The 144,179-nt window shown below is 40.2% G+C and overlaps 1 protein-coding gene across 1 annotated transcript; it reads right to left on the bottom strand.

Moving 5' to 3' along the window:
* Positions 1–37,442: 37,442 nt before the first annotated feature.
* On the bottom strand, positions 37,443–138,279 carry LOC136876647 (protein sister of odd and bowel). Its single transcript, XM_067150591.2, has 2 exons — positions 137,011–138,279; positions 37,443–38,003 (listed from the first exon to the last, which is right to left on the bottom strand). The coding sequence occupies exons 1-2, from the start codon at positions 137,895–137,897 to the stop codon at positions 37,631–37,633; spliced, it is 1,260 nt and encodes a 419-aa protein (XP_067006692.2). The 5' UTR covers positions 137,898–138,279; the 3' UTR covers positions 37,443–37,630.
* Between the last annotated feature and the right edge of the window lie 5,900 nt (positions 138,280–144,179).

Genomic DNA, 144,179 nt, shown 5'->3' with positions numbered 1-144,179 from the left:
ATCCAATTCTAATTTCTTTTTCTCGTGTGCATTTTTCAACAGGAGGATTAATAAGGGAGATAACATGAAATGTCGGTTTCTCAGGCTAAGTTTAGCAAACATAGCCTAAAAGGTGTTACACGTGGAGCAGATTCCTTATCTATCTACATAAATCATATCGTAACGACCGTGTGTCTGTGCATTGACCATTTTGACGAAATTTTTGGTACAGCTTTCCGTTTAAGGGGTAATAATGACCATCTGCATATTTTTAGCTATAGTTTCCTGGAAGTCCTAAATTTTACCCACCTCGCCCAAAATCAAGATTGCCTCACAATCTGCCACACGAGCTGAAAAATTGAAATTATGCAAAAATTATACGTTTTAGCCAGTAAACTACGGGAAACGTCCAAGATTTTTAAATATTTCACTTTTTATGCCGATGAATATCGAAATATAGGCAGTTTAATGACGGTGCAGACCTTCGTTTCGAGGTATTTCGCGGCTAAACGGTAAGTCCTATCACAAAACGGATGGTACAATCTCCGTTCAATTTAGAGTGATCTACAACTTTGGTCATGTGCTATTTTGTCATCTCTCTCTCTCCCTTATAGGGTAGATTTGGCCGTATATTTCGATTGTTCGTAAATATTGTGATTTTTACACGCGTGTTACTTAGTTTGACACACTTATAGGAAAGGTAGAGTCATCGAATTGGGCACACGCATTGACATGACCAATGTCTATATGCGAACCAAATTTCATGTTTCTAGCTTCCACATAAGTATGTGAAAAATAATGTAAAAGGATAAAAATGTACCCAAATTTCACCCCATTCAAGTATCGTAACTCAATCGAACACACAAATAAGTGAGATACGAGAAAATGTTTTAACACCAAACATGTAGAGCGATAAAAGGGATGTCTGAGGGTACAAACCGTTTGTTGGTACGATGTACCGTTTAGGAGCAGTAAATCTCGAAATGAAGGTTTGTACTTACAAACGTGCCCATCCTTATCTATAATCTATATAAATATAATCGTAACTACTGTCTGCCTATACATTGACTATTTTGGCGGAATTTCTGTACAGCTATTCGTTTCAGTTGTAATAATGAAGTCAAAGTCAAAGTCATCGCCCTACAGGCCATGAAGGCCCTTGGAGGGGTGGAAGGTAAAGGCTTCCACTATCCGTAACCTCGGCACTTGATGGGGTAGAGTGGTTAGCTCTACGCCCGGCCGCCTTTGCCCCCAGGAATTACCCTGGTACTCATTTTTGGTGTAGGCTGAGTGAACCTCAGGGCCATATGCACCTCCGGAAGTGGAAATCTCATTTCTTAAATTTTACGACTTCCTGACGGGGATTCGAACCCACGTCCTTCCGGGCGAGCCGAGCACGCCTTTACCGCCTCGGCCAGGCAGCCCCTAGTTGTAATAATGACCATCTGCATATTTCTTAGCTTTGGTGTCTGTTTGTCGGTTTGATTGTATAAGTTTTTATAACTTGATAACTACTGAATACATTTCTACCAAACTTGATATTTAGAATCCACCTGTCCTTGTGTAGGTTTACAGGACCAATATTATTTCTGAATACCTAAATCTGCTGGGGGTTTATCCGAAACCGGAACCATGATTTTGCACTTCCTCAAAATATGCACATCCAAAATTAATCGAAATCTATAATCCTTAATGGAAATCCACTTCTAAAACTTTTTCCTCATGTGAATTTTTCGGCAGGAGGATTAATAAGTGAGATATCATGAACGGTTGGTTTTTCAGGTTAAGTCCAGTGGACGTAACAGAAAGGTGTACGTGGAGCAGATTCCTTATCTATCTATATAAATAAAATCGCAAAGACTGTGTGTCCCTGTACATTGACTATTTTGGTGAAATTTTCGTACAGCTACCGTTTGTGGGGTAATAACGATCATCTGCATATTTTTTGGTTCAATTTCCTGAAAGTCCTCATTTTTACCCCCTCACCCAAAATCCAGATTGCAGCATAATATGTCAGACGAGCAAGAAAATTGAAATTTGGCAAAATTATACGTCTCAGCCTGTAACGGACGAAACTTCCAAGATCATTAAGTTTTTCATTTTTCATCCCCGAAGTATATCGAAATATGGAGGTCAATTATAATGATGGTGCAGACCTTCGTTTCGAGGTATTTCGTAGGTACGAGGTCCACTCAGCCCACGTGATTAGAATTGAGGAGCTATCTGACGGTGAGATAGCGGCCCCGGTCTAGAAAGCCAAGAATAACGGCCGAGAGGATTCGTTGTGCTGACCACACGACACCTCGTAATCTGCAGGCCTTCGGGATGAGCAGCGGTCGCTTGGTAGGCCAAGGTCCTCCAAGGGCTGTAGTGCCATGGGGTTTAGTTGGTTTGGTTTATATAGACCTAAATGTTCATGAAACATGTAAATTTAAAAGGTGACGCATGTATATGTTAATTTGATAGTCTGTGATATTATTATTATTATTATTATTATTATTATTATTATTATGTCCGTATTATTATTTTATCTGTGAGATTACTTTTATAGTATTATTATTGTTCAATAAATTCAATTCTGCAATTTTTGTCGCTTGCGTGATTGTAGTTAAATTATGTATATTTTGTGTCAACTAATGTCTATATAAGCTGGCTGTATATTGTATAGTCAGTCAGTCGAAAGGATGGAGAGGCCTCAGTCAGTCATTAGTCATTGGTCATTGAGAGAGTGAGGCCACAGTTGGTCGGTCAGTTAGTTGAAGATACGGAAGGAAAGGCTTGCCATAAAGTCATAGAAGGATAGCCTTACCAGGAAGTAATATGAACGGAGACACTTACCAAGAAGTGTTGTACCGAGATGACAGTAGTCAGTCATCTGGATGGAGAAGAAGCAGTCACATGGATACTTAGTCGTCAGTGAAACAAAACGGATAGATCATCAAATTAGGCTTGATACATCTACAGCAAACACCAACTCAAAGGAATACGTAGCAATTATACTGAAAGTGTTGAAGGTACAGTCAAGTGAACCAGTGAGGGATAAATTTCGTGTGTCATTATTAAATATCCGGTCAAGAAGAATTCAAATTTAATGCCGAGTTTCTTTCTGTTGCAATGTCATAATTTTATGTTTTCATCTGTTTTATCGCAGCAGTTCTTACTATTTTTATTGAAATCATTTCGAGAATATATTTTGTTCTACCAAATTAATTTATCGTTTTATTTCAAGGGTAGAATTATATAACCTCAAATTGAATGGGGAAACCAAACGCCAATCTCCTTTTCCCAGAATCTGTATGGTATGTCGTCAAAAGTAAGATTGTTATCCCACACCCTAGAGATATTCAAGAATCTCATTCTCTTATTGCTGCAGTGAGTTGTAGCTGGCGCCCATCAAATAACGTATGTCTAAGTAAGCAGGTAAGAACTAAGTGTGAGTACTAGGTCCGATGATAGTGTATTTTATTTAATGGATATCAATTTTCATATTTTTCATTTTAATTCAGATTAATATGTTTAAATTTAGTAGAGGAGTAAGGAACAATTACAGCATTCATTGTAGACTCTTATGCCTTTCAGCATTCAGTCTGCAAGCCTCCGTCAGTTAATTAAGCGTCTCCATAATCCTCTATACGCAATTAACTCTGTAGTCTAGTTTATATCCACACTCGTTATCTTCAAATCATTAAGAACTGAGTCTAATCAAGGTCGAGATGGTTTCCTTTTGTTTCTTTTACCCTTTATGGCAGAATTCATTCTCTCAGATAGCCTACCCTCCTCTCTCCGCCCTGCATGGCTCCACCACCGAAGCCTGTTTATACACACAAATTCAAACATCGAGTTCATTGTTAACCTTTATCTCCTCTTCCCGGGTACCATCCTGCCATTATTCGGAGCTATTTGTGCCTGCAATTATTTTTCCTAACGTCATGTATATTATTTCCAAAATATGAATAAGATACCCTGATTCCACCTAAATTTCATTCTCGTACAGTTCAGTATCCTCGGTTAGTTCCACATTTCTTATCTTTATATTGCGTATTGTTCAATCAATGGGATAAATCAGTCCTACCTTACAGTAATGATATTAATTTCAGTCACTCAGAAATTATCGTGCATGAACCACACTGTTTACTGAGAACTGAATGGGAAGCGCTTTGAAGTACAGCAGTAATAGGAAGGATGACATAATGAATGAGAAGGTTTAAATCTTACCATAGCTTGGTCACATCTGCTCACTTTCTGCTCTGTAATTTAATCCACAGTAAAAAAAAAAAAAAAAAAAAAAGAGATGCTACTCTCCATCTTCCATTAACTAATAGTCCTTATTAATTTTTAGCTACATTATAACTAGACAGCGGATTTTAGGCAAATGCCTATTTTTTGTGAAGGGCACAATATACATGCGTCACCTTTTAAATTTACATGTTTCATGAACATTTAGGTCTATATAAACCAAACCAACCAAACCCCATGGCACTACAGCCTTTGAAGGGCCTTGGCCTACCAAGCGACCGCTGCTCAGCCCGAAGGCCTGCAGATTACGAGGTGTTGTGTGGTCAGCACAACGAATCCTCTCGGCTGTTATTCTTGACTTTCTAGACCGGGACCGCTATCTCACCGTCAGATAGCTCCTCAATTCTAATCACGCGGGCTGAGTGGACCTCGTACTAGCCGTCAGGTCCAGGTAAAAATCCCTGACCTGGCCGGGAATCGAACCCGAAACATTACCTTTAAGAGCCTATACTTCCGCTGTCTAATTATTACGCATGGCCTTCGTGGCTCTCCGCTCTTCATTAATTCCTCCACGGCCTCTCACCGCTGTGTTCCGTGGTTCAAATACCAGTCACTTCATGTGATATTTGCACTGGACAAAGTGGAGGCGTGATAGGTTTTTCTCCAGGTGCTCCGGTTTTCCCTGTCATCTTTCATATACAGTCTCGAATATCATTTCATTTCATCCGTCAGTCATTAATCATTGCCCCAGAGGAGTGCGACAGGCTTCGGCAGCCGGCACAGTGCCTATCCTCGCGGCTGTATAGGGTCTTCATTCATGCTATTCTTGAGCCGGTCGAATGACTGGTAACAGGCTGTGGATTTTCATTATAACACATGATGAAGCACACTGTTCACTCAAAAGTTAACAATATTGTGCACTGGACTTATTTAAATTCATCTCAGGCCTACAGAAGTCTGCAGCGGGGGCTGAAATAGTAAACAACACACACAGCTGAACAAACTAAGTACAAGTTCCGTGATATATCTGCGGACTGAAGAAGGCATAATGTACAGGCTAAGTTTTCATAAGTAAGCAAACAACTTGAGAAGATATCTCGGTTATTGAATTGCTCCAAAATCAGAGATAATGATATTAATATAAAATAATTATCACTAACCGAGTTGTGTGTCCGCCTCCGTAGCGTAACGGTGAGTGTTATTAGCTTCCGTCCTCGGGGGCCCGGGTTCGATTCCCGGTACTGCCTGAAATTTAAGTATGGCAGGAGGGCTGGTAAGTGGTTGAAATGGTACATGCAGCTCACCTCCAATGGGGTGTGCCTTAAAAAAGCTGCACCACCTCGGGATGAGGACACGAGTTTACTTTTACCGAGTTGTGTGGCTGTGCGTGTTGACGCACTACGGCTATGGAGCCAAGCTGTACATTTGGGACGCGAGTGGGTGCGAACCCCACCGTCGGCTGTTCTATGATTTACCATTTTATCTTCCAGACAAATGACGGGACAGCTCCTATTTATAGGTCAAAGCTGATTCCTTCCACCTCCTTATCCAGTTTCATTCACCATCATTCTTCTTCACTAACTCCTCAGCTCAGGTGAGCTTCAGGAATGGCATCAAACCGTAAAAACATGCCGTATAATTTAATCTCACCTCATCCTCGATCTTGTATGATAAACGGGACAAAGGGGTAGACGTACACTTACACACATTTTATCACTAATTTTATAGGTTGGTATATTTGTGTGTGGGGTGGGGGGTGAATGGTGGTCCTGACATTGCTTCCGCTTACTTGTGCCAGGTTCCTCACTATCATCTATCCTACCCAACCTCCCTTGGCCAACTCTTGTTGTTTTCCGACCCCGACGATATTAGCTTTGCGAATCCTAGGGAGTCTTTTATTTTCACGCCCTTCGTGGCCCTTATTTTACTTTGGCCGATATCCTCATTTTTTAAAGTGTCGGACCCCTTCAACTGTTTCTCACTGATTATTTTTGTACTGTACAGAGGATGAGTACCTAGATGTACTTCCTCTTAAAACAATAATCACCACCACCACCACCTGATATATTTATCCCGAGCTCGATAGCTGCAGTCGCTTAAGTGCAGCCAGTATCCAGTATTCGGGAGGTAGTGGGTTCGAACCCCACTATAGGCAGCCCTGAAGATGGTTTTCCGTGGTTTCTCACTTTCACACCAAGCAAATGCTGGGGCTGTACCTTAATTAAAGCCACGGACGCTTCCTTCCCACTCCTAGGCCTTTCCTGTCCCATCGTCGCCATAAGACCTATCTGTGTCGGTGCAACGTAAAGCAACTTGAAAAAAATACATATTTTAGGTCGACAGCTTAACAATGACCAGACATCGTTTTCATATCAAGATATATAGCAAGTTTGCAATGAGCACCAACATTCCCAGGCCTAAAGACTAGATGACTCAACACGTTTGTTGCGTACAGGTCCCCCTAGTTTCTTCTCAGCCAGAAAGGACAATTTCCAAAATAAAACGAGTGGGAAAAATAGAGTGAGGCCATGTCGTAACGTAGGTTTTTAGACGCTTGTCTCGGTTGTGTGATCGAATTCCGGACCACGAGAATGACATTTCTGAGGGAGAATGTAGAATATCGTAGCAACATCGAAGCATCTCTGAAATATATTATTATTATTATTATTATTATTATTATTATTATTATTATTATTATTTCCGGCTTCATGGCTAAATGGTTTGCGTACTGGCCTTTGGGCACAGGAGTTGCAGGTTCGATTCCCGGCGGGGTCGGGAATTTTAACCATTACTGGTTGATTTCGCTGGCACGGGTGTTGGGTGTATGTGTCGTCTTCATCATCATTTCATCCTCATCATGACGCGCAAATCGCTTACCGGAGTCAAATCAAAAGACCTGCTTCTGGCGAGTTGAACTTGTCTTCGGACACTCCCGGCACTAAAAGCCATACGCCATTTAATTTTATTATTATTATTATTATTATTATTATTATTATTATTATTATTATTTAAATAGCCACTGGCGAGTGTCCCGTTCTTTCTTTAATCAGTCTTATTCTTACTTCTTCTAGTGCCTTATGCGTTCTGAATGTTAGCTAAAAACATCACAGCGATGTTTCTCATGGTATGTTCCGGAACAGTCTATTGAAAACATTTAGTACCAGTCTTTCAGATTCCTTTACCAGCGTCCTTGACTTCTCTTCTCTTGTTCATTCCTCATGATATGCACGAAGTATTCCAGCTTTATTTGCTTAACAGTGCGTAGTAGCTCTTTTCTTTATTCATTGGGCTCAACATTTTTTGGTCACTTGGTCGACCCATGATATTCTAAGCAAACGTCCACTAATCCACATTTCAAAAGCTTCCATATTCATTTCAGATGTTTTGATCTTCTACTCAATTTCATAAAATAACAGGTAGAACTACTGTTCATGTTTTTTACGTATGACTTGGCTAATGAGACCAGACGTTCTATACATCTCACAGGGCTTATCAGTTAACTTTTTCAGCAACAAAGATTTACAATAAACTTAATAATTTCTTTGACACTCATTTCGGGGAGTGATTTCAATTTATCCATTAGGATGTCATCTGGCCCACCTATTTTTCATTTCCAGACACCTCTAGAGCTTTTATAAGCTCACTTTTCGTAATTGGTGGTCCTATAATGACTTTTAAAATATGGCAGTTTCCCTCTGTTCTCAATGCGTATTCCTTCCATACACGAAGCTCGTCATTGAAGTCTAGATTCTCATTCTTGTCCTCGAGTATTGTGGACATACTTTATTATACTACTGCTAGAACTTCTCTAATGTTATTTTGTACGAGTTCATCGGTTTTTGCTATTTAGGATGACGTTCTTCTGATCAAAACTACCACAAAAGGCAGTCTTCTCCTATGAAAGAAATGCATGTGACATCATGCGGCTTCCTATTATTAATTCTTCACTTCAGAGGTACGTAAAATTATGCAGTAGATGTCTAATATGATTATTACTATAATGGTGCAGCACTCCGTTTGTATTGAAGAAAAGAGAAGACTTTTCTCGGCCATGACAATGTCATAGAAGATAAATTATAAATCAATAAGAAACAATGGAGTCGTGTGTCGTGTTATTGAACACATTTAAAATTATAATCAAAGATGTTAAAGGTCGCATCGAGTCTCCATTTGAATGTGTCCAAGTCACTTTATAGCGTAACACCATGGCCTCTAAAAGAACATGGTATATGCCTCTCCTGAGCATTAAGTATGCTAACGTATTCCATTGCATTTGTTTTCAATGTATTACTATTCTTAACCATTGTCAATTAAATTAGCTTTTGATGACATTCGAGTGTTAGTTCGTTTTATTATTCTGTGATTGTTGCTAAGTTTCATTGTCAATATGAAGAAGTGCCAAGTTGACATCGGGAACTGAGAGGAGAGGAGAGGATGTAACCACTGGCCTGCCGATGTGGCGACGTATTGGCCAGATAGGCCCACAACATTTTGAGCAACTGCCACGAAAGCACGAGTACGAGGAAAATGTCACGTAGGCTGCGTATACGACACTGCCCCAAATTTTAGGCGTGACAACGTCTGTGTTGAGTCTAGTGAAATGAAGCGCATATGCCGATTTTTTTGTTTGCTAGTTGCTTAACGTCGCACCGACACAGATAGGTCTTATGGAGACGATGAGATAGGAAAGGCCTAGGATTGGGAAGGAAGCGGCTCCAGCATTTGCCTGGTGTGAAAATTGGAAACCACGGAAAACCATCTTCAGGGCTGCCGATAGTGGGGTTCGAACCTACTATCTCCCGGATGCGTATGCCGAATCTAACAAGTGTATTCGTAAGTCATGGAATCGATTGAATGAAACATAATGTTCGCTCTGTATCGCTAAGTCGCCACGGCCACAGTGAAAAAGCTAGGCGTGTCACAAGTTGGTGGCGCGGGTGGCGTCAATTCAGCGCCGGACGTACTATGACCATCCTACTGGGTGAATCTCTCATAAACGAACGTAAATATCTCGATGGTTCTTTCACCATCTTGTTTGTCTTTATGAGATCCATATTCGACATTTCAGTGATATGTATACAATAGGAACGGAGACACAAGCTTCAACGGACACTTTTAGCCTAAAGAATCAAGTTTCACGGGAATTAGTAACACAGTATAATCACAAGTAATATGTTAGCACCACTTGTAGAGTCCATGTCTATTCATGTATAAAATGAACCGAAACAAATCAAGCAAACGAGAAGTCGGCTAACAACAGCGAGTCAAACTGTACTGAGCACGCACTCGGACGCGCATCGCAAGCACTGTGCCCCGCGCCTCTTGGGAGAGACGAAAGAATATGCATGCTTTTCAAACGAGTGAGACATCGAACTAAGGACAACTATTACTTGTGAACAATTGATTTAGGGTTTATAGTCATAAAGCAGTAGGTTGTTATAATGAGGTCTGTTTTGGCTGTACAGTGTTTCAGTACATAAGCCTACATCCCTTCCTGCGAAGAGGTTGTCACGCCAAACCAACGAGAAAATTATAAAAGAAATGATAATCAGGATCTAAAATAACAAGGAGTTTCAGTGGACTTGATGTGCTCGCATTGAGGCAGAGTTTGAGGTCTACAATATCGGTTTTCCCAGCAAATAACCATTATCGGCAACATTGAAGCATTCGAAGGGCAATCGTTACCAGTGATTGACTGCCTATAGTGATGATTAGAGAAATTCCAAGCACCCGCAATCTGACGGTAATGGGGCATACTAAGATGAGGAGTGAGATAACCATAGATCCCCACCTCCCCCGAATCAGAAAGTGTTATTGCTGCACTACAACAACATCCACAGACACTCGCTGTTCCTTGGATGACCTTATTTAGCACTAGTCATAAGTCAGCTGATTCCATACTACCCTATCTAGCGTACCCTTTAGGATATAGATGCAATAGATGGCGTGTGGCCTCCGGACAGCCCCAGGTGCAGGTCTTTCGGATTGACACCCATAGACGATCTGCCCGGCTATGAGGATGGGGCCCTGCCATTATGAAATCCAATGTTGAAGACAATACAAAGTCCAAGTCCCTGAACCAGAGGAATAAACTAATGAAAATTCCCGATACGGTCACGAATCGAACTCCAGACCTCTGAGACTGAATGCCAACATGCTAGCCAGTTAGCCATGGAGCCGGGCACATTATTCAGATGTTCCGAAGCTGATAGGATGGGGAAAATAATAGTCATGTATGTAATTATTTTACAGCCACGTTTTTCTTGGTGTAGAATTCGGAAAACACAGAAAAAACGTCTTCAGGGTTTGTGATGGTGTGATTTGAACTCACCGTCTCCAAGAGGTAAGCTTACGGCCAAGTGATCGTACTCTTTCAGCGCAACTGGTCAAGACTTACAGAATGTGCCAAGGCTGTCAAGAAAATAAAAAAATACTGTATTTGTATAGGATTGCCATACGTCCGGAGCCTTCCAGAGATGACCTGGCTTTTAAGACGTTCGGGAAAGTCCGGAGTGATTCCATTTTTATCTTAATTACCTTGTTTGTCAGTATGTCTTGTACACATTTATTTCTGGGAAGGGGGCTATTGGTTTTCATTACCTGAAGATGTAATGAAAGTTGGTTGGCAACAACGAGTGAGGTCGGTGGATGCAGAGTAAGTTTCGGCCTCCAAGTGGGCATGGCTGGTTCATGGTCCGACAGCTCTGCTTTCCAACCATCCAAACGAGCAGAGGAGCGGTGGGCACGGCTCTAACATGGCTGTACGCCGCTATATTCGGGTGACGGGGAGGGGACGGTTCCTATCGTCGGCTGTCCTGAGAACGGTTTTCCGTGGTTTTCCATTCTCCTGTTCTACGGTGAATGCCGGGACAGCTTCTAGTATATGCCAGGACCACCAACCCCGTCACCTTCTCTATACATTTCCGAGGCCTAAGAGTAGGCGTTACCCTCAAAGAGGCCCCCCGTACCCCTTCTACCCCTTCTGGGTACGGAATGACACCTCTTGTACTTAGCAATAAGTGATTGCAAAGTATCGAAAATGTTCTCTCTGGTCGATGTATCGAAAATAGAACGGAAACTAAAGAGGCCGAATACTGAAGTACGAGCTCTGGTCAGATTTTTTTCTTGAAATAATCAGCTGGAGGTTTATATTCAGAATTGCAGAAAATTGGACTATTCTTTCTTTTCAATTCCAGGGCATAACACAAAAACTGAAAATATATATTCATGAATTAGGTGTCAGTGAACGAAAGAGAGAAATCTTCTCTCTGTGGAAACAATACGAGCAATAATATTATTCAGGAGATTAGTTTTTTCCTATTTGCTTTACGTCGCACCGACATGGCGACGATGGGATAGGAAAGGCCTAGGAAGTGGTAGCGGTCGTGGCCTTAATTAAGGTACAGCCCCAGCATTTGCCTGGTGTGAAAATGGGAAACCACGGAAAACCATCTTCAGGGCTGCCGACAGTGGGGCTCGCACCCACTATCTCCCGATTACTGGATACTGGCCGCACTTAAGCGACTGCAGCTATCAAGCTCGGCGAGATTAGCTGTAGTGACTTCACCACATATATTCTGACGAACAGCAAGCTTCTGGCAATGAATGATAGATCAGAAAGGTACAAAGCCTCATCATTGTAAGCAACCTGTAGTGTATAATAAAGATGTGTATTGTGTCCAGCTCCATGGCTAAATGGTTAGCGTGCTGGCCTTTGGTCATAGGTGACCCGGGTTCGATTCCAGGCAGGATCGGGAATTTTAACCATTATTGGTTAATTTCCCTGGCACCGGGGCGGGGTGTATGTGTCGTCTTCATCATTATTTCATCATCATCATCATCATGACGCGCAAGTCGCCTACGGGAGTCATGGCATTAAAAGCCATACGCCATTTAATTTCATATGTATCATGTCCCAGGTTCGATTTTCATTTTAGTACGTAGTATTTTGGTTTCTTATTTTTGATGCCCTGGTTTGTCCTGGGTTTCTTTTTTAAATCTTCGATGTCCTAGGTTTCTGATTGTTCACACGGTAACCCTTACTTTTCACTGGGGAACTCTCGAAGCACACATATTTTATCATGAATCGAGAAAGAAGGCAATTCCAGCATTCCTTCTTTTGGGATGATCGGTAGATCAGTGGTCAGTGTTCGATTCATAATACCGAGTTCTGGAGTAGTTAATATTTTAATGGCGATCAAACACCATGGCGTTATGTGTCATTGTTGGTATGTTAGATATCTCTGGTGGCAGTGTCACCTGACAAAATTAAATGAACCCAGTACAGTATTATGAATTGCACAGTAGAATTCTGTTTTAGAAGCAAGATAGAAGTACAATCTTTATGTAAAAATTGTTAGGCAGGCCGCCAATATGGCACCACTTTAAAAAGCCTGCTGCCCAGTTACTGAGGATAAACAAGTATTATTATTATTATTATTATTATTATTATTATTATTATTATTATTATTATTATTATTATTATTATTATTGCGATAAAGCTAATCAACATCAACACTTTTTTCTTTTATTTAATCCGATTACCCTTCAGGGTTGATTTCTTGCCCCGGGCACAGTGAGGGATCCCACATCTACCGTCTCAAGAGCAGTGTCCTGGGGAGTGAGACATTTGGTTGGGGATACAACTATGAGGGAGGGCCAGTACCACGCCCAGGCGTCCTCATCTACTATGTTGAACAGGAGCCTTGTAGGGAGATTGGAAGGGACAGACCAGGAAGAGCGAAGGAAGTTGCCGCGGCTTTAAGTTATGTATCATTCCGGCATTTGTCTGGAGAAGAAGTGAGAAACCACGCAAAGCCACTTCGAGGGTGGCTGAGGTGGAATCGACCCCCCTCTACTCAGAGGCTGAGTGGACCCCTTTCCTGTTCTCAAATTTCGTGGCAGAGCCGGGAATCGAACCTGAGTCTCCGGGGGTGGCAGCTAATCGCACTAATCACCACATCACAGAATGACAAGGCTGTGAAGGACTGGCCGTTTATATCGTTCTGGGCAATTCGCTGCGAAATGTCTGCCTCCGTAGGGCAACGGTTAGCAGTATTAGCTGCCATCCTCGGTAGCCTGGGTTCGATTTCCGGTACCAGAGATTTAAGAATTACAGGAGGCCTGGTATGGGGTTAAAATGGTGCATGTAGCTCACCTAAATTAGGGGTGTACCTGGAAAGAGCTACATCACCTCAGGACGAGGACAGGACTTTACTGCGTAGTATAAGAACGTTTGTGGGAAAACAGGAAATTTGTATTCTCTTCTAATTGACTTCTCTTTGTAGGGTGGTAGTGGGGGTGCGGGAAGAACGATTGAGATGTTGACATTTAATTATAATGAATGAAAGACAGGTTACTCGAACGAGCTTTCAGACAGGTGTGCATTGATGGTTGACAAAAGATTTAAAAAAGAAGTGACAGTACCTAGGTGACAACCCAAGCTCTCGCAAAGGAGCAGGATACGAGTCGGTACGGGTGAGGGTTTTACGAGCTCTTTGCTGATATTACATTTACGACTGGCAGTATTTCACAACCATTGACCTCACATGTAGGATGTTCCTATTGACATCTCTCAATTCAGTCTTCGTTTAATGGCTCAGGAATTGTATAAAGTGCCTTGTGACCTTTAACCCCGAGTCAGCCACAGGATAAACTAGGGAAACGTTATCTTAACAAATTCTCCCTTCCATACCGTAAAATTAGCATAGACTGATTTACATTTCCTGTTCGTTCAAGACCCAGGTACTTTACACGGAATGATTTCTTAATATCCCCATTCACCTCCCAAGAGCAAGCGCATAGTGTACCTGTCTAATGAATCGTATGGGAGATTTAAAATCTAATGCAGACGTGTCAAACTCAGGATCATTCTTAATATCCCCATTCACCTCCCAAGAGCAAGCGCATAGTGTACCTGTCTAATGAATCGTATGGGAGATTTAAACTCTAATGCAGACGTGTCAAACTCAGGATGGTTTTATTCGTTTTCTGATTGTGATCACGCAAATAGCCCTTCAAGTTTGCTACTCTCTGAAATGTAGAAACGGGTGGAGCAAGAAGGCACGGTGCATACACCGAACAGTTCGTTAAAAATGAAATGAAATGGCGTATGACTTTTAGTGCCGGGAGTGTCCGAGGACATGTTCGGCTCGCCAGGTGCAGGTCTTTTGATCTGACTCCCGTAGGCAACCTGCGCGTCATGATAAGGATGAAATGATGAAGACGACACATAAACCCAGCCCCCGTGCCAGCGAAATTAACCAATTGTGGTTAAAATTCCCGACCCTGCCGGGAATCGAACCCGGGACCCCTCTGACCAAAGACCAACACGCTAACCATTTAGCTATGGGGAAACAGTCAAATCAAAAATTGTGGGCTGACCGGTCAACAATATATCATTTTAATGCTTAATCCAAAGGCGAAATATCAGCAATTCATGTGTCTATTAACCCCGGGCTTATTTTTCTATCGTATGGATGTTTAAAATTACGTCCTTTGCTTTTAAGGCGGATTATTTGAACCTTGAAATGTTTTTGTTAAAATCTGCTTTACGTCGCACCGACATAGTTAGGTCGTATGCCGACGATGGGACAGGAAAAGGCTAGGAATGGAAAGGAAGATGCCGTCGCCTTAATTAAGATACAGCCTTAGCATTTGCCTGGTGTGAAAATGGGAAATCACGGAAAACCATCTTCAGGCCTGCCGACAGTGGGGTTCGAACCCACTACCTCCTTGAAGTTGTCAAAAAGAACAAAAAAAGCAAATGACTGGACGAAAGATGGGATCATCAACAAAGAAGAAAGTATGATAAAATGACGATGTCAATACATTTTGAAAATCACGACCTTCCGTTGTTTTTAAGATGAGTTTGGTCTCATATAACAAATCTGCTAGGATTAAAAATACTGTTAGGCCCTACTCTTATGTTATGTGAAGAATTAAAAAGGCAAAGGAAAAGTATGACAACGCATACTGAAACTGCCGATAGAAATAGGGCAGAAGTTAAGGCCAAGTACAGTTATCCGTACGGGTCCATGTGTCCCTGGGTTTTAAACCCCTATCCTGGTTTGTAGCTCTGCGATGGGCCTACCTGACAGGTAATGGAGGTGAGTGGCTGAATAGTCAGCACACTGCCCTTCGGCTCAGAGGTTTCCGGATTCGATTCCTGGTCGAACCATAGATTTTAACCATGTTTGGATAATTCCTCCAGCTCGGAGGCTGGGTATTCGCATTCGTCCACCAAGATGATCGATTCTCAGTCAGATGACTTGCAATATTGAAATATCATGTGCTCAGCAAGCTTGATTTTCTTAATTGAGTCTGCTGCTTCTCCGTTCAGACAGCTCCTTTTGGAACTCACGAGAGACAGTGAATCTCTCTCCAGCCGTCAGTACAGGATTAAGATCCTTGAATAAGTCAGGAATCAAGCGCGGGGCCTCCAGTTATGAGTCAGACACACTACGCTACACCAAAGAATTAACCTTCAAATAGCCTCCACCATCGCTGTATTATATTTTTTGTTGTGTCAAACTGATTTGCTTAAGTTTCCATGTTCACTTCAAAGAACAAGGAGGTTTGTAATCGAGAGATTCGCCTGACTGTACATAATTTGTGTCGTATGTGTCAGTGTGTGTGAAATATGTTTTCACTATCTTTGAGGGGCCCATGTTGTATTACAAGTTCTTGTACATTCCATCACACGTCCATAAAAGGTTCCTGTGTGACAGTCTTGGGCATTCATCAGTGTCCATCTTCTGTCCTCTAAGTTATACAGTGCCCACTTACTGAAGTGGAGGAGAAAGGTAAATGATGAAGAATATTGATAATTTATTGTTGATACTCCCACATGGTACTTTTTTCTAAGTCCCCTGACGCAAAGACTTAGGTGCATGGATGTCCTGATGGAGTCCTTATCTAAGATAAGAATTCGTCCTCCACTGTACTCACCTTATAGACTCGTACTTCAGGAATAGAATTTCTCAGCCGAGCCATCAACAGTACAATGTGATGTCCACGCACTCTATGCCCTGACTTATACATATACCTATAAGTAGTAATAATAATTAAAAGTACTATTTGATAGCCGGGATGAGTGGCTCAGGCGTTGAGGCGCTGGCCTTCTGACCCCAACTTGGCAGGTTCGATCCTGGCTCTGTCCGGTGGTATTTGAAGGTGCTCAAATACGTCAGCCTCGTGTCGGTAGATGAACTTGAACGTGAAAGAACTTCTGCGGGACTAAATTTGCTCACCTAGGAGACCCCGAAAACCGTAAAAGTAGTTAGTGGGGTGTAAAGCCAATAACATTATTATTATTTATGTGATCTGATATTAATCCGATGAGATTTTTCAGGAACGAAACAGTCTTTAAATAATTATATCTTTTTTTAAGGTTTAACCTGTTGTTTAATGGTTTCTTTTTTCGGGCAGTTTCTACATGTGTTTATACTCCTTTAGTATTCGACGACAGACGAATATAATAGTTACAGATTAGCTAAGTCGAAACTTTAGAGAAATGGCTTCCACCATAACAAAATATCTGTTGCTGGATACATTTGTACAAACAAGTAGGATTTTTATTTTCAAGATATGTCTCCTTATTCTCATCTGACATAACTGTGTGAAAGTGGTTATTCATCAATATGATAAGTATAGAGTTTCGTGTGGTCCATCTGTATAACCTGGCCTATCCTCTGGTTGAAATGCTACAATAGAGCCAAGGAGGTCTATCGGGTGAGCGAGCAAGATCTGATCGAACTGCTAATCAACAGCTGAGAAATTTCATTTTGAAGACACCAGCTTGCTAGATTAGAAAGACTGTGCAGTATTAATATTATTATTACTATTATTATTATTATTATTAGTAGTAGTAGTAGTAGTAGTAGTAGTAGTAGTAGTAGTAGTAGTATTGCATGCTTTGTAACTATATAATACTGTGTAATGAATATCGGGAGATAACATTCGACACTAGGCCACTGCCCAACCGATGCCGTGAAGGCGGCCGTAGTTCACTCGAAAGTCTACATTGAGAAAATTTCGGAGAGGCTCATGGTCCTGGCGTTTTCTAGATCTCCAACAAAAATGGGAGAAAATACAAACTTTTGTGACGGACTTTCCATAGCCGTCAATTGTACGAGGTCCACCTCCGTAGCGTTAGTGTTATCAGCTGCCGTCTTCGGGGGCCCGGATTCGATTCCCGGTATTACCAGAAATTTAGGAATGGCAGGAGGGCTGGTATGTGGTTGAAATGGTACATGCAGCTCACCTCCAATGGGGGTGTGCCTGAAAAAAGCTGCACTACCTCGGGATGAGAACACGAGTTTACAATTGTACGAGATTTCCTCGTGCCTTCATGGATTCTTGAGACGCCAAATGCGCAAACAGCGTTTGGTATCTCTCTGCAATATGATTTCATGAAATAGCTTCGATTACCATTACCTAATAATTATCTGTCCTTCAGAAAATGGGTAGTTCATGCAGGATAAAGATGTTAGATGGTATTTTCTGTTTTAAGGAAACTAACAATAACATTATTAGCCCCAAGAGAGATTGAACGTCATGCCTTGTTTCTCTTCTGTGTACTGTGGTAGTGTATATTCTAATTCACTGAATTAGTGCCAGAATATTTCTCTGCTTAGGTCCAATTGTCATTTATAATTCTCGCTCTTTTACGAAGTATTTACTTACCAACACTGATACTTCTTGAAATGTTTTTTATATCCGTTAGTCAAAGTGTCTCTAGATTCTAACTTGTTAAGAAAGAAGCCATATTTTCCAATGTCGACTTAGGTCATGAAGGTAATGGATGGCCTCCACTATCCATACCCTACAGTAGCTCTAAGGAAGATAGAGTAGTTATCCCTTTGCCCGGCACCATTGACACCAGGAATTGTCCTAGAACTCCTTTTTTGTGTAAGCTGAGTGAAACTCAGGGCCATGTGTCTCTCCGGAAGTGTCAAAATATTGCGACTTCCTGACGGGGAATCGAACCCATGTCCTTCTGGGTGTACAGAGCACGATTTTACAGCCTCAGCTAGGCCGCCCCTAATCGTTCTTTTAGGTGGTGGTAAATCTGCAGACACGAAAGTGTCATCGGACTCGCCTACTTGGGTACAGAAAGCCAGCGCTCTACCGTATGAGCCACTCAGCCCGGTAAGGTTTTAAATTAACATGAAGTAAATTTTCAGTTGTAGCTTCTGCCTAAGTCCCAGCCTCATCTATGGCTGTGAGCTCATTAAGCTGCCGAGGTATGGGTGGTGTGGAGTAATGACATTCGGAATGCGACAAATGGATCTAAGTTATGAAAAGTGTTAAACGAAGGGTCAGTCGTGCTGCATTAATACTGTCTGGCCCAGTGAGGAAAGCAATGGCAAACTACCTCACGCCTCTTCTTTTTTCTTGCCATTTGCTTCACGTCGCACTAACACATCGGTTTTCGGCGACGGAAGGGTGAGAGATTGGGAAGGTAGCAGCCTTGGACTTCATTAAGGTACAGCCCCAGCATTTGTCTAGTGTGAAAATGGAAAACCACGGAGAAACAGCTTCAGGGTTGCCGACAGTGGGGTTCGAACCCACTATCTCCCGAATGCGACCCTAACCGCACGACGCCTCTTCTTGCCTAGTATGTCTCATTTTAGTATCGTTATCGGTTTTTGCGGTTTCCGCATAGCCTCTGGTGGTGCTATTTGCGGATCCGACCAGCCTTTGGGCTGATGACTTAACAGACAGACGTAAATATTCAGTATTTAATAGATCGAGCTCGATAGCTGCAGTCGCTTAAGTGCGGCCAGTATCCAGTATTCGGGAGATAGTGGGTTTGAATCCCACTGTCGGCAGCCCTGAAGATGGTTTTCCGTGGTTTCCCATTTTCACACCAGGCAAATGCTGGGGCTGAACCTTAATTAAGGCTACGGCCGCTTCCTTCCCACTCCTAGTCCTTTCCTGTCCCCTCGTCGCCATAAGACCTACTGTGTCGGTGCGACGTAAAGCCAATAGCAAAAAAAAAAAGTATTTTGTAGTATCACTGCCTTTGCTTGTGAGACCTAGTGTTTACAGTGCGCTGTATCTTCCGATATGGGCTAGAACAAATTTGTTATTGGCACTGATCTGAATCAGCTTCATCCTTGGCTTTGACAACAAGGTGACTGAGGTATGGTTGATGCTAATAATGGCATTCCTTATGCAGTCAGTTGCTGCTATGAATGGTGCGAAAATGTCGCTCTCGGTTGGAGTATGTCTGTGAACTTGTCGGACTGATGTGGGCTCGGTGAGGAAAGCAACACCTCCTTCATGAAAAAGTTGTCCGGAAGGACGAAGTATACCAATACAATTGTACTTTATACAAATGGTATCTTAGTATTGAAAGAGAAATTTTTAAGGCTGACAAAACCACTCTTCGTTAGTGATGCAGCAAGACAGTATCTTGCACAGGATTTCTTAAATGTCTCAGGAACTGTTCCCCTTGCTTCTATGTTCCAAAGTCCGTAATCTCGGAGGTAGAATGTGTTGGTCGGATCGTATATTCTATTATTATTATTATTTATTATTATTATTATTATTATTATTATTATTATTATTATTATTATTATTATTAGCTGTTTTTTACAGGTTCGGCAGCTGCCGCCTCCACAGGCCCTCGGGAGACGCCTCCGCCACACTGAGCTCTGACAAGGTCATTGCTATGCTGGCTAAGAGTGCATGCTTAACCTAACAGACGCCATCTTGGAGGGGCTTAACCTTACTTTTTACGCTCAAGAGAGCAAGCCTAACCTCAGAGCTGCCATCTTTGAAGAGCTTAGCCTCACTTTTACGGCGAGATGCCCTTCCCGATCTCATCATGTCAGATGCCCTTCCCGAAGCGGATTTTGCATAAGAGAGCATGTCTAACATCAGTCGCCATCTTGGAGGGGCGTAACCTCAGTTTTACGGGCAGGCTTCCCTTCCCGACCCTCAATTGCACAAGATGGCGTCAATATACGGGCTGTTATGGAGAAAGCTAGCCCAGGGGCTACTGCGCAAGACGGCAGCTACACATAGGCTCTTATGGAGGAACCTGGCCTAGGGGAGACATAGAATTTTGTTATAACCTAACTTTGTAATCCTGTTAGAAGCGATAAAGTTCATCAGTGTTGGATTGCAAAATGCTGAACCGAAAAAAAACACGTGCTACACACATGACAGGGAATGGAACCCAAGGGTCACGTCTTATCAGAAGGGCAAAAGGACGAAAGGACTCTCCTCCTCCTCCTCCTCCTCCTCATCCTCCTTATCGCACCCTCCTTCTCCTAGGGATAAAGGGCTAATGGGCTAATGGGCTAATGGGGCAAAGTGCTAATGGTCTGAAGGGCTAAAGGTCTAACGGCCTAAAGGGCTTACATTTTTGTAGTATTTAGGGTGCCTCTCCTCTCTTTATCCGGGTCTTGAGACCGGTTCTACAGCTAGAGGCGGAGTTAACACCCTAAGGAAGGGAGGATGTTGGAAAATAGTCTATACGAATACAGATACTCGATCCAATATATGCCACAGAATGATGACTTAGGTGAGGGTGAGGGTGAGATCTGGGAAGGTAGGAAGGTGTTTAGGCTGTTGTACTGTCGAGAGGGAGAGAGAGCTTGCAGGTAAGGTCTTCTTCACTATGAGAAGCTATTACTCAATTAATACCCGCAAGACGTAATTCTTGCTCTATTTCACAAATATCTGCTTTATACGCTGTGTAACCAGCATCTTGATAGGCTCTTAGCAGTTGCAATCGTTTTACGATTGGGTTGGGGTCTTTACAGTATCACGTCTACATGGGCTAACAGAGGATTTTTGTGAACTTTGAGCCTGCATGCAGACAGTTGATGTGTAGGGACTTGTTTTGATGTAATACGTGCTTCTGCACTAGCGTTTCAAGGTACAAACTTGTTTTGATAGCAAATAAGACCGGGCGAGTTGGCCGTGCGGTCAAGGGCATGCGGCTGTGAGCTTGCATCCGGAGATGGTGGGCTCGACTCCCACTGTCGGCAGCCCTGAAGATGGTTTCCCGTGTTTTCCCATTTTCACACCAGGAAAATGCTAGGGCTGTACCTTAATTAAGGCTACGGCCGCTTCCTTCCTATTCCTAGGTCTTTCCTATACCATCGTCGCCATAAGACCTATCTGTGTCGGTGCGACGTAAAGCAACTAGCAATTATTTAATTAAATAAAAAAGAAGCGTTGAAATCTTCTTCAACTTCATCTTGCATCTCTTCTTGAGATGTTTGCACGGTGACAGAACGTGTAGTAGGTTTAGAAAATGAAGTAAAATCATAATGTTCTAATGGTAAAGAAACATTGAGATCTTTTCCTTCTTCTTCTCCTTTTCCTTTATTATCACTGTTATTATCAGCATCCTCATCATCCTCATCATCATATTCCTGCTTCCCTTCACCTCGAAATGTGTGCTTAGTAACAGAAATTGTAGCGGGTTTAGACAACAAGGGAGAATTAAAACTCTCTCGCAGAGGTGTACTTTTTAAAAATAAATCAGTATTTCCTAGAGTACTGTTGAGCTCTTTGTATTTTCTTCTCGATGAAGCTACCTTACACTCGGTTTCGTGACGTTAAGCGTTGTAAGTGTTCTTGAACTCTCTTCTACAATGTTCGCATTGAAAAATTGTCCTACAAGATATCTCATGACGTCTCATGACGTGAAATGTTTTTTCACACTCTATAGCTAGAAATGGGCTGTTCCATGACGGACTTTATCTTCAGCTAACAGATTCTTCTCTAAAAGATACATTTAAATCTATTAGACACAGGCTACTCTCTACTTCATCGATGTGAACAGCTTAACGATTAAAAATGTCACATTTTTGTACAAGAGAACGTCGCTAACCTCACTGTGGCATCTTGACAGGGTCTAACCTCACTACTTCCCTCTTCCTTGACTATCTCTTCTAATCTCCACACCTACCCTGTACAATTTGTATAAGATAGGTTTTACACTTTTGTGTTGTTTAATAAGTTCGCATTAGTTGCGATTAATAACATGGTGATGCTTATTATGACACCGTCCATTGATGTGCCTCTTTTGAGCTCAGTTTTTGTTGGTACCGTTCATAAACGGTCGGATCAAATTAAATTATGATTCAGTGAAGTGAAAAGATTAATTTTCAGAAATCCGTGCGTTTTGGTTTATTCAATTTAAATCGGTCCATTATAAACTAACATAACCTGAGAGTTATTTGTGTGTTAACTTAAATGTAAACGCTAGTTTTTAATTACATTTTATAAATATTGCAGTTCAGTGGAACAATATTCTATATAATTTCAAATAATTAATTAGTAAAGTATTATCTGGTTGAGACACAATGTGGTGCGATCATGTATTTTACAGAGATATTAGGGATTATTAACATTGCATTTTGGAGCATCATGCCTTTCCAAGGAGCAAGTTAACTTCTGAAGCAAATGCTTTACTTTTGTGTACAATTAATCGGTTCAAATATGACCGGAGGTTGTTTAGGTTCGATTAAGGGTCCATTCGGTGGCTGGTGACATCCTAAGTGGTATTTTGTGATCTGTGGATAACCTTAGTTAAAGAAAAAATTCGGAGTCCCATTACGAAAACTGAATCTTCATCGACCAAGTGAATCGACCGGCGGTGTTACTTGAAATCCGATACCGTAGTAATTTTCAAGTTTTTATCTTTTCATTTTTTGTTATTGAATTCTTTTCTGGAATGGCAATTAACGTTTGACTTAACTAAATAGCAATAAAACTAATTTTTCTGAGGTTTTGATTTTTATCCACATTTATGCAAAATTTCTGTCACCTGTTTCGTTAATTCAAAAAAATGTATTCGATGCTTCACATCTATTGGACGCAGTATTAATTATTTTTATGATAAACCCATTTTAGTCCACTTCTTGAATTTTATTTTAAGTAATAATTAGATTTTCTTATGCTACCCACCAATTCATGTCAACAAGTGACTGAAGAACCCGGAACCCCCTCAGAATCGAAGAATCTACATTTGCAAGAGCCAGAGGCAGATGTTGACAGTCGGTAAGCAAGGGGGCATTATGGTCTCATTAATTTTTGGAACTCTTTGTCTGTGTCAACTTACAGTTGCGTGGTGACTAAAATATATAAATATAATTAATTGATTCGTAATATTATGAAGTACTGTATACTTTAACCTAATAAATAAGAATTGTTGTGTTTGGAACTACGTTGAGATTGCCCCCTCCACCGAAATAAAATTCCTGGCGACGTCCGTGGTCACAACCAGTGCATAACATCTACTTGAGTTGGAATGACCTTAAGAATTTGAATGGAAGTCAATTAAACGGCACGACGTAACACATTCTGAGGCATCATTAACAAGATATTTGCGGCCTGAACTGTGTGGGTAATGTGCAACCAAGTACTAAGGGTGAAACTAAAGCAGTAAGCTCGAAGTAGACAATGACGCTCTCAGACGACATTGGAAGCAGTGTGCCCAGGTGTACCGGAATTCCGCTACGAGTACCGGGAATGTACTCCTTGTGCGGTGTAGTGGTGGAATAAGTAAAATGAATTAAATGCAGCAGGTACCAGCAAAATATTCTTTAAATTTGGAGAAATTTCAGTTGTACACTTTATCAATCCCTTTTTTCCTTTTTGTAGTGGTTTAACGTCAAATTAACAGATTGAAGGATTTTCGCTACGCAAGGATGTGAAAGACTACTATTCAGAAAGTAGCGGCCATGGCCTTAGTTAAAGTACAACATTTACCTGGTGTGAAAATGGGAAACTACGGGAAAACAATTTTCAGGGCTGCCGATTTTGGGATTCGAAGCCAAGAAAAAAGTAATTTTCCTCATCAATCAGAAATGGACTTTGAATACTTGAGGATTGTAACAAGTATTATTATTATTATGTGAAAATTGTCTGTCGTGAATTTCTTTACAATGATCCTTATACAAATATTGTCATTGTTTTTCTCCAATTTTTACAATCAATAATAAATGAATTCCTATGTAGTGAACTACTCAAAATTTTAAGTTCGTTGTAGTGGTCACTGTTAACAGTGTAAAGTCTCCATGATTAAAAATATAAAACATCATTTGAGCAATATCGAAAAGATCATTTTAGTATACTAATCTGCTTACCTTCCAGGGTTGGTTTTTTCCTCGGAATCAGCGAGGTATCCCACCTCTTCAGCCTCAAGGGCAGTGTCCTGGAGCGTGAGACATTGGGTCGGAGGACACAACTGGGGAGGATGACCAGTGCCTCGCCCAGGCGGCCTCACCTGCTATACTGTACAAGGGCCTTGGTGAGGGATGGGAAGATTCGAAGGGATAGACAAGGAAGAGGGAAGGAAGCGACCATAGCCTTAAGTTAGGTACCATCCCGGCATTTGCCTGGAGGAGAAGTGGAAAACCATGGAAAACCACTTCCAGGATGGGTGAGGTGGGAATCGAACCCACCTCTACTCATTTGATCTCCCGAGGCTGAGTGGTCCCCATTCCATCCCTCGTACCACTTTTCAAATTTCGTGGCAGAGCCGGGAATTGAACCCGGTCCTCCGGGGGGTGGCAGCTAATCACACTAACCACTACACCACATAGGCGGACTACCAGTAAATATTAAGTAGTATTTTTTGAAGAATTTTAAACTTCCTAAAAACACACTTTACGTTGCTGTTGAAATCTTCCAAATGGAAGCTGTTCTACACCGAAAAAGAAATCGCAGTGTAGACATGAGTGAGAAAAGAATGAAAATACCAGAAGAACGCGGTTTTGTTCTTTTTGGATAAAAGAAATCATTTCCAATGAATCTGATTAAATTTACATTGTTGATTAAAATAAATGCTAAAACAAATAATGTTTTAAAAATTACTATCAGACTAGTGTTTTCAAACTTAAAGAGTCTTTCACTGTAGTGAATTGTTAACGGAATTGCAGTGACTCCGTAGCGCCTTTTCGACATGTAGAGTTGGGCACGCTGCTTGGAAGTGAGGCAATCCCAGAGCAATCTAATTCGAATATACAAGGCTTGTTCTTGAAGTCATCTCCGAAATACTATTAAATTTAGGTTTCACCAGGGTTTCAGTTGGTACGTATTCGAATATCGTCTATTGCATACTTCGAGAAACAAGTTAGTTCCCAAACTGAACTGTTTCTAGTAATTTAGGATGAGACGCGTTAATGTTATATGATAGTAAAACACTACAGCTGATGCATGCAAGATATCTTACGCTATCTACAATACTATCAGGAACGGTTTCGTACGGAAAGAATGAGGCTCATCATATTGGATGAAGACATGCCAGGTCGATTTTGTGCCGTATATAATATCTTTACAAAGAGAGAGAATTTAACAGATACTGTAGGAAGACCGTTTCTTAAGTGGAACAGGTTGTTGTTGAAAAGGAACGGCAAATATTTGTCTGTAAATAGGATAACTCAACATTGCTGTACATTACATGAACGTGGGCTAAAAACAATAAAATTGAACGAACTTTATGTTATTTTCTTTTTAACTACATTATATAATTACAAATATTTTAATGCTAATTGTTATTAACTACTGATTTTATCTATCATTCTAAATTATAATTGTGTTATGGGTTAAGCGGAATTAACTATAATCTCTCAAAAGTATTATTTTATCCCACAGTAATTCTCTGCGATTAGTTGTACTTGGTATTTAAATGAAGGTTTTTTTTTTTTTTTTTACAATTTGCTTTACGTCGCAGTGACACAAATAGATCTTATGGCTATGACAGGGTAGAAAGACCTAGGAGTGGGAAAGAAGCGGCCGTGGCCTTAATTAAGATACAGCTCCAGCATTTGCCTGGAGTAAAACTGGGAAACCACCTAGAACCATCTTCAGGGCTGGCGATAATGTGGCCAGAACCCACGACCTCCCGAATGCAAGCTCACAGCTGTGCGGTCCTATCCTAATTCAAGGCCACGGCCCCTTCCTTCCCTCTTCCTTGTCTATCCCTTCCAATCTTGCCATCCCCCTACGAAGGCCCCTGTTCAGTACAGCAGGTGAGGCCGCCTGGTCGAGGTACTGGTCATCCTCCGCAATTGTATTCCCCGAACCAATGTCTCACGTTCTAGGACACTGCCCTTGTGGCGGTAGACGCGGGATCCCTCGCTGAGTCCGAGGGAAAAACCAACCCTGGAGGGTAAACAGATTAAGACAAAGAAGGAAAGTGAAAAAGCCTTTGCATTTAATAAAAACCGTTTAGATTTGACCATCGTTACTAAAATACGTCCCCTTAAAAACAAAACCGATGACATTGACCGATAAAATCTGAACATCTCAATCACAACATTTATGGATAGAGAACGAAATAAGATTCGCATTATCTGTTACATGTCCGCCTCTGTGGTGTAGTGGTTAGTGTGATTAGTTGCCACCCCCCCCCCCGGAGGCCCGGGTTCGATTCCCGGAACTGCCATGAAATTTGAAATGTGGTACAAGGGCTGGAACGGGGTCCACTCAGCCTCGGGAGTTCAACTGAATATAGGTGGGTTCGATTCCCACCTCAGCTATCCTGGAAGTGGTTTCCCGTGGTTTCCCACTTCTCCTTCCCTCTTCCTTATCTATCCCTACCAATCTTCCCATCCCCCCGCAAGGCCTCTGTTCAGCATAGCAGGTGAGGCCGCCTGGTTGAGGTACTAGTCCTTCTCTCCAGTTGTATCCCTCAACCCAATCCCCCACGCTCCAGGGTACTGCCCTTGAGGCGGTAGAGGTGGGATCCCTCGCTGAGTCCTAGGGAAAAAACAAGCCTGAAGGGTAAGCAGATTAAGAAAGAAAGAATATATATTACATAAAAACATAAACAATCAACAAAGAAATTTTAAGCCTTCATTTAAACTTAAGTAATTTCTTGCACACTGTGCAATGGGCTTCGTACACTCATCATTTGCATGACTATGTTAAAAAAAATTCGTTTCGACGGACTGTAGAGGCTAACAGTTATAATTTTATAAATGAACTGAGTCAAAACTGATATCACAAAAGTAACCCGTAAGTTTTTCAGCCAGTAGAGCACAAAATATTTTAGAAACACTATAACATACTTGAAAAGAAAACCTTTTATTAATAACAGATCCGAATGAAAACCTTAAAACAGGGCGAGTTGGCCGTGCGGTTAGGATCGCGCAGCTGTGAGCTTGCATCCGGGAGGTAGTGGGTTCGAACCCCACTGTCGGCAGCCCTGAAGACGGTTTTCCGTGGTTTCCCATTTTCACATGAGCAAAATGCTGGGGCTTTACCTTAATGAAGGCTAAGGCCGGTACCTTCCCAATCTCTCACCCTTCCGTCGCCGAAAACCTTCGATGTGTTAGTGCGACGTTCAGCAAATAGCAAAAAGACGAAGAGTACCTGATCCAGTCTGTTTTCTATGTTACCGCCTGTAATCACCCAGAATTAATGACTACCTTCAAACTATGCCAAGCCAGTAATCGGGAGATAGTTGGTTCGGGCCCTACTGTCGGCAGCCCTGAAGATGATTTTCCGTGGTTTCCCATTTTCACAAGAGGCAAATGCTGGGGCTTTACCTTAATTAAGGCCACGGCCGCTTCCTTCCCACTCCTAGGCCTTTCCTATCCCATCTTCGCCATAAGACGAATCTGTGTCGGTGCGACGTAAAGCAAATAGAAAAATAAAAATCTTAAAAGATTAAACTAAGTTAGCCGATACTGAAAATAATGACTTCCATCTTAACAAGATACCTTTATAGGCAGGACTTTTTGAAGTATGGTGTTATATTGATGAAAAAAGTTATAGTGTTTGTGGCCTGACAGCAGTGTGGTTGCTAGAAGTTTGTTTATAGATATTCATTTGTAGTGATATTGTTGCCAACATATCAGACATTTTGGGCCACAATCCAAGAAAATCGACGAGAAAGAAGACACCAATTGCCCCTGCAACACGATAATGCAACCTCACACTACTTCTTTTTTGACAAAAGCAGTTATCCAGGAGCTTGGTTGGGAGTTTCTTTCACATCCCCCTTATATCCCCGATCTTGTACCGTAAGATTTCCATCTTTTCCATTCTCTACCCAACACTGTCCCAGGAAATTCCCTTGATAATAAAAAGTGCTCTTTGAATTTGGCTATACACCTCCTGAAGTCCCAACCAGTAGATGTCCTCAGGGGTGGAATTGAGAAATTGAGTGTCTGTAGATAATGCAGAGAATACGATACCGATTAGTTTGTATATTCCTTGTAGGCTGAAATGTTTAAAAATATGGAGTTTGCCACACACACACACAAAAGAAAAAGGGAAAAGAGAAAAAATATCCTTACGATCAACCATATAATTATATATCCTTCAATGAAGACTTTACATGATAGTCCTTCTCCACACTCTGTGGCCTTGACATCCCAAGGCGACTACTGTTCGGTCATATACCCTGCAGATATTGGAGTGTCACATGTTCAGCGTGACAACTTCCTCAGTTGTATTGCTTGGCTTCCTTGACCGCGGCCGCTGTCTCTCATACCAGACAAGTTCCTCGGTAGAATACACGAGGTTGAGTCAGCATCGTTCCAGCCTTCATGCCAACATAAATATCCTTGTCCGTTGCGCAAAGGAAAAGTAGGCATAATATCCCAATTTCTGTCCATTATTTATCATGTTTCTCATTTGTTATGACAGAAGCAACTTTCAGTGTAAATTGCAGTAGGCATATATGCAGGACATGCTTTGTCAGGAATCCAGCTGAGACCGCCTTCTTTATCCTCCGGTTAGTGTAAAGTGACAATGGTTTCTCAGGTGTATTTCTTCTTGAAAAAATAATCACCACTATCATCCGTAAACTCTGATTAAAGTGGGATATAGTAGATAGCCATGTACCCAGCCACCTTTTCTCCAAAGGAATTAACCTGTCACTCATCTCTGCTGTGGACTTATAGTAGTGAACCCAATGGCCATGGACGCCTTCAAAGTTGAAGTACCTTTTCGAAATTTTCCGACTTCATTTCGGAAATCGAACTCATATCCTTCGAAGTGAACTGTACACCTCCCTACAACTTCGGTTACGCAGCCCTCATAACAGATATGATCTAAGTAAGAAATGCTCTACACTGATATTATCAGGGAAGTTATCCTAATATTAATTTATTGCCGTGGTATTAAAATATTTTAAATATGATAAATCTGGAATATTCAAATTTGAATGGTACCCAGCAGTAGTTCAGGGTGTTTTAACTTCTTCGAGCCAGTTTGCCATTAAACACATTCTAATTTTAAACGAATTTTTAAGTGACAGTCAGAGTAGCAGTTAAGAAAATTAAACATTTCAGACATTTTAATAGTAATTATTACTATGTTGTTTTCTACGTCCCACTAACTACGTTTTCGATTTCCGAAGAAGCCAACTCCGGGATTTTGTCCCGCAGGAGTTCTTTTGCGTCCCAGGAAATCTACCGGCACGCGTTTGAAGTATTTGAACACCGGAGTGGGCCAGGATCGAACCTGAAAAAGTGGGGTCAGAAGGTCAGTGTTCTACCATCTGAGCTACTTTTCTTCACGTTAATTCGAATATAGTTTTGAAAGCCCTTGGAACAACAGCCCATTAGGACCTTGGCCTGATAAGACGATTGCTGTCCGGTGAGATGACCTGAGATACTGGAGTTCCACGTGTTCAGTGTGACAGCAACCTCTTCAGCTGTGTTGCTTGGCCTAGTTTTTTTTAAATTTGCTTTACGTCGCACCGACACAGATAGGTCTTATGGCGACGATGGGATAGGAAAGGCCTAGGAATTGTAAGAAAGTGGCCGTGGCCTTAATTAAGGTACAGCCCCGGTATTTGCCTGGTTTGAAAGTGGGAAACCACGGAAAATCATCTTCAGGACTGCCGACAGTGGGGCTCGAACCCACTATCTCCCGATTACTGGCTTATCATAGTTTGAAGGTGGTCATTAATTCTGGGTGATTACAGGCGGTAACATAGAAAACAGACTGGATCAGAGTACTATCAGCTGCTAGGTTCTGTAGCCTTGGAAGAGAGTTCTTCCCCGGGGAGTAAGGGAGCAGTCTGCCTGTTTGCGTCAGCGTGACTGCCCTCAATTCGAGTTTCAGTGTGGTCAGGCTGTGTTGCTTGTGAATACTCGGGTATGTTTTCTGTTTGGGTAGTACCATGCCATCACCATAGCATGCGGCGTGCTCGTCATCAACTGTTTACCTTTCCGCGCGGCCAACGGTCACAGCAACTAACAGTGTATGTTTAGTCATCAGCCCGAAGGCTGGTTGATCCTCAACAGATCCGCCATCATCTGTCATAGATGGCCTAGGCATCACTGAAGAGGCGTGCTAGGGAAATGAGGAGTGAGGTAGTTTCCCGTTGCTTTCCTTACTGAGCCAGAAGTTGCTATTACACATTAGTCTGCCAAGCCCACTGAATTGCATGCACCATCCGACCCTATGAGCAACATTTTCACACCATTCATAGCAGGGACTGGCTGCAAAAGGAATGCCATTACTAGCATCGCTCATACTTCAACCACTTTCATATTTTCAAAGCCATGTATAAGACAGAGATAGATCAATGAAAGTAACAAAATTGCTCTAGCCTATACCAGAAGACATAGTGCACTGTAAACACTAGGTCCTGCCAGCAAAGGCACTCATTACTCATATAAATAAAACCTCGTTAGTGCGTTCCTCATTAACACGTTTTCCCGCTTAGCACGACGAAAATTCGAAGTCCCGATTCTCATCTTATTAAATTTATATAAGAAAATACCTCACTTGTCGCGTAATGAATTTTCGCTATTGCCGCTTAGTACGACTACATTTTTCCTAGACTTGAAAATATTACTGTACTTGTCATCCCTTCTGAAAGAAAACATGATTTCCAACTCGGAAAAGAGCCATTGCCATAGTTGCTTGATTACGGGAAAAGGCCTCCCTGAACTCCAAAGGATGTTGCACTTTCGGGGAGAAAGCCGTTAGCCTCAGGAATGTTCAGTTTTGCTTGCCGGTTAGTAGCGAGATTGATGAATAGCAGAGTGAGCCTGTTTGTGCTTGTATTTCGCATTCTATTCATAAGGTTGAAATGTATTTTGTGTTGAGTGGTAGCGTACAGTGAAGTGTAGCTAATATTTGTCGCGTGATACGCTAGCCCAAATCTGGATTATGAACATAATCGTGCGAAACTGACTAGCGTGATGCATATTTGTCTTGTGAAAGCCTAGTTATATATACGGAAAATGTTGTAAAATTCCTTAATAAGGAAGACAAAATTAAAATCTGTCAGAAAGTGGACTGGCATAAGTGCGCAAAGGTCGCCAATATTCAAACTCGCACCTTCCAGTTTCGACTCGATCAGTCAAGTTTGTCGAAGTTTGTTCATTTAAAAATGGCAGCCATAGTCATTTATCGCAGTTGCACATGGTCGCATATAACCTCCAATTCATCGTCAAGATTGTGACGAGAAAATAATGTTTAAGAACCGAAATAAAAATATTCTACTACCCTAGTTGTCGATTATTACGTATGGAATATTTGGTATATTCTTGGCGAATAAATGCTCGCTCTCGTGACCTATACATGCGGCAAGACACAGGTTGGCCAACACTTCTGTTACTAGGCTCAGGGTGACAACTTCCTCAGCTGTGTTTCTTGGCATAGTTTGAAGAGGACCATTAATTCTAGGTGATTACATAAGAGAAAACAGAGAGGAAAGACTGGACCACACTACTGTCAGTTGTTAGGTTCTGCAGGTTTGGTAGGGAGTTCTGCGGTTCAGTCTCCCGCACCAAAGAGGAGAACAGTTGCTGCGATTTCCTTTTCCAACAATTTTCACTGTGCATATGCAGCTAAACTTTTTCATGCACGCTTCTGTTATTCATCTAGGTATTCTGGCTTATGGCAGGTCTTGTCATGGGATGAACCTCTTCCACTGTTGCCTGTCCTGCGTCAAGGTTTTCATGTCCGAATATTTATTTCCTTTGATATTATCCAACATTTGATATTTTTTCCTTCCTCTTCCTCCTTTGCCCTTCACTATTCCTTATTTCAGTGAACAGTACCACCTCAAACAATGTCCAATCCAGTTCATTTTTCTCCTTTTATTGATTTTCAATATACTTCGTTCTTCTCCAACTCTTTCATTCCTTACCCGGTCTTCCAATTTAACCTCTTCTATTCTCCTCCATACCCACATCTCTAGGGTCTCCAATCTTCCCTCATCTCCCTTTCGCAATGTCCAAGTCTCTGCGTCATACAGCGCTATACTCCACATATAACTCTTAGCAAGACTTTTCCCCAAATCTTTGTTTAGAGGTCCACAAAGTAATTTTGATTTTTTCTTAAAGCCTTCTTTTGCTATGGCAATTTTCTTAATTTCTGTTGTGCAACACATGTAATCTCTGATCATACTTCCCAAATACTTAAAATTACTGACTTGCTCTATTTCTTCTCCCCTACACTAATACGACAACTTCTACCTTTTCCTCCGTCATCTTTTTATTAATTCTCATTCCATATTCTTCTAGTTTCATGTTGAGTTAATCTACCATTTGTATCATTTCACGTTCACTTTCTCCTATCACAACCATATCATCCGCAAATCTTATGCATTCTACTCTCCTATCTCCAACACAAACTCCACTTTTTCCATTAAAATTATTCACTGATTATTTCTTCGAGATAGATGTTGAAAAGTGCCGGTGATAAGGAGCAGCCCTGTCTTACACCTCTTCCTAATTCAATTTTTTCACTCAACTCAACTCATCTCATATTCTCACTCTCGCTCTCTGGTTTAAATACAAATTCTTTATTAGCCTTCTATCTCTCCAATCATTTCCATGTTTCTTAAGGATTGTCATCAACTTGTCCCATCTGACACAGTCAAAAGCCTTCTCAAGGTCGATAAATACAGCATAAACCTTCCTGTTTTTCTCTATGTACCTCTCTCCTATCACCCTCAGAAGCCCAATGGCATCTCTTGTTCCAACTCTTCTCCCGAAACCAAAAAGTTCCATATATCCTTCTGTTGAGCGTCCGCAGTAAGACTTCGGCTGCGTATGAAATTAGACTCAATGTCCTATATTCTTCACATTCAATACCGTAAATTAAAAGGGCAGAACGACATGTAGACCTATTTATATGAGATGAGACTCACTCAATGTTTCGAAGTCGAAACTCGTTCAAAGCTTCCCGCTCAAGCACTCTCGTTAACGAATTTTTGAAAGGACCAAGATCCAAAAGACGCTCAGCTTCACTGGACATATATTGTAAGTCCATCGAACTGTCCATACTGTATGATCACAATGAGCAGAACGAGTCTGGGCAGAGTTGAACAGCTCCGAATCTCAGAAGTTCAAATTGCCACATGCAATGGTTCTCGACACATATTTATTCTTGTTTATGCCTTCTCTGTGGTGTAGTGGTTAGTGTGATTAGCTGCCATCCCCGGAGGCCCGGGTTCGATTCCCGGCTTTACCACGAAATTTGAAAAGTGGTACAAGGGCTGGAACGGGGTCCACTCAGCCTCTGGAGGTCAACTGAAGAGAGATGGGTTCGATTCCCACCTCAGCCAGGTACTGGTCATCCTCCCCCTTTTATCCCCCCGACCCAGAGTCTGAAGCTCCAGGATACTGCCCTTGAGGCGGTAGAGGTGGGATCCCTCGCTGATTCCGAGGGAAAAACCGACCCTGGAGGGTAAACAGATAAAGAATAAGAATAAGTTTATGCCTTCACTGCATAAAACACTCGTAACGTTCTCAGATGAAGCACAAACAAGGCAATAACACACAGTTTGGTCACCAACTGAGTGACTAAACAACTAAAAGTGCACTCGTGTCCTCATCCCGAGGTGGTGCAGCTCTTTTCAGGCACACCCCCAATGGAGGTGAGGTAATCTTCATGTACTTTTCGAACCATACGTCAGCCCTCCTGCCGTTCTTAAATTTTTGGCAGTACCGGGAATTGAACCCGGGCCTCCGAAGGCGGCAGCTAATAGCGCTAACCGTTACGCTACGGAGGTAGACACTAAACAAGTAAGTGGACTGGTGTGCCGAGTCTGTTATTGAGTTTTGACTTTAGGTTGACACATACACCTCATTGTTCAAATATCGCCCACCTTGACTGAGCAGCAACGAGTTTGGTTCGAGTCTTTCTCTCTGTTTGGTGTACCAGGAGGCTGACAAAAATAGCAGAGCAGCAAGTACAGTCTGAGAAGACTTGCTCTACAAAGCAAGTTAGCTTGTAGATTTACAAGACAGTTGATATTGTGACCTTTTTCTTCTTCTTCTTTATCTGTTTACCCTCCAGGGTCGGTTTTTCCCTCGGACTCAGCGAGGGATCCCACCTCTACCGCCTCAAGAGCAGTGTCCTGGAGCTTCAGACTCTGGGACGGGGGATACGACTGGGGAGGATGACCAGTACTTCGCCCAAGCGGCCTCACCTGCTATGAACACTGACCTGGATGGGGGATGGGAATATTGGAAGGGATAGACAAGGAAGAGGAAAGGAAGCGGTCGTGGCCTTAAGTTAGGTACCATCCCGGCATTTGCCTGGAGAAGTGGGAAACCACGAAAAACCACTTCCAGGATGGCTGAGGTGGGAATTGAACCCACCTCTACTCAGTTGATCTCCCGAGGCTGAGTGGACTCCGTTCCAGCCCGTGTACCATTTTTCAAATTTCGTGGCAGAGTCGGGAATCGAACCCGGGCCTCCGGGGGTGAAAGCTAATTACACTAACCACTACACCACAGAGGCGGACTATTGTGACCATCTATAAACAAATTTGGCAGTTACCTTCCCAAATGTGAGAGCTAGGGAATTAATTATGGAGATTAATGTCACATAATAATATCGTTAGAATGTAAATTAAACTATTTGATTGAAAGACAGCCTGGATAGACATGTGCGTAAATGGATAGATAGATAGATAGATAGATAGATAGATAGATAGATAGATAGATAGATAGATAGATAGATAGATAGATAGATAGATAATCAAGGAGGCTTGTAGTTTTATACGACTGTTGATATAACAATCATTGTTATGGGAGCTCCAGTTTTACTAGAAATCTGAACCACAGACACGTGGTTTTAATTTTAAAAAATCCACATGCATTAGCCGGGTTTCGAACCAACGGTATAACAATGCTCAAACACTAGATCCCGTGAGATCTCTAAGTAATATAATATTAGCCGTTGTACCTGAATGGGTATTAACGTGCTGTTGGTTAGATGAGGAGTAAAAGGAAACTAGCCACCCTACTACAAGTTAACTTTGGGTTAGGTTGCCTGTTCATTGGCTCATAACCTAGCTGAGATATCTACGCCATCAACGTCCTGGTCTCGATAAGCATTGCTTTGTGCACGTATGCATGTTTAAATGTATGTATGTTGTTCACTTACAAGGTGTTTCAAAATCAGCAACATTTCTTATATCCAGGGAAACAAGAAGTTACTATAAACATGGGTCCGGAAATTCGAACTTAGTGAGATGTCAGGCTCCAATGTACTGTAAGTTGTATGTTATTTGCTAGAATTTTTTTTTTACATTTCCCGTATTGATACAGTCTGTTGATAACTTTACCAGAGTTATTCGAAATGGCCCGCCTCATGTCATAGGCTACTGCAGCCATCTCATTGCGAATCGAATGTGTTAAAAATATGTCTGGTATTACGTATCATTTGACCAATCTACTTTCAGGAAGCATTGCTTCATTCTCCAATAACTTTAAGTACTTCTACACAAAAATTCTAAAAGGTTGAGATCAGGTGAGCGTGGAGGCCAAGCAACTCTTCCACCTCTACATAGAGAGTGAACAGAATACCGTGCATTAAGGTGTTCATGGTCACAAACACTAAATTGTGCCAGGACGTCGTCGTGCGTGAAGTTCCTCGCAAACACACGTTTCTCAGGAACAAATGAACATGTAGATTAGATATAATGTTTGTTGTGGGTATCCATGAGATTTATATCTAAATGGAAGATGAATTATGTTGTATGTCCGGCCGTCCCTTCTCGCTCCGCCAGCCAGCTACACGCGCGCCAAGTGTCATTCTTCTAGCCTCGACGCGCAGCCCTCAGTGCGCGTGCCTGAACAGTCGTGTGTGTACTATAAAGAGGAACTCCCAGCCTGTCCTGATGCCCACTTGCCCCGGTGTCCAGCTCCAGAATACACCCTACGTCGAGCACGGAGGCTACTCCTCTTGAAAATGTGCTTCGACCAGGTGGACTGAATTTCTGGCAGTACGAGGTCTCACCTCTGGTCACCGCTCCTCTTCCGCTGCCCATATCCAGTCATACTATTACATACCGTTATATTTCCCTAATTAATGCAAGCTCCCTTGGTTTCGCCAAGTAAGAATTCTTCCAACATTGAACTTGCCTTTATGAACTCAACAAGGAAGGACTTTCCAAAACATTTATGTCAGTACTTCTGATAGTTTTCGACTATCGACTTTTCATATCAAGGACTATCTTTTCGAGATAGAAGTGGATGTAAATACTGTCAACTTGTGTATAGTGTACAAAAGCTAGACTCTTTCTCAAGATTCCTAATTCATTTGCTTCAAGTTAAATTTCATTTTTATTTGTGTAAATAGTGTATTTTGCATTTGAAGCGAATAATAAAGTTGTGTTTTGTAAATCTCAACCTTGGTTACAACAAATTATAATGTGATAATAACTAAAATCAAATCTGAGAAAATATTTATTGTGAGGAACATAGAATACCATGCAATAATTCCTTTTGTGGGGGAGGGGTGGTTTGTGGCATAAATACGTCTTACGGCTGGCGTTCATCTGAAAATTTGCGTTACGGATGTTAGCGTGACGGAAATGTAATCCTAGCAACCATGAAGGTTGTGTTGTAAGGTTTGGATGGATGGCCAGATTATGTTACCTAATAGCCGTGCAGGCTATTTCTTACAGCTGGTGCTCATCTGAAATAGCTGTGTGTGTGTGAGAGAGATATATTTATGATTATTTAATTTTAGCAAAGGAAAAAGTGGTTTCTCTTTTGTGCCTAGACATCCCTTGACGTAGTGTTAGTGGCATCTTTTCCAAAACAGTCTGATATCTCAGAAAATACTAATTTCTGAACTCATGTTTATAAAACCTTTTTGTCAGCACTACACTTAAGGAATAAGACCCTGCATTTTTGTCGTGTAATTTTGAAAACATCCTGCATACTCCAAACAGAGCTTATCATGACAGTGGTGAAAATAAACCGACACATTTAATTTGAAAATATTTTGTAATGACATTACATACAAAAGTGATAAAATATAACTAAGTCAGCAATTCCTTTTTTTAAAAACTAAGCGAAGAATAATATCAGTTTCAACAGTGATAGTCACAGTACACTGCTCGTTGGGATATTTCAGTAGTGAAGCTTACAGCAGTGTCTCTCACTCTCATACACCTTATTGTACTATAATAACCCGCACTGTAGCAAAGGAGGCACAGTAAATCTCACTTGGCACCTCCGGCGCTCATGATGGAGTCTATACTAAAGCTGGGCGATACTAGCGCTAGAGCGGCGGACTGCGGCGCTGACGTGGACGTAGCTGACGCCCCCAGGTTGTGTGTCAGGCTGTGACGGCGGAGATCACAGTTCCGACGGAAGACTTTACCGCACGCTGAGCAGTTGTACGGCTTGATATCCGTGTGCGTTAGGAGATGGGTCTTGAGATTCGATCGCTGGTTGAAGCTGCGAGCACACACGGGACACTTGTGTGGGGACTCCTCCATGTGTAGTATCTTGTGAACAGCCAAGGTTCGAGATTGACAGAACCCCTTGCCGCACTCTCCACACTTGAACGGCTTCTCTTTAGAGTGGATGTACCTGCAACAATAAATAATCTATTAGTTTTATTCAAGTAGCAGAACCATACTCAATATCAGTCAGTTATATTGGAGTAGATCTATAGCCACTTTAAGAAAATTAAAAATTATTATCAAAATATAATTTGCCTCCTACGTAAGTGCAAATCCTGTGGATACCCGCAACAATATTTACAGATCAAATTGTTTCTGAGATAAGTGTGTCCACAAGGAACTTACTGTATGCAATACAATGCGCTCATTCTCTTTTTGCGAGACTGTCCCTGGAAAACTTTTGCGTATCTACAAGAAATGTTTGAATAATGTGCATCAAGCAATAATCAATATCTACTAATTATATTCGAGCGAATGATGTTGAAAAATGAACTATGACTACTGCAGTAATTGCATTCCAGAAAATCTATAGCTATGACAGTGCCCCCATATGAAATGACAGCAACTCTGTTCATAGAATTCGTTATATCAAAAATGCTCAAATATTATCTCAATAAGTAAATTAAGTAATTAATTAAAAATTACCTGCTGAGTTATGATACCAAGACAGGGGTAAGACATGGAGCAGGCCTCTCCCCTCGCCTCTTTAACTGTTAACTGGAAAAGGTAATAAGAGAGTGGCGAAAGGAGTTAGCTAGACTGCGGATTCCATGTGGTACCTCTCAGGGACATAAGCGTAATGGACCGAACGTTGATTGCCTGGCGAAGGTAGGGCTACACATTTCACTTGGGAATATACAATGGCATACATCACGAACATCAGCGAATCTCCTTGTACACTGCATCCGGAGCAAGGAACGATCAAGAAAATCAACAGGTTTAAGTACCTGGGAGAATGGCTGAAACTCAATCTGTTTGAAGGAGTAGCATTACCTACTCGAGTTAATGAGCTAGAACTGGCATACCAACTGACCAAGAATACCTAAAAATAACGAGTGCCCCTCTAGTAACACTAAAATGAACCTCTACCAGACATTCATCCGTCCTTAAATGCTTCACAATGTCTAATATTCAAAAGAGAGGCGCTCACGAAGATGCTCGAAATGCAGGAGAGAAAAATACTGAGTAAGATATTAGGACCAGTCAAGGAAGGGAACGAATACAAAAGGTGACCCAACCAAGAGCTCTACAAATACTGTGAAAAAGTCACGAACGTGGCAGGAAGAGACGCCTAGCATTTTATGGACACGTGTACAGGATGCATCATGTCAGATTGAACAACCAGCTCATTTACTGTCAAAAGAGGAAGACCACGTCACCATGGTTGATAGAAGTAAACAGAGATCTGCAAGAACTGGGAGGAACAGTAACGGACATAAAAGATCGGACATCTCTCAAGAGAATGCTTCAGCAAATGAGGTTCCAGGACTAACCACCAGAATGAAGATAGGTACCCTCTGGACAAAGGAAAGGAAGGAAAAACACAGCCAGAGGATGCGCAATTACTGCGGAAACAACTCAATAGTTGAATATCGTGGTCCTTAGGTGGCTTATACGAAAAAAGGAGAGGGGTGGTGACCTCCAGAAGAAATCGCGACAACGGTTTAATTTTGGTTTAGAGATGTAACTCTCGAAGACCTTCCTTTCTTGTTCGAAGGCTTACTGTGGTGCGACGTGGGCTCTGATTGGGAAGAAAGTGACCGTACACTTTGTCCGAGGAAATCATGGTGCATCATCTTCAGGGCTGTCGCATTTGTTGTCAAACCCACCATCACCCGAATACAAGCTCACAGGTACGTGATCTAAAGTGTATAGCCAACTCATTCGGTTCGGGGGTACTTGTTCGGGCCTTGTTATTGATAGCATTTTACTTTCTTATTGTGTTTTTAACATAATTTATTCACAATCCACTGTTGTGTCATCCGTCTGGAAGACTATTGCAATTCTTGGTCCTGACAATGATTAGACACACTCTTTCGTGCAAATAAACTTATGACGTCCCCCGGCAGAAAAAAATCTTTGTGATTGTACTTGCAACGATTTACTGTACCCAGTAGGCTACATTACTTCTCTCAAAGCATGGTTTTCTATTATTTAAAAATTCATAATTCCTACAATATACAACCTGTGGCAATTAACTTCGGTGAATAGTCCTGTACTATCAACATAAATTAGCAAGGCACGACAGTGACCTTACTGCCCTTCGAAATAGTCCCCTCTCATAACAATGCACTGCTGAGATCGGCGATACATGTCCTGGAAACTTTGCAAGAAGGCTTCCTTTGGGATGGTTTTAACCGCCTCGTCACGTTTCGGTGGATGTCAGGAATATCGTCAAATCTCTTTCCTTTCTAAGCGAGTTTGATGCGTGACTTTTTCGGCTTTGACCTTTTTCCGACGAGGGGATCCCGGAGAACGCCATTCCATACTTTGCCGTATCGCTTCAGGGTCGTACCTGATGCACCAGGTTTCATCCTCAGTGACAATACAGTTCAATAATTTGGTGTCGCATCCACCGTTTCGACAAAATCCTGTGAAGCCTCTAAACGTGTCTGCTTCTGATCGTCAGTCAAATGATGTGGCACAAGACGAGAACACGTTTTCCTCTGCCCGAACTTCTGGGTAACGGTTTGTGGCACTGATTCACGATTAATCTGCAGTTCATCCGCTATCATGCGCACAGTTAATCGCCGATCGTTCGTGATTAATGCCTTGACCTTCTCAATGTTTTCGTCACTGACGGCGGTCACCGGTTTCCGCTACGGGGTTTGTCAGGAACACTTTCCCGGCCTCCTTGAAAACGGGCAAACCACTCGTACACACACTTCAAGGACAGTTCTTGATCTTCTTAACACGTACCAGCATCGCATGCGTTTCTTTCGGTGTCTTGCCAAGCTTTTAACAAAACTGTACATTGATCTTTTGGTCGTTCATGTTCTTGTTCGCAGTTCAGAACCAACGCACTAAACACGCACTATGTCAAACAGGTCTTATATGGCACACACACGATTCTCAACTGAACAACGTTGTAACAGGTGGTCAAAACCTGCTGCTACGCCGGTGCAGCGTTTTGTTTCGCCAGTGTTGCCGTATCGACCGTTCTGACTTCACTCACCGAAATTTATTGTCACAGGTTGTATTACCAAAAATCAATGAAATTCAGTTAAATTCAGAGAAAAATTTAACTGAATTTCTAGGGAGAAAGATTAGGCTCTAGATGATATTTCATGGCATTCGAGTGTGGTTTACAAATTTTAAGTGGTGCTCTAGTTATGATTGAATGGATGTAGTTGGACAACCTGTTGGTTACGTTTGTATCGATCCACGTGGAATAATTCCAAGATATGCTTGAATGAATATAACTGGAATAGTAAACAATGTTTTATAGTTATGTTTTAGTGGTTGTAGTATGAATTACAAACAATATTGAATCCTAATATTAATGGTGGTTTTATTGGCTTTATGGGCACAGACTCGGACAGGTCTTATTACGATGATGGAATAGTACCAGGACTGGGAAGGAACCGACCGTGTCCTTATCCCTACTATTAATATTTGACTTACTTTGGCGAAAAGGTGTGATAACCTTTTGCAGTTTATTTTGGTCAGTCAACGAGTTCAGAAATGGTTAGGTCATATGAAGATCTGTATTTGTGGACGATACTATAATAAGAGGGCCATGAGCCCTAATTTCACCTGTTACAAAGGCATAAATAAATAAATAAATAAATAAATAAATAAATAAATAAATAAATAAATAAATAAATAAATAAATAAATAAATAAATACATTCTTTATATAAATATGTATTTATATAAATAGATAAATAAATAAGTAAATTCTATATACACTATTAACAAACTGAGATATGGTATTCGGGGAGTAATTATTATTTTAAGGCGCAAACCAATATTTTTCAGACCCTGAACCGAAGTAGAGAAATAAAAAGAACTGACATAAAGGAGAGAAGAATTATGGGGTTTAAAAGGGGATTGAATAACTTCATAGCTTTGGCAGACCTAGTGCTAGGTAAGAAATGGTAGTTGACCAACGGAGGTAGGAAATGAAATATTAAAGGGAAGAGTCTGACACAGGTAAGGGGAAATAAGAAATGCTAGACTTAGGTGGGGACCGTGGTTGCTAAATACACGGTACGAGCTCCTAGATAGCTACCAGGAAGCCTGATGCTTCGATGAGAATTTACAAAATCTACTATAGACTGTACAGTACATTCGTCGCAGCTTTGAGTTCCTGGGCGGTAGGCCCCATACACAATGTGATTGTTGATGTCTGTTGCCTAATGATGGCCAATGAGGCACGCACTCTAATGAAGTGTGCCGTGCTAGGACTGTAGGACGCCCTTAAAAGGTCCTCTTGACGGCCACCCACAGAGCCCGGGATGCGTAGGCGTGCGGATCAGGTCTGCTCGTAGATCGTGATTACAGTCGGCGCCAAATTTATCGATGAATACTTAACTTAAATATTAGACTAAATATCCACCAACATTACATAAGTTCAAACAGTACATGACAACAGGAACGAGAACCACCTGTAAGCCGTTTCAAGTGGGAGGTGATAATTTCATTTTTGGCATTTTACTAGGTCCGGTTTGATTTGATCACGGAATATCAGAGATGTTCTTTTGAATGTAAACATGAGGTAATTTAGTTACGTTTGAAGAAAGGATATTTTTAAAATTCTAAATACTTCGACAAGCGAATACCTGGCTGAGGAATAGTATCGCAAGATAGTCCAGAATTTCGTAAGTTATTCGAACAATTAAAAATATTCCTGAAAATATGAAATTAGTTAGAATTTCAATTTATTCCCGTTTTCCGTTCACTGCTACAAGTGACTAGCCAGAAACACCACCCCTGGCTACGATCCAAAGTATAACAAGTGTTTAACTTCCCTTCAACAGCTGTGTGTTTTAAGAGTACCTGACCTGCAGATGTACTGCTTTGAAAAAGGGTTCTTTATCGTTGTCACTGGTACAAATTTCATACATGTAAGGTCAAATGCTAGCAGACTGTGCTGAGGATCAGTGCAACGCCTCATACGTCATTCCCAGAGTGTCAGCAAGAGGAATGTAAAATTTGCATCGTGTTTAGATTACAAATTTAGCGCCAAGTTTCTATGTCCGATGAGGAACGACATCTATAAGAAAGATAGAAAAGAAAAGAAAGGAAAAGAAGAATCATAGATTAACGAGTAAAATTTATGCAAGTCCATCTCTCAATGTTAATTTATTGTTTAATTTTCAGCAACATCAAACTATGACTTATTTTTCGAAATGTTAACTAAGTTTTTACAAATTTTCAAGCCTTAATTTCTGAAAGGCCATTATTGGTTGTAGAAACGGACAATAAGCATATTAATTTTGAAGTGCAAACTCTTTACTGATGAGATTAAAGTGTTTACAGCGTACTATGTCTTCTAATATGAGACGAAACAAGTTTGTTACTTTCATCACTCTGTCTCATTCTCACGATATGATAGTGACTGCGGCGAGAGCAAAGCCTGTGGTCTCTACGACAAGTTCCAGTTGGGGGTCCAGTCAGGCTTCGGACTGTGGACTAATCTGTCGTATAAAGTCCCTGTATCCAGATGGAACAGTAATAATAGGACCACTTCGGCATAGGAAGTTGATAATACATCTATTATAAATGTTTGTTACTTAAAATTTAAAGAATCGTCATTACAGGATAAGCGAATTAATGTATTATCGTAAAATACTAAGAGTGACGTTGTTCTTGTTGTTGTTATTTGACAATATGTCAGAACAAGAGCGATTTCAGCACTGTGCTTTGTAGCAAAGGAAGAATGAGCGTTGTTTCCCAGCTTGGCACGTTGAAGCCCGCGACAGGAGCCTCATTTCTAGTCTGAATTTCTGGACGAGGAGCAAATGTTCTAGTGTAAGTAGTTAGAAAGCCGGGGCACGTTATTTTCCACACCGGAGTGAGTGAGTAGAGAGAACCAGCTGACCAAAACAGCTTCCCTTCTTGAAAATACTGTAGTTCTGGATTTATCTCCAATGTCTTGGTGTAATTTCTCCAGTTTAAACAAATCAAAGTTTCGTCCGAAAAGTTCTTGTTCTATATTTCATAAACAGTTATGCCTCAGTTGTTCCCTTGGAGTATATTCAGTCATGGTCTAGGTATACTGTATAGATACTTTACGTGGTCTTGGGCATGACTGGTACACATTACTCCTGAGCTCTTGGACAAGTATTTCTATTTACGGCAATGCACAACGCATACGTCCCTACCAATCCAAAGAATTCTAGCTGAAAACACAGTGTTAGCTATTCAATATTCTGCACATTCTATTAATGCCACCTAGCGAATTTTTCCAAATTCTTCGTCTGAAAAGAACTCCGAAAGGAAAGGGGCATAAGATTATTCCAGCTACCAGTTATCGGATCATCTGCATTTAGCATTGTCGCCCAGGTAGCAGATTTGCTTCCAATTCTTTACCTAGCCTTTTCTTACGTTTTTCAAAGAACTTGCACATTTATCGAATTGACAAATTATTCCAATCCCTTACTACTTGTCCTATTAATGAAAACTTTCCCAAATTTGTCCTCTTGAATTCCAACTTTAACTTCATATTATGACCTTTCGTACTTTTAAGAGCTCCACTCAAGCTTATTCGTCTACTAATGTCATTCCAGGCCATCTCCCCACTGACAGCTTGGAACATAGGCCTACCGTTTAGTCGAGCAGCTCGTCTTCTTTCTCCCAAGTCTTCCCTCGTGTTTTGCCCGAAATCACCAAGAACAAATCATACTGTTTCCTTAGATTTTTTTCCAGACCTCGTATCAAGTAAACCTGGTGTTGTTCCCATATACATGAACCATGCTCCAATAGGGCTATTACCACAGACTTATTCTCCCTCACCTTTGTATCCTGCTAGATACTAGGAAAGACAGAATCAACCACCTTTCCAACTAGATAGAGCCGAAGGAAAGCCTTCCATGTGGACACCAGGTGAAGTGGACAACCTGAAAAGCCCTTAACAGACTCCGTACTGAAGTTGCCAGAACAAAAGAAAATTTGCGGATGTGGGGTTTCTCAAGCGATTCATCACTTTGTGATTGCGGAGAGCAGCAGACGATCCAACATCTATGTCAGTGTGTTTTATGTCCTTCAATGCGCACTATGAAAGACTTGATAGCAGCCTCCCACAGTGCTATTGACGTCGCCCAATACTGTCCAAGAATCATCTAGCTCTTGAATTGTTGCTTTATCTGTGATTGTTTGTATAACACATCTGTATATTTGTATAGTAGGAATTTAATTATCACGATTTTCAATATCTGCATTTAAAGTTGGTACTTCTGACACGAATAAAGAAAGGCCTTTGCATCCTTATCCAGAAGACTGCAACGGACGAGCTGCAAACTGGACAGAATTCTCAGGCTGCTTCCAAATCCTTACGAAATATTGACAGCAGTCGATTGAGTGATAGGAAACTATTTTGAAGGGATCAAGGGCCGTTAGAAAGTTGCATGTTTTATCTGACAGTGGTAGTCCTGAAACTCTTCATTATTAATGTTACTGGTTTCACTAAATACTCTTATGGTTTTCGGAGACACCGAGGTGCCAATGGATCTACCGACCCGAAGATTTAAGAGCCTTCAAATGCCATCGGACTGAATCAGGGTCGAACCCACCAACTCGGGCCTTTTATGGCCTTTACGTTTGTATATCGAAAATGGTTATCTGATTGTGTGAGAGGAATACATATAGAACTAAAGAATGGCCCTAATTTCACCTGGTACAAAGGTACCTCTTGTATAAAATTACCGAGCGAGTGGCTATATGGTTTAGGTAACGTAGCTGTCAGCTTGCATTAGGGAGAAAAGGGGTAAACATTTACTAGCACATCCTCATGGTTAATAATATTATAGCGTACTGTAATTTTACCTCGGATAACTAGTAGAGGAGAGATGCGTTCACTAGGAATGCCAGGGAACCACCAGCCCGCCCCCTAGAAGTTCATTTACTTTATAACTAAATATAATGATGCGCCGTGATTTTCCATCATTTCTGCAGCTACTACCGCTGCCATTGGCTGAAATACAATGGAGTATAACGTCATTCTCGGAAATCAACACACGCAGATTTCGTTACCAACCACCGCACAAGAAGGCATCCTTGAACACTGATAGCCATTGGACGGAAGAACGACGCCATTTTGGTGGACGGCCGCTCTGCATCAAGAGAAGGAAATGGACGGTAGAACGGCACCATTTTAGTGGACGGAAAGTAAGGTTTTCCATTGATGATGGTACAGGGCGCATGACATATTAGACGAATGGACTTTTTCACTAACCAGGACGTGTGCAGACCTATAAAACCAGCCTGTAAATAAAACAAACGGTGATGTTCATACAACTGCAATAAAATCTTTAAATTGTTCCTAGTCCGCCTCTATCGTGTAGTGGATAGTGTGATTAGCCACTCCCGGAGGCCCGGATTCGATTCCAGGCTCTGCTACGAAGTTTGAAAAGTGGTACGAGGGCTGGAACGGGGTCCACTCAGCCGCGGAAGATCAACTGATTAGAGGGAGATTAGATTCCCCTCCTCAGCTATCCTCCAAGTGGTTTTCCGTGGTTTCCCACGTCTCCTCCAGGCAAATGCCAGGATGGTAGCTAACTTAAGGTCACGGCCGCTTCCTTCCCTCTTCCCTGTCTATCTTTTCCAATCTTCTCTCCCCCCCCCCTCCAACAAGGCCCATGTTCTGCATAGCAGCTGAGGCCGCCTGGGTGAGATACTGGCCCACCTTCCCAGTTGTATCCCCCCGACCCAATGTCTCACGCTCCATGATACTGCCCTTGAGGCCGTAGCGGCGTGATCCCTCTCTGAATCCAAGGTAAATACCAGCCCTCGACTGTAAACGGATTACGAAAGAAGGAAAGAAAGAAAATGTTCATAAATTCCACAGGAAATTCGAAAAACTGACCTTTCAACCTTCGTACAAAGTCGTCACAATAACAACAGGAGTAACATAAAAGACATGTGCATTGTTGATATCTTATGTTCCGCCAAAACATGGTTTCGCTGTCTCCATGTAATTCGCAGATGCACATACGGTACATGATTGGCGAACGTTTGTCCTCTTTTATGTAAAAATTATATTACCCACTGAAAACTTTTGCTCATGTAGGCCTATATTTTAAACCCTTTGAGAAACTGCACCTTCTACCTACTGTCTATTCGTCTACTAATGTCAATCCACGCCATCTCTCCCCTGACAGCTTGGAACATAGGCTTACCATTTAGTCGAGCAGCTCGTCTTCTTTCTCCCAAGTCTTCCTTCGTCTTTTGCCCGAAATCACCAAGAACAAATCATACTACATTCCTTCGGATTTTTTCCAGTCCTCGAATCAAGTAAACCTGGTGTTGGTCCCACTAATTCCATTAATAAGAAAGAGATTAGAAATGATGCCGCATAAATCACATCCGAATGTTCATTTGGTAGGGAACATAATATACACTACACAATAAAGTGTTTAGCTGCTTAATTAAAAAACAAAAGACACAATGTTCAATGTTTCAAAGGAATCATAATTAATATGAAAGGAATACACGGAGTTGTATTAAACCAATTAATTACTTCGGGATACGTCCATAATATGGTAGCTTCAAAAATAAGATATCATACGGAGAAACTTTATTTTAGAGGCAGATATAAAGCTGCACAGTAGCAGGGCACTGTTACACATTACTATTCAACATACTCGCTATTCTTGCCCCAGCACTCGTTCCAGCGGTACACCAAGGCATCGATGCCGATATGAAAGAAATATACGTCCAGTCTCTTAAGACATGTCATGACGACATCTTGAACTGCCGTATCGTCGTTGAATCGCTTACCATCCAGGTGCTTCTTCAACGATCACTAATTTACCAAGTATTGTGCAGGAATACAATATGATAATCTTGCTTTTTGCTTCGGTTCGCTCTGAGTTAATTGGTTTGTATTTGCATTATAGGGGCTGCCTGGCCGAGGCGGTAAAGGCGTGCTCGGTTCGCCAGGATGTACATGGGTTCTAATCCCTGCCAGGAAGTCGTAAAATTTAAGAAACGAGATTTCCACTTCCGGAGGTGCATATGGCCCTGAGGTTCACTCAGCCTACACCAAAAATGAGTACCAGGTTAATTCCTGGGGGCAAAGGCGGCCGGGCGTAGAGCTAACCACTCTACCCCATCACGTGCCGAGGTTAACAATGGTGGAAGCCTTTACCTTCCACTCCTCCAAGGGCCTTCATGGCCTGTACGGAGGTGACTTTGTCTTTGTCTTATTTGCATTTATAGTATATTTCATACTGTGTGGTTAAATATAAGATAGGGCATTATTGTCCTAATTTTGCCACTAATAAAGAAACCTATTATTATTATTATTATTATTATTATTATTATTATTATTATTATTATTATTATTATTATCCCTACCAGTCACCGAACGAATTAGGCGTGCGGTTTGGGTCGCGCAGCTGTGATCATGCATTCGGGAGGTAGTGGGTTCGAATCCTGAAGATGGTTCTCTGTGGTTTCCTATTTTTAAACCAGGAAAATTCCTTATCACTTATCACTTCTCAACCCTTTTATTGCCGAAAATATTCGCTGTGTTAGTGTGACGTTAAATAGCCCATTAAAAGACAGGGCGTTATTGTCCTAATTTCGCCACTAATAAAGAAACCTATTATTATTATTAACCTAATGCACTGTTACTAATAACTAGACAACGGATTCGTTGCTAATAACTAGACACCGTATTTGTTACTAATAACTAGACACCGTATTTGTTACTAATAACTACACACCGTATTTGTTACTAATAACTAGAAAATAGCTGAAAGTGGGGTGATTTTTTGTTCTCATTCAGTTGTTTAATCATAATCTTGATTTTGTGTATTGATGTGTGTGAATCGCGTGTGTCTAGTAGAGGAATGTTATGTTTGTATTTCAAACAAGTGTTTAATCGCGTGAAGATAAGTGAATACTTAAATGCATACTTCACCACTTCTTACAGCATAGTTGCATCCTTATATTGTTGACTAGCAAGATACCCGTGCTTCGCTACGGTATTATACTGAAATTTATAATTGAATGCTTATTGTTTTAGATATATAATCCGCCGAAATTCGCGGTCTGACTCGTTTTCTGCGCGAACCCACCAAAATTCCCGATCTGACTCGTTTTCTATTAGATTACGGCATGTTTCCTCCCATTTTTCAATCTTCTTTTCCAGCAATCGATTTCGTACTTCCCGGGCTAGGCTCAGGTATTCCTCCCGGTCAGTTGGGTCCGTAAATCTTTGCCATCTTTTCCTATAATCATTTTTAATATGGGTAAAATCCTTCAGGAGATCCGGCGTGGTGTCATATTGGGTGCCTAGAAGGCACTGAACCCGCGGCCGGACTGCATTCTTAGTCATTACCCGTCCAGGAGCCGTTTCCAGCGCGGTCCGCACATTTGACGACGGTCCGGAACATTATTATTATTATTATTATTATTATTATTATTATTATTATTATTATTATTATTATTATTATTACTATTATTATGTGTTGCTGGAATGGATGATGACAGGAAAACCGGAGTATCAGGAGAAAAACCTGTCCCGCCTCCGTTTTGTCCAGCACGAATGTCACATGGAGTGAACGGGATTTGAACCACGGAACCCAGCTGTGAGAGGCCGGCGCGCTGCCGAGGATCCTTATAAGTACATTAAGAACAGTAAAATCAATTGGTCTCACCTCCTTCTACACCCCACCGCCGTTAAGTTTATTTAACGGCACCCCCCCCCCCACAAAAAATTAAAAGAAGGCTTGTTTCTTATGTTTAAAGAAGATTTCAAACACCAATGTTCACGTCTATTACCTTCAGTTTTGAGATATAAGTATCCCCATAAAAGTAATTCACTTTTTTCACTTCATTTCACACTACTCCCCCCCCCCCTAAGTGAATTTTCCCGCAAAAAATACTTGTTTCTTTAATAGTAAAGGATCTTCTAAATACCAATTATCACGACTCTAACTTCATCCTCATGAAAGGAATTCAACTCCTTTACACTCCCGCCCTCCAAGATGGTTTCCCCCCAAAACGCGTTTTTCTTTGTTTTTAAAGGAGATCCAAATACGAATTTTCACGTCTGTAACAACTTTAGTTTTTATTAGATGTATGTATTCTCATTCAATTAATTCAATTAATTTTACAATTCTTTCACCCCCCCCCCCTTCATTGGATTTTCCGAGAATACGTGTTTCTTTATTTTTAAAGCAGATTGCAAATATCAAATTTCACGTCTGTAACATCTTCATTTTTGAGATATCAGTAGCCTAATTAAAAGAATTCAACACCATTTTCAGTCACTTTTACCCCCCCCCCTCCCTCCACCCAAGTGGTATTTCCGAAAGCTAAAAATACACGTTTCTTTATGTTTAATAGAGATAAAAAATACCATTTTTCACTTCTGTAACATGTTAAGTTTTTTGAGGTAAACTGTAAAAATTCTCATTTTAAAATTTCACCCCTTTTGAGTTCCCCTTAAGTGGAGTTTCCAAACACAAATCACCTATGTTTCTTTAGATTTACAGGAGATTACAAACACCCACTTTTTACGTCTGTAACATTTTACGTTTCCAAGATATTCTGTAGATATAGTCTTTCAAAAATTCACCCAATTTGTCACTCCTGTTTAACCGCCATTAATTGGATTTTCCAAAACTAAAAAATACGTGTTTCTTTATTTTTAAAGGAGATCCCATGTACAAATTTTCAGTTCTGTAATATCTTTCGTTTCTGAGATATATGTATGCTCATTAAAGGCATTCAACCCATTTTTCACCCTTTTACACCCCTCCTATTGGGATTTACAGGAAACAAAAAATACGTTTTCCTTTATTTTTAGAGGAGATTCTAACTACCAATTTTTACATCTGTAAATTTTAAAGTTTTAAGATTTATAAAGCATATAAAAAGGTGTCTACTAATAACAACTTCTTTTAAACGATCCAAATTATAAAAATAATAATATGAAGAAAAAATATGTTAACGATAATGAAAGAACAATAATGCCCCCGTGCCAGCGAAATTAACCAATTAAGGTTAAAATAGCCGACCCTGCCGGAATCGAACCCGGGACCCCGGTGACCAAAGGCCAGCACGCTAACCATTTAGCCATGGAGCCGGACAGGGAAACAGAGATATTAATCCAGACAATCAAACACAGAAATATCTTATTTAGGTCGCATGACGAATCCAAAACACGAAATGATTATATTAATTTTTAAAATAAGTAAAAAAGTGCAACAAAAAGAGAAATGTCTTGGCCCGAAAACACGTATGTGATGACAACAATGAGAACAGTTCCATGCATCCTTTGACCGAACGAAATTCCGACTTCTGATCTCTAACATCCAGTAGTAGTAGAAGGAGAAGAAGAAGAGTATGAGTAAATAAATATTCAAATATAACCTTGACTAGTTATCAACAAACGTCCACCCATGGCCATGAGACTTGAATTAAGAGATGTCTTTGAGAAGCTTCCCGGATATGGCATCGCCATAATATTGGTGAATTCCTTTTAGAGAGTATTTACGATATTTGTCAATGCTATAGAATGACAAGGAACAGAAATACGACTGCACCACTTGCAATACTGAGAGAGAAAGAGAGAGAAAGATGGGTGCGGCCGCGGTGATGTGTGAGCTTGTAGCTAGCCAACGAGTCTGGAGTGAGGACCTCCCGACAAAGACCACACAGAACTCCACTCGCCAATAACTTCACATCACAAACATGCTCTGCTCTCAAGAGTATAAAACCAATTTCACTGATAGAGTCAACTTTGTGGCACCTTCGCCGTGCTGATCTGTCGAGGCGCTCAGACAGCGGACACCATGATGAAGTCACAAATACGTACATCGTGCAAGCTCTCCTCCTCCAAGGATATGCTGTAGCTTATTTTACTACCGAAAAGTCCCACTTCATGGCTGAGGGGACAGTGTCTTAGCCTGTCGGGTCTCGGGGCCAAGGTTCGATCCCCAGCTGAATCGTGAAACTTAACGGTTCAATATTAAAATCCCACGCCTCGGCCGACAATCTAACCCAGGACCCGATGTCTGAAGACCAAGAGGCTATCCAGTCAGGCACGGAGACAGGTAATACAATAATAATAATAATAATAATAATAATAATAATAATAATAATAATAATAATAATAATAATAATAATATAGGAGATTCGGCTAAATCCGCAATGTTTAGGAGTCCTGAACATGGCTTTCCGTGGTTTCCCATTTAATCAACCCTGATTAAGGCCGCGGTCACTTCCTTCTCACTCCTAGTCCTTTCTTACGCCATCGTCACCGTAAAATCTATCTGCGTCGGTGCGACATAAAGCAAATTGTACTAGAAAAAGAAAAAAAAGTAGAAATCAATTAAACGTACGTTTTCTGCATCCTTGGATAGGGAGAGCAGATTCAGTTCCTTGGCCGGTACGTTCCCAGAATATGACTGCACTGGATTTAGTTTTGTTTGGGGTCACATTAAATCAATTGTTTATGAAACCCCCATCCATACAGCAGAAGAATTAGTTGCTAGAATTATTCTTTCTTTTGACAATCTTCGTAACTGACCATGGATATTTCCAAGGTTTTTTCGTTCAATCACACTGCGTTGTACTTTGCGTTTTGGGCCGATGACCTAGTCGTTAAGCCCCTTTAAGGGGGGATGTAAATGAGAATGGTTGAAAATTTCGATTTTTTGAAAATGATGTATTTTGAATATTTGGGATGTTGTTTTCATCTTGTGAAATTTTCATGGTAATATCTTTTCTAGAAGTGGCTGAAAAAATTAATGTTTATGTGAGTGCGCAAATGTATCGCACCAAGTTTCAACCTACTCTGTTGCTTTTGGATGCCCCAAGGATGACTGGTGTAAGTGCAATATTTATAGAACTACTTACAAACAAACGTTCACTCCCTGAGGCGTTATGAATGAAATAAAGCCACATTCAGAGTTCTGGCTGACCCAGAATTACTAAAAAAGTGTATTGATGGGAAGACCCAAAATAATAATGAAAGTTTTGACAACCTAGTGTCGGGTCGGTGTCCAAAAACTACATTCTGTGGACTGAAAGTGTTATCTGTTGCTGTTTATGATGCTGTTTAATGAGGGAAATAAAGGCAGAATTGAAGTTCTAAGGCAGGTAGGAATGGAACCAGGAGTACATACTATCCGGATATTGAATGAAATAGATCAGAAGAGAATTGCAAAAGCTGAAGCCAGTCTACCAAAATTACAGCAGACTGCAAACAGCACAGAAGATCAGAGAATAGAACGCAAGAGGATGATGAAGAACACTATTCATATGGAGGACATTAATTATCTGGCTTTAAAAAACGAGTATTTTCATACTGAATGCAAAGAAAAAAATTTAAACCACCATTTCTCACAATCACATTTTTCAAACTATTTTGTACCTTTTCTCAGCAGCTATTAGAGTCAGAGTAATGTAATTTTCAGTACTTGCTTATAGCAACACAACATCACTTAAGAACTAGAATAAAGAGACTACAGTTATTAGAAACCAAATTATGGGGTTATTATGAACTGAAAAATGGGGTTGAAAAAATTTTGGAAATTAAAAATTTAATTTCTACCCAACCATTTCACTCAAATACAAAATTCTAGTTCCCAAAACTAACATATGTTTGTAAAGTATGCACAACAAATTTCATAGTGATATGTCCATTGGTCTTTGGAGAAAGGCGCACTTTTGTAACAATGGATTTTCTAAAAATGATATCAACTTTTTGACCACACTGTATAATATTTCTAACTGTAATAAATCATTTAGACTCACTAATACCATTTTATTACATGTGCAAAATATGAAAATTCTATCTTGAAAAACAAGCCCACAGTGATTTTTTTAAACAAACACTGAATTATTGTTGACAACCCCACTTAAACAAGCATCATCATCAACTTTGCGTGCCAAGAATGACGGTTGTAATTTTGAACAGTTCCTATAGTTTGTCAATTACATTTTCTTAATATATGTTATTTGCTTTTAAAATGTTACTGTTTAACCATAGAAAGTAAATAAAGTATCTTTCCAAGATGTCATTCTTTCATTTTTCCTTCATACCACTATCTCGAAAGGGAAGCATTTCCGAACATCATTTTATTTATTTAATCCATTTATCCCCCGGGGTTGGTTTTTCCCCAGACTCAGCGAGGGATTCCACCTCTACCGTCTTAAGGGCAGTGTCCTGGAGCGTGAGACATTTGGTCGGGTATACAACTGGGGCGGAAGAGTAGTACCTCGTCCAGGTGGCCTCACCTGCTGTGCTGAACAGTGGCCTTATGGGGAATGAGACGATTGAAAGCGATGGTAACGGAAGAGGGAAGGAAGGAAGGAAGGAAGGAACGTAGTGGTCGTAGCCTTATGTTAGGTACCAACCCGATATTTACCTGGGGAAGAAGTTGGAAACCACGGAAAACCACTTCGAGAATGGCTGAGGCAGAAATTGCCCCCCTCCCCCTCTCGTCAGTTGATCTCCCGAGGCTGAGTGGACCCCGGTCGAACATTATTTTATTAAGAAAAAATGTTCATTTTCATGTCCTCAATCCCATCACAAAATTAGGGATACTTACTCTGATACATCCTCCGAGGATAGTGGTGACTACTACTACTTCTAAAATGTTTTCATTCCTCCCCTGAAAGGGGAGGCGGGCCTCCTAGACAGTGTCACCGTGTCTCAGGCCGGGAGGTTTGTTACGGTGAAGGAGATGCTCGGTAAGGAGATGCTCGTTGTAGGTGAGGGGGGGGGGGTGGGGAGGTGGCCGTGGCCTATACTAGGAACTGTCCTGTCATTCGCCTTAGTGCAGGAGAATGGAAAACCACGGAAAACCATACTCAGGACAGACGACGGTTGGGGCCAGCCGTGAGGTGCAGTCCTCTCCCGTCTCCCGAATGTAGAGGCGTAGAGCCATGGTAGAGCTGTGGCCACCCCTCGACTGCTCGGTTGGCCGGTCAGAGTGCAGAGCTGTTGGACCACGGACCAACCGTGGCCACTTACGGGCCGAGATCCACTCTACATCTACCGACGGATAGTGGTGAATGTGCACTCAAAGGTTTAAGATACAGTATCTCAAATGCCAAAACGTAGGTAGTATTATATTAGTAGCTGTTACACAGTACCTGTCGTTGACGGGTTAGTTCTTGTACAGTTGCAGTACAAGAACTGTACAAATTGGAGAAAAATTATAGGACGAGGATTAAGGGATTGGAATAAATGATTAAGGGAAATGTTCCATAATTTTCCAAGTTCGTTGAAAACGTTTAAGAGAAAGCTAGGCTGTTTCTGTTAGGTCATCAGCCCAGAGGCTGGTTGGATCCTCAAATAGCACCACCAATGGCTATGTAGTTATAGGGAAACCGCAAAAACCAATGGCAGAGCCCAAATGAGATGTACTAGGCAAGATGAGGAGTGAGGTAGTTTGCCATTGCTTTCCTCACTGGACCAGAAGGTGTTACTGCAGCACGATTGATCCTATCAGCAACACCTTTCATAACACTCAGACACTATTTGTGCTCTGAATGTCATTACTCAGCACCACTCATACCCCAGCAGCTTCCATATTGTCACAGCCATGGATGAGACTGGGACTTCGGTGGAAGCTACACTTTGCTCTGGCCTGTGAAACAACTGATAGGGAATCTGCCAGCTGGTCGACAGACCTAAATGCAGATGATTGATTGATTGATTGATTGATTGATTGATTGATTGATTGATTGATTGATTGATTGATTGATTGATTGATTGATTGATTGATCTGAACTATCAACAGTCAGGCAGTCAATGCAATGTTGTTGAACGGTTTTTAGAGGCCCAGGACTTCGTAAGTCATCATTTTTCTTGCAGGTAGAAGCTATTAGGCCATCGGAGACCAAGGAAGTTTTTAACTCCCCCACCCCCCCACATCCTTCTACTTAACTGAAGAATATTTCTGAATACATCCGTTACCATAGCTTGTACGGTAAGAATAATATATATGAGACATAGGAGATCGGATATAGCATTTTCTATTACTATAGTTATGTTCAGGTTTCCGATGTAGTTAATATTAACGTAGAAATTTGACATTTCCAGTTTTGGCTCTTTTAATATTACTACGCCACATGCTAGCATTACACGGCTATCCCAAACGGCACAATACACGGTTAAACAATTAGTACTGAAATTACAAACATGATTTGAACATCAAAAAATGCTGAATGTCGCCAGAAATCAGCCACTCCACCGACAAGTATCGTCGCTCCTCTGTCAAAACCGTGAATGTTACAATGCTCTTCCTATCCATTACTTTCCTTAAGAGTGGTCATACCCCTCAGCCACATATGGATATGGAGTCCATCAGAACAATTTTCGTTGGGTTAATTTTTCTATGCGCGTGTGTAAAGGAAAATGAACCTTAAATACATCATACTCTAGGAGTAGGTAAATACCCCCCTCCCACATGGCTCTACAGCCCTTGAAGGGGCTTGGCCTACCAAGCGACCGCTGCTCAGCCCGAAGGCCTGCAGATTGCGAGGGGTCGTGTGGTCAGCAAGACGAATCCTCTCGGCCGTTATTCTTGGCTTTCTAGAACGGGGCCGCCATCTTACGTCAGATAGCTCCTCAATTCTAATCACGTAGGCTGAGTGGACCTCGAACCAACCTTCAGGTCCAGGTAAAAATCCCTGACCTGGCCGGGAATCGAACCCAGGGCTCTCGGGTAAGAGGCAGGCACGCTACGCCTACATTGCTACAGTACGGTACAGAGAGGTTCATTCTTTTTTAAACACGCGCATATTAAAACTCGACGAAATTTGTTCTAATGTACAGCGTATCAATATGTGGCTTGGAGGCGTGACCAGTGTTAACGGAAATAATAGATAGGAATAGTATTGTCATATTCACGATTTTGGCATACGAGCGACGGTATGATATGAAGGTAAGATCGGCATAAAAGTGGGCAAATTGAGGCAAATATTCGTTTATAGGAAGAGGAATTAGGGATTGGAATAATTTACCAAGGAAGGTGTTCTTTAAATGTCCAACTTCTTTGAACTATTTAAGTAACTTCTAGGGTAAACAAGTGATAGTGAATCTGCCAGCTGGGTGACAGCCCTAAATGCAGATTGGTGGTGATTTATTGTGGTTGATTAAGAATGGATGCAGCATCGCGAGAGGTCACTTGTCCTTCTGCAACAGATGGCTTAATTTCTCGTACCCTTCCTTGCCACTCCTCGGATCTCACGCCCCCAAATCCCTATACGCTGAAAGATTTCGTTTTCTAGTCAGATGACCCACGTAGGAATGCTTACGAATCACGAAGCAAGATACAGTCATTTCTTTTGTCCTAGCGGCAACCTGCGTTCATCAACATGTTCAAAAATCCGACGCAGTTAGGTACATGTTGCCTGTTATAGGGGTGATAGTACCCCTTGGTGAACAATTTAAAGTATCTAGGTGTTAATATAAGGAATTATCTTCATTGCGGTAATCATATTAACAAGGTTGTTAAGAAAGGTTATACATCTCTTCGCATCGTTATGAGAGTATTCAGGGATTGTAGTAAGGATGTAAAGAGAGGGCGTATAAGCCTCCGGTAAGACCGCAGTTAGAATATGGCTCCAGTGTATGGGACCCTCACCAGGATTATTTGATACGAGAAATGGAAAAAATTCAAAGGAAAGCAGCTCGATTTGTTCTGGGTGTTTTCCGACTAAAGATTGCTACAAAATTGTTGCAAACTTTGAGCTGGGAAGACTTGGAAGTAAGGAGACGAAATGCTCGACTATGTGGTGTGTTTCGAGCTGTCAGTGGAGAGTTGGCGTGTAATGACGTAAGTAGAAGAATAAGCTTTATTGAAGCTTTTAAAAGTAGGAAAGATCATAATATGAAAATAAATTTGGAATAGAAGAGGACAGATTGGGGCAAATATTCATTTATAGGACGAGGAGTAAGAGACTGGAATAAATTATCAAGGGAAATGTTCCATAAATTTCCAAGTTCGCTGAAAATATTTTTAAAAGGCTAGGTAAACAACTGACAGGGCATCTGCCACTTGGGCGACAGCTCTAAATGCACATCATTGATTGATTGATTGATTGATTGATTGATTGATTGATTGATTGATTATATCCTAATGATTTTAATTATTTCACTACTAGCTCTGTATTGTACTCTCTGTTTTTACCCTCTGTTTCAACACGATTGTGTTGTTTTTCTCTTAGCCATGTTGTAACATTCTATGATTTTTTCACACTAGTTTTAAGCCTATTTAATTTTCTAAATGTAAATGTTGATTCTTAGGGTGCCATGTATTTTAAGGACACTAGGTTCGGGGCCCTGACCTAACTTTAGGCTAAGATTTATTTCGGCTCATGATGCTTACGACAGTTAAGCGAAACATATCCCATCTTACGACGCCTGTTGTAATCTTTATATCCTAAATATAAGGAAAGATAAGTATTGGAAAGGTGGTGTTAACTATTTTAATATTCATAATAAGTGGTATGTTCTGAGCTGTCAGCAGAGAGATGATGTGGAATGACATTAGTAGACGAATAAGTTTGAGGGGCGTCTTTGAAAGTAGGAAAGATCACAATATGAAGATAAAGTTGGAATTCAAGAGGACAAATTGGGGCAAATATTCATTTATAGGCAGGGGAGTTAGGGATTGGAATAACTTACCAAGGGAGATGTTCAAAAAATTTCCAATTTCTTTGAAATCATTTAAGAAAAGGCTAGAAAAACAACAGATAGGGAATCTGCCACCTGGGCGACTGCCCTAAATGCAGATCAGTATTGATTGATTGATTGATTGATTGATTGATTGAATGATTGATTTTGAGAGCATGTTTTATCATTTTAGTACTGTCTGCTTTGCCGCATGCTACCAGCTACCATAAATAACGAGTTTCGAGAAATTCTGTTAAGCCATTGCTCCGTGAAGCCATAACTAACGAACAGACAAACAAACAGACAGATAGCAAACTGAGCCTACTTCTGACATTTGTATCGAGATAAAATCGAAGGAAGTAGCAAAAATTTGAAGTGTGCAGATAAAGTTATAACGTCACATATACTGCCCTTTCGTTCAGACGTTCCCAGATTTGACGGGTCGCAGATATTAACCATATCTGGTTCATTCCTCTAATTCGGGGAATGGATTTTTGAGATCGCCTTTAAACACATCACACTACCAACAATCACATAAGCATACAGTAATGAATGCATGCCTTCACATAGATTTGGCATCAGGAAGGGCATCCGGCTCTATAACTGGACTTAATCTACACATAGTGCCGATCCGAAGTTGCTGGATAAGGCCAAGAAGAAGAAAAGAAGAAGAATAAGAAGAAGAAGAAGAAGAATAGATCGATTGTGAGAGGACTGAACAGTTGTTCGCACTTGAAACAACTGAAAGAGAGTTTAACTTTCATTATTTAAGTAAGTTCTCTTTCACCGTATCCACAAAAGAAAGTTCGAGAAGCTTGAAGCCGCTCGCTCTTATAAAAATTTGAGCGTGTTGAGCACGCGGAGATTGAGTGACGGCGCGGGACCTTAGCCCGTCATGCCAGATGGAAACAAAGCCTTCCCCAGCCAACACAATGGCTTGACCCGACCTCAGGCTGTCAGCAAGCCGAACGACACCCACCCCTCCTCCAAACAGTCAACAATTAATACCACAACCTTTGACGAGGAAAACATGTGCATGCATACTAAATTAGACGTCGTCCCCTTTCGCGTGCTAGTGTAAGTTGCTGTGACCCTATTTTAAAGATCACTCACAAAATGCACGGTGGAATTATAAAGAAAATAATTGTTCGTTAAACAAGAATAGTTTTGACATTTAAGGAGTTGAGAGCTGCAAGGTTACCACTCGTTGCAGCCAAATAAAAACCTGCTCACACTAATCAGCTAAGTAAGGAGAAAGTCATAATCTCTAGAACTTCCACTGTGAAACAGAAAATAGCACTACCTTAAGTGCATTTGAACCATTTAATGCCTAGCCAGTGGTTCTCAAACTGTGGTCCACGCTTCTCCAGCGGTCCCCAAAGATTTTTTGGGGGGACCGTGAACGAATATTTTGGGTAGGAAAGTATCTTCCTTCAGAAGGATTTAATTTAATTGATTCCCAATTTTTGGATTACCATTATGACAATGCATACAATCACAGTCATTAAAAAGTTTTTTTAATGCTATTTGTTCGGGGCGTCGACCCATGTGGATCTTTTGACCCTGCTGGCACCATATTGTATGAACCTGCGTGAAATTGGAATAGCGGTAGTGTGGAATGTTGTGTGTGAGGAAAGGACCATTAAGGACGTCACAAACACTCAGTCCCCAGGTCAGGGATATTAATCATTACAATTTAAATCTCCTGACCCAGCCGGGAATCGAACCCGGGGCCGCCGGGTGACAGGCGGACGCGTTGCCCCCTACACCGCGGGGCCGGACCTTTAAAAGCTTAGTTTTGTACATTAATTTAGCCACTAAAAATTGGCAATAAATTGATATTCACATCAAGATTGATCCATAAACAGTCAATAGGGATTGTATAAATGATTTAATAGAATATGAAGGGAACCTTTCACTGCCAACAAGGAAACCTTCGACCTAACTATTTCTTCAAACCGAAGTAAGGGATGGTAGAAGTGCTTTAGTTATAAAATTGTTAATTATTGCTTTTCGACATTCTTCATAAGTTTTTGAACACTGTAAGTTTAAACACAATAATCACAAACATTTTACATGCTCAAATGCCTCTCGAGATTTTCCACTAAAACTGAAATCAAATAAATATTGTTAGGAATATCTGCAGTAGTGCCTTCAACCATCAACAACAACGCCATTGTGTTATATACGAAGGTTATATATTTATATAATTTATATAAATATTATATTATTATTTATATAATTTATATAATGTATTGAATAGGTGACTCAATAAACCCTTTAGCATCCTACATTCAGTATCTTCAATACGGATTAACAATGATATTTATCACTTAAATACGGAGGTTATGTCATAAGTCATGGCAAATATTTCTTTCGCATGAATGCGAATCTACGAGACAAATGAAAATATATAGATGTGAGTGGGGAGCGTGAAGTGCTGTGGAATACCGAGTAGGTTTACCGGGTGTGGGATATAAAGATAGAAAACTGTCAGCCGTAGAATCCTTGTGTTACATAATGTTTATTCTCAGTAACTTTTATGATAAGCCCCCGAAGTAGTACCTAAACGCTGTAACGATGCGGAAGACGTCGTATACCAGTCTCCTCACCATGTGTGAATATTGCAATCATGTTTTACAGCGTTGACAGTGTCCTCTCGTGTCCCAAACAGTCTCCCACACAATGGTTCTTTCACTTTGGGGATGAGATAAAAATCGCAAGGTGACAGATCCGGTGAGTATGGCTGGTGTTCCAATACTTCCCACACCCAGCTTCTGATGCAGGCGGTCTGGCGTTGTCACGGAGAAGGATAACATTGTTCGATGTACACACGCTGTTTTTGCCTCGTTATATCCATTCTGTATGGAGCTTAAGTTACTACTGCAGTCCCATTGCCATATACGTGGTACCTGTCCAACGTACCGCCTTCCCGTGTTAGGTCCATGTACACGCGAGCACATAAATGGTGTCCCGGTATAAACAAAGCATGGTATACCCCCATCTCCACGCTTAACGCATTGCTGCATGTAGCCCGCTACAAGACTGTTGTGAATGAAATGGGCACAGTGGTGAATGTATAGCAATATACACACTATGCCTTCAGCACTACCCGTTCACCTTTTCTGTACTGGAGTGGGACAGTGTTGATTGTTTACGTCGGGACACCATTTCTGTGCTTGCATGTACTATGAGTGTCCTACAAATTCAACAAATGAGAAGTATATCGGAAAAAATGCATCGGGAAGGAGTGACGAGAAAGCAACCATTACTTCGTATGAATTGCCATTATTTATGTTTTGTTTATTTTATTTTAAATATAGAGTTGATTGAATTTTAAATGACACCTTGTGCAAGAGACTGGAGGCATTTGAAATGTGGACACACCGAAGAATACGCCTACTCAACATACCTTGGACAGCCCAAATTACCAATGTGGAAGTTTTGAATCGAATGAACAAACAATCTGAAATTGTCAGTACCATCAAGAGAAAAAAAATTGAATACTTTGGTCGTATGATACAAAACAATAAGAACCATCTACTACAAGTAATACTCCCAGGAAAATTTAATGAAAAACGTGATCCTTGGCGACGAAGTATATCGTAGGACGTAGTGAAAAAGAGGAAGAAGAAGGGAATAAAGAATGCGCAACAACAACCTACCATCAAAATTACTCACTCACCCAGATGCTCAACAAATAATAACATAGCCTACTCTTCAATCATCAATACCATTCTATTCTGTGTTAAAGTTGTATCACGGTATGGAGGTACACTACAAAATACTGCACTATTATTACAGAGTGCCTTTCACCTCTCGGTCATTCTCAGCCTTCCTGATTCTAATCCTTCTCCAAATTGTTTATGGGGTTATTTATGCGTTTGCATTAAGTTGACATAAGTAAATAGTAGCGTGTGTCATTCCTTTATATCTCCTGTCAATATGACTGGAAAGATATGTGCTGCGTTTGGCTGCAATAACTATGAAGTGCAGAAGGATTCGCGGTCTTTCTTCCGTTTCCCTCGTGTCAAGAAAATGTAAGTAAATACTGTGTTTTGCATATATATTCTTCCAGTTGCAAAGATATTTTTATAGAAGGCCTACTTCCTAAACTTCTGACATGCGCGACCCATATTTTAACTGGCTTAAAATATAATAAACTAATTTTATTGCATAGTGCAGCAGTTAACCTTCATTACCGATGTGTTGTTGTAGGTGTGATCTGTGGGTTTTGATTTAATTCAGGAAAATGCACATGCATATGTGTGTGGCTGGTTGTGTTCCAAGTTACCCCATTTGGAATGCCGTGTCAAGCACTGAAGAAAATATGGGTGATTTAAGAAATGTGATGATGATGATGATGATTATGCAAAGTTACTTTACCTTAATGTAATGGCAAGTATTGCTTATAGGGAAATATTGAATGTTTTTGCGGCTAAATTTATAGATTTTCTTTCTGTTAGTAGGCTTCAAGTTAAAAGGAAAATCGCCCAGCTCTTAAATGCAAATTCATTGAATTATGTCTGTAACGAATGTGCCGATATTTTTATTGACAAGTGTCTTAATGTGATGTACAATGCTTTTAAATGAGAAAAAAGACAAATCTAGCCGTGAAAGTTCAGGCAGGTACTGTATGCTAAAGCTAAAAAAAGTAATGCATAAATGAAATATCAAGGCCTTAAACAACAGTCCATTTCACATCTTGATTATATGTCTAATTTCAGTCTTTAAACAATAAAAATAATTCTTCTTTGATTTATCCAGAATTGCTTTAGCAACTTTGAAGTTAATATTTTAGTAACACTTTTTTTTTCTAAATGTAATTTACTTGTACATTTCCACTGATATTTTAATTTAGCGCGAATTTCCAGGTCACACCACGAGGAGCGCCACTTGCGAATTGTCTGCCATTTTAACAAGGCTAAATCCGAAATTGTCGCGTATTGTCTCTACTATATTTGGCCTGTCTAAGGTGAATTCTTATAATGAAGACGGCATAACCACCCAACCCCTGAGTTACAGGAATTGACCAATGAAATTTAAAATCCCGAATCGAACCCGGGACCCTCTAGACCAAAGGCCAGCACCCTAACCATTTAGCCATGGATCCGGACATGTAATTGTTATGATTACGATAAACGAATACTCTCTCCCCAATTCGTGGTCATCCGTGATTTGGAGAGAAGAATATTCCAGTCATTCATCAACGTAATCATAATAATAATAATAAGGTAAGGCAAGGGTGTTTTCTGCCCGAAGGCAGGTCAGAACCTCCGGAGAGGTGTGCCTGAGCCGGAGTTTACGTAGGGTAGTGTGGCCAGTTCCTTTCTGCTCCTCCATTCCCTTACCCCCACCAACAGCGCGTGGCAACCCATCCAAATCTTTACCACGCCCAATGTTGCTTAACTTCGGAGATCTCACGGGATCCGGTGTTTCAACACTGCTACGGCCGTTGGCATAATAATAATAATAATAATAATAATAATAATAATAATAATAATAATAATAATAATAATAATAATAATAATGGGAATCCGGTCTTAAAAAGGGCTTAATCCACGTTAATCTCGACTCCAGATAATTGGGAGAAAACCTTAACTTCCACTCCTCTTCCGCGAGCCTTCATGGCCTGTTCAGAGATGACTTTCCTTCACTTTTTTTTCGCAAGAATATGGCCACTTTACGGCCAATATTGCATTGCGAACCCATGTGATGATATTTCGATGCTTCTGGAGTAGGATGTTCCTTAATTATCACAGTTGAAGTGATAGAAACAAACACCCGAAGTTATTAAATTAAAATCCATAATAACTAATAATTATCCGGCAGGGCTGGGGATATGATGACTAGCCAGCAGCTGGTGGATAACATGTTAGCTACAGGTGACAGATCCTGCTACTGGTTGAACAATTAAATCCATTAAGTGGTAGAACCCAACCAGAGGGCTCACACTGCAGGCGACAGGCGGGGTAATGTAGTCCGGACTGGAGCAATTAAAAATATTAAAACGTAGAATCCAGCACAAGCTACAGGTTAGACTTGAGGCGACAGCCACGCTACTGTGGTCTGCGCCATGGCAATTAAACCATCCAACACAAGCCTCAAGGGAATCCCACCCTAGTTAGGTTACCCTTATTCACGCACTAATATATGGCTTGGCATGTCAATTTCCTCGAACAAAGCTGTTCAACCTCTATTCGTCGAACATCCTTGGTTCAAAAGATTACTCTGAAAGAATGGTGGTGAGTGGGAAGTGATCAAGGAGTAAATCAAACAATGTCGTGAAGCCCCTGTAGTATTAATCGAAGTAAGAAAGTGGGTAATAGCATCAGCTCAAAGAACGATGGTATCAGTTTATCGAAGTATAGACTCTTGAAAAGGTGGAATGAAAGACCCGTTAGGTCGCGAAAAACCAGTTAGTTTGGGGTCGGAGGAAAAGTAGGTTTGACAAAAGGGAACCAAATATATACGGTAGAAGAGTGTGGCATTAGCCACTGCGGTCGTCACGCGTGCTTTATAAGAATTTGGAGGGAATATAGTAGAATTTCTATAATACTAATGATTTGTTTTAATCTGTACATTCAAATTTAACCTACCGGCTTTAAAATCATAATCTGGAAGCCGTTTCGTTTTGCGACGTACCCAATATTTTAACAAATTTAATAGCCTATATTATTGTGTTTTAATGCATTCCCACACTTTAAAAGACGCTATTACACATTTCGAAATAAAATTATGTTGATATATTACACATTGACAGTTCTTTTCCTTACTTCCATTGTCCGTTGGATTGTGTAATTGTGAAATTATTTGTACGTGTTCAGTCTTCTTATCCTAGATCATAGTAATGATAGTACCTGATGAGTTAGTGAATCCCCTTTGATATTCGTTGAACTAGATAAAGCTTCTCAGTCTTCTCGCCGATACAAAGGCAAAATTATGGGGTCAGTGATAAATGAAGAAAAAAGTAAATTCTAGAAGAGATCAACATGAAAGTAAAAACAAAACCATCTCCGGACAGACCACAATGGCCCTTGAAGGAATTGAAGGCAAACGTTTTAACTGTCTGTAACTTCGGTACAAAGTAGGTACAATCGAGTGGTCATCTTTATGCAGACAACCCATCACTATTTCGTGGTGTACGGTAAATTAAATCAGGGACATCTGAAAGGAAAATCTTGCTTCTAAATTCTGTGGATCAGGGGAATTGAACAAGGATTTACCGCCTCAGCTTGCCAGCACGCTATCATTTTGTTTTTTGCAAATTACAAAGAGAACAGAATACATAATTATATTCACTGACCTCGATAGCTGCAGTCGCCTAAGTGCGGCCACTATCCAGTATTAGGAGACAATGGGTTCGAACCCCACTGTCGCCAGCCCTGAATATGTTTCCCGTGGTTTCCCATTTTCACACCAGACAGTACCTTAATTAAGGCCACGGCCGCTTCCTTCCCACTCCTAGCACTTTCCTGACCCATCGTCGCCATAAGGCCTATCTGTGTTGGTGCGACGCAAAGGAACTTGTAAAAAGAGAGAAAAAAAAAGGAAAAGAAATATAAGTATATTTCTCCAGCTAAAAGTCAACAACCTTTAATTCTAAATGATGATCCAGACCTTTTGGGGACAGTCGTCGTACCACCAGTGCTATATGTACTACAGTTTGGAAACCAGAGGTCAAAAATAGGAATGGTGAAGAGAAAGTTGTCTTTATTTAAAAAATAGGGGAAAATATCTAATAAGGAATGTAACTACCCTATAAACGTCTGCTCCCTAAGCGACGTTAATGTGTTGGCATTTACCGTGTGACTATACATTCTGTTATCAACATCATTAGTGTCGAAACTCTCATAATAGAGTCTCCTTTATGAATGGATACATTGGATTGCCAACCAGATTGTCGTTTGTCATTTGTCGTGAAATATCCATTATTTATAATGAAGGCCAACCTCATGTAAGTTATAACATTATGCTATTATTTAGTTTTTCAGTGCGATTAATGATCAGAAATAACTGAATAAGTAATCTATTATGACACAAGAAAACTTTTATAGAACAAATACATTATCGGCTACTCATTTATAAAAGTCTGACGTGTTCGAACATTTTCCCCTTGGATGAAAATACCATTGTGTTGAATATAGTAGACGAATGATTAGAGATCCGTTATTCTTTCAAACAGGAAAAACTAAAACCATTCTCTGACGCCGCGAGACATATTTATAGTAATAAACTCTATAGAATGCCTTGGATACGTAGAGTAGATATATGTTTAAACTTAAAAGTAGAAAATTAGAGTAATCGAAAAAGCTCTTCGTTATCTTATACAGTCTACTGACTCATCACTCGTATTGCTCGAAGAGAATTCGATTTCCTAAAATAGTACCATTCTAACAACGATTGGTCAATAATGTTACTGGATTTACGTACTATTTTCCTCGATTTCGGAGATGTAGAGAAGTTGGACATTTTTGATCTCACAGGATTTCTTTCAAATACCTAGACTGATAGAAGATTTCGAAGGAAGTAATCTGTCGCACTTGAAAGGGCAAGTGAAGGACACAACACGACATGCCTATAATCAATATAATAAATAACTACTAACAATTTAATAGCCGCATTAGTCAATTTCGCTTCACAAGGCGTATGTGCTGAAAATATTGCAATGGTGATAAATTAATACACACACCTAAAGAATACTGTAAAGAAACCAACGGTGAACAATTATTTTCACCTCGCAATCCGTATAAACATTTCCTTAGTTGGTTGCAGTTCCTACCAAGTAAGCACGACCCTACCAAAAAAAAGAGCGGTTCATGCAACCCACGCGGGCTGGGGTGTGCTCCGTTAAGTTTTACCAATAAATAAGAAGAAGAAGAATAAGAAGAATAAGAAAACGAATAAGAAACGGAGTTATGAAGCGATCGAAACGATGGGCGCGGAGGAGAAATATTGAGCATTTTTTGAGGGACTAAGATTATTTATAATACGCATAAAGTTTAATTGATTTTACGTCTAAGCAAACGCTGTTTTAGAAAATATAATTGTCCTTTTTATGATGACTATAACGCTCGGATTTCTCCGGACTACCTCAATCTATTCTTAAGAAAGTGCAGTTACCTTCATTGATAATGAGTACTTGGAAAGCTTGAATATGTATAATCTATGATTCATAAGCGTAACCACATAATGAAACTAATGCATCATACCTGAAGATGATTAGGCAAGCAGCCAAAATTACAAAAAATAAGAATTTAAAATAAGTTGTATGTTGTTGTTTACTCTGAAAATCGTCCTTTCGTTCTTCTGGTAGGATACCGTATATCTATTAAAAAGGAATGTACACTTTTTAAATTCATAGGAATAAGCAGTGAAAGTAATAATATCGTTGTTAGAGATTCAAAGACTTTATGAAGACTTTCGAAATTCAGAATTCGCACAAGATGTGGTAAGTTCATATGCTGGTTAACATCCGTAATCTGTCTTCAGGAGTAGTGATTAGGCCCAAACTAGGCGAGACTTTGGTTTGCAACACTAAATATATCACGTTAAAATAATAATAATAATAATAATAATAATAATAATAATAATAATAATAATATGGCCTATTTGCTTTACGTCCAACGCCGAGGTGCACTTACTGGTGAAAATCTATTGACACGAGGCTGGCGTGTTTGAGCACCTTGAAATACCACCGGACTGAGACGGGATTGCACCATGAAAGTAAGCTCAGAAGGCCAAAGGTTGTGGTCTACCATCTGAACTACTCATCCCGACTGTATCAAATTCCGTACAATGTGTAATATGAGCTGAGATATGTGCTTTTAATTTTTAGTAGTGTGATCTGTTGAGGACTGTATCTATCCTTGAGAATCTGTGTACCCAGTGCGTAAGGATATACGTATAATACGTTTGACTGTATCATTATACCATACATTTACAATCACATCTGTACTGAAAGATTTGACGTTATTAGAGTCATAGCTCTTGCCTGCTGTTCAGATAGAAGATAATGCCTCCGTTACTCAATATTTTCTTAAGGATATTAACTGAAATATTCGTACAAACTTCCATTGCAAGATTGCAAAAATACTCTATTGTCCTGGGGACAAGAAATTGTTCCCAAAGGCGGAGGAACCAGTTTGATCAACGGCATTAGGATGCAGAAGGCAACGGGAAACCACTGCATTAGAGATCCTGAGAGATATTCCAATAAATCCACATGGCATGGCTGCAACGTCAAGATCGGAGCTGGTCGTGTGGATCGTCTACCTCCGCTTGGAAACAACGTCTTAAGAAGAATAAGAAGAAGAAGAGTTTACTCGTCGTGGTAATGGGCTAACTGGCGATAGCGGATTAGGAATTATGACTGTTTTTATAAACCGCAAAACCACGTGGTTAATCGCTCCTGAGATGACTGTTGAAGTGATGAGGAAAAAGTGAAGGAAGGATCACTCGAAGGAGATGGAAAAAGGAATCAAATGAGGTCTGAAGGTCTAGGCCTCGAATGCCCCAATATCGTCCAGTTAGAAGAAAAGAGAAGGTGATGGCCTCCAATGTCCTAAGCCCTTAAAACTTATCAGCAATAATTTTACACTGACTGACTGACTACAGGACTGTTGTTAGCTGAGATGTGCTTTGTCTCTTTTGCTGCCTCCCATCTCCACTAGATTACATCACTGCTAACCCAACTCGTTAACGACGGATACACAACAGTTAGTATTTAATTCAGTCATTAATACAGAACATACTCAAGTTGATATTGAACATTTAGGTGCAAATCAATTCTTTTATTCTCATTTTAGCCACAGAATCTAACTTTAACCCTGTGGTCGTTAGTCAGGTATTTAAAATAGTCAGTGTCATAAATTTTCGGAGTCCTGAGAATAACTTCTTTTTATTGGGAAGTAACGGTTTGGTCTCCTGAGCGAGAGAACACTATGGGACGGGAGGAGATGCATATATGCTAATGAGTTATTCCGCTAAAGCGCTATCAATCATGGCAGCAGGTGGAGTATCCTGGGTTGTGTCCCAGTTCTGAGAAATGCGTTCTCTAATTATTGGCTGGCTGGTGGTTTCCTGGGAACGTGTGGGCTATGTGGTTTCAGATCGACCCGCGCCGGTTCACTGGTTACCACAGCCTTTCACTTCGAAATAAATTGGATAGCGCCAGTTTCTTCACTATAGCTTTATCTGACAGAAGAGCTTCCTTTCTCTCTTCCCCGTGAACTCACTCTCTCCTTACTGATCACAGTAACGTTCTAAACAATGGAGTAACTTACACTGCAATTCGTACGCATCAATATGAAAGTCAGCAGTCTTCCTTTGGAACCGTACAGATCGAGCACTAGTAATAAGTTACTGTGTAGCGCAGTGAGAAATTGGAAATTTCACTGGAAAAGCAATAAGTGAAAAATTGCTTATAAAGTGAAGAGTTCCAATCTGAATTGCACCGAGGGAGCATGTTGATCATTTTTCCATGGGCTTTACTTCTGAATTGCACCTTAAAAACATAGTGAGCTCTATTTTATTTCATTTCTCTGCCACAAAGATATTTAGAATTGTCCATACATAATACTAAAACCAAAGCAAAGTCATCTCCGTACAGGCCATGAACGCCCTTGGAGCGATGGAAGGTAAAGGCTTTCACTATTCGTAACCTCGGCACGTGATCGGGTAGTATTTAGCTCTACGCCCGGCCGACTTTGCACCCAGGAATTAACCTAGTACTCGTTTTTGGTGTAGCCTGAGTGAACCTCAGGTCCACATGAACCTCCGGAAGCGGAAATCTCGTTTATTAAATTTTACGACTTCGTGACGGGGATTCGAACCCACATCCTTCCGGGCGAACCGATTACGCCTTTACCGCCTCGCCCAGGCAGCCCCTAATACACAATACCTAATACAAATAATTCAGCAAAGGTCATGATAACATCATTCTTTCTTTCTTTCTTTCTTTCTTTCTTTCTTTCTGATTAGAAAAATAACAGGAAGTGCTTATCACAAATTGCGAAGCGATTCATTTGGCTCTGTTCATAGGAACTGATTTAGTTCTGATTGTATTTTTTTCTTATTTAACGTTTAAGAATTATTTTCTATGAACGGATTTACGGTGCCGTTTATTTTGACGTAGACATCACATCAATTCATCCACAAAAGCATAAACATATGGGTGACAGGAACTAAACATTTCATTTCAATGCGAAAGAAAATACTCACATTACCTCTTTTCAATTTACTATTGTAATACAATTTCAAATAATCCATTCGTTCGTTCGTTCGTAATATGTTTACCCTCCAGGGTCGGATTTTCCCTCGGACTCAGCGAGGGATCCCACCTCTACCGCCTCAAGGGCAGTATCCTGGAGATTCAGACTTTGGGTCGGGGATACAACTAGGGAGAATGACCAGTACCTCAGTACCTCGCCCAGGCGGCCTCACCTGCTATGCTGAACAGGGGCCTTAAGGAGGGATGGGAAGATTGGATGGGACAGGCAAGGAAGAGGGAAGGAAGCGGCCGTGGCCTTAAGTTAGGTACCATCCCGGCATTTGCCTGGAGGAGAAGTGGGAAACCACCGAAAACCACTTTCAGCCCTCGTACCACTTTTCAAATTTCGTGGCAGAGCCGCAAATCGAACCCGGACCTCCGGGGGTGGCAGCAAATCACGCTAACCACTACACAGAAGCGGACATTATTATTATTATTATTATTATTATTATTATTATTATTATTATTATTATTATTATTATTATTATTATTATTATTATAATATGCTGATACTATACATGCGTATAGATTGCAGTACTGGTGGAACAAAACTCACTTACATAGATATCGGTCCATTAACTTATGCGCGGTACAGTCTAGACAAAAGTTTTCACAAAATGCATGAGAATAATAAAAGGTGTAATTCTCATCCTCTCGTGTTAGTGAATCAGTTCAGTTTATATTTAGGATTATAGATCTCATAAGCAAACCTCCTCTCCTTTGATACCGATTTGCCGGAAATCCATATATTTGATGAAAGTTTATGTCACAAGTACAAAAAAAAATCTATGACAACTTAGGGGCAGAGGGACAAGCGTTTAAGAGATATAGGACTCAAAAAGTATCAGTAAGGTGTTGGAAACATGACACCAAAAGTTACTAAAATGCTCGCTTCATGTATGTATATGGGCCAATAATATGGTAAGAAGGTGGATATCTCAATATAAAGGAAGAAACAACACGTTGAAAAGAAAAATATACGTTGCGATGTTGAAAATGTGACTTGTTATTGACTTCAAATTAAATCTATTACGAGAGACAATCAATGTGCGATTCATCAAATAAACAGTGAGACGGGAAAAAAAAAAGAGTTCAGAATGGGCACATTTTACAAAAGCATACCCATACACTTTGCACACCTATCATTTGTCAATTAATCATTACGGGTATATGTCCATCTATACACACTTTAATGATGCGTTGTAGGTGATGTTGTGATGTTGCTGTCAAGTACGAACGTGTTGTATGTCTTCTTCTTACATTGTAGATGGATCCTAAAGTCGTTGTGGCTGCCTTGGTTTCCCGATTCGGAACAAGCAATTGGTCTCCGAACGTCCAGGAATCGAAGATGATAAAACTCATAACTACTCTCCTGGAAAATGATATGGAAATTTTAGAAGAGATTCGGACATTAGGATTTGCTGGAGGCTATGAAGAGGAATGGTATGAGGAAATGGACTTCAGAGATGAAGCTGTCGATACGGAACAGCAATGCTTGTCGCAGCAGTCGCTTCCCTCTACATCGAGTTCAGCGGCATCCGAGTATGTGCCTTCGCCCAAAAGGCGAAAGCATGATGGTCCAGCAAATATGACAGAAGGGGACTGGACTGCTTACAAGCAGCGCGCTTTAGTGTACTGGACCACAGATCGTATGACTGGCGAACCTCGGACGAAACGTCAGTCGCATGCGTCAGAATTATTATTATTATTATTACAACTTCCCCCATGCGGAGGCTGCCACATGGACAAAGTATGTCGACTACACAGTATTTTGTCTTCTAAGTTACTGTTGACTTTGCTAGTGTGCCAGGTAGAAGATTCCCCAAAGGCTCAGGAATAGATTTGCAATACGGTTCGTCAGATGTTATATAGATGATTGCGGAGTATGGTCACTGAACCTCGTATTGCGGCGATAGCGATGTCGTGGAGTCGTGTCCGGCTGAGACCGAGAGAATCCCATAGCTGTACAAGAAATTTAGGGATTGTGCCTCGAGCTCCGATCATGAGTCCATGGACGGAAATATTGTCTAGGTGATATTTATCTTTATAGTAGTTTACAGTTGGCTGGTAAATTGACTTCTTTTCGGCGTCCACCTCTTCGGCCTGGCCAACGTGCGACTCGAAGCGTATTGTGGGATCTAAGATTAGTCCTTGCTTGCTAGCTGGTTGAAAGGCTATCATGTCAATACGTCTGTTACTCCCGTCGTTAGCTAGGCCAGAGACCTCTTCGTGCACCGTGAAACCGTGATCCCTCAGCGAGGTCGCAATCATGTGTCGTATTGTATGATGGCGGGAATTTCTCAATACCTCCCCGTGAGGGCAGGCTCCCAGGACATGGGCAAGGGTTTCGTGCTCTCTGTGGCAACGCCGACAGAGGGTGTTGTCCTGGGACCTTCCTGGCACGGAGCGAACGGCGCACACGTTCGCTGTCATCTTGATGGCCTCTCTCCATTCCGCACAGGATAAGCCTCGGTGATCTCTTATCCATTTGTTCGCTGGCGTGTATTCCTGGAAGAGTCCGACGCCCTTTCCTTTGTGCGGCAACTTCGTCCATGACTGAACTTCTCTGTCTCGTAGTGTCTGTCGGACCTTCCTTACGTTGGGAAGATGGCTATTTTTGGACATAACTCGATCATTCATTTCTATGCCTAGATCTTGCAAACAAATTGTACGCTCTTGTTCCAAGTTTCTAGTTGCATTAATGTAGCCGTTATTTGCAAGCGATAATTTATTACAGATGTTAATATGCTGTAGTTTGGCTTCCCAAGTCGCGCGAAACAAACCGAGGCCTTTCTACTTCCTTTCGGAGTATACCATGTGATCCGGAACGTCTGCTGGTAGTTGTAATAATTCTTTAGTTCCACTCTTTAATATTTTATCCGCATCTGATAGAAAAGATTGAGGTATCTTGTTTAGGGGAGTAACTTGGAGCGGATAAATAAGAGTAGGTGATATTGAACTGTTTAAAATTGAAAATTTCTGGTCAGATTGCAGCAATGGTGAGCTAACAAGGGTGTCAATCTTGTTTCGCGTCTTTTCAAGTACGGCTTGTGGATCCAGTTTAATTTCATTGATGAAATTCACACCTAAGTAACGAATTGCACTTCCGTTGCACTGTGATTTAATTTCACAGTCGTCATTAATGATGATATTCTCCTCCGTTAGCTGACCTTTCTTGATAGAAAGACAAGCTGATTTTGAAGCGCTGATGTGCAGGCCGAGTTCCTTAAATCTTTCTATGGCGATCCTGGCTAGTTCGGCAGCAGATTCAGTGTTTTTCCCAAATATTACCGTATCGTCGGCGAAACACATTATAGTGAGGTTAGGCTCCTCGTTTGCAATCGAGTAACCGTAATTCCTTGCTAAAGAATCTTCAGAAAGTTCTTCCACAATATGATTGGTAGCGATGTTAAATAATGCCGGTGACAAAGGGGAGCCTTGAAGCACACCGCGATTAATTTTGATGGGTTTTGTTCCCTGTTTTCGTGTCTCTATCCGTGTTACGTTTCCCTCTTGTAGAGCAATTATCAGTCTCGTCAGTTTTTCGGGAACTCCGACCGACTCCAGTGTGCTCTGGAGGTGCGCATGTCCGACGTTATCAAAAGCTTTGCGAACGTCGAGAAATATAATGCATGCATCGTTCTTTTCTTGCCTAGTGTGCTGTAAAGCGGCTTCCAAAATTGAGGTATTTATGTAAGTACCGGGTGTATTGGTGAAACCCCTTTGGTTGTCATGAAACCCAATGTAGTTCCGAAGCTGTTTGTCAAGAACTCTCTCGATGACTCGTCTAATAACTGAGCATATAGTAATTGGACGCCAGTTACTGGGATCGTTTACGTCGCCTCCTTTGTGAACCAGAATTGTACGGGCTTTCTTGAAAGTCGATGGTACTAACCCTGTTGTTAGCATTCTAGTGGCGATGATTGCGATTATCTCTGAAATCGTGCTGTTTTTAATAGCTCGGACGATTACGTGGTCAGGACCGCTTGCGGTGTCTATCTTGATGTTCTGTGTTGCCTGAATAATGTCTTCTTTAGATATGACCGGATTGTATAGGTCGTTAGTCTCCATGATTTCACTCTCAGTGAATTTTTGAGGGTATTCTGGTCTTTTGTGGTCGTTAGGCCTAGAAAATATGTCCGAAAAGAATGTGTGCAATACATCTTCTTTCAGGCTGCAAATTGGTTGTTCGTTTGTAAACACATTGCGTATGGCTTTTCGCCGCTGATTGTAATAGTAGAACTGAGTGGATTCATACATGTACTTCCTTCTTCTCTTCTCTCTTCCCCTTTTCGTTGATCTTTCAGGGTTTGAAGAGGTCCTATATGAACGCTGGGTAGAATTTAGTTGGCCATTCTTTCTCAGTTCGTAATATTTCTGGGCGGGGTGTTTCGGCCCGGGAAGAATATGTGGTACTGAAGCTAAGAATTGGACAAAGTCATTAACGGCCTCGTCGAAGTGGTCGTCTGTTAGGTTTTCAGAAAACTTTGATTTCCATTCAATCAGATCGCGGTTGTACTCGTCCATATTCGGAGCTTGAGTAATAGCGGTATTGGTTGTGGTTTCATTGGACTGACGATTCTCTGGAGAATTTCGTATAATGCTGATTTTACTCTGCTTCTTGACCAGGGTATCTCTGTGCACTGCAGGGTGAGCTCTGCTAACGTGTATGCTTACGCCCCTATCGGATCGATAATATTTCCCACAGTGCGTGCATTGTACACCATGTGATTATTGTTCGTCGGAAAGATTGTTAGCCATACTGCAAACATGTATATGTGACCGTATAACTACGATTGAAATATTCTTATCTATGCGCTGTTATCTAGGAAAGAATATAAAACGAGTCACGTGATCTTCTAACATCACTGCCTTGTCGACTTGATTTACTGAATGAGGCGGCGGAATACTAGGATATATGACAATCACATAACAGGCGACATGTATAAAAGTTAACCACACTAAACTTTTCAACTATCAATAATCTACACCACACGAAAAAAATAAAGACTATATACACTTCAAGTCCTCTCGGATAAGGGATGTACTGTACTCCACAAGCAAGAAACCGTGAAAAGATGTAAGTTTAAAGTAATAAATGTCTTCCTTTATGATTGTCTCCACAAAACTGGGTCACGTTTTACGTATACCTTCCGCCAGGTTTGAGTGAAGTATAGATCATATCCTATGCAACACCAAACGAAGAGTGCAGGTTGTCCTTTTTCCAGTAGAAGGACTTCTCTCCAGTATGTATCGTTATGTGTAGCCGGAGGTCACTTCGCCTAGCGAATAGTTTGTTGCAATACTAACACTGAGAGAGCCTTTCCCCTTTATGAAGAAGCAAGTGGGTGCGAAGATTACTAAGTAGACAAAACGTCTTATTGCATTTCATACAGGGGCATGGCTTTTCTCCAGTATGTACGACTTCTTGTTGTCGGAGGCTACCCTTTAACTTCAAACGCTTGATTGCATTATTTACAATAGAATGGTCTTGAATCAGTTCAAGAAAATTAAAAACATGAATATTCTGTACAATTTTGAGAAAAAATAATATTCCGTTGATCCAAAAAATCAATCAGGCTGTCCTTCAGAAATTCAAAGAAAAGGAATCAGAAGGAGTAATTATTCACGACCGGACGTTGCGACTGTGGGCCATGCAACTTAAGATAGCGATGGATCCGAAAAATACAACCGATTTTAAAGCTTCTGGTTCCTGGGTATATCGCTTCAAGAAGCGGAATAATATTGTTGATAGAGCAATAACCCACAAAATTGGCAGGCATTGGCAGGATAAGGAGGCAAACTTGTCACAGGCGAGCGATGATTTTGTTGCGAAGATTCGCAAGCTCATCGTTACAGAAAACTTTCCATCGACACATGTCTTCAATGCTGACCAGAGTAAATTTGACAAAGAGTTACAAGGCAGTCGAACCGGGCGAACCAGAGGAACAACAGTTGTCAATACTGTTGTTGGATCAGTCTCTGAAATCACAGGTATTTCAATGGAAGACGAAATACTGCGGATTTGAACTGTCTTTCTGCCCGTCTCACTGTTTATTTGATGAATTGTACATTGATTGTCTCGTGCAATAGATTTCATTTGAAGTCAATAAAAAATGTCATTTTCAACATCCCAACGTATATTTCTTTCAACGAGTTGTTCCTTCTTTTATACTGAGATCTCCACCTTCTTACCAAATTATTAGTTCATATAAATACGTGAAACGAGCATTTTATTAACTTTTGGTGCCATGTTTTCAACCCTTTACTGATGCTTTGTGGGTTCTATAGCTCTTACACGCTTGTTCTTCTGCTCCTATGATTTCATAGTTTTCCTAATTGTGACATAAGTTTTCCGAAAATATATGGGTTTCAGGCAAATCGGTATCAAAGGAGAGAATGCATTCTGATAGAAATATAACTGTGAGTTTGACAATGCTTTGGATAAAATTTACCTGTGTTTACTGAGCACATACAGGTCTGTGATGAGATTCATATGTCCTGTATGCAATCTTATTTTGAAATGCTCTGAAAATGTATTTTCCATGCCTTCCCCATTTTCCATCCCACTGTCGCGCCACCGAAAAGTTGCATGTGTTAGTGTGATGCTGAACCACTACCAAACGGCAAAAATAATGTTTTTGGTCTTACGTCCCACTAACTAATTTTACGGTTTTCAGATACGTCGAAGTTCCGCAGATATTGTCCCGCAAAAGTTCCTTTACGGACCGGTAAATCTACCGACCTGCATGAGGCTGTCGTATTTGAGAACGTTCAAATACCACTGGACTGAGCCGGGATCGAACCTGCCAAGTTGAGCTAAGAACACCAGCGCTCTAACTCTGAGCCACCTAGCCCGAGGAACCGGCCGCGGATGTGGAGTCTTGTGAGACGGGTGGAGGAAGACGGATTACCAAGGCATATGATGGACTAATAGAAGCAGAGGGAGATAATGTCTAGACTTGGATTTTAGTAATTTCAAGGTGGGAGACGTAGAAGCACAAGTCTCAATGCTCAGAGGAGTATGATTTATTTTCAGAGGCAAACTGATCGCCACTAAGTAATGGCTGTAGTGATATATTATGTAAAATAAACAATGTATTATAAATCCATTAAAATGGACTGCATATCCTTCATTAACAGCTATAAGCTGCTAAAAATCTCCTGTCTTATTAGGACTAAGAAGTCACTGTCAAGAAATCTTGTTAAACAGACCTAGTCGGAATAAATCTTCGGAAAAAGCCGCAGTTTCAAATATGTTACCAATTCTAAAAGTATTATTCCCTTAAATGAAGAATAAAAAACATGGGTCACATTACTTTTCACTCTCTAGAAATATATCATTCTCGACGTCCTCATCATCGCTATCATTGTATAGATATTGTCAAACTTGAAATTACGAGTATTCATTTACCTAGTTAGTAGTAGTTATTACGTACGAACTGTTTCCTCAAACAATTCTTAATATTCATGTTCAAATGTATTTTTTAAATTTTTGAAGGTTTTTTTTACTTCTTGTATACTTAGTTATAATTAAACGTTTTTGCTATCTTCTCAAAGTATTTCGAAGTAGAGTTACGTCACAGGAAAAGCAAGACATGAAGTTGTTTTCGCACTTTGCTTTACGTCGCACCGACACAGACAAGTCTCACTGCCACGACGGAACAGGAAAAAGCTAGGAGTAGGAACGAATCGACCGCGGCCTTGATTAATGTGCAACCGCAGCATTTGCTTGGTGTGAAAATGGGAAACCTCAGAAAACAATCTTCAGGGCTAGCGACGGTGAGGTTTGAGCCAAGGCATGAAGTCGTCCTAATAATATCTACAAGTATAAACCTGACAACGGAATGCCTAAGAACAACTGTGTGTAAAGATGGGGAAAAGCGAACATCTTGGTGGAGTGATGAAGTGAGAGCAGCTTGTAAACGTAAAAAGAAGGGTTATCAGAAATGGCTCCAAACAAGGGCTGATGCAGACAGGGAATTGTACGTAGATGAAAGAAACAGAGCAAAACAAATAGTTGTTGAATACAAAAAGAAGTCGTGGCAAGATTTTGGTAATAACCAAGAAAGGCTAGGTCAAGCAGCAGGGAAACCTTTCTGGACAGTATTAAAGAATCTTAGGAAGGGAGGGAAAAAGGAAATGAACAGCGTTTTGAGTAATTCAGGTGAACTCATAATAGACCCCATGGAATCACTGGACAGGTGGAGGGAAAATTTTGAAAATCTTCTCAACGTAAAAGGATATCTTCATGGTGGTGTCGCGAACAACGGAGCTCATGGGGAAGAGGAAAATGATGTTGGTGAAATTATGCTTGAGGAAGTGGAAAGGATGGTAAATAAACTTCATTGTCATAAAGCAGCAGGAATAGATGAAATTAGACCTGAAATGGTGAAGTATAGTAGGAAGGCAGGAATGAAATAGCTTCAAATAGTAGTAAGATTAGCATGGAGTGATGGTAAGGTACTTTTGGATTGGACAAAAGCAGTAACTGCACCTATTTATAAGCAAGGTAACAGGAAGGATTGCAACAGCTATCGAGGTATCTCATTGATTAGTGTCCCAGGCAAACTATTCACTGGCATCTTGGAAGGGAGGGTGCGATCAGTCGTTGAGAGGAAGTTGGATGAAAACAAGCGTGGTTTCAGACCACAGAGAGGCTGACAGGATTAGATTTTCAGTATGCGCCAGGTAATTGAAAATGCTACGAGAAGAATAGGCAGTTGTATTTATGTTTCGTGGATCTAGAGAAAGCATGACAGCGTACCGAGGGAAAGTTTTTAACTTGCAAGTATTACATCACCATGTCACAATTCCCGTGTGAAAATCGTAATGAATAGCTCCAGTTTCCTTTGATGATTGTGATCATTCGTTTAAGAGAAAGTACAATTAGGCAATCATCCCCACAAGTTTCCTCTTTAACATGTTTACTGATTTCGAAATGGCTTCGTTAACAAGTCACAACAAACAATTTTAAATTTACGTTAATTTATGGAAAGTATGTGTTCTCTCAACATCCTTAGTATTCCTCATCAAATTTCATTTGTAAAATACATAAATAATTATATAATTATGGATAAGGAACAAGAACGTTTTGACTAACGTAATAATTATATACTCCAGAGTTCTTTAATTGAGCAAAGGAACACTCTTGTTTAATTAACATTAACAAGTCTCGCTCTTTATTTTTTAAATTAAAAAATCAGAAATTAAAAATCAAACAAGCACTTCCCAGTACATAGAATAAGCTGAGTTAAAGAAAAATATGTACGTTATAATGCACATAATAATTTAAGGTCGAATTATTACTAGCATTTACCCGCAGTTTCGCACTTTTGGAATTCTTCCAGTTCGATACGAATGCCATACAGTAGTAACTTACGTCTGGTTTCCCGTGGAATAATGGCAGTAGTACAGTGCTCCATACGAACAGTATGCGAAGCTTGTCAGTGTGAACGCAGCTAGCGTATGACAGTACCTCGTGCAAACAGGTGAGAGGAATTCGAGGAAGTCCGAACGTGTTTAAGAACCACAAGTCCTTCTCTTTCCAACAGCAGATTTTGGTTTGATATTGCTGTATTATTTTCATTTTGTACTTGTAGTGATTTTTGTATATTTTTGAATTTGTTATATTGATAAGTTCATATGTTTTATGTAACTCCCCAGGAAGAATGTAAATACAAATGTTATTTTAAAAAAGATCCTCACAATAATAAATACAACAGTAACAACAATAAAGATAAAAAATAAGGAAATACAAAGAGAAATAAGGAAAAAATAATAGAATACGCAAAAATAATAACTAACAGGACAAAGAAACGAAACAAAAAATATAAAGGAATAAACAACAGAACTAAAAAAAACAAGTAAAAAGAACCTCTCGAATAAGAGAGAGATACCTCCATTCTCGTCTCCTTAGCCAAACGTAAGTGATCTGATCTGCATAAGAGAAGAACAGAAGAAGCGTGTATGGTTTCTGAAACATTTCGTAGAGTAACCGTACTGATCGTTACTAAATTCTGTTGCTTATTATGCAGTTCTGCAGTCGCTTAAGTGCGCCCAGTATCCAGTAATCGGGAGATAGTGGGTTCGAGCCCCACTGTCGGCAGCCCTGAAGATGGTTTTCCGTGGTTTCCCATTTTCACACCAGGCAAATGTCGGGGCTGTACCTCAATTAAGGTCACGGCCGCTTCCTTCCAATTCCTAGGCCTTTCCTATCCCATCGTCGCCATAAGACCTATCTGTGTCGGTGCGACGTAAAGCAAATAGCAAAAAAAAAAAAAAAAAAAAAAATTATGCAGTTCATTTCTATGCATTTTCTTACAATTTTTACGAAGCTGGACATGCGAGCGCCCTGCGCTTCGTGCTCACAATGCCCTTTTAATACGTAAAAGCATAATTTTCTTAAACCTTTATAGAGTTTCGAAGAAAATGCCTACCAACATTTTATAGCAACATTATTTCTAAATTGTGCAGGTTCTTTTTTTTTTTGTAAGACTAACATTATGCCACTTATTTTGGATTTGTCACACAAAGCATTAGTCGAAACACAGAAAATCAGTTTTTCCAGGAAAACAGAAGAACTTTTTGTGTAAAATAAAACGATTACTACACTTTGTGTACTCGATTTCTTAATAGTATTAACTGTTCAGAACTCCAAAACAAATTCTTAAGATGGAACTCCCGCTCTCTCTCTCTCTCTTTCTCTCTCTCTCTCTCTATCTGACCTTTACGAGAATGTCAAGAAGACAGAGTACCGGAAAACTTTCCCGAATTATCGCACCATACAAATCGATGGAGAAAGCCTGATGAAGACTGAAAGCTCCAGGTACCTTGAGTGTCGACTGCACAAAGAGGTGCGAGCGATAATAAACGTAGCCTGGATGAAGTGGAAAGAAGTCACGGGTGGACTCTGAGGAAAAAAAATTCCTCACCACCTTAGATCAAAGATGTGCCACGCAGTAGAACGCGAAGTTGCACTATAAGGAGTAGAATGCCGGTCATCTGACAAAATCAGTGAACGCCAACTGCATGTGCAATGCAGATGCGAATGCTTTGCTGGGCGATGGATGTCTCCAATTGATCATATTACGACACCTCGATTCGGCAACAAATTGTTATTCCGCCAATTGTGGAGAAACGCCTTCTATGGTATGGCCTTGACTTGCGTGAAGCTCCCGGCACAATTGTTGACTCGGCTTTTATCTTTCGAGTCTACGGTCAACACCCGCGTGGACGACCAAAACAGCGTTGGCAAGATACGATAAATTAGAACATGAAGATGGTCGGCTATCAAATGTCACTCAGGACCATGTGAAATGGCATGCGAAGATCCAAAAAGATGGTCCCTCTACCAGCGGGACATCGCTGACATGTTGACGATGATTAAAACATACATTGCAATTAATAACTGAAAGAAATGAAAAAGTTAAAAAATCACACAAACTTATCCCGTTGTACCACTTCCTATTACACTACAATTTGAATTCAAAATGAAATGCTTTTCATATTTCTTGATTGTTTGATTCTCCCCTGTTTTTCATTTCCCAACGAGTTTTATTGGTGACTTTGTGAAATAAACGAAAGTACTTCAAGCTCTATTATGTGACGTTAAATTCCTGTGAATTGCGGCCGCTATTAATTAAGTAATATCAATCTGTTTTGATCTACTACTGCTACTACTAAACGTTTTCATTCCTCCCCTGAAGGTGGAGGCGGGCTTCTTAGACGGTGACGCCGTCTCTCAGGCCGGGAGATTTGTTACGGTGAAGGAGATGTGTGGAGAAGGTGAGGGGGTGGGCGGCCGTGGCCTATGCTACGAACTGTCCCGGCATTCGCCTTACTGCAGGAGAATGGAAAACCACGGAAAACCATTCTCAGGACAGTCGACGGGTGGGGCCAGGCGTGAAGTCCGGCACTGTGCCCCAGGCCCGTCTCCCGAATGCAGAGGCGTAGAACCACGGTAGAGCCGTGGCCAACTTTCCTCTGCTCGGTTAGCCGGTCAGAGTACAGAGCTGTTGGACCACGGGCAACCCGTGGCCTCTTAAGGGACGAAACCCAAGGGCCGAAACCCATTCTGCATCCACCGACGCTGTTTTGATCTTGCTATCAGTCGAATTTCACCAGCAAACAACTGTTCATTCAATAAGGAAGATAATCCCTCTTTTACTTTCTGCACCATTTTACCAATCCATGTCCAGGCAAGTCTTGCTCACCAGTATCCGGACTTGTTATCTTCAGACATGGGTCGAAAGCATTTTGCCGCCCCTGGAACGATATTCTTAATTACTAGTCTAATAATATACGGATGAATGCAAGCTATGAATGGATTTCAGTCCACTACGTACAATAAAACGCAATACCGAGTAGAAGTAAGATTGTAATCTGAGTTTTTGTCTTACAAATATCCGTATTCAAAATGCGATTGTACTTGGGCGAGGCGGCACTAGTATTGGTTTATCGCAGTGGGTACAGGACAGCGGGTTGAGCAGTGGGCACGTCAGTGGACCTAGTACAGTTATCACGTGAGCCTCGCATTACGGACAGTACAAGATGAATTTCAGAGAAGCATTTGTGACTCAACACTAAACGCTACACGGTAAATTTCTCTAGGCTAAAGTAAACTACATAAAAATGAACAAATAAACGATAAAAGAAATAAAAATCCAGGGAACTTTAAAGCGAAAGCAACCACTGTATCACAAAGGATTGTTCGACTGACCAACTGAGCATCATAGTTTTAGCACGTGACGATAGAGCCGCGTGACAGAGAACTGGACATAAACAAGCAATAGTTCCTGGCATGGCTGAATGAGAATTTTGGACACGTAGTACCTACCAGGGTTAGATCTACTTCTTAGATGAGGGTATGATCACGTTTCCCCACCTGACTGTGACATTATGTCAACCTTCCATCTTCTCTATTTCCTGTCCGACATCATCAATTCCTTTCTTCTTTCAGGATCGTCGATCTGGGCTGTTGAAGGTAACGGCAAAGCCGATAGCCACTGAAAACCCACTTCTTAGCACAGTGGGGGTGAGGCGGGGAGGGCGTTCCCCTCTTTTCATTTAGAAAAATCAAACAAATTTTCATTGCTCGACATGAGTTAATCAAAATATGACATCAGACATAATCCTAATAGAACTTGACATCTTTCTTTATTAACATGCTATGGAGAAGTTACCCTGGTGCTAAATATGGTTCAGCCCATATCCTTGTCATCATGAGAATACAACTGAAACTTAAAACCGCAACAAAAGTACGGGAAATTGAATTTGATAGAGCTCTATGCAGATTCGGCGAGGCTATTCGTCCCAAACTACAGTCATTAGGAATAAATCCCACTGACACTGTAGATTCGGTATGGAACAACCTGAAAACTCTTGTGAGTAGTGCTAGCAAGGAAATACATGAGCACAATTCATTTCCTACGAAGCCATGGTTAAGCGCCGAAACTTGGACAGCCAGGCGAATAGAGGAAAGGAACCAGCTAAAAAGAAACAATTATGAAACTGATGAATATTTACAAATGCACTCATCCCTATCTCGGAAGATTCAAATGCAGTGCAGACTTGATAAGTCAAACCAGATTCAAAAAATCTGTAAAGAGACTGAACTGCATAAGCAGCACTGTCAACCCCGTGATCTCTTTATGAAGGTAAAGAATATTACCCGCCACTTCAAGCCCCTTTTATGGGTTGTGGAAGATGAAGACGGTACCATCATTGGAGAGAAACAACTGGCCATTGAAAATGGAAAAGACATTGTGAAAATCTACTATATGCAGATGTGACTAATAGAAATGTTTGCATTAAGTACATCCCTAATCAAATTAATTAATTAATTAATTAATTAAATACTGAGGAGAGAAGTAGAAGATGCAATTAAACACCTGAAGAATCATAAAGCATCAGTAAGTGATGGCATCACTGGGGAAATGATTAAGGAAATGGGAGAAGAAGGAGTACGTTTAATGAACTTCATCTGTAACAAGATATGGGACAGTGGTGTATGGCCACAAGACTGGCTCATTTCCATCTTCATTCCATTTCACAAAAGGGATCAACAAGGAAATGCGGGAATTATCGAACTATCTCACTAATATCACATGCAACTAAAATATTATTGCATATCATAAATGAACGTTTGAAGCCTTACATTAAATATCAGCTCCCATCAGAAGAGGCTGGCTTTGTGAAGGGAAGAGGAACTAGAGAACAGATTCTAAATATTCGTCACTTAGTTGAAAAGGCACACGAATTCAACATTCCTCTGTTTCCTTGCTTCATTGACTACCGAAAGGCCTTTGATTGTGTTTTGTGGCCGAAGTTCTAGTGCATTCTAGAGGAAATGAAAATTCCATCTCATCTCATTTCACTTATAAAAGGCTTATACGATAACAACTTTGCCAAAGTCAGAGTTGATGGTGACCTATCATCAAGTTTCAAAGTCTCCAAAGGTGTGAGACAACGATGCATCTTATCATCTATAGTGAATATATCATGTGGCAGGCCCTCGACCGTTGGGAAGGAGGATTTTCGATTGGTGGAAAGAGAATTAATAACCTCCGTTTTGCGGACGACACCACACTTGTAGCCAGCAGTGTACAGGAGCTTGTCGAAATAATGGATCGTGTACAACAGAAAAGTAACAATCTTGGCATGGAAATTAACTGGAGCAATACAAAACGAATGATTGTCAACAAAGGTGCAGAGATTGAGCTGCCACAGCACCTGAACAATCTCCAAAGAGTCTGTTAGTTTCCTTATCTTGGTTCAATAATCGAGGATACAAGTAGCTGCGAAAAAGAAATCAATCGTCGGATCATTCTAGGACGTAAAATTAAAGACGATCTGGCAAAATAGAGCAATATCTAAGAAAACACTAGTCCATTCGCTTGTGTTCTCGATCTTCCTGCATGGAGCGAAACTTGGACCATAAAAGCTAAAGTCAAGAACTGAAATCAACACCTTTGAAATGTGGTGTTGGAGAAGGATGTTGTGAATACCGTGGACAGCCAGGCGAACAAATGCTTCTGTTATCCGGGAAATAGGAATACAAGAAAGTGTATGCCAAGTTGCGTACCAGAGAATCATGCAATTCTGTGGTCACATTATGAGAAGAGAGGATGACAACCTGGAAAAATTAATTGTCCAAGTAAAAGTTTCTGGCACAAGGACACGAGGAGGGGTCGCAGAAAGATTGGTTGATCAACTAAGAGAGATCATGGACTTACCATGGAGACTTACTATCCGGAAAACGCAATTTCGTACAGATAGCATCAGCTTATAAAAGAAACAAGAAAGTCCTTGGGTCACGATATTCAGTCATGAGTGGAACGACTGGAGAGACAGATGAGGAACTTAGAATTATGTTGAAACGTTTATTCGCTTGGTCGATAGTCGTTTTCAAACTCCGATGAAATAACTACTGTTAAAGTTTTTGTTATTTCAGTTCTAAGTTATACCTTTGTAAGTTACGTTTATTTTGAGTTCATGTATTTGAAGTGTTAGTGTACTGACGACTGAGCCGGACAACAGAGTACCAGACGTAGGCTATAAACAAACTGTAGTCCCTGGCATGGCTGAGTGCAGTCGTGTTCTAGACACGTAATACCTACCTTATGTGTTTTGGTGTATGCTACGTGGACACTGGACTTCCTGACCAATACATTCTTGATAATGATTATGAGCAATAGATTTGCATGCCAAAGCCGATATAGGGCATATAAAGCCTTGGATAGTACGCTTGCACTTCAAAATGTCTATTCTGAAACTTCAAAATATTATTCATAAAGGAAAAGAACCCTGATTATATCACAGTCAATTTTTATCAATCAATCAATCAATACTGATCTGCATTTAGGGCAGTCGCCCAGGTGGCAGATTCCCTATCTGTTGCTTTCCTAGCCTTTTCCGAAATGATTTCAAAGAAATTGGAAATTTATTGAACATCTCCCTTGGTAAGTTATTCCAATCCCTAACTCCCCTTCCTATAAATGAATATTTGCCCCAGTTTGTCCTCTTGAATTCCAACTTTATCTTCATATCGTGATCTTTCCTACTTTTATAAACGCCATTCAAACCTATTCGTCTACTAATGTCATTCCACGCCATCTCTCCGCTGACAGCTCGGAACATACCACTTAGTCGAGCAGCTCTTCTTCTTTCTCTCAATTCTTCCCAACCCAAACATTGCAACATTTTTGTAACGCTACTCTTTTGTCGGAAATCACCCAGAACAAATCGAGCTGCTTTTCTTTGGATTTTTTCCAGTTCTTGAATCAGGTAATCCTGGTGAGGGTCCCATACACTGGAACCATACTCTAGTTGGGGTCTTACCAGAGACTTATATGCACTCTCCTTTACATATTTACTACAACCCCTAAACACCCTCATAACCATGTGTAGAGATCGGTACCCTTTATTTACAATCCCATTTATGTGATTACCCCAGTGAAGATCTTTCCTTATATTAACACCTAGATACTTACAATGATCCCCAAAAGGAACTTTCACCCCATCAACGCAGTAATTAAAACTGAGAGGACTTTTCCTATTTGTGAAACTCACAACCTGACTTTTAGCCCCGTTTATCAACATACCATTGCCTGCTGTCCATCTCACAACATTTTCGAGGTCACGTTGCAGTTGCTCACAATCTTGTAACTTATTTATCACTCTATAGAGAATAACATCATCCGCAAAAAGCCTTACCTCCGATTCCACTCCTTTACTCATATCATTTATATATATAAGAAAACATAAAGGTCCGATAACACTGCCCTGAGGAACTCCCCTCTCAACTATTACAGGGTCAGACAAAGCTTCACCTACTCTAACTCTCTGAGATCTATTTTCTAGAAATATAGCAACCCATTCAGTCACTCTTTTGTCTAGTCCAATTGCATTCATTTTTGCCAGTAGTCTCCCATGATCCACCCTATCAAATGCTTTAGACATGTCAATCGCGATACAGTCCATTTGACCTCCAGAATCCAAGATATCTGCTATATCTTGCTGGAATCCTACAAGTTGAGCTTCAGTGGAATAACCTTTCCTAAAACCGAATTGCCTTCTATCGAACCAGTTATTAATTTCACAAACATGTCTAATATAATCAGAAAGAATGCCTTCCCAAAGCTTACATACAATGCATGTCAAACTTACTGGCCTGTAATTTTCAGCTTTATGTCTATCACCCTTCCCTTTATACACAGGGGCTACTATAGCAACTCTCCATTCATCTGGTATAGCTCCTTCGACCAAACAATAATCAAATAAGTACTTCAGATATGGTACTACATTCCAACCCATTGTCTTTAGTATATCCCCAGAAATCTGATCAATTCCAGCCGCTTTTCTAGTTTTCAACTTTTGTGTCTTATTGTAAATGTCATTGTTATCATATGTAAATTTTATTACTTCTTTGGCCTTAGTCTCTTCCTCTATCTCGACATTATCCTTGTAACCAACAATCTTTACATACTGCTGACTGAATACTTCTGCCTTTTGAAGATCCTCACATACACACTCCCCTTGTTCATTAATTATTCCTGGAATGTCCTTCTTGGAACCTGTTTCTGCCTTAAAATACCTATACATACCCTTCCATTTTTCACTAAAATTTGTATGACTGCCAATTATGCTTGCCATCATGTTATCCTTAGCTGCCTTCTTTGCTAGATTCAATTTTCTAGTAAGTTCCTTCAATTTCTCCTTACTTCCACAGCCATTTCTAACTCTATTTCTTTCCAGTCTGCACCTCCTATAGAAGGAATGGCACAACAATGGGTGAATTTTCTCGAGCAGCCTGTGAACGATTGTTGAAATACGAAACTTTAATGCCACATCAACATGTAGAAAAATCACACCTCCTGATGTCAGTTTCGCTATGGAGAAGTGAATGCATGAAAAGGAATGAGAGAAATGTAGTGTTATTTTTCTTTTGAAATCATTTTCGTATTCACCAATAGAATTAACTTCAAAACCAACAGGACGAAGCATATGATTATGATGATAATGATGACTATTCCGAGCACTTCATAAAGAAAAGAAAGCTGTTTTATCGATCAGAAAACGAGACAGTAAATAAACACAAAACTGTTAACGTCGTGAAAAATACAAAACTTCCCTTTCTGTTAGATGAAACTTTTAAATGCTCGATTATTTTTCTTTGTAAACATAACCCCCCAACTCACTAACATTAGAGAAGGACACGCTCATACTAACGAAGTCTCCTAAGATAAAAACTTATCCTGTGCATTCTTATAATTCTCTTTCATGTGCTTAGGGAGTGATACAACAGCTGGATGAGATATTTGGCCAGATATTCCACACATATAGCGATATTTACATCAAAACCCGTAGTTGGCTGTATTATCATTCATTTGCCTGCATTTCATCAGTAAGCTCCTCCTCCGATTTACACACAACTTGGAGCAGGTGATCGTGGATATTCTTCTTGCTCGTACTGTCAATGTCTATCAGCATCTGCTCTACCTTTCCAAATTGCAACACAGCATGAATGGCGAAAGAGTTAGGTTCTTAAATGTAATAACCTGTATAGAACTTACGGAATGTACTAGAAACAAAATCCCTAGCGCCTTTGTGGTGATGAACGAGTATATTGTAATTAACGCCGAATTTGTCCTGAGTTGAATTCACATCCCTGCCACGAACTGGAAGAAGGTGCACTCTGTCTGAGTTAACATAGTAAATTGAGCAGAGATCTCAATTCACATCGCATTCTCCTCTTTCTGTCGTTTTCCCACTTCATCTCCTGATGATGATACCGAATGACAACTGGCATACGGTACACACCTACGGTCGCGTCTTACCCTTTATTTCAAATACACTAGTACTGATACGACAACGAATGATAATTATCTTGTAGGATTATGTCAGTGTTGACATAATGATTATAACCAAGGGACTTCTAGTTTCACGTGCAATCCTAATTACAGGAATGTTCCTTTTCATTTCAAATGTTTCACAAGTATTTGCATCAATTCGAAGCGTGCGCCAACTTAGTCCGAATCCAATAGCAATGCCACTGCGCTGTCATGCCCAAATTTAATAATAATAAGAAGAAGAAGAAGAAGAAGAAGAAGAAGTGAAAAGTTAACGGAACCAAGCCTAAGCTGGAAGTTTAAAGAACTGTGTCAAGATAAACTATCTAGCTTTTGTTGACGATTTAGCGAACCTTTTTAGAAACACACATGTTACTGTAGAACAGATATCTTTTGAAACAACAAGCAGATAAGGCTGGACTTAGGATCTCCTTTGAAAAAACAAAGTACTTGACTAACATCCCCCCAAGGAGCAAAAGATCCACATGGGTTGACGCCCCGAACAAATAGCATTTTAAAAAACATTCCCACAGCTCCCCAACAACTAAAGACAAGGTCTGGTAAGATTGAAAGTTAACAGCTTCAAATATTTCGGTGAGATCGTGCAGATGGGATCCAACGAAGAGAAGCTAACAACAGTAGGCGAGATAGGATGGTCGCAGCGTCTCGCAGAACACACGACATATACACGGAAAAGGCTATTTCAATGCAAGACAAATGCAGGCATTACAATACGGTGAGTAAAGCCAAATGTCCCTATGGAAGAGAATACCTCCGAGTTACTAGAAAGGTTGGTCTGGGAGAAGCTGCGAAGATTGAAAGGAAGATCCTTCGAAAGATAATGGGCCCAAAGATCGTGGCTGGAGAATACAGGTTGCGAGGACGAGAGGAATGATATCAGAAAACTGAACAAGTGATAGAATCCATCAAAAAGCGACGACTCAAGTTCTACAATCACCAATTTAGAATGGATGACAAGCGGTTGACTAAGAAGACTTTTACCATACTCTAAAACACATGTGATAAGTGGTTCAGGGAGGAGGTCAGGAACGAATCGAAAATAATTGAACTAAATTGTGAAGACATTATTAACAGAACCAAGTACCGACACCAGATCAGTGACTTCCAGGGCTTTCGTGAAGAAGAACAGCAGATCAGCGGATGGACAGGGAAAAAGAGACAGGCTGCCAGAGAGAGAGAGAGAATGCAACGATACTGCGCTTCAAAGAAAGCTTCTAAAAATGTTGGTTATTGTGGTCTCTAATAACCATGCCGTTTAAATAATAATAATAATAATAATAATAATAATAATAATAATAATAATAATAATAATAATAATAATAATAATAATAATAATTTTCGGAGACGCCGAGGTGTCGGAATTTTGTTCTGCAGGAGTTCTTTTACATGCCAGTTAATCTACAGATACGAGGCTGACGTATTTGAGCACCTTCATATACCACCGGACTGAGCCGGGATCGAACCTGCCACGTTGGGGTCAGAAGGCCAGCGCCTCAACCGTCTAAGCTACTTTTTTTATTTTTTAAGGATGATGGAAAGCGGCCTCCCGTGTCCTCCTACCGCAGCCCATCCGCTGTGAGCGATGTTTATATTATTTTTTATTTTTACTGATATTTTCTTATTTTTCTCATTCTTTCCTTGTTTTCGTTTCATTTTCTGTTTAAAGACGACACACACACGCAGTCCCCGACCCAGCAGATATAACCAATTAAGGTTAAAATCCCCGACCCGGCCGGGAATCGAACCCGGGGCTCCTTGAACCAAAGGCCAGCACGCTAACCATTCAGCCATGGAGCCGAACTACTACTCAGCCCGGCGAAGAAATAAATAAATTCAGGACATGGGTAGAGAGGAAAGAGAGAGAAGAAGGGGTATAATGTTGAACAAAGAGCGCATCACTGCATTCTCACCGTGTTGAAGAAGTACCGAAAATGCAGTAAGACTGACAAATGTTAAGTGGTCGAAAGTGTTTGCGATGATATGAGATATAGTATTAGTAATAAAGAAGCAGTAGAAGAAGAAGAATATTTCAATTAATGAAAAATTGAAACATGACCAGACAGTGATCCTTAAAGCCTTAAACACAGTAGAAAACCTAGTAACAACAGGAGTACGTAAGAGATTAGAAATGGTGGAACGAAAATTCTCTGGAAGGTATTGGGACCGCGAAGAACAGAGGAAGGTCAATTTAGAAGACGAGCGACCAAGAACTGTATACCAAGAAAGAGAAAATCTCGTACATCATGCGGAAAAGAAGGAGTGTATTCTTCGGACACATCCTGAGAATGGACCAAGGGAGGTTAACGCCGCAAATAATACAGTTTCTTGCGAACAATAGAACCAAAGTACGCTGGATCCAAGATGTACAAAAGAATGTAAAAATAAATAGAAATACGGGAACCAGAGATATACAACAGAGTGATTTTTAAATTAAACATTCAGGCTTGTACAGTTTTTCATAACAGAACCAGGCCCAGAAGAAAATCATCATGGACAGAAGAGCGAAGAAGGTTACACAGTGTGAGAATGAAAGAATATTGGACAAGGAGAAAGACCAAAAGAAACGAAGCTGATGTGAATTAACGTGGTGCTCAGATGGCCAAGACGAAAAGAAGAAAGAAGAAGAAAAAAGAATAATGCCACCAGAGTTCTTTAACACGCCAAGAATTACGGCACAAGGTGCCCTATTTTCTCCTGCCTTTCAGTAAATGTCTACCTTGGTCTGTATCCAATCCGCCGTCATTTAGCCTCCGATCCAACGATATGCTTGTATTTTCATTGAGGCAGAAATACAACTTTTCACGAAAGCTAATATCATTGAAATGAACCAGTTACCGTATACTTCGAAGAGTGAAAGACCAAGATATAATTGCAATTGTAACATTTGGTAATTAAAGTAGCGGTGTTCACTATTTTCTGATTATCGCTCTTAGTTTCGCTTTCATGGAGTTTAAAAAAATTCAGGATTGACAGGTGACTTGGTCGAGGCGTTAAAGGCGTGTTCAGTTCACACGGAAGGACGCCGATTCATTTCCCTCTCTGGAAGTCGAAATACACTGCTCGTACATAATGAAATGGAAACAGATACGTAATGAAACCAAACCTTCCTTACCCAAATAATAATAATTCAAATAAAGAGCTTTCTTTGGATACTCAGTATTCCGTACGACAACATTGAACAACGTGTCATAAACCAAACGGTACCTGGTCACACACCAAAATGGCTAGCTGGAAATTAAACGTCTTAATTCTCAGTATTGCCAACCCTCACATGGATAACAGCATCACAACGCTTCTGCTTCTGACACTTTCAGTTGAGGCAGACGTGCCCACTCTTCCAAAAGGGCATCTTCAAGCGCCTGTAGTGTTTGGAGTATCACGAGCTCTTGCAGGAAGCTCCGAATGATGTTAACATTATGGTTAACATTTTCATGCATGAACAGGGTCTATTGCGGTTTGTCCTATTTGACTCGCGTGCATCACTAAGATCTCATCAATTTTCCGTCGAGCAGTTAAGGATCTATTGCAATTGATCAGGTGGTCGTTTTTATGTCAAGACTACCATGCCCAAACCATAAAAGATCCACCTTTATAAGCAACGTTGGATTGTACAGCTGTCGGACGAAATCGCTCCACCGTCTTCCCCAGACTCGCAGACATCTGAATGACATAACGTGAAACGGAATAAGTCACATAACAGCTCAAGACATCAGGGCCTTAGCTGCCAGTGCAAATGATCTCCAACAAAGTGGGTCGTCGGGATATTAAACTGATCGCAAGAAGCCTGTTTCTGATTGTTTCTTCACTAAATCGTAATCTAGAAGCTTTCTGTAAGTCCACCTATGATGCTCGAGCTGTGACTTGACGGTTTCGAAAAAAAAAGCTTGTAGACGCAAAAAACGATCCTGCCCTGAGATTGTTTTTGCTTTGGCGGCCCGTGCCAGGGCACCTGACAACATTTCCAGTCTCCAGGAAACGTTCCACGGACATCCAATTGTATTCCAAGCAAACCCTAGCGTTCCGGGAACGTTCTCCTGCGAGCAGCCTTCTTGAATTACTGTAACTGCAGGAGTGGCTTCGTTCTACAACTGCATTTCTCGCTGCTTACCTCGGTTCGCACGATCAGTTCTGACATGTAAACATTACTCTTCACACAGACCAACCTTCGTATAGATTTTGAATCGAGGCACTCGTATTTTTCAACTGACACTAACACTTCCCAAACATCCGGATGTCAGTGGAGCCTCTGTTATGTAAACAGGATATGTTATTGCCGTAATAATCCAATCTCCATCACTCTATTAGTTTGTACAATTTAGTTAGAGACATCTAAAGAAATTCCACTTCTGGAGGGCCTTTGCGCCGTCACTATACAGTATACAAGAGAAGCCTTTACCTTTCTCTCCTCCAAGAGTCTTCATGTTCTGTACGGAGGTGACTTTGCGTAGTTTTGCTTTGCTTTGCTTTGCTTTGTATCAGTTGTCGGAGGTTCCACGACTGGCATAATCTTCTCCTCTCACGTCCACGTTTCCCTTCTATCCTACATTCTATGATAATTTATATCAGACTGTATTTGCCATTTTGGATGTTGTGCCCCAAATAGGCTAACTTTCTTAGTTTTGAGTGATTTACCGGCACGACAGAGTACCTCCTTTTTGATGACTTAATCCGATACCCATGGGATCATCAACATTCTGCAATGTATACATATTACAAAAGCTTTCAGTCGGTTCATTGACGAAACACTCAAATTCCACCATTTAATACCATGGAGCAGCACTAATAACTCAAAACACTTTAATGACATGTCAACGAGTTTGAATTCGAAGTCTCGTTTGCACACAAGGTGTTTTAACTCACATCACATGTTACATCCTTTCAGCTAGGTTTCTGTCGAGGATGCTAACAGTGAAGGAGATTTTCTACTTTCTGATCACCATGAATTTTGATTTTTAAATATTTGTTTGATGGCCGAGCTTCTGAATTGTCAGTGTACATCACGGTAACATCTGCATAACGGGTAGTATTTATCAACTTCATCAAGTGTGATTGAAAAAATAGTTTCGGCTTTAAATGACCAAATTTCTTTATTGAACACAAACCTGAGTCTATCTTTGAAGGCTCGTGACTCTGAATGCTGTCAGTGTGGGATCTAAACGACTGACATTCTATAGACAAAGAAATGAAAATACGAATTATTATATTAAATTGCATTCTATTGAGGACTGAACTGTCGCCAGTTTGTGTGATGGTATTGTTCCCATCCGCCACTAAACATGTAATTACACTCAACAGTTCGGAGAAGGCCAGGGGAAGAGCGGTGGGTAAAATAATAGCATAGTCCTCTGTCATCAGATCGAGCGGTAATAGCTAGTCACAACACAAAATACTTCCTTTCCTTTCGTCCATGTTACTGTCATAAAAAAGTAAAAAGTACGTACTTCAGAAGAAAGTTATGAAGTGTCCATTGTAGCGGATGAAAATACTGAATGCGTCTCATATTAGAAAATCAGAGGTTACAGATAGAGTAAAATCATTCGCCTATAGTAACCGACTTAGCTGAGGTGATAACTATGAGCTTCGTTCCCACCTGGAGGAACATAGGTACGACTCCCTTTTGGAATGTTAGGTATATTTATAAGCAAGATTTCCTCTTCCTTTTCTAATTTTGATTTTATTTCAACGTATCTAGCCCACGGACGAGAAGTATTGGTAATCTCCGTTTTACTTTAAGATATGTTCACTAGAGGTCCCAATTTTCGATACGAGAAAGGCTCTGTGACTAATTTATCAAAGTTCTTGGTTAAATAGATTTAAAATGCTATCGTATGTTTCAAATTTATCTTTAATTCCTTTCTCTATACGTCCTTAAATTTTCATTTACTTCATTGCACAGATACGAACATTCATTATTTCTTTAGAACATGGTTGAAGATTAAATTCACTTGTTGTTTGTCCAACCCTTGTCCCGTTTCCCTACGGGGTCGGGTATGAGGTGAGATGAATTTGTCGTGGCGGTTTTTTATGACCGGATGCCCTTCCTGACGTCAACCTCATCAGAGGAGTTAATGAGAGATGAAATGAATGACGTGATATATGATAGTAGGGAGAGGGTGAAACCCGGTGCCGGCACATAGCCTACTCCTGTCGAATAGCACCAAGGGGTCTGCTCAAGGCTTAACGTCCCCATCCGACGGACGAATCACCATCAACAGCGTCATATGCCCTCACTCCATATGAGCACTGCGGAGAGGTTTGGAATTTAATCCAGGCTTTTGGCACGCAACCTAGTGATTAGAAATTGTATACCACCACCTCCCCTACCCTGCCGGCCAACATTCTGATGGTGAAAATTTTTTCGACCAACGGGACTCGAACCGGCTAACCTCGGTGTTAGACCGTTTTTAGACTTCAGCGCCTTAACGATCATGGCCACCAGGCGGGCTGAAGATTAAATTCACTATCATTTATAAATACTCGAGTACTATGAGGCAATTGTAAGTAACATGACATTACCCATAGGATCTGTTTATTGTACAGTACTGAAGCGATTTTGGTATTAGGTCACAGGGGCCCCGGGTTCGATTCCCAGTATGGTCGGGAATTTTAACCATCATTGGTTAATTTCGCTGGCACGGGGGCTGGGTGTATGTGTTGTCTTCATCATAATTTCAGCCTCATCATGACGCGCAGGTCGTCTACGGAAGTCATATCAAAAGACCTGCATCTGTCGAGCCGAACATGTCCTCGGACACTCCCGGCACTAAAATCCATATGCCATTCCATTTAATTTCATAGCATTCTAGGGAATAAAAATCCATATATTGTTCAGTTTTGTTAGAAGTTCATCAATACTTTATGGAAAACGATATGGGGCAGCGCTTAGGTTTTAATCATGTTCAAGATATTTTCAGTGGGTGAAGAAGCTAGTGATCGAGTGAGCCACAGCAGTTGTAGTATTTTGTCCATTCGCATGCCACAAAAATATGCTTCATATATACACCCTGGCATTTTCTTGCTAAAATATGGTCTAGACGTTGACCTGCAAGAACGGAAGTTATTTTGGTCCCAGAACATCATTGATAAACCTATAGTGGGCACTCGTAATGGTTGTATGGATAACCACTAGAGTTAATTTGTTTATTATTAATAACAATAATACCGCCTCTGTGATGTATTGGTCAGTGTGATTAGCTGCCACCCCCGGAGGCCCGGGTTCGATTCCCGGCTTTGCCACGAAATTTGAAAAGTGGTACGAGGGCTGGAACGGTGTCCACTCAGCCTCGGGAGGTCAACTGAGAAGAGGTGGGTTCGATTTCCACCTCATCCATCCTGGAAGTGGTTTTCCGTGGTTTCCCACTTCTCCAGCCAAATGCAGGGATGGTACCTAACTTAAGGTATCCCTTCTAATCTTCCCATCTCCGAACAAAGGCCCCTGTTCAGCATAGCAGGTGAGGCCGCCTGGGCGAGGTACTGGTCATCATCTCCAGTTGTATCCCCCGACCCAGAGTCTGAAACTCCAGTACACTGTCCTTGAGGCGGTAGAGGTGGGATCCCTCACTGAGTCCGAGGGAAAAACCTACCCTGGAGGGTAACCACATAAATAGTAGTAATAATAATAATAATAACAATAATAATAATAATAATAATCGTATGTCCTCTGTTACTGCGTGCAGGCAATTTCATTTGACGCCAGTTAGGCTGCCAACGTGCCAATTTCGACTTTCCATTTTACTCTACCAAATGACAAAGAAATCGATCTCCACTATTGAGCGATCTATGACCGAATTTTAATTAATTTTATCAGATAAACACTAAATACGATATCACCAGAGATATTTTATATCGTGCGACATGTATATCAAGCGTTTGTCCCGTTTCTACACGTGGTCGGTTATGTAGTGTGATGAATCTTCGTAGCGATATTTTACGACCGGATGCACTTCCTGACGTCAACCTCGTGAGAGAAGTTAAGAAGATGAAATGAGTGACGTGATATATGATAGTGCGAAGGGAGAGGGTGAAATCCGGGCACATAGCCTACTCCTGCCGAATAACACCAACATCTCTATCCTACGAACGAATCACCATCAACAGCGTCACATGCCCTCATTCCATATGAACACTGTTTGATTACACTATTTGTTTTGTGTTTGATTCCAGGCTTTTGGCGCGCAGTCCAGTGACTATAAATTATATACCATCACCTCCCCTACCCTGCCAACCAACATTCTGATGGTGAATGTTTTCGACCAGTGGGACTCGTACCGGCTAACCCCTGTGTCAGATCATACAGGAATACGAATTAGGGAGTGGAATAACTGACCAAGGGAGATGTTCAATGAATTTCCAGTTATTTAAGAAACGACTAGATAAACAACAAATAGAGAATCTGCTACCTAGGGGACAGCCCTAAGTGCATCAGTGGTGATTGATTGATTGATTGATTGATTGATTGATTGATTGATTGATTGATTGATTGATTGATTGATTGATTGATTGATTGATTGATTGATTGATTGATTGATTGATTGATTGATTGATTGATTGATTGATTATAACCACATTAATAGCGACCATATGGTCTTAATTCTTTTGATTATTTGGTATAAGTGATGTTCTATAGGCCTACTGCTTTCTTGAATTCCTCATTGGTTGTAATACAACAATTTCGCTCCATTCACCGCCTAATTTACCGCGCATTAATAACTGTAATGGAAAATATTGTCCAGATTAGAAGGATGATGTGTGGTGCGAAAAGCATCTGGTTCTGAATAGCATTGATTGATTGATTGATTGATTGATTGATTGATTGATTGATTGATTGATTGATTGATTGATTGATTGATAATTAGATAGATAGATAGATAGATAGATAGATAGATAGATAGATAGATAGATAGATAGATAGATAGATAGATTGATTGATTGATTGATTGATTGATTGATTGATTGATTGATTGATTGATTGATTGATTGATTGATTGATTGATTGATTGATTGACGATCATAGCCACTAGGCGAGATAACATCGCACAACAAGCTGTTCCGAAAAACAACAAACAAAATCCGACTACCTCTATCGGGTGATTGGAACCCGCGACATTCTACCGCTGATCTTACGTTAGTGAGGTACGAATACATCTGTTGTAATGTAGCACACCATGTCGTCGTCTGAAAGGGATACACCCTTCAAGTCTGCCGAAACAGGAATGTGATTCATTATGAAAAAAAATCCATTATTTCTTGCAGTTAAGACTTTTTGTTTTTCGACAAGTATGGAAAGGACGAAGCGCATGTACTGTAGACTGTAATAAACGGTGACGAACTATCGTAATATACCGTACATTGGATGACATGTTTTTGTCTGTCAAAGCTATGCTAACGCGGCAGATGTATCAGAACGGTCGTTGACAGATATCTTTAAATGGTTCTTGTACTCTCTGGTACTCTTCAGTGTTATATGCCCACGACGTTCTCTCTGTGCGGTACATCTTTCACCTAACCATTCTCTGCATTCTCCGCGCGAAAGGGAAATCTCCTCTTCAGATCCGACACCCACGTTTGGGGAATTTCAGTATAATTATACCGTCACTGCATAGTAAAATAGGTATTATATCACAGTTTGTGCGTGCTCTGGTTAACAATCAGGTCTGTTTCAAATACATCTCCGGGGCATTTAGCAAAATAACAAACAAAAACTTATTGCTGGAGTATTCACCTGAGGTCAAATAAGAAAATTAATTAATGAACCATATTTTGGTGATACTGTGACACAAGTTGAGAAAGAAAGAAGCGCAGAAGAATTTTAGAGATGTTGTTGAAAACTTTCTGGTTAGCTATTGTGATCCAAATTAGGTACACACTAGTCGAGAATTGTTGTAAGACTTGAAAACTCTTGGATATGACATGAGAGTCAAACAGCATTTCTTTCACATTTTCACATGCCGAAGACAATATTCTACTGTACCGTGAGGAACATCATGAACGCTTTCACTAGGACTTAAAGGGCAAAGGAAAAGTTATCAAGTGGTTGGGTAATTAATATAACAATTGATCACTGAAAAAGAAAAAAGAGACTACCCATGAAATAGCATAACGAAAGAAAATCTTCCTTCATCAATACAAACTCTGTTGATTTTCCTTTGTTTTCGTTTATTATTTTTAGCCTGTAACCAATCTGAAAGCAGGAATAGGAAATCATTTATTGAATGTTTAAAAAAGTTAGGTTAAAGGCCAGGATTTGATTTCGTTATTTCCACGAACATGTGTCGTAATGGAAGAAAACTGATATCATATTCCTTTCTAGAGTCCTAAAATGTTTATAAAACTATAGTACAAACAAGGACATTGAGAAATATCCAGACGCATACACATATTATTTTTAATACGGAACGAAAAATGAAATGTATTGCTTGTAATTCATTCACCTATTCTTTTGAGAATATGAAACCGACTGGGATATGAAAGATGCTAGTATTGCCATTCCTCACGCAACTAGTCCCTGTGATGAATGGTGTGAAAGTGTCATTCATACGGTCGATTGGTGTGTGTAGTCTATTTCAGTGGGTTTGGCAGACTTATACTAGACACCTTATGCCCCAGGAAGGAAACTACCTCCCTTCCCTAGTACTCATAATTAGTTACGCCTAGACTATCTATAAAAGCTGATGCATGCTGTTGGAGATCAACCAGTCTCCGGTCTGGGGACTAAACATGCTATGAATTCAGTTTTCGTGTGGAGGCATTTTAATTTGGCACCATTCAGGCTACCTGCGTGTCAATTTAGACCCTCCGTTTACTCTACCAGACGGCAGATGGTGGTGATGGTGACTACTGTTTTAAGAGGAAATACATCTAGGTAACCATTCTCTATATAACATTAATCAGAGAGAAACAAATGGAGGGGATCCGACAGTTCGAAAAATGAAGGCATCGGCCAAAAAAAAAAAAAAAGACAAGGACCACGAAGGGCTTGAAAATGAAAGACTCCGTAGGTCTCGAATGTGTTAATACCGTCGGGGTCGGAAAATAACAAGAGTTGACCAAGGAATGTCGGATAGGCCAGACGACAGTGAGGAGCCTGTCACAAGTAAGTGGAAACAATGTCAGGACTCCTAAGGACCCCGTGGTCGCCAACTCATACCTCCAAGTTGAGAGCTACTGGGGCCCCTTTTAGTCACCTTTTACTACAGAAAGTGGATACCATGAGGTTATTCCACCGCCCCCACCCACAGAGTGTACACGCACGCACATTAATGGTGTCCCGACATAAACAATCAACACTGCCCCACTCCAGTACTGAAAAGGAGGGGAGAGAGTAAAGGGATGGTGTTCAAGGCCACTCCAGTACTGAAAAGGAGGGGAAGGGAATGAACAGGTAGTGCTGAATACACAGTGTGTGTATTCCGGCGTTATACTGTAACATTGTAATAAGATGGCCCCTATCCTATCACAGATGAATCGAGGCCGTATTATTGGCATGTGGGAGGCTCACATGGTCCCCCAAGCAATAGCACAAGCAATACCATGCAGTCTTCAAGACAGTTTGAAGATTGATAGAAATATGGCAAGAACGAGGTGAAGAAGGATTGGTAGACCCGATATAACGCAGCTACAAAATATTTTTAACTAGTATAAAATACTTTTCGGTCAAAAACCTCCTTTACCTCTTAATACTGTAATTAACAGAGTAGGTTACTTTTTAATTTTTTTATGTTAAAATGCTATTTGTTCGGGGCATCGACCTATAGAGTTCTTTTGCCCCTACTTGCACAATATATGAACCTGCATGTAATTGGAATTGTGGAAGTGTTGAGTGTTGAATGTGAGAAACGTTAAGGACGACACAAACACGCAGTCCCCAGGCCAGGGATATAATCATTTACAATTAAAATCCCCTGACCCGGCCGGGAATCGAACCCGGGGTGGCCGGACGCGTTGCCCCGTACACCGCGGGGCCGGACGAGTAGGTAACCTAATGCTGTACTTCAATACATCCGCCACTGTGTCCATTTCGATCACAACGAAGTCTTGTAGCGGGCTGCCTGCATGCAATCCATGCAGCAATGCGTTAAGCGAGAAAGTGAGTCATTGTGCCTTCGACGCTACCCCTTCCCCCGCTTCCCCCATGTTTTGTACTGGATTGGCCATCAACACTATCCCTTCTTTTCAGTACTGGAGTGTCCGCCTTCGTAGCGTAACGGTTAGTGTTATTAGCTGCCGTCCTCGGGGGCCCGGGTTCGATTCCCGGTACTGCCAGGAATTTAAAACTGGCAGGAGGGCTGGTGTGTGGTTGAAATGGTACATGCAGCTCACCTCCAATGGGGGTGTGCCTGAAAAGAGCTGCACTACCTCAGGATGAGGACACGAGTTTACTTGTCCGACTCGTTGGCCGAATGGTCAGCGTACTGGTCAGCGTACTGGCCTTCGGTTCAGAGGGTCCCGGGTTCGATTCCCGGCCGGGTCGGAGATTTTAACCTTCGTTGGTTAATTCCAATGGCCCGGGGGCTGGGTGTTTGTGCTGTCCCCAACATCCCTGCAACTCATACACCACACATAACACTATCCTCCACCACAATAACACGCAGTTACCTACACATGGCAGATGCCGCCCACCCTCATCGGAGGGTCTGCCTTACAAGGGCTGCACTCGGTTAGAAATAGCCACACGAAATAAAAAAAAAAAGTACTGGAGTGGGGCAGTGTTGATTGTTTATGTCGGGACACCGTTAATGTGCACGTCTGTACCAGATGGCAGAAAACCTGGAAGCCTGTTGGGCGATCTACGCATGAGTTCTAATTAATTTTATTGGGTAAACATTAAAGGTGTGACTCGAGATGTTTTACATGCCGGTATCGTATGACATCGAGTGCCGAATAAACATTTTCCACCCTTCATAAACCTGGCTACCTGGCTGGTTTTGAACCCATGATCGCGTGTGATCCAGAGACCAATAGTCTACTGCTGATCCACAGTTGACTGAGACTCACAGAGTGTGTACACTCGGGGCAGTAACACCAATGCACACGCCAGTGTTTACCTTCTCTCGGAAGAATGAGATCAACACTTCTACTCATGTAGGCATTACTCTCATAGATTGATATTGCTTTATTTAGGCATGCTACACAGTGTGTAATTTTCCCGATCTAGCAATACAAAATTAATATTTTCGACTTCTTGATTTTGGCCGAAATGTGTACTGACGTATGTTCTTGGCAGTACAAGGAATGTTGGGATGCATAGCTTTTAAGTCTTCCCACCAACTATTTGTTATGACTAGATAACATAAACAAATCCCTACTGCTTCCCTCGCTTGGTGTCGCTCTGTTGCGATGAACTGGGCTATGTTAACTGACCTGCAAAGGATAATAAATGAGTGACCTTCGTATGTGCATGGCATGTAAATAAATACTACAGATACGTACTTTTGCATGGGGTGAAAAGTCAGTGTTGTCGAAAGGAGTTTGAACCCCGTAATTGTAACGGGTGAACGTAAGATTATTCTTTTCGTAACGCCAAATTCAAATAGGATATGACTCCATTCGACTCTGTTAAAATCATACATGAACGTATCCGTGATTTTCTTAACTTCTGAAATATGTATTCATCATTTGTGCTTATTTGCTCTAATAAGAGAAATCAATTTATTTCATTGGCGCCACATAAGTCATCCACGATTCAGGATGTCGGAACAGCGCCGAGTCAAGAGAAGATTAAATGTTCATATATATACAGCACATCATTTAAGAATACAAGATACAGTATGTCAGGTGATCTGGAGCAGAAACTTAAGAAAAACAGAGTATTTTCGGGGAAAGTTCCTCTGCGATGGACAAAATGTCACAGGCACAATAGCAAATTCGTAAAAAAAGGGATTCCGAACGGCAGGGTGGAAGTTTCATGTCGTCGGAAGAAACACGTAATTTTGAGGGTAACACTTTCGAGGAGAGTTGTACCTGGGCCAAGTACGGGTAGAAAGGGGCGTCCTAGGAAAGTATTTAGTATTAACAGTAATACAGTTCATACTTTCCAACATTACTTGTACAGTTAAGAACGAAAGTCAGTAAACATTTCTGCCCATGTCGAAAAATAATTTTTGTCCAGCTAGATCGGGAAAATTGCGTACTGTGCGCCGTAGTCAGTCATAAGTGTCATATATGACTGCTCAATCCCTTTATGTCCTTCAGCTATGATGAATTTTCCCTGAACATCATTATCTGAACTGGTTCAAACCCTCGGAACTGTTGAATCTCATTTATTTAAGCTTAACGAGTATTGCTCCTCCATGTTTTCCGTTTACAAAGCTTTTACTTGAAGTAGTATAGATGCAACAATAAATCATCTTGTCACACTTAAATTACAGTATTATGTTCCGTCGTCATGTAATTATGATTTATGACGCTTCTAGTTTCGTTCACTTGTTTCGCAATTTGATTTTTCTTTACTTCTTCACATCAAAATTATGCTCTGTTGAAAACTGTGGTTGTAAATCCAATACTTGATAAACGAAGGTACCAATTTTGATGAGACTTTACTTTCGTATTTGACCTCAGTCTCACAAAGTAGATACTGAAAATGCATTAAGACACCTCTTCCTTTTATGGTGTGCAGAAATGCAAGGTCGTATATCTTTACGCACAGTCGTTCATGTATTCTGCACGTGAACTACAGCTCATATTTTCCTTGTTGTCTGTCTTCCAGAAGACTTCTGGTCGACCCTGTGAGCTATAAAACTGAACATTGAAGTTTTTTTATAGGACGTACCTTTAGTATAAAAGCTGTTCTAGTTCGCATCTCCTGTAAAAGTCTTCTTATCCTTAATGTAGCCAAGTGTCAATAAATTCAATTCAAAGTATAATGTTTATTATTATTATTATTATTATTATTATTATTATTATTATTATTATTATTATTATTATTATTATTGGTATTATTATTATTGTGACAAGCCTGGAGAAGCTCTTGTAACAAGGCTGAAATTATCTCCCCCACTAAAAATTATTTATTTCATCATCATCATCATCTGTTTACTCTCCAGGTTCGGTTTTTCCCTCGGACTTAGCGAGGGATCCCACCTCTACCACCTCAAGGGCAGTGTCCTGGAGCTTCAGACTCTTGGTCGGGGGATACAACTGGGGAGTATGACCAGCACCTCGCCCAGGCGGCCTCACCTGCTATGCTGAACAGGGGCCTTGTGGAGGGATGGGAAGATTGGAAGGGATAGGCAAGGAAGAGGGAAGGAAGCGGCCGTGGCCTTAAGTTAGGTACCATCCCGGCATTCACCTGGAGGAGAAGTGGGAAACCACGGAAAACCACTTCCAGGATGGCTGAGGTGGGAATCGAACCCACATCTACTCAGTTGACCTCCCGAGGCTGAGTGGACCCCGTTCCAGCCCTCGCACCACTTTTCAAATTTCGTGGCAGAGCCGGGAATCGAACCCGGGTCTCCGGGGGTGGCAGCTAATCACGCTAACCACTACACCACAGAGGCGGACAATTATTAATTTGCCTGCCGGTTTCAGCGATCAGGCTGTCTTCAGAGCAAAGGAGTGTAGATGAGTTATTGCCATACGTACATGTTTCTACTGTATGAACCGAAAAACGAAGAGGGGAATCAATGCATAAAACTGGGCAACAGTGCGGTAATTAATGTCTTAAACACCGGAGCGGATGTCGTATGTACTCTGCTCTCGTCGTACTACCAGCATGCTCCCATCAGTGTAGCGTAGAGGATGTGGTTAGGCGTTAGCATGACAATCGACAGAGTGTGCCATCGGCTGTTCGAATTCGGCGTCGTTGGAATATTTTTGCGTCGGTTTGAGGCCCCCATTTGGGACATTTAAACAGTAGAACGACACTGTTATTCATATTGTGCCCTGCATATACTCCGCTGGTTAGGGCCTGAATGTAATCTCTTCTGTCATTCGGCATGTTTCCCACAGAGGAATACGTTAACATACTCCTCATTTATGGGAAAGCAAGACAACTACGTCTGTACCAGGAACGGTATCCCGACAGGCGACACCCGGCTGCTACGACATTCTGCCGTGTTGAAAGACGCCTAAGGACAACAGGCGTGATTTCCAAGTAGCTACCAATCCGTGATAGGCCCGTTACGTCGGGTGAAACAGAAGAGGCCGTTCTGGAGGCAGCTCATGATAATCCACATATCAGCACAAGGGTGACTGCACAACAGGCGAACACCAGCTAGAAGTCTGTTGGTGAATACTGCATGAACATAAATTTCACCCATACTATCTTGAGCTACACCAAGAGCTCCATGGGCGGCATTTCTAAGCTCAAATGGAATTCTGTCGGTGGATATTAGGCAGGCTGAAGAATGATGCAGCATTCGTATCGCACATCTTGTTCTCGGACGAATCGCGCTTCCACAATAATAGGAACGTCAATCGCCACCACATGCACTATTGTTGTTTGGACAATACACACCGGAAGCGACAGGTGGCCATCAAGTACGATGGGGAGTGAATATTTGGTGTGGAATGTTGGGGGATCGCCTGATTGGACCTTATTTCTTTGAGGACCATTGGTCGGGCCCACGCTACCCGCATTTCCTGCGTCAGGAACTGCCACTGCTGCTGGATGATGTGACCTTGCACGATCGTTTGACAATGTACTAGCAGCAGGATGGAGCTCCACCACATTCGACTGTACCTATTCGTAACCATCTGAACGAGGAACTGCCAGGGAAATGGATAGGATGAGGAGGCTCTGTTTCTTGGCCCGCCAGATCACCGGATTTAACGCCGTTACACTTCTTCTTGTGGGAAGCATTTGAAGAACGTCGTTTACACCAACCACCGGAAAACCCCCACCAACTCCGGAAATTCATCACGGACGCCTGCCGAGCAATTGCGCATGGAATGCTTCAGCGCGCAAGACGATCTATTGGACAGCGGGCCCGAATGTGCCTAAACCAAAACAGTCACCACAGCGAGCACTTGCTGCGATAAAACATTATCAGGACAACTGTGTTCCTATTATTTCCGGTCCGTATGTGCCCGGCCTGCGAACTAATCGGTTCTTCTTAGGACCACAAACACATTTATTCACACACAGTTTGCATGAAAGCGGGTAAAGAACTTACATTACGTGCGGTACGTATTAAACAAATATTTCAGAAATATGGAATCTTCGCGCCGGACTCGAACCACTCATCTCACACGTAAGCATTCTCCGCCGCCCCAGTACGCTACGGTTCTGAACGGCACGCTGTGCAACTTATAGCAAGTATTAGGTTTACTGCGGTCACAATATCAATTTAGTGTTTCGCCGGCGTGTCAGATTCATATGATCTAGAAGGCACACGCATGCCTTCCAATGTTTAATACGAGTATAATAATACGGCGTCCTATCATGATGAGGCGGTAAATACCACGATAACGGGTTGTGTTGTCTGAGCATACCGGCAATGCAGATGTTTCCAGAACGCAATTAATATTGCGGGTTGCATAAAAATACATGGGAAGGGGCGACTGAATCACACGGTATTGTACAAACAGGAAGAAAATTCTGTATTAGAATAAAATAATTAAAGAAAAACTGGCAAGGTAAAAACGGTACGTCATCTAATTGAAACCGAGAACAGCTTTAATTTTTATACATCAGACAGACAACAGTTTGAATTGGTACACTTTTGCAACAAAGGTAATAAGCTAAATAATTCCGAAGAATTTTGAAACTGTCCACCTCTGTGGTGTAGTGGTTAGTGTGATTAGCTGCCACAGCCGGAGGCCCGGGTTCGATTCCCGACCCTGCCACGAAATTTGAAAAGTGGTACGAGGGCTGGAACGGAGTCCGCTCAGCCTCGGAAGGTCAACTGAGTAGAGGTGGGTTCGGTTCCCACCTCAGCCATCCCGAAAGTGGTTTTTCATGGTCTCCTACTTCTCCTCCAGGCAAATGCCGGGTAACGGCCACTTCCTAGTCTATCCCTTCTAATATTCCCATCCCCCAGCAATACCCCTGTTCAGCATAGCAGGTGAGGCCGCCTGGGCGAGGTACTGGTTATCCTTCCCAGTTGTATCCCGACCCAGAGTCTGAAGCTTCAGGACACTGCCCTTGAGGCGGTAGAGGTGGGATCCCTCGCTGAGTCCGAGGGTAAAACGACCCTGGAGGGTAAACAGATAAAGAAGGAGAAGAGGCATAGGAAGAAGAATTTTGAAATTAATCATTAGCAGAAAGAACGGTGAGTGTTTACAAGATTCCTGAAAATTCCAAACGGGTGGATTTGTTTCTTTAAAGCTTAGTTGTGCTTGTTTTATGTTTGTACGTTTAATTTGATCTTTGCTTTCTTTCTTTCTTTCTTTCTTTCTTTCTTTCTTTCTTTCTTTCTTTCTTTCTTTCTTTCTTTCTTTCTTAATCTGCTTACCCTCCACTGTTGGTTTTTCCCTCGGACTCAGCGAGGGACCCCACCTTTACCGCCTCAAGGGCAGTGTCCTGGAGCTTCAGACTCTGGGTCGGGGCATACAACTGGGAAGGATGTCCAGTACCTCGCCCAGGCGGCCTCGCCTGCTATGCTGAACAGGGGCCTTGGTGGAGGATGGGAAAATTGGAAGGGATAGACAAGGAAGAGGGAAGGATGCGGCCATAGCCTTAAGTTAGGTACCATCCCGGCATTTGCCTGGAGGAGAAATGGGAAACCACGGAAAACCACTTCCAGAGTGGCTGAGGTGGGAATCGAACCCACCTCTACTCAGTTGACCTTCCGAGGCTGAGGGGACTCCGTTCCAGCCCTCGTACCACTTTTCAAATTTCGTGGCAGAGCAGGGAATCGAACCTGGGCCTCTGGGGGTTGCAGCTAATCACACTAACCACTACACCACAGAGGCGGACTGGTCTTTGCTTTACTATATGTATATATATATACGAGTATATATATTGAAGGCATAGAATGTCTTCCATTCATAGAATAGAAACACCTACCTATGGCAACAAGTTATTGACACTCCCTTGTTCAAACAATAGCCTGTTCGCTGAAGGTTGTAAGTAAATAAATGTATATTTTTTGTAGAAGAGATAATTTGGCCCTAGAACCCTGTTTTTCTATAGGTCCTATACTGCAATATAATAGTTTTCCACATCAGTAACAACGAATATCGTACTTTGTATACAATGAGCTTTAGAAACGGGTGTCGCTCATTTAAAAATCGGGCCGATGATTCGATGTTAGGCCCCTTTAAACTACAAGCATCATCATCATCATTTAAAAATCCTTTTCTATGATACATTAAAATCCATCTAAACAGAACCCCGAGTAAACTGAAAAGTGCCTTTAAATGAACTTTCTCTGTGGTCCCATGAAGCTATATTGCACTGATAGAATTTCAAACTTGACGTAGAGTTTCAACGTCTGACTGAAAACGACTTCTGCAAGAAGGGTAGGGAGGAAGTGAAAGAAGTCTATATAAATGATTGAAAGTTACATCTGCATCTTAGACTATGTGGTCATCGTAGTGGCCTTCGATTCAGCGGGTTTGATTACCGGTGGGGTCGGGAATTTTAATCTTGATGGTTAATTCCCTTTGCTCGGAAACTGGATGTTTGTGCTATACCCAACACCTCTGCAACTCATACACCACACACAGCACCACAATAAATCGCAGTTTCTCATACACGACAGATGCCACCCATTCTCCTCTGAGGATCTACCTCACCAAGGTTGCACGAAGACAGCGACAACCACACGAAATTATTATTATTATTATTATTATTATTATTATTATTATTATTATTATTATTATTATTATTATTATTATTATTGCTAATGGAAGTAGTGTTGTTTTATCTCTTGATATAATAATTGAGATTTCTAAACATCTCTCAAAATATTTACCAAATATTACAAAATTTTCTTCTCTTACCATCAGAAATAGGGGCTGCCTGGCCGAGGCAGTAAAGGCGTGCTCGGTTCGCCCGGAAGGACGTGGGTTCGAATCCCCGTCGGGAAGTCGTAAAATTTAAGAAATGAGATTTCCACTTCCGGAGGTGCATATGACCCTGAGGTTCACTCAACCTACACCAAAAATGAGTACCAGATTAATTCCTGGGGGCAAAGGCGGCCGGGCGTAGAGCTAACCACTCTACCCCATCACGTGCCGCGGTTAACAATGATGGAAGCCTTTACATTCCACTCCTCGAAGGGCCTTCATGGCCTGGACGGAGGTGACTTTGCTTTGCTTTTACCATCAGAAATATTATTTTTAAATCTGGGAACTCTAGTCCCACAAGATAAATAATTGTTTATGGTTCCCCAGTTCTACTTCCTCTTAAAACAGTAATCACCACCACCACTAATTTATAAATTAAATCGTATGTTTCTAGGTACGTTTCTTTGCGTATTGAGGTTGGTTGCCCAGTTGTACTTCCTCATAAAACAATAATCACCACCCCCTCCACCTGTACGAATTCTACACATGAAATATAGCTCATATTATTTTTCCTTGATGTCTTCCAGTATACTTCTTACCGACCCTTCGAGCTATAACATTGAAACACTTCAAAATACAGTAGAAATGCCAGAAAATAATGATGATATGCTCGTAATATCAGCCTATATTCATAATTCACTTAGAGGCAAGAATATATTTGATAATGAGCTCCGTGTACGTGAGTGTGGAAACTGGCAACTACTTAGTTCAAACATAAATTTCAAAAAAAAGAAAATTAAAAAAATTCATTGCATGAATTGAAATATCAACACTAGTATAATAATCAGTCACGATCAGTAGAATGTAAACATTTTTAGACAAGTTTAATGTATTTTTAATTTTCTTCCTGTGTTAACGACATACGAGTTCGTAAAATTCTATGACAATATTATACCCAGTCGTGCCTTACAAATACATCACTCTCTATGCAATAAATTATGTCGCACTTTATGGTGATATAAACCATTCACACTAGAAATGTTACGACTGAATGAGTGAGTGATAAGTACTATATCCCTTAGCACACATTCGCCCTCTTCTACCGTACACGCCATTACTCCATCAAGCAGACTGACAGACTGCTCACTGTCCATCCTACTCTTAAATCTTGCAATATACACACTGAACTGAGTGATTTGCAAGCTTATTTATTACTAACTGTCAGAATATACTCTGACAGAGATGAATCCTCCTTAGAAGTAAATAAGTATGTAAAGTGTGATTATGGGTTTAAATGTCTCTTATGTGATGTATACTCTCGATGATACCCACTGGTTATGCCCAGAACTATTAAGGTTTGAAACAGGGAAAAGCACTAATACATTTCGATAATTGTTTCGTATATAATTTTCTTAATCTTATTGTTGTCTTATTGTTTTCTACGTCCCACTAACTACGTTTACGGTTTTCGGAGACGCCAAGGTGCCGGAATTTAGTCCGGCAAGAGTTCTTTTACGTGCCAGTAAATCTACTGTCACGAATCTGACGTATTTGAGCACCTTCAGACACCACCGGACTAAGCCAGGATCGAACCTGAGTCAGAAGGCCAGCGCCTTGGGCATCATTGTAAGTACCTAGAGGTTAATATAAGGAAAGATCTTCATTGGGGCAATCACATAAATATGATCGTAAATAAAGGGTACATATCTCTGCAGATGGTTATGAGGGTGTTTAGAGGTTATAGTAAGGATGTAAAGGAGAGGGCATATAAGTCTCTGGTAAGACCCCAACTAAACAGATTCCCTATCTGTTGTTTTCCTAGCCTTTTCTTCAATGATTTCAAAGAAATTGGAAATTTATTGAACATCTCTCTTGGAGAGTTATTCCAATCCCTAACTCCCCTTCCTATAAACGAATATTTGTCCCAATTTGTCCTCTTGAATTCCAGCTTTATCTTCATATTGTGATCTTTCCTACTTTTAAAGACACCACTCAAACTTAGTCATCTACTAATTTCATTCTATGCCAGCTCTCCACTGACAACTCGGAACATACTACTTAGTCGAGCAGCTTGTTTCCTTTCTCCCGAGTCTTCCCAGCCCATTTTTGTAACGCTACTCTTTTGTCGGATATCACCCAGAACAAATCGAGCTGCTTTTCTTTGGACTTTTTCCAGTTCTTGATCAAATAATCCTGGTGAGGGTCCTATACATTGGAACCATACTTTAGTCATGATGGGGTCTGTTTGTACATATACTTTTCCTCTTAGCAGAATGTAAGTTATTAGGAACGCTCTGCCATCTGTTGAATACATTAGGAAGCTGGGAAAGGTTAGAGAATCAAAGAGTATCTAGCAGAGAATAGCATTATTCCGTGATCAGAGGAAGTGTATAGGCCTACTCTCTGGCTTTACATGTAATAACCAAACATGGCTTCATGCAATGACGTTACTAAGGATGAAAACTATATATATCAAAACAACAATCTGGCACCTGGGCGACTGCCCTAAATGAAGATCAGTAGTGATTGATTGATTGATTGATTGATTGATTGATTGATTGATTGATTGATTGATTGATTGATTGATTGATTGATTGATTGATTGATTGATTGATTGATTGATTGATTGATTGATTGATTGATTGATTGATTGATTTATTTATTTATTTATTTATTTATTTTTAAAAGTAATATCTAAATATAACAAGAATATACTGATTAAATTTGTCTTTTATTGGTGTAATCACAGTATCAGCTTTATCCCAAAAGTTTGTTTATTGATAATGTTATATATGCTGTGATTGCTGTGATACCACATCCCAAGATATACTGGAGGTGTATTATTTATGTTACAATGTATGTTGAAAATAATCGTGTTATGAAAACACATATAAACACCTACGTCGACATATCGATTTAAAATTAAGAAAGTACACAATCAGTTCAATAATTCAGTTACGTACAGACTTGTTGATGTCACAGTAGAACATTTCTTTAAATATTGTGTGACGAGATTTGCAAACATGTTTATTACTATTTATTACTATTACTCTGACAGATATGAATCACCCTTAGGAGTAAATAAGTATGTACAAGAGTGAATTAAGGGTTTGTGAAAATGTGCAAATCATGATCAGTGAACGTTGCTTTCTTAAAAATCTCCAATATATTAATCCTATAATTCTTGCAATCAGTCACTCCAGGACTTACAATTGCTCCTTTGTAGTCACTGCTGCTAGGCTGTGGAATACCCTCCCTGCCACCATTAGGGATTTGCGTTCTCGTAGGAGATGGATTCCCGAAATCACTTGCTGAATATTTCTAGCTGACTTGTTCGATGAGTGAAGTGTGAATGAGTATGTGAATGAGCATATTTTCATAAAAGAAATGTATTTGCTAGTTAAGTTATAGGTTTTTACTGCGTTTCCTACTTTTAATATTACTATTGTTAGTTTTATCATTATTATCATGTTCATCTATATTGTCATGTTGTATATTCTATAAGTATTTCTTTTATTACTATCTTCATATTTGTTATTAGTACTATATTATTTAAACAAGATTTATTGTATTTAAAACATATTTCTGTTAATTATTTTAAATGATGTAGTTAAGTTTAAGAGAAGGCCTCGAGCCCTAACGTCGTCATGAATAAAGACGAATTACTTACTTACTTACTTACGTATAAATAGGATCTATATTTTAAAGAGCTCCGCATATTCTAGAATAAAGCACGAAATTATCAGTTTTTCATCAATATACTGTTGCTTCCTTACGTAGTCAATTGTGTATTCGTTACTTTCATTAAATCGAAATATAAAATTCAGGGAAATGAGCCGAATTTTTAGCGAACAACTGTTGTTCCATATCTATTATTAACATATACCTTGTATATACTATCTACGATAGTATTATTTGAGGCTTTATCATGGGAAAGGTAGTAAGTCAAAACAATCGAAATTTAGTTTTTTCATGGAGAACGTATTAAACCCTTATGCCAATGGCATGGGAAAGATAGCAAGTCAACTGGTACAGCTGATTAGTTTCTGCGATTGGCGCAAGACGGAATCTGTGTTAAATCCACGAGGTTTGGCACGGAGAAGGTAGTAGGTCAGCCCGTGCCTTTGGTGGAATTAGGTACGGTACAACCTTTGCCATTTGTTGAAAGTCAACTGCATGCAAGCCTTGTTTATAACTATTATAGTTCGTCATAGTGATACTTCAGTTGCCAGAATGACTCCGAAACGTAATCCATTCAAAATGGTAAGTCGTTATTGCCAGCATCTTGACATGACGCTCATACTAGTTCTTTGTTTTCAAAAATAGGTACTACATGTGGCCAACAATGGTTCCAGAAGAAGATGCGGAAATAATCAGAGAAGGTAAACATTTTCGACCATTTCGTGTAATCATGAAGACGCCTGGGGATTTTCGTGACTTCGCCATGGAAAGCAATAGGGCCTACGTATTTAAATACTCAGCACTTTAATATCAGCACTGTGAGCTGGATAAGGATTTCAGGAACCGAACTTCCCTCAGTCAAGAGGAGTCAACGATTTAGAACCATGGAAGGAGCACAATATCCTCAAAAGAGGATTGTCCTATCACGCATCAACAACATACAGAAGGAGACTAACCATCAGGGAATCGAAAAAAAGGTCTTATTAGCTATAAGAGATTTCTTGGATGAAAAATATAATTTGTTTTATCGTGAAATTTCTGCTTGAAACATACACGTCAGCTGACAAACTGATTACACGGTGATTTTTCATAACATATTTTATCGCGCAATTTGTGCCTGAATCATAATTATCATAAATGTGTGTGTTAAACTGATAAATGGATTATTCCTTGATTTTACATGATTTATTTCCAGTAACATCTGCTTCATAATGTTGGAAAAACAATTTGTTTCTTCTCCTGTAAAATTCACATTTTATGACTTACTACCTCTCTTACGTCAATGCCTCATTTAATTATTATATTATATTATATTATATTATATTATATTATATTATATTATATTATATTATATTATATTATATTATATTATATTATATTATATTATATTATATTATATTATATTATATTATATTATATTATAAAAGCCCCGTGCTGCTCCGCAGCATTCGTTATAAGTAGGTGAGATAACCTCTTGATATGCCTGTCGAAGTCACATTGTTTTGCCTGCCCTTTTCAATGGTTTTATGAACATTTATTAAGAAGCGCGATATGGTATGCCGTAGTTCGTAGTCAGAATTCATCCACTCTGACGTCATCATGCCGTCCGTTTGGTAAAAATATATCCATGCATTCGCTTTTTTTAAATCTTCCAGTTGTTGATGTAAAGCTTGGTGTTAAGTTGTAGAAGGCAATAGCATTTTAATGCAGTTCTTCTATGTAGAACGGTTGTCTTGTTAGCTCATATGTTAGTCTCAAAGGAGTGTTTTTTGCCAAGCAGAGAACTCTTTTAATATACATGACTTTCATTCTTTCTAGTGTAGCTAGGTTATCCTTCGATAGGTGTTCCAGGTGGTGTCTAAGGCGTATGTCATGATGGGGTCTGTTTGTACGTAGACTTTTCCTCTTAGCAGAATTTAAGTTATTACGAACGCTCTGCCATCTGTTGAATACATTAGGAAGCTGGGAAAGGTTAGAAAATCAAAGAGTATCTAGCAGGAAATAGCATTATTCCGTGATCAAAGGAAGTGTATAGGCCTACTCTCTGGCTTTACATGTAATAACCAAACATGGCTTCATGCAATGACGTTACTAATGATGAAAACCATATATTTCAGAATATTACGGAAGTGTTGGTCGCTTAGCAACCTACTAAGAAATCTCTCATAGCCAATGAGACTTTTTTTCGGTTCGCTGCACTTTTCATTGGTTTTATGAACATTTATTACGAAACGCGTTATGGTATGCCACAGTTCGTAGTCAGAATTCATCCATTCCGACGTTAGGGTAAGCCTTCGCTTGAGTGATCATTTCATGACTTGATTTTATGATTACCGTAACGTGGGGTAATTCCGATATAATGGGGCATTATCGATCATTCGGTCTTCCTTCTGAAAACTGAGCCTTCCCGCGAAACCACGACGACAATGGATCCAATACGCGGCGTATAAACAAAGGGAACATTATTGGCTATCTGATTGCGCACTAAGAATATGTGCATTCTTGTCTACAATTCACCGGGAGAGGTTGTTAAGAAGTGAGAAATTTATTAAATTATCGCTGTCATTGGAAACTTCTGTTTCAGAAGGTCACATACCATACACTGGCGGTAAGTTAATACTGCAATCCTATCTTCTGTTATTTGGTATCATATAAAGCTTTTGCGCGAGTTTCTACATTACACTGTTTTAAAGTTACGGCTTTTTATATACGAAGTTGTCTTGTTATAGGGTAATACCGATCATGGTGAGGACATACCGGTATGTGAAGAAACTGGGACCTGTCGGAAGGTGTAGATATAACCCTATCCACTTAGAGAATGCAGTAAAAGCTGTCCGTCAAGGGAAAATGAGTATCCGGAGAGCATCTGAACAGTTTGCTGTGCCATATACCACACTAAACGACAAATTGAAGAACAGATATTCACACAAGATGGGTGCACCGACAGCCTTAACGAGGGAGGAGGAAAAAACTCTCGTCGAAGGGCTGCTGTTATGTGCCAGGTGGGGTTTCCCGCTCAGAAATACTGATATACGTAACATCGTCCAGGGTTACTTGAACCACGCTGGGAAGGTCGAGAAAAGGTTCGCAGATAACCGTCCCGGGTTAGAATGGATTCGAGGTTTTCTCAGGAGGAATCAGGAACTCACAGTGAGGATTGGGGAGAACACCAAACGATCCAGGGCAGCAGTTACGAGAGATATTATCATGGACTATTTCCATAACCTGCAAAACACACTAGAGGGAGTCCCTATGTCAAATATTATAAATTATGATGAGACAAATTTCTGTGATGATCCGGGAAATGTGAAGGTTGTTGTGAAACGTGGGGTCAAACATCCTGAGAGAATTTTAGACTCGTCGAAAACGAGTATCAGTGTTATGGTGGCTGCGGCTGCAGACGGTACAGTGTTACCACCATTCACCGTCTACAAAAGTAAGCATCTGTATGACACGTGGACAGAAGGAGGGATCAGCGGTGCTGGTTATAGCCGAAATATGAGTGGCTGGTTTGATCTTACGATGTTCGAGGCATGGTTTAAGAAAATTATGTTGCCTTATATAAAGACACTAGCAAGATTCCCGTGCTTCGCTACGGTATTATACTGAAATTTAGAATTGAATGCTTATTGTTTTATATATAATCTGCCCAAATTCGCCATCTGACTCGTTTTCTAATAGATTACGGCAAGTTTCCTCCCATTTTTCAATCTTTCTTTCCAGCAATCGATTTCGTACTTCCGTGCTAAGTCCAGGTATTCCACCCGGTCAGTTGGGTCCATAATCTTTGCCATCATTTCCTATAACCATTTTTAATATGGAACAAATCCTTCAGGAGATCCAGCGTGGTGTCGTTTTGGGTGCCTTGGCGATACTGAACCCGCGGCCGGACTGCATTCTTGGTCATTACCCGTCCAGGAACCGTTTTCAGCGCGGTCCGCACATTTGACGACGGTCCAGAACATTATTATTATTATTATTATTATTATTATTATTATTATTATTATTATTATTATTATTATTATTATTATTATTATTATTATTATTATTATTATAGATGTTCTGTACCCCACAGCAAGATGCAAGACCGCTACTTGGCGGTAAATTATATCTATTGCCATTGTCATTGTTGAAAATGTGACCAACACCCTTGTCGCGCGTAGGCAAGTGTGCTGGATTTCTGGCCATACGAATGACATACTTCCGTGCATTATTGACCTTATTATGGAGGTGAAAAATTGGACGGTCAATCTCATTCCTATCGTTTATTTCAAATGTGTTCAAATTTTTATATATATGCCAGGAGAATCTACTGCAATCTAAGAACGGTCTCCGAAGGAAAAATGGCTCTTGAAAACGAACCCAGGAAAGATTAAAAATGATCGGTTTATGATCAGAATAAGTACATCGAAAATCTACAGCCTGTTTCCAGTCATTCGACAGGGTCAGGAATGGAATGAATAAAGCCCCCATACAGCGGCGAAAATAGGAATTGTGCCGGCAGCCGAAACCTGTCGCACTCCTCTGGGGCAATGATTAACGAATGACAAATGAAATGAAATTATATTGGACAGTGTTGTTGGAGTGAATGATGACAGGGAAAAACGGAGTATCCGGAGAAAAACCTGTCCCGCCTTTGTTTTGTCCAGCACGAATGTCACATGGAGGACCGGGATTTGAACCACGGAACCCAGCTGTGAGAGGCCGGCGCGCTGCCGCCTGAGCAACGGAGGCTCCTTATAAATACATTATGAACAGTAAAATCAATTGGTCTCACCTCCTTTTACACCCCACCGCCGTTAAGTTTATTTAGCCAACCCCTCCCCCCCCCCAAAAAAGACTAAAAGATGGCGTGTTTCTTTATGTTAAAGGAGATTCCAAACACTAATGTTCACGTCTATTACCTTCAGTTTTGAGATTAAAATAATTCGCTTCATTTCACTTCCTTTCACACTCCTCCACCCCGCCCCCCCCCCCCATAAGAGAATTTTCCGGCAAAAAATACCTGTTTCTTTAATAGTAAAGAATCATCTAAATACCAATTATCACGACTCTAACTTCTTCAGTTTTTGATTTATGTGTCCTCATGAAAGAAATTCAACTCCTTTTCGCTCCCGCCCCCCCCCAAGATGGTTTCCCCCCCAAAACGCGTTTTTCTTTGTTTTAAAGGAGATCCAAATACCAATTTTCATGTCTGTAGGCCCTAACAACTTTAGTTTTTAATAGATGTAAGTATTCTCATACAACTAAGTCAATTAATTTTTTAATTCTTTCACCTCCCCCCTCCCCTTTCATTGGATTTTCCGAGAAAATGTGTTTCTTTACTTTTAAAGAAGATTCCAAATATCAAATTTCACGTCTGTAACATCTTCATTTTTGAGATAACAGTAGCCTAATTAAAAGAATTCAACACCCTTTTCAGTCGTTTTAACCCCCCCCCCCCTCCACCCAAGGGGTATTTCTGAAAACTAAAAATACACGTTCCTTTATTTTTAATAGAGATAAAAAATACCATTTTTCACTTCTGTAACATGTTCAGGTTTTTTTAGATATACTGTATAAATTCTCATTTTAAAAATTCTCCCCGTTTTTAGTTCCCCTTAAGAGGAGTTCCCAAAAACAAATCAACTATGTTTCTTTACATTTACAGGAGATTCAAAATACCACTTTTTACGTCTGTATCATTCTATGTTTCTCAGATATTCTGTAGATATAGTCTTTCAAAAAATTCACCCCAATATGTCACTCCTGATTAACCGCCATTAATTGGAATTTCCAAAAAAAAAACTTGTTTCTTTATTTTCAAATGAGATCCCATATACAAATTTTCAGTTCTGTAATATCTTCAGTTTCTGAGATATATGTATCCTCATTAAAGGCATTCAACCCCTTTTTCACCCTTTTAAACCCGTCCTATTGGGATTTTCTGAAAAAAAAATACGTGTTTCTTTATTTTTAATGATGATTCTAAATACCAATTTTTACATCTGTAAACTTTCAAAGTTTTGAGATATAGATACACTTATTTGAAAAATTCACACCCTTTTCACCCCCGATTAATTGGATTTTCCAAAAACAAAAAAAATACGTGTTTCTTCGTTTTTAAAGGAGATCCAAAACTCCAATTTTCAATTTTATAATATCTTCAGTTTCTGAGATATAAGTATCCTCATTAAATGCATTCAACCCCTTTTCCACCCCTTTCCACTCCTCCTATAGGGATTTTCCGAAAACAAAAAAATACGTGTTTGTTTATTCTCAATGAAGATTCTAAATACCAATTTTTACATCTGTAAACTTTCAAATTTTTGAGATATAGAAACACTCATTTTAAAAATTCACCCACCTTTTCCCCCTCCCATTAATTGGATTGTCCAAAAACAAAAAAATACGTGTTTCTTTATTTTTAAAAGAGATCAAAAGTACCAATTTTCAGGTCTGTAATATCTACAGTTTCTGAGATATAAGTATCGGTATCCTGATTAAAGGCATTCAACCCCTTTTTCACCCTTTTTCACCCGTCCCATTGGGATTTTCTGAAAACCAAAAAATACGTGTTTCCTTATTTTCAAAGAAGACTCTAAATACCAATTTTTACATTTGTAAACTTTTAAAGTTTTGAGATATAGATACACTTATTTTAAAATGTCACCCCCCTTTTCACCCCCTTAGCAACGGAATATCCAAATATCCTCTCTTAGCGAGCACCTACATCTTAATATGAATGTATTCCCAAAATTTCATTTCATTATGTCCAGTAGTTTTGGCTCGGCGATGATGAATCAGTCAGTCAGTCAGTCAGTCAGTCAGTCAGTCAGGACAAGCTATTTTATATATATAGATTACAGGGGCCCAAAGTCATGATAGGCGATAACTTGTCGAGCCATCTCTCAATTAACGTAATCAAGCTATGTGAAAAGCATGACGTCAAATTTGTTCTATTGCCTCCGAATGCTACCCACCTTTGCCAGCCTCTCGATGTTGCCTTCTTTCGTCCCCTAAAGATGGCTTGGCGAAGTGTGCTGGATGAATGGAAGAAAACGAATAGGGGAGTGGTGCACAAATCAGAGTTCCCTAAACTTCTAAAAGAGACATTTAATAAGATAGGTGTAAATTGTGCAACGAATATTATTTCTGGGTTCAGAAAAACGGGTATTGTTCCTTTCTGTCCAGAAAACGTGCTACGCCAGATTCCACATGATGACAGTGCTGATGACATCAGTCGAGAACGATCGTGGACTGCATCGTTCGTTCAACATCTCGAGCGAGCCCGGGTTGGAGAGGCAAGTACAAATGCACCGGTTCGCCGTGCGAAGCGCTTGACTGTTCCTCCCGGCAAAGGGATCGTGGTGAGAGATTTGGCCACCAATGCAGCTGACAAGGATAATGATGATGATGATCAAAGTATAGAGACTGAAGTAACTTCAGAAGAAGAATCAACATCAGAAGAAGACAATTCAAGTTTTGAGGCGAGGGAAACCTGTCACGCCATCTCCACCGCAGAAACTCTATCTTCTCATGAAAGTGGTGGGGAAGATGGGTTGTCTATAAATGACTTTGTTCTCGTTGCATTTCCGACGAAGAAGAGAATTCGGCATTTCATTGGTCAGCTGGTGAGAGTTAGTCCGGGCACACTCGAAGCAAATTTTCTGAGGAAGAGGATCCTGGCTGGCACAACATATTTTGTATTTCCAGACATTTCCGATGTAATGGAAATCGAAAAGGAACAAATTGAGAGGAAACTTATACCAGCGTACTGCAAACGAGGAAAGTTCGTTTTCCTTGATATAGAACATGTTGATGTGGAGTAGAAGGCGACTATGTCCTTGTGTAAAAAATTGTGATTAGTGCCTCTTAAATGTAACATTTTTATCTGTATAAACTGTTTAATATGTCTTACCTATTTTATTATGTTTTACTTTACTATTAGTAAAATATCCCGTATCTTCTTTACTATTGGTTCGAATAGTTTTACTAAATAGCTTGAAAATAGAATGTGTTTAGAGACTTCAATTTTCTTATTTCTAGTGATTTAATGATTGTTTATTTGCTTTGTTTTAGGTTTATATGTTAAGAAATATTTTTAAAAAGTAAAAATGTGATCGGTATTACCCATAAGACGGTCAAATACCGATAATCAAGAAAAATAAATGACTGATCGGAATTACCCCACTCCATGGGGTAACACCGATCACCGATTTTTATTAATTTTTTTCAATATTATCAACTACTTACGATTCTTTGTTACGTCAAATAAAAGCTAATGAATCATTAATCTTATATATTTAATTTGGTAAGTACTACGTAAATAACGCGGAACGTATCCGAAAAAAACCTTAAAAAATGATCGGAATTACCCCATTTGACGGTACTCAAAGTTGGCTGAACCTATCAATGTCTCATGATTCACCGGCCGGTAATTCCGGAGAGATTAAAACAAAAATGAAGTAAATCGGGCCAATAGAACGAACGGACGGATTTGCCAAAGCTGTTTTTAGTAAACTCTTTTAATATATAGATATTCAAGTGTAGCAATATATTGTCTTATTGTGTCTTATTTTAAAAGATGAAAATAGCCTAGTATGTTGCATACGACAAAGTCAGGAAGCCTGGAATAAGAGTAATCCGTTTTGTTAATAACCTACTGGTGTTAGAAAAAGCACGTGAAATATAGATGAAATGTCAGATATCCTGTCTTCTGAAGAAATAAATTATAGCGGGCTTTCATGGGTCAGTATGTTCTCTGGAATTTCTGTGACGTCTCCTCTAAACAGGTAACTTAGCATTGGTCAGTTCATGCTGTCATGAGCACGCTTTTTCGTTAAAGAAGGAAATTTTAGCATGCGTTATATTTACCTATCTGGAGTCCAGTCCAATGAGAGAAGTATAGGAGAAGGATATATACGTATATTGTTCGTTACACAGCCACCAACAGAAAAGGTGTATGAAATTAAAGTTAGAATTTCATTCCTATTAAATAATGATGTTTGAAAGTTGAGTTATATCCATACCCAGTTTTCTACTTTTACTTTCATAAAAGACTAATTTTAAATTTCTGTCGGTAGTTTTCTTTACCCATAACAAAATTAAACAGTCCTCTGTGAAGATCTACTCACAGCCAACTCTCTTCTTCCGAATATCACAGATTGCATGGCTTTGTGTGTGGCGAATCTCACCACATTTAGTCTCATTTTACATGCCTATAACCACATAAATCTGATACAACAACAACAACAATATTATTATTATTATTATTATTATTATTATTATTATTATTATTATTATTATTATTATTATTATTATTATTATTATTATTATTTGTAAAATATGTGTGAATGCTGGAATTTTGTCCTGAATGCAGCAATATAGATCCTGTGGACTTGAATACGCTGAATGAGACTCTAACCAACTATGCCACATAGCAGGTCAACATTTTACATCATATTGGTCCTTCATGACCCTCACAAGACAAAATTTAAATCTAAATCAGAAGAATCCCTTAGAAGAACAATAAACCCATAGCCGACACAGCTTATTACGGACCTTCAATCAAAATGTTCTGCTTATATTGTTACGTGGTAAGCGTCGTGCTTAGTCGAATTGCTTGGTTTTTGACTGGTTACTGTACCTTGTACAAAAAGCTTTTCCGTTGAACTTGCGAAGATAAGTGAACCCCATTTCAGCGTAAATCCTTAAACGAGCTGGAAATCGAATCCAGGACATCTAAGTTAGAAGCAAGAAAGCAAATCCTACACTAAAAGTCCAAGGAAACCTAAAATCGAGTCTTCTAGCATTCACCTCGTCTAACCAGTAAACTGGAAAGGTAGCCATTTCTGTAACTTACCAAATTTTAATATAATGCTTGTTTCAGGATAGATAATGAGGTTGTTTGAATTAGAACAATATTCGGTGCTTTCCAATTGGATCTTAGAACATAAAATTTAGCTACCAAGGCTGGCTCCTGTGTGACATCCGAAATGGCTCCTACGCTCTGTATCGACCCCCACTTCATCAACATTTTTCTTTCACAGTTTAACAGAATAAGCCGGCCCCGTTGTGTAGGCGTAGCGTGCCTGTCTCTTACCCGGAGGCCCCGGGTTCGATTCCCGGCCAGGTCAGGGATTGTTACCTGGACCTGAGGGCTGGTTCGAGGTCCACTCAGCCTACGTGATTAGAATTGAGGAGCTATTTGGCGGTGAGATAGCAGCCCCGGTCTAGAAAGCCAAGAATAACGGCCGAGAGGATTCGTCGTGCTGACCACACGACACCTCGTAATCTGCAGGCCTTCGGGCTGAGCAACGGTCGCTTGGTAGGCCAAGGCCCTTCAAGGGCTGTAGAGCCATGGGGTTTGGTTTGGTTTTAGTTTAACAGACTTAGGACTGCCTACATTACATATATCTGGTCAAAAATATTATTGCAATTTAGCATTACTTCGCCATTAGTTAACTTTTGTGTGTGTGTGTGTGTGTGTGTGTGTGTGTGTGTGTGTGTGTGTGTGTGTGTGTGTGTGTGTGTGTGTGATTTTATGCTATAAACTTGCTTATCTCCTTCCTGAAGTGTCTTGCCTGAAATTTGGCCTGAATTTTCATATTCTGCGTCCCATGCAAATAACTACTGTGATCCTTTCCATTCGAAGTATTAGTTTTATTCCGCTCATTCTAATATTTTAAACTTTGATGCTGATTAAATTGGGTTTTTTTTTTTTTTTGCAAGCTGCTTTACGTCGCACCGACACAGATAGGTCTTATGGCGACGATGGGATAGGAAAGAGCTAGGAGTGGGAAGGAAGCGTCCGTGGCCTTAATTAAGGTACAGCCCCAGCATTTGCCTGGTGTGAAAATGGGAAACCACGGAAAACCATCTTCAGGGCTGCCGACAGTGTAATTGATATTTAAAATAACGCATAAACACTATCAAACTGAGCAGTACAAAGAAATACAGAAACAAACAAGAACTTAGTAATGTCTTAGAAGTGTTGAGGAAAAATTCAGAGGATTCGATATTACACGTATGTAGCTTTACTTCAAGTGAGTTTTAAGTTCTTTCTGCAAATGTAGTTAATTATCACGACAATGCCTTATTAAACCAAAATAATGGGTCTCGCCATTACATCGTAAGAAGCAATGCGGAAACAAACAACTACAATATCTAAAGCTAATGGCTGACATGTTGCACAACTGTAATAATGCTTTTAACCAGACCTAGGTAATGTAGACAGTTGTAGGCCTGTTAAACTGGGAAGGAAAATTATGATGCCGTGCTTCGAGGCCAATTTGGATGGTTTTTCACGGGAGTCAGTTCCAAAAAGAATTTGGAAGCCAATCCGGGCACCATACTTTGTCCTGGTCGTAATTTCAGATGCAGTCATAATACGTTCACATAAATGATATCAGACGTTCAATAAAGTTCATATGTGAAAATCAATGAAGTCGAACGGTTAAGGTTGCTATACTGCACTAATCCTTGAACTGACACAATGTGTCCCAAGTATGTATACCATCATGTTCTTCCCCTTCACACTCGATCTGGGAAAGTAAGTCCTTATTATTTCATGTTCCGCAGTACTTTAAGTTGGATCAAGTGAACCATTTCAAGTATTTGGTTGTGTCCCTCTCAGTTTGGCAGTAGGCCTATAGTAAAGGAAGGCGAATCAAGGGGTAGTAAAGCTTAACGCATTGAGTCTGTGGTTGGAAGGAGGAAGTAAGTTCGCAGTTCGCAGAACAAAGAATCTGTTCGACAGACAGTCTTCAAGTCTACATTGTTGTACGGGAAATATGGGTTAGTTCTGGATATCAGAAGCTGAAAGTAGCGAGGATCGTGTCCGATTTTAGCAGGTAGAAACAATAGAAATAGGTACGTTAGAAATTGTGTTGGTTGAAATTTTATCAATGAATTACATTCGTTTAAGGGTTCATCTGAGGCGGGTGGAGGAGTGTATATTACCATGACTTTTGAAGCATTCGATTGTTTATTATTAGAGAAGCCTTAGTAACGTAAACACCGGGCGAGTTGGCCGTGCGCGTAGAGGCGCGCAGCTATGAGCTTGCATCCGGGAAATAGGTTCGAATCCCACTATCGGCAGCCCTGAAGATGGTTTTCCGTGGTTTCCCATTTTCACACCAGGAAAATGCTGGGGCTGTACCTTAATTAAGGCCACGGCCGCTTCCTTCCAACTCCTAGGCCTTTCCTATCCCATCGTCGCCATAAGACCTATCTGTGTCGGTGCGACGTAAAGCCCATAGGAAAAAAAGTAACGTAAACAACTATGAAATATGGAGAATGGGGACTTTGTTCCTACGCTCAGATTTTCAAACTGAGCACTGAAGGTATAAAGCCTGCAACGAAAATATCGTAAATAGTAATAATAATAATAATAATAACCAAGTTTCAAATACATGCACATTCCGGGCTTTAATTTTCACCTAAAGAATCACTTAAATGCAGGCAGAGCATTCGAAATTAAAGAACTCCTCCAAAGGCCCAGAATGAGATAGGATGGCTCTCATAACCCCAGAAAAACCTGGTATAATCTGAAGAAATTTGTATTATTGAAAGTCCTCATTTAATAAAAACATAGTTTGTAGAATGGAGTATGAATTCATAACCATTCCATTCTGTTCTTGAAGTGTGGAACGACGTGGTACTTTCTGGCGACAGCAGAATTTTTTATGCTTGGTATAGTATTCCCTAGCCCAAGAGGTTATTTCTGCTTGATACACGTATTTGAGATCAGTCAAGCTGTCGAAAGACAATTGAGAGAGATTTTCCCATAATTTATTTTCCACAATCTTCTTATTTCTTATTTAGGTATCTTACTGAGCAAGCCTTCTGAACATTGTGACTGAGGAAGATGTCACAAATGGATTTTTTTTTTTTTCGATACGGTACAATATGTCGGGTCGGTCTACACTGATCTGTTTATACTTTCTGATCTTTTGGTCCCAGAAAAATTTATGCCCAAGAAACCACCATATTCTTATAATCGTATTGATAATATGGAGTTAGGGGTAAATGAAATCCTGGAATATCTTACAATTTCAGTCACACAATGGTTTTTGTGACGTATAGGGATTTATAGTCATTTCTCAGGACCACTCCGTCTTAAACGGTTATCACAAAACCAATGGCCTTGCCATTTTAAGCCATAGATGTTAGACTTGTCGGTGTATTGCAGGTTTGTTATTATTATTATTATTATTATTATTATTATTATTATTATTATTATTATTATTATTATTATTATTATTATTATTATTATTATTATTATTATTTAGGAAAATAACTTACTTAAATTCACAGTCATGAGATTTAAGATGGGATAAAACAGAAAATAATGGGACTACGCCATTTAAAAAATCCAAAACCAAATTACACTTAAAAGTAGAAAGTTCCAAGCAAAGCAGGAGCCATTGTTCACGTACGTGAAGGTGTGAATAAACATTACTTCCTGTTAGTACTGGAATGTATGAATCACATACAAGTTATAGAAACATTAGTATCGTATTACAATAACTAATTAGCTACACTCCAAGTGATAAAATGTGACTTACAAGTATTTCAATGACATTGTACGTGAAGTGTCATGCCGTTTGCATGTAGAACTGAAAGCTCATTCTGAAAATAATTCATTTATATAACATAGATTTTTAATTATAACTACCTTGCATGCATCTCCCATCAAACGGGTGTCTGTAAGCACAGCGAGAAAATATAATTCCCGCCATCACAATAACATATATCGTAATGGTAATTTTATTTCAAGGGAGTGAACATAAATCTATTTTATATGTTTGGACGGTACAAGCTTGTATCACAATAAACATCTTGTTATGCGTTCAGAATACCAATGAGAAAGTTAGACACATTTATAAAGCTATGTTTGATAGCAATATGAAATATGTTATCCAGGAACGCTTTCTCTGAAGACACGCTTAAAGTGGGAACTATTGATCGCACGATTAGGCCTACATTTCTCACACCGCGTTACATTCGTCTCCATCATACATGAAAGAAGAATATCAAGGCCTAAGTTAGAAACGATTTTCTTTTTCAATTCATATAACTGCCTCCTCAATAACTGTCTGTCCATAACAAAAATAACATTATAACACACTCGAAGTATTTTCAACTGCAATATAAATTGAAAAGATAAGAGAAACAATCTAATATTAATAACGTGTTTATTACACGTGTTCTTACGAAACAAACTTGACGACATGAATAATTATAATTTTAATAACAATTATTGTTTTGAAGTTATGTTTATGATAAAGGTCCCTTTCACTAGGGCTATCATAATGTAAACAGAAACTCGGTAAACAAAAAAATTTGTACACAGCTTATAAAGTAAGATACATGAATGTACTAGTAAATGATAAAATGACCGGAGAATGTATATGTATAACAGACAGACAGACAGACAGACAGACAGACAGACAGACAGACAGACAGACAGACAGACAGACAGACAGACAGACAGACAGACAGACAGACAGACAGACAGACTGATAGAGGAATGGAGAGAGAAACACTTGAGAAACCGTGACAAGAAAGAATTGTACATTTTGTATTCGTACTGTAAAGATGTATGCTCTAAGCTTCAACTTGGTTTTATAGGCCTGCTCGTGAGGCTAGCCATTTTTTCAGAAATCGTTCCATATTTCTAGTAAACGATTTATGGAAAAAAAAAAAATAATACTACTACTAATAATAATAATTGAATTTCTTTCCACATTATTGCAAATGTTATGCAAAACTGCCTGCTGAACACGCTCGAACCGTGTAGATCATAGCATAATGCACTTCATTAAAGAGATCATGGCTGAAGTATATCAATAAAAAATTAATTACAATAATAATAGATTAGATTTTGAGAACATTTACTCGGTTCTGGTGATAACAAGAGGCTAGAAATATCAAAAGTAATGGCAATAGTCAACAACATATCCTTCAATACATTGATAATTTTTAGACGTTAACAGCATTAGCCTCATCAGTCTTGTGCACTTCCTAGATGTATACAAGGATGTCAATTTTTCCAAGATATTACAGTAATTACAACAAAAATTCACGGTTTATTGTATTGCAAGTGACATACAGTAATGACATATAATGTTCCTAAAGACGCACTCATTATTTTTCTCCGTAAGTGGATATGAAAGGAAACTTAAGAAAACAATGCATTAATCCAATTTAATTACATCATTGAGACATGTAACAATAAAATATATGCATATGTTATAGGCACAAGTCGAAATCCAGGCGCATCTAGATCCCCCTAGGCATATCGCAATCTACTTGCTGCTTTTACGTAAACTGGGATATGAGACCGGTAAAAAGAGAATTATATGTTACATATTTACCTAATCAAATCGAAATTATACGTAAGAGTGTTAGGCAAACCTTGGAACTAATTCATTTCTTTTTATTAGCTTCCTCATACCGTGCTGTCTTCAGATTTGTTAAACGAAATATTTTACGCGTCTTTCACATTTTGATGTAGTGGAATAAGTCTATTTATTTCATAACCCATTCTTTTTTCAATAGCTTTCTGACGCCGTCTGCACAATTTGTATGATCAATACTTAAACTAATTTATAAAAAACCGTGACAATGAATATTTTACTGGCTATAAAAGGAAACCCTTTGTTATTATTGGAAATTGGCTAAGCATTATTAGGTACATCGATATTTGCCTAGGTTTGAAAACTACACGATTTCTCATTTTGCCTACTACGCCTCATTTTGGCGCTACCATTGATTTTTGAAGTTTCATTATAACCGCATAACCTTTAGTGGTGCTATTTGAGGATCCAACCAGCCTCTGGGCTGATGACCTATCAGGCAGACAGAATCTCGACGATCCTGAATTTTGACATATGTTCCCGGCACATCTGGATTTGGCTAGGCACATCGAAACTTGTGAATGTAACGTATAAAATGAAATGGCGTATGGCTTTTAGTGCCGGGAGTGTCCGAGGACAAGTTCGGCTTGCCAGGTGCAGGTCTCTTGATTTGACGCCCGTAGGCGACCTTCGCGTCGTGATGAGGATGAAATGATGATGAAGACGACACATACACCCAGCCCCCGTGCCAGTGAAATTAACCAATGACGGTTAAAATTCCCGATTCTGCCGGGAATCGAACCCGGGACTCCTGTGACCAAAGGCCAGCACGCTAACCATTTAGCCATGGAGCCGGACGTATAAAAGGAAATGAGGAAAGAGCGGAAGTAACCTTTTCTCTAGCACAAGCTGTATTCTAGTTCAAAAATTAAACATGGTTGTGCATAAAAATTGACTGTTAGTTGATTTCTATGTCGGTTATTATATCTGAGTTGTTTTATGCACATGTTCGTGAGTTCTATCTCAGGTGAAGGAAGGGAGCAAAGAAGTGTTACTTGGAGGGATGTAAAGGAACTTTTGTGAAGTCTAGTCCTGTCACTACAGTTCTGAATACCATTAGAAGTTACTGTCCTGTAACATATCATAAGTATCATGAATACTATTATCTTAATTTACTTCTAGACCTATATTAATATCCAAATCGATAATGAAGTGTACTTGATATTGTGATAAACAATTTGGATGTAACATGCATTTAGGTATACTGAACTTTTTTATTTTTTATTCTTTTGTTTTTATTTTTATTTTTCATTATTTTATTTTTTACTTTTTATTATTATTAACTTGCACTCCCAGTGGATCTCGACTTGTGGGAAATCCAGAGTGAGAATGGAATTCCTCCTGAGTCTCACATTCATTTTAGTTATTGTGGCAGGCCCTTCTTATTTATCGTCCCTGCATAATTTCCCTAGGTCAATTCGTACTGTCTTCCCTTCCAAACCATGTTAACCATGCAGGAATTACAAGCTGTAACTAACATCTGATTAGAAAACCCCACGTACCTGTAGGCATTCTTAGTACTCTTCAGAAAGAACATAGCATGAGGAAAAGTTCAAATATATTATTCAAGAAAGTTTTATTTATTTATTTATTTATTTATTTATTTATTTATTTATTTATTTATTTATTTATTTATTTATTTATTCTCGTCCTCCATGGCCTTCCTTTTTCACCGACACACTTAATTTTCAAGCAGACTTCTTTTTTTCCTTTAGTTCGTGTGATTTCTGTCAAGTTGAGACCGTCAACGATCGCTCGGTTTACTTTAAAAGGCAATGGTTCGATCCCTTGATTGTAAATTAATAAATTTAAAGACGAGACGTCTCACGTTTGGAGCGATACATAACATCTAGCGTCCCATCAGCCAGTAATGGAAATACTGTAAGTGCCGGGTTAATTCCAAGGGGCAACAGCTTGGGACTGTTCAATTAATTCTATCTTCCTTTGTTCCGAGGTTACTAATTGTGAAATACTGTCCCTCCCACTACACCCAGTGAGGACTTGGTAAAGGCAGGTATTTATATAAATGGAGGTACAGAGCACCGTCATTGAATTGTCCTTCAAAGAAAGCTTGCGGTGTTGTCTCAATGGTGCACTAGTCACCAGCTCTTGGAAAGGTTCGGCAATCAAAATGACGAAAAAGTTGCTACAGTGAGGCGAAACGCTGTTAATTTCACGATTGTAAAGTCCTGAAGAGCTTGAATACAACTATATTGCCGTAATAATTCTGAGTTTTGTGATCAGATAATTACATTTGCAGTTTGTTGGGGGAAGAGTTTGTTTCTCCCTCTACGACAAACAGGGAAATTTTAATGATATGTTAAAATATTAATATAATATAAAAAATGAAATCTGAAATTAATGAGATATGAGGTGCAAAGTATCGGTTAGCACTCAATGTTTTCACCTATCTAATTGATTCTTCTTATAGGAGTACTGATTATCTCCTATGCCTACCTTTAAAGGTTTAGTGTATGTGGGACTAACAATGTTTGTTGAGTGATTCTGAGGTAATTTGTATATAAAATGTTTATTTTGACCTATAAATAACTGACATAATAGCCAATAACATCATATGAAAGTAATCGTAAAGAAATAGAAGAGTAATCGAAAAGTCCCCTTATTCCTAAACGCTTTACCCCAATGGTAAAGGGCAGAAAACATATAAGTCCCTCCAGTAATGTGAAGTGTGATCCTCAGTAATATCATGATGAGGACTATTGACGTTCCCAGATACAAGCATATATTCTTACTTTTATCTAGTTGCTTTACGTCTCACCGACACAGATAGGTCTTATGGCGATGATGGGATAGGAAAGGCCTAGGAGTTGGAAGGAAGCGTCCGTGGCCTTAATTAAGGTACAGCCCCAGCATTTGCCTGGTGTGAAAATGGGAAACCACGGAAAACCATCTTCAGGGCTGCCGACTGTGGGGCTCGAACCCACGGTCTCCCGGATGCAAGCTCACAGCCGCGCGCCTCTACGCGCACGGCCAACTCGCCCGGTCTTACTTTTATGGACTTAATAATAATAATAATAATAATAATAATAATAATAATAATAATAATAATAATAATGTGCGACTGCTTAGATAAATCGTCAGCCTGCGGTTTGGAGGCCCGGTCTTCGAATTCCAGTCAAGCCGAAAATTTGAGCCGCGTCTGTTTTTGTTTGTCTTAATATACACCACAGGGTTGGTGTTAGGAAGGACATCCGGCTGTAAAACTGAGATTAATTCACATGATTAACTAGTTCCAGTTAACTGGAAGAAGGCCAGATGATGAAAATAATAATTTTTGAAAGCAAACCAACTCATTTGTCACTACAGACCTGATGGACACATAAATCGAAGGTCATTTTTATTTTAAAAATTAATTGAAACAAACAACAAGTAGGCCTACAACATGCTAAAAACTTCTACCCATGTACCATTAGGCACATCCACACGGTACTTAATTTCAGAAGAGGAAATTCAACATAAAGATTTATTTATTTATTTATTTATTTATTTATTTATTTATTTATTTATTTATTTATTTATTTATTTATTTATTTATTTATTTATTTATTTATTTATTTATTTATTTATGTCATTATAACATTTATCTCAGTGGAGAAGTGGAGATGTCGAATCCTTAACATGAAGGCTAGTCGATCCCCTACATTTCTACTATTGCCTGTCATAGAAAAGTTGGGTGTCACCGAAGAAGTGTACTAGAGAAATGAGAAGCCACATCAGTCTGCCATGCCTTTGGAAGAGGAAACAAGGGATGTGATAACCTGGTGATGTTCTCACTGGCTGCTCACCAAGGTAGCCGTGTTTCGAATCCTGGCCAATGCACGTGTTGTTTTGGTGATATTAGTAAATCACGTTTCTTGTGGTTCTGATTTCACATACAGCTGGAGGTCCGTTACAAAGATTTCTGTGTTAATATCCCCATGGAACTATAAACTTCATTCCTTTCCTTACTACATGCATTAATTTCATACAAACGATTACAGTTACTGGCTGCGAAAAGGTAAAAAGAAGAAAAGATTACAGAGACTGGCTATATTATCGCTCATATCTCAGTGAATAAAGATTAAAGAATCAACTAGAAGAAATAAACATTTCTTTGTGAAGTCTTAGTAGTGACTAAGAATGATAACTATTGTTAAGACGGTCACTTCCAAGTGGTTTGCTTTCTTTAAGGGATAAAGCGGTCAGCTTCACAATGAGCTACTGTTTTTATGATCTATTTCTTAACAATTCTCCTATATTTAATTTTTATATGGTATGCAGTTAAAAAGTACATGCAGCTCACTTCCATTGGAGGTGTGCCCGAAAAGAGCTGCAACACCTCGGAACTGGGACAAGAAATTCTTTTTTGTTTTGTTTTTGTTTTACGCAGATTGATATACTGATATCGCGTTGGATGTTCAATATTTTATATGAATCTGAACCCAGCAAGCCTTTTAACCCTCCGATATTCAGGATAGTTTCTGATGAGAAGTATGGCTTCTATCTCTCACGTTTAAATCGAACCCTCTACCCCTTCTTAACCTCCCTAATTTTTAAATCTCAGAAACAGCCCCTAGAGAATGTTTTCCCAAGATGAGGCGGATACCTGACCATTCTCGGGTCCTGTTGCCTCTATTGCTCACTCTAGGCTATTATTTAAGTTAAAGGCTGTGTTAACTGTCTGGGGAACTTCTCGTTTAATATAAATGTGTCTTTGTATCTTAGCATCAAATATATTTATTATTATTATTATTATTATTATTATTATTATTATTATTATTATTATTATTATTATTATTATTATTATTATTATTATTATTATTATTATTATTACAAAATGTATTCATATATGTGAATTAGAATTTAGAGAGTTCTTAGGATCACAAACTTCATCCTGTTTGGAGGTATTTGGAGTCTTGAAGGACGGAGTTCTCAACACTTCATGGTGTAGGCCTATAAATAGATAGGCATGTCATGTTTGCTGACACTATGGTAAGTGTAGTGTACTTAGACAGACTGTTATCCCCTGTGGGTGGGGGACGCAGACGAAGAATACACCCACGGTATGCCCTGCTTGTCGTAAGAGGCGACTAAAAGGGGTGACCATGGGATGATCAAATATGAACCATGAGACTACTTGTAATTATTACCATCACGCAGGGAACACCATGGGTCGCTTTTACTTGCGCGTAGTACCACTATGTTAGGTACAATGTAGGTTTGTGATTAGTAGTGACAGTGTGTGGCTCAGGATGCATTTTACAGTACCTGTGATTCGTACCCCTAAATGAGCGACACCATGGTTCTGCCTTACCTATGCTTAGACCCAATATGTGAGGAACACCACGGGATAGAGCGGGTCCCGGTGGTTAGTCCACTTACTGTATGAGAGGAACGCCATAGGTTTTGCGTTACCTGTAAATAGCGCCGTAATGTGCGAAACACCATAGGTCTGTGTTACATGTGCGTATTACATTACCTGTGAATAGTACCATAATGTGTGGAATACCGCGAGTCTACGCTTTTGATTAGTACCGCAACATGACAAATAGCATAGTTCTAGTTTCCTAGCGATAAGTACCATTATGAGGGGCCGATGACCTGGATTTTGGACCCATTTCGACTACAAGCATCATCGATTCAGTATTGCGCTTTAGAAGCAGTCCCTTGGTCAGTAATACTATAGTTTAACGCTAGTTTGTGGGAATGTGGGGCATTGCGGGTCGGATCAACTGATTGTTTTAAATTCATGTCCTCTACATTCTTCGTCCTCACATTGTCAAATTCTGGCCAGTGGAGGATTATGGATTTTTAAATTGTCATAACATTTCGTACCATTAGGGGCCGATGACCTGGATGTTAGGCCCCTTTAAACAACAAGCATCATCATCATCATCATCATCATCATAGACAGAATGATCCACTCAACTTAAACTCAGCTGTTAACAAAGCAATGAATGGAATGTCCGCATAGTGTTATACACCTAGTTATCAAGGTATTTTTATTACTATTATTGTTACTATTAATCAATTAATTCATTCATTCATTCATTCATTGGGGCAATGCCTTAGCTTCTAGGTTTTTGGCCTATCCTGGGTTGGATTTTTCATCTTAAAAATCACGTAGCTTCAGGAAGGGCATCTGGCATCAAATACCCGGCAAAAACTAAAATAAGCCTGGGAGGCTAAAACGAGCCCTAGTCCCTCCAAAAATCTGGGATAATCTGAAGGATTTTTTTTTTTACTTAGGCCTATATATTTATTTACATCACATCACAAGCATGGCAATCACACATCTTCAGTTAATGTATTAATTGTCCCTCTTCTATAAAAATAATAATAATAATAATAATAATAATAATAATAATACATAATATTAATAATAATAATATTAATAATAATAATGGAAATCCACAGACTGTTTCCAGTCATTCGACCAGGTCAGGAATGGAATGAATGAAGCCCCATCTAGCGGCGAGGAATAATAATAATAATAATAATAATAATAATAATAATAATAATAATAATAATAATAATAATCTACTCTTTTCCCTACAGTACTACACAAGATAATCATAGTAATCAAGTCTTTTTTTGTGTGTGTGTGTGTGTGTGTGTGTGTGTGTGTGTGTGTGTGTGTGTGTGTGTGTGTGAGAGAGAGAGAGAGAGAGAGAGAGAGAGAGAGAGAGAGAGACAGAGAGAGAGAGAGAGAGAGAAATTGGAGTTCTCGTATGAGGTAAATACCTCTATTCTGCAAACAGATTTACTAGCTCAATATATGTTTTTGGTCTGCTAGCAGTGAAGGAACCTCTAAAGTTGATTGTTGCTGTAGCCAGCCAGGATTCTAAACACTCAATTGTACTTGAAGTACCAGCACTCTACAAACGAAATTATTATCCGAAAAAGTATTGTTCTACAGTTTAGTACCGTATGGAAATTCTATGTATATCCCTAAATTATGATAGACATTTAAATAGTACAGGACTTTTGATAGAACACGGTCTCTATTGGGATTGAGAAAATGTCATTCTGAAGAATGACTATATGTTCTAGAGTTCAAGTTATTTCTCATACAAATATTCAGAGACATTCTTTCACTGCTTTGTTTTAATTATTTCCATTTCACGTCACAGAAAAAACACAAATATTCCCGTTTTTATAAATCTAATACATTTAATAGTTCATATTTCAGCTAAGAGACTATTTTATATCAAAAACATGTAAAAAGAAAAAATATCCTCAATTCAGTTCGTAAATTTCCATTTTCCAACGAGTTTTGTCAATGTTTATAGATATATAAGTGTTTTACATAATTTTATATTCCGCTAATCATCCAGCCCACTTGTGAAGAGAGAACAATACTCAACAGCTGACAGTTAATGAGATGGTAAAAAAATCTGACACTGAACTGACTTACTTCAGAAATTCTCTTCCCTTACTCAAAGAACAAATTAATATTCCATGATTCAGGAAAGATAAAATATGCAATAAGCAACAATTAAATACAGTCCAAGGAAAATTTACCTGCAATAAACATAAAGAATGAAATAAAGTAATATTCCCGAAATCAAGAAAGAGATTAAATATAGGCCTTCATTATTCAACAAATGATAATATTAAGGTACAATAACATAAAAAACAATGGGAGAAAAAGCTAAATCCGGAGTTTGCATAGGCCTATATTTCCAGTATATGACCTCCAAGATCTTTATGGTTCAGAAGTATCTCTAACAGTACAGCAGAACCCTCCTACAATCGTACAATGATATACACACCACCCCCTGAAGTATTGTTCCTATATATCACTTTAGGTTTCTTGTAAGTTTTAATTATAGGTAAAATAAGTTAATATATTTTAAATGCAACTGAATGTATGGTCGGACAGAACACCGGGCTTCATAACTCGAGTCCCACCACGTAAAAGAAGACATTTAATAAATGAACAAATAAATAAAATTATAATATCCTGTAGTAATCCTTTATGTATTTACTTACATACTAATTGTCCTGTGATACGGGTAGTTCCTAAGTTGGTTTTGCTAATGTGCGTTGTTTATCATCAAACTAAATGCCCTATTATTATAGTAGTTCTTATGGTTATTATTTTCTAATTAATTCGGAACTACTTATCCATGATTCATGATATTTATCACTCATAATACAGTCTACTTTTAATCCTTGCTATATGTATTACTGCATAAGTCCTACCTGTGATCCCTGAGGTGATCCTGTCTCCTGAAAGCCTTGCCACATATGTCACAGGAATATGGTCGCTCGTCCGTGTGAGTTCGCTCGTGGATTAGTAGGTTGTAGGACTTGGTGAACTGCCGGTTACAAAACTTGCAGATAAACTGCTTCTTGGGTCGAGATGAAGAAGACCGTCCTCTGCTAGTCGTCGCTCCCGTTGACGAAGACGCCACTCCTGAAGATGTTGCCGTTGATGTGACCGTTGATGACGAACTCGTTGCCACCCCAGACGAAGATGCGCCCAACAATAGACCACTTGCTGCAGCCTGATGGTGGTACATTGCATTCATAAGCAAGGACGGATAAGAATTTTCCCCGGGAAAGGCCGGGAATTGTTGCACTTTACTACTAGAGGTGGTATCGGAAGCGGAGGATGAAGATGAAGTAACGGGGAATTTCAAGTCATCGTCATCATCTAATAAGGCAAGGTCATCATCCACAGTGTCACTTAAATCTATGTCCTTAGTTATGGCCGATAATGACGAAGCACCCTCCTGAGTATTATCTGCAGTAGTGGACGCAGGAGATGAAGCAGACGAAGGCGCTTTAGGAAGACCGAGACTGGAGGCAGTAGCAAGACGTAAAATGTCTAAAGATCCTGGTGAGAGACGCTGCAGCGTCAAATAAGACTCCAGAGCCTGAAGATTAAGCGCCGCGGCGGCAGGAGACGACGCTGGTAACAGCGCCGCCTGCTGGAGGGATGACATCATCGCACTCTGTAAAGACAGTGCCACACTGTGCAATGAACGCTGTAATAAACTTTCTACGGTGGGCGTCGACTCTTCTCGTGGCGTCGTGGCGCCAGACTGCTGTTGCATAGCGCCAGATGTAGGAGGTAACGTCGGCATCTCGTAAGAAAATGTACTTCGTCAGTGATTCAAGAAGATCTGCATATCAGAATTAAATAACCACACTTAGCCCACAACCAGAATAATTTATATTACTAGACTACTAATTATTCAAGACTGAAACTTCTTTCATAAGCTCGAATGCCATAGAATCCACTGTTCTATTAATGTTCAGAGTTCGGATACCTGAGATCATTTCACGTTCTTAAAAATTCTGTAAAATACTGCGTGCACGTCATTATAACCTTATTAATCTCTTTCAGAATGAGTAAATTGTAATTAAGTCCAAAGAAGTACTTATCACATTCCCCAACACCCTAAGTCCCAACGTAAATGTAACATCGTTCGAGTATTTGAACTGCCTCAGTAAAAAAACAAAACACAAGCGCATCGCCAGCAGATCATAACGAAAGAGTTAACGGTCCAGCACGGATCCAGTTCGACTTCTTCAAAAAAGTATATGATAAATTAATTCACTCACGGGGTAAAGCTTATCATCAGTTGTAATTATTAAAATTATAAGAAATTAAACGAGTACATTCAAAGAAAGTCACATCAGGTTATCACGAACTAATATGTAAAAATTCTCTGGCACAAACCACTTTCACTCATAAACTTGTTTCCATCTTTGTCCTCTTCAAGTCTTCCGTTTTGTTCTTTTCCACTGACTGTAAACAAACCTGAACACAATCCGTTACCTTTTCTGATAAAAAATGGCAGTCACAATAAAAACAAAGGAAATTCAAACAAATGCGAAGTGAAAATACGTAACACTGTGGTTTTCTTCAAGTCCAATCTGTTGTTGTTGTTGTTGTTGTTGATTTCCGTCTGTTGTTCTGTCGGTGTCACGCTGGTGGGAGGAGTGTGGGGGAACCTGGAGAGAGGGGGGAGGAAGAGGGGGTTGTGGGGGAGGCAACAATAGGGCTCGACAATCACACTGAGGCGCGCGGCGCGGTCTCGATACAACGGAACAAGGGTCGGCGTGTGTCCGAGCACAGAGCTTCTCGCGGGTCGAGTGAATGTGCTTCCTCAATCCCGCCATCTGGCCGGCAGTGCGCCAGCCCCACCACACTGTCCCCCCACTCCTACCCCTCCCGCGCCACACACGCTCTCTTCTACATGTCGAGTCCCGGCAAGGAACAAACTTTCGTTAACTAACCCTTTATCATGAACCGAATATGATGCTGTTCACTCTCTGCTAGAACTTATCGCATTAACACTCCCAGCTGATGGATGCTTAATCTTGGCTATTTGCTTTACGTCGCACCGACACAGATAGGTCTTATGGCGACGATGGGATAGGAAAGGCCTAGGATTGGAAAGGAAGCGGCCGTGGCCTTAATTAAGGTATAGCCCCAGCATTTGCCTGGTGTTAAAATGGGAAACCACTGAAAACCATCTTCAGGGCTGCCGACAGTGGGGTTCGAACCTACTACCTCCCGATTACTGGATACTGGCCGCACATAAGCGACTGCAGCTATCGAGCTCGGTGGATGCTTAATCCTTAACTACTGACGTGTGGTCCCAGAGTAGGGGTTCGTGATTTCTATTTAAACTATGTATAAATGAACATAATTCTCATAAATTACGCAATAGGTCAACACTCACCTGAGTCATATTTGGCTACTGAAGTTTTTCCTTTTCATTTTCATTGCTACTATAGGTACTTCTCTGACGAGTGAATGTTTTCCAGAAGTTTGCTGTCTTTAGAGATAAATTCACAGAATTCTTAGCATGGAATACTTCTGTAATACTTCTGAATATACAGTGCACACTTGGAGACTATTTTCTAGACAGTCCAAGGGGTGTTCATAGGTGAGAAAATCCTCTTTGCTGTGAAAATAGAAACCGAATAGGCAAGGCAAAAAACTGACAGGTTTTACAAATTTTAATTGAAATTGGTATATATTTCATGCCATCTCTCAATCTTACATTTGTTTTCATATTCATTATTATATTTGCTATAGTCGGCTCTGGCTGTGGTCGTTTCTTACCAGGTAGCCGTAGTTCATTTCGGGAAGTGTCAGAGAGGAGAGAAATCCCATCAGGTGGGTATCAAAGACAAAAGAAAGCAGAGATTATCAAACATCTCACAAACGATTATCGTTACCTAACGTTTTGATTGAAAACCGGGATATTTCGTGTACCAAACGCACTTTTTCGGAATAAGGGTACAGATGATAGAAATCCGGTACTGTCCCGACTAGATCGGAACGTCTGGGAGCCCTGTTCCACGGACTATGCTCATGTCGCAGTAATAAAACAAGGTATTTTAAATCAATAAAATGCGTTATATTTTTGTTCCCTAGATCTTCTTCTTCAGGAATCCAGAATTAAAAAATGAACCTTATTCTGATAAAAAGAAATTGTTCTTAAATTCCCGTTGTGAAAATCAAATAATCATAATTATATCTAGCAATAAAATATGTGACGCGAAGTTACCTAGCAACCGTGCAGGTGGTGATGTGAATTACTGATGGATGACCAAGACATAAAGATCCACAGCATGTGCAGCTCTCTTTATACAGATGCATGCTGTGCAGTTCGCAAGGTACTGTTGCTAGGTAACATCACGTCACACATTTTGTTATGACGTTCTTACGTTACACAAATTTTTGGATAAACCCCCAGCTCTAACACATATTTATGTCAGGGGATTCCTTTTCTTTTTGGCACTAGAATGTACAATTTTAGAAAACGAAGGCAACAAAATTTCAAGTTTACACACAGTGCTACATAAAACGTTTCACATAAGTAAATGTATTTAAAATGAAATTATAATTATGTTATGTTTTTTGTAATTGTTAATGATGCCTTTGCTGGCGGGACCTAGTGTTTACAGTGCACTATGTCTTCTGGTATGGGCTAGAGCAATCTTGTTACTTTCATTGATCTGTCTCAGCTTTATCCTTGGCTTTGACAAAATGAAAGTGCCTGAGGTATGAGCGATGCTAGTAATGCCATTCCTTCTGCAGCCAGTCCCTGCTATGAATGGTGTGAAAATATTGCTCATAGGGCCGGTTGGTGCATGCATTTCAGTAGGCTTGGCAGATTGATATGTAATAGCAACTTCTGGCTCGGTGAGGAAAGCAACGGGAAACTACCTCACTCCTCATTTCCCTAGTACGCCTCTTCAGTGATGCCTAGGCCATCTATGACAGCTGATGGCGGAGCTGTTGAGGATCCAACCAGCCTTCGGGCTGAGGACTAAACATACAATTGTTAATGCAAAGCTCTCAATAATACACACATGGCACAAAAGTAACGCTGTATGTGTGTGTGTCCCCTGAACACTCCAAACACACAACTTGTATTAGAGTGAGGGGTGTCTGTTCAAAAGATGCTATTTCCATCTTTAGGAAGTTGTGGGAAGAGTGCAAGAAACCCAAAATAAAAGGCACATGGGACGTAACCAAGATCGAGTTTGGTACAAATTTTAAGTAATTACATCTTTCTAGTCTGGATTACTCGTGGTAATCGATAATATTCAACTACTGTTTTAGCATGTGAACGAAACATTGATTTATTGTTTGGAAGTGGAAATACCACCTTTTGAACAGTTAATCCTCAGTTGTAGTACAGAAAACTTGGGTTTCGCGCATTTGTCAAATTTTCCTCTTATACCTTTACAATCTGTCATGAGTGAAATCCTTCCGAGAAAATCTACTTTGATGATCGTTGCCATGGATTCCTATTCTAGTAGCAGGTCCAGCATAGCCATACATCAATAGCTAAGTGTTAAACAAGTGAATGGCGAAACGAAGGATAAAATAATACAGAGTAACCATATTCTGAGAAGCAAGAAGCAGTACAAAAGATACTCTACATTTTATTTCCACTAAAGAGCCAGAAAATGAATACTGAAGCTTATATTAATTACAAAAAGTATCACTTACCTATATTTTCTGTAACGGCTATTTACATGAAATTTGAGGAATTAATGAATATGGAACTACCGTAATAAAGAAAACATTTTTCAAAAAATTACTGGCGAAAATATTTCTGATATGATAATTTTTAAAATCTATGTTGTCCATTTTCAAAATTCTCCAGGTGCAACACTTTTCGATTCATTATTTTGAAACTTATTTATGAGAGTTACCGAAGAACAAGGAGTACACTGTAGCATAATTTCTAGTTTCTGTACAATCCTCATTTTAACAAGTTTATTAATATTCTAAAATATATAATAAAATTAATCTTTTTCATGTTTCAACACTCAATAGGCTATCTCTGAAAGTTATCAACTATTATTAAAATGGGTATAACAAATTATGAATGCTAAATGAGTGCACTCATGTGGAAAAACTTAAGGAAATCGTATTAAACTTGTTGCAAAGGCATCATTTTGAATTCTAGGCGTACATTTCTAGGAGGCCCGTTTTAACATTAATTTCTGATTTATATTTAAGATTACTGAAGTTAAGTGCCACATCCCATCGTTTGTACATACCAAAAAGAGCAAGTTCGGTCGCCACAGACTTCTCATCAAGGTGGTCATGGCTCAGATGGGATTTTTGAAGTGAAAACTCACGTCTAAGCGGATCTATGGCTATGATGGTAAATCAACAGTCAAGTAAAACGGAAAGCTTATCTTAGCTTTGCGAGTTCACTTCCTTTCCTTTTTCTGCCCTTAAACATTCTCCAGCGCCCATTCGATTAACTTTGTTATAATTCGGAGAAGTGATTTAAAGGGTCTCTGCCGAAAATGAAATGATATCACAGTTTATACATCATTTGGAGTATCGGTAAGGGGCTGAATGGCCGAGGCGGTAAAGACGGGCTCGATTCATCCGGAAGGACGTAGGTTTGATTCTTCGTCAGGAAGTCGAAAATTGTAAAAATGAGATTTCCCCTTCCAGAGGTGCATTTGGCGCTGAGGTTCACCCCGCCTGCACAAAACATGAGTACCATGTGCATGTCTGGGGGGGGGGGGTTGACGGCGTCCGGGCGTAGAGCTAATCATAAATCTACCGGGTGCCGAGGTTTCGGATAGTGGAAGCCTTTACCTTCCACCCTTCCTAGGGCCTCCACGGCCTCCACAGAGATTACTTTGCTTTGCTTTTTGCAAGCACTAAAATCTCATTTTCGGTTTTTGGGCGATTTCTTAGCCAATATTTTAGTAGGGCCACGTTAAGAATTGTAACATTAAATTTAAGGGAATGAACCACTTACCTGACAAAAACCATTTTGAATTAATCAAATGATAGAAATTCGCGGCCGTACGACTTTGTTGTTGTTACATTTCAGAATTTTCAATGACACGTAGTTTTTAATTTCGTGTGCGTATTGCTTAGGCTGGTGCAAGCTTGTGAACTCGATCCTCCGATGAGGGTGAGCGGCGTCTCTCATATAGGTGAAACTGCGTCTTAATGTGCTGGAGGATAATGTTGCACGTGGTGTGTGTTACAGGATTGTTGGGAACAACACAATCTCCCAGTCCACGAGCTTAGTACTTGTCTCCTATGTGGTTACCTCACAACAACCTGCTATGTCCTACAATTCACTACATGTATAAATTAAACTGCATTCAGTAACTACTATATATATATATATATATATATATATATATATTGCAAGTTGCTTTACGTCGCACCGACACAGATAGATCTTATGGGGACGACGATGGGATAGAAAAGGGCTAGGAGTGGGAAGGAACCGACCCTGCCTTAATGAAGGTAAAATCCCGCCATTTGCCGGGTGTGAAGACGGGAAACCACGGCAAACCATTTTCAGCACTGCCGACAGTGGGGTTCGAACCCACAATCTATCGAATGCAAACTGATAGCCACGCGTCCCAAGCCGAGTAGCTACTTGTTCGGGCCTAGTTGTTACACTTGTAACTGAAAGACACAAATTGAACTTCATAAATATATTCTTTGAGGAAAATAGAGGTAAAAAGTACACAAATGACCAGTCGCCCGAGTCTAGGAAATGAATCATTTCAGATTCATCATTCACCATTTCGGCTAATTAAGAGAAATGAATGTCAGATTGGGAATACAAAACTGGAACAGGCAGATCATTTCAAGTTTTGTGATCTGTATTCTCCTAGGATTGAGTTAATGTGTAAAAATGCTAATGTAGTGAGGTCGCAGTTGCGACCCCAGCAGTATTCTGTAAGAAGGAAGTCGGCTTCCGGACGAATCTGTCTTTACACTGTTTTCAGATCAACTTCTATGTACGGGAGTGAAAGCTGGCTGGACTAACGGATTTGTATTAATGAGTTAGAAATAACAGAATGAAAACAGCAAGAATTATCGCTGATACAAACAGGTGTTA

Source organism: Anabrus simplex, chromosome 1, assembly GCF_040414725.1.
Source record: "Anabrus simplex isolate iqAnaSimp1 chromosome 1, ASM4041472v1, whole genome shotgun sequence".
Taxonomy (NCBI): domain Eukaryota; kingdom Metazoa; phylum Arthropoda; class Insecta; order Orthoptera; family Tettigoniidae; genus Anabrus; species Anabrus simplex.
This window is presented reverse-complemented; position numbering and strand designations above follow the sequence as displayed.

Coding starts and splice junctions, on each gene's coding strand:
- LOC136876647 (XM_067150591.2), bottom strand. CDS start 137,897: ATGCCGACGTTACCTCCTACATCTGGCGCTATGCAACAGCAGTCTGGC. Junction 38,004..137,010: donor GATCACCTCAGGGATCACAG/GTAGGACTTATG, acceptor TTATTGTTGCAG/GTACATCCACTCTAAAGAGA.